Source organism: Symphodus melops (genome assembly GCF_947650265.1).
Source record: "Symphodus melops genome assembly, chromosome: 12".
In the NCBI taxonomy this organism is placed as follows: domain Eukaryota; kingdom Metazoa; phylum Chordata; class Actinopteri; order Labriformes; family Labridae; genus Symphodus; species Symphodus melops.
The window spans coordinates 10,316,676-10,441,432 of NC_136702.1; the positions used below are offsets into that span (position 1 = coordinate 10,316,676).

The window sequence follows — 124,757 nt, forward strand, 5'->3', positions numbered from 1 at the left end:
AATTCATCTTTCATAAATATCTCCCCCTTTATTTGTCTGGCATGGTGTAATTGAGAACATGCCGTGCTTGTGTGCTCGTCCAGCATGATGTTGAAAAGACAACAACCGGTGTGTCTTTTTCTGATACTTTCATAACCAGAAAACTCCTCACAGTGTTGTCCAACAAAAAGGACAACGTTTTTTAACAATACTGAATCAACCTTTTACCTTATAACTAGTGAAAGGAAAAGATTCTAGATGTTTGATGCTTTTTTTGTTACTGTCCAGAAATCTTTAAAAAAACAGCACTGAATTGTAAAGTCTTGTCTGTCTAGCTGAGTCCTATTGCATTTGACTCTTGTGTGTGAGAGCTCCCTTGTTGTCCATAAAACAAATAATTGAGCCAAATCTTTGGACTAAGTAACATTCATTGTTTTTCTGACAAACTTGGAAACTGTGATTAATCCATCCTACCTTAAAAACTCACAAACAGACAAAATGTTAACCCATCCAGAGCTGATAGTCCCAAAATACGCAAGTAATGAGTGCCAACCTCTTTAATGCGACTTTTATGCATTTTAAAATAATATTTCCTATTATTTATGACTTGTTCAGCGAGTTTTGTTGTCAGTTGGAATTAATCAGGGTGCTATGGACAAGGAGACATTCAGGTATTGATGTATGACAAAAAAGGCTTTACTAGATTGTATAAAAATACCATCAGTCTTATCTTTGATGAAGTTTCACTATGTCTCTAACTCTGTAAAAACATGCAGTGACATTTTAGGTGTTACGTATAGGAAATACAGTTGCACTTAAAGAAGAGCCGAGAGGCAGGAAGATGTAGTTTTCTACCGTGCCTGATTTTCTTGTTGGCCTGTAGGAGGAGTTTTGAAAGGTAAAGTAAAGGGAGCACTAATAGCATTTGCAACATGAGATGTTGTACCTATTTTCCACAAACCTTTAAAAATAGATCCTTCTTCATAAATGCGGAGTTGTTATTTGTGATGTGCATCTTTGTTTTTTGGTATTGAAAAAGGTCAGTTGTAAGAAAAATGTGCATTTTCTTTCTCAAGATTTGGCAATCAGCCAGACATTTCTGAGCATCAATCATGATTTACAGACAGAAGAGAAACTCCGATGGGGTATGAGAGGGAGACTTTTATGACTCACTGAAAGCTACTCCATGAAAGCAGTCACTGCGGCCCACTTCAGCTATACTCCAGACCATAATTCCCATAAACACAACTGAAACTTTATTGAGTGCAAAACCACCGGCTCCATCCAATTTTTTAAGGAACTGCTATCTGGGGAGTAAGAGTTCACTTTTCAAAGCTGTGAGGGAGATATACGATCGCTTGCTCCTTTTTTACTTTGTGCACAAACGTCCACTCTCTCCTTGTATTGTGTGGGATCCTGAAAAACACTTTCCCATGGTAAGATGTACCCTTCTGCCCACAGCCTGTCCTAATGGATGCCTTCAGCCAACTTTCAATGAGAGAAAACAACAGGAGAGTCTGTATAGTAAAGCTGAAACAGATGGTGCTAATAAAGTCCTGTCATTACAGTTAGCAAAGTTATTGACTGTCCCTAGTCCAGGTAATGAAAGGACACTGTTGACATGTCACATGTCACCCTGTTGTCTTTGTTGTGTCCTGGTGGTGAAGACAGCGTTGTTGTTGAACTAATGAGACAGACCCTGAACTTCAGACTTTTCCTGCTCTTGTGTGTTCTTTAATGATCCTGCAAGAAGCCAGTTTGCTCTCCAAATCCAATATAAAATGTCACTTTTCTTACATTTAGGAGGCTTAAACTCAAACATGCTAATCTGAGTCAATCCCCTGTAGTTCAAAATACCTGTAGACATCTCCAACTGAACGATATGCATGCTGGATATTGTTCCCTGTAAAGCCTGTTGACTATAGCAGGCATAAAAAGAAGCGTCTGCAGGTCGAGGTCTGTCTAATGATATATTTTGAAAGCTTTTGCTTTGTTGAGCGGTGCTTTTTATTATCTTTGTGATAAGGTTAAGACCAAACACACATGCCGCAGTGAGCAGCCTGCAGCCTCGGCGGCTCTAATGAGACAAATAAATGAATTTAGCGTTACCACATACAGCTCCTGAATGCTTATTATCAGGATTATTGTTGAACTCTTTTGAACAAGGGAGAGAAAAATAAAGATGCTGGATGGGAAGGGGGCATGATTGGCTGATGTTACATATGTCCTTGATTACCTTTCTCTGCTTTTATTCTAATAAGTGGCATTCTTTGTACTCCCTGGGACAGCTAGACAGTCTGACACACGATGAGAATAAATATTGCATGTGGTAGACATTAAGCTGTCATCCTCGGAGGAAAAAAAAGGAGAGATGGAGAAATCCGTGTGGTGTTCTTCGGCGCTACACTTTGCCTGCTCTTGTCACAATTGTCACATCTTGATGACTCCCCCACTCTACCACCACCCCCCTTATTTTCTCTCTCCCAGTCAACCTCCATGAATGACAGCATGGATACCCCATATAGAGAATTATTTGAATGATGTACAATGTACCCATAGGTTACTTGAATTCTCTTTTCTTGCCTTTTATCACCCTCTTCCTCCCCTCCCAAAAATATCCTAAAACAAGCTCATAGCTATAATAACACACAACAATGATTGGGATAAAGTCACATGATAGTTTGATGGGTTTTATATATCAGGTGCAAACAAGAAGTCAAAAGATTTGTCTTTAACATTTTAATGGCTGTTGTTATCAAAGAAAAGTACGTTTAAAAAAAAAAAAAAAAAAGCTTGTTACCAGAACACCCTTGAGGTTTGTTTGAGGTATATGATGTGAGATGATGCTCTTAATTAAAGCTGCTCCCATTGTGCCTGCACTGAGCTGTTTCCACCAGCTCGTGATTGCTTTGAAGGCTGAAAGAAAGTTGACAATATTGGAGATAGCGTGCGTGTGTGTGTGCGTGTGTGTGTATCTGTCAGATCTCCTTCCTTCTCAGAGGCTGATGTGTAATGTCTTTCCATCCGGCCGTGGCCGCAGGGAGCAGAGAGCGTCTGCTCTCTTGTTGCTCAGGAGCTCACCACTGAGAGGATGAAAAGCTTCCCACAGTGCCCCCGACTTCTCAACCTCAAAAGCCATGAGCTCATACCTCTCATTTCGGGCTCCCTTCACAGAGGAAGGACAGAGGAGTAGGGTGTATGCTGTGTGTTCTGAAGCATCCTAACTATTAGGATGCTTGTCAACCTCGGACCCCCCCCCCCCCCCAGATGTTCCCAAACTTGAGAATTCTGTGGCCCAATTTTAATGTAACAATAGCCTGGGCCCACAAAAACTTTCAATCCCAAAATTAAACTACTGATAAAATATTAAATTGTGAAAGTGTGCCTATGGAAATGCTTTTTTAGAATTTGTGTTTATTTGGAACCTCTCACCAATAGTTTTTAACTGTTATATAAATAACTCAGTCACGCAAAAAAGGACTGCCAATACAATTATAGTTATTGATATATGCAAGTAAGCATCTGCCAATATAAAGTGAAATAGCTCTGTAATAACAAGACTAGTATCCCGGTTGAGGCGCAGTGTCTTCCACCTGTGGGTATGTCAGTGATGAAGCTGAGATGGATGGAGGAAGTGGATTACACTTCAGGTCTGTCGGCGTTCAATTGCATCTGAAAAGAGTTCTCAAACTGGAGGTGTTGGCGCACCTTTTACCGGCTTAACAAGCTAAGTACTCCTAATAAAGCCAACCTGTATGAATGTATGTCAGACACAAGGCTCAGGTCATTGTCTCAGGTAGCTGCCCCTGTACTTTCCTAAATCCCATTGTTTTCCCCTCCTGAGCCATTTAAGCAGATCAAAACCCTGACAAAGCCCAGGGAAGCCTGAGGCGTGCAGAAACACAGGAATTATCCCCCTCCCTTAGGATTCCCACACAAAAAGACAAATAGACTAGCCCCAGAGGGTGGCCCCCTGTGGGACATCTCCATTCAGCACCATCTTAGTGTGGAAGCTCCAATTTTTTTTTTTTGTCATTTCACAATATGTTGTGCTTTAAATTAGATGTTTTGTTAATACAACATGCTTCAAATTTCAGGCTATTTACAAATTACAGGACAAAACAGATATTGGCTTTTAGTGCCCTATTCTCATGAAGTTAACACAAACAAAACATGTTTTTTAAATCACACGTTTTAGATTTGGGAACTTTTTGAGAGATTTTATGAGTTTTGTTTTCCACTTCGATTTGAAAGCAGCAGAAAAAAAAGCAAAAACATTTTGTTCCAACACTTGTTCCTTAGCTTTGTTTGAGCCTTCGAGCTGGTGAATGATTAGCAGAAATAATGTCCCTGTCACCCTTAATCACATTAAAACGTGGTTAACATTTAATTTTTCCCACTTGATATGCAAAAATTTCCACTTGATTTGCAGCAGAGGCCATTGGAATTCCATTATAAAAAGAATAAAAATTTCAGGCATCATTTGTTCAGAGAGGGATATCAAGACCAGAAATTGCTGAATCTATCTATTAAGGGAGCAGTGAGAGATGGCACTCAGTGCTGGAATATAATGGCAGAGTGACAAGACACACACACACACACACACACACACACACACACACACACACACACGTACACATAAATTCTCACTTTTTGTGTCTGTGTGAGTTTGTATGTGTTTATCTTTTAGGACCAACATCTTTATTATTTCTCCTTTGGACATTTTGAAGTTTATTTCATACTAAAGATGAAAAAAACATTTTTTTTGTGCAATAGAACGACCATATCTGATGATACACTAAGCCGACACAACTTAATAGAGTTCTTGATGTAAAGGAAAATCATTTCTTTTCAACATTACTTACAAACTTTTATTAGACTTTCTTGAATGACTGACTATAAAAACAATGGTCCAAAAAAAAAAAACATACATGGTTTACCGAATTTACACTTCCCTTCAAATGTTCCCACAAATAATTGGAAAGGACATAGATACGGAATGCAAAGCGGCGTGGGTAGACAGCGCTGAAGTTGACAGAATTGGTTTTGGGAGCCATGTTGACAGAGCATCAAAGCTCTTAATTGACAGTGCTTTGTTTCCGGAGTTGAGGGAAGGGGGAGTTTCATGTTCTTGTGGCAAGGTGTTTGTCTGGTCCTGTGTCACTCAGTGCGAGGACCCAGAGATCCCTGTGCTCATTTGCGGCTCACGTTTTCCGTCTCGGCTTCACATTATTAAAATCATCCCTCAGCCTTTCTACCGAGGGTCTCTTTGTTACTGGGCCGGCTTGGCTCGGCTCTGTCAAGTCTTCACCAATTACAGTCTCAGGTACAATGGTCTATTCAAAGGATCACAGCCCTTGACTGGTGTGGAGAGAGTGATTTGTGAATCATTATTCAGCCGCCTGTAGAGTACACAATACCAGAGGAATGCAAATAACGTGCCACCAAATAGACAGCTGTGCTTGGAAAAGTGACAAACTACATCTGTTATTATCTCAGATTGGATTTTTTCCCCTCTTGCAGCGCCCGACATATCTTGTGTTTTCACGTTTCAGGCTGTGACTAAATATGTTTTATTTTTCAGTTTTTTGTTGGTGAGACATTTACGACTATCTTACTGAGGTGGCAGTCAAACGTCGGCCTTGAAACCAAATTCAAACAGAAAGGGAAATATTGGGTTACGAGCAGATGGACAAACTGGCACACGAGTCATTTTAAATGTGCCCTTTATTGTTATTCCGGCTTGTTGGGAAAAACATTGCATCAAACAAAAACGGCGATCTTCCCACACCTGTTCCCTTGTTATATATTGTATATTGATAATTATTAGGTAGGAGCAGTGATATGCTGCTGTAGTTGATAAAGCGATGACATTGTTATTGGAATAGATGTGGTATTGAGGTGGTCGTGTCCCTCCCAGTCTTTGATTCTTATGGGCTTTAAACAGGAAACTAGGATTACAGATAATGACAGGGACCTCTTAGAATCAATCCAGCCTAGGAGCTGTGTCAGGGCCGGCGTGTGAAAATGGATTTGTGTGATGCTGTTCTTTGAGACCCGTCCAATCCCAGCCTGAGAGCATGTGGGGCTAATCTTATAATTGCCTCTAACCCCCTCATATTGTTCTGACTGAGAGTTACCATTAAGTGTAAGGATATCTTTGCCCTGCAATGTCAGGTGTCCTGCTGCACTGGAAGACAAAAGGAGAGAGAAACTCAGGTGGTTAAGGGATGAAAAAGACGTTTATGAGTTAGAACGTGCTGAGGTTCATTCCTGGTGATAAACTGAGACAGTGGAGCTCTATATAGGGAACTTAGACAACAATTTTTGTGTGTGAGCTGAATGGGGGCTAACTCACAGCTTAATTTACTAAACAACAGTCCCTATTTTAAACGGGAAATGTTTTACTTTTTCATCAAGCACAAGTAAAATTGTTGATTAACTTCTTAGCATTTTCGTAATAAACACAACCCATACTTATTGTACAACGGAGCTGTAATAATAATTTCTTCATCTCATTTGATATATTTCTATTATAATATACTTCCCTTTGCAAAGATCATTAATGGAATTTGTTGTCCATAACTTCAGGTTGAGATATTTTGACTACAGAGAGTTTTTTTTGTAATCGTTGTAAGAATATATGTTTTTGATTTGGTGACATTATAGCTGGTCTCAGGTGTATGCATCTAGTACCAGAAAACAATGACTTTCGTGTTGATCAAATCTTCATGCGCTTCTTTTTTATGTCTGTCGGCTGATTTGTTTAGGCTGGTGAAAATCAAGGAGTGGGTAGATAGTCACGACCCCGGCGCCTTGGTCATCCCCTTCAGCGGCGGTCTGGAGAGCGAGCTCCAGGACAAGAGCGACGAGGACCAGCAGCAGTACTGCACAGAGCACAAGACGCAGAGGTTAATTAGAATTCCGTCTCCCTACACTTTATTATCAGCTGTGTCCTCCATGCACTCCTTTAATTGCATGTGCTGATAGAATAATAAATGGCAGAGTAATTACCATTATAAAGCAAAGGATCCCTCTTCTTACCGAACAACTCAGTCAAAGGGTTTTCCTCTAAATTAAGTTTTTAACTGTCATCTGTCATCTCTAGGTATAATTATAACTTAGGCATTTTGGGGGTTTTGTTCTCGTGTGAAAACCTCTATGCAGGGAAAATTGTGACAGCAGATTATTTTTTTCCTCTTGGTGCAGAACGAGGATTGAATTCTTAAAAATGCTAAATGAGTCCACACGCTTTGTAATTAATCAAAGAAACCATTGGAGAGTTGAATGTCTTGTGTGAAACCAAGTGACCCATCTTATTCACTAAATGAGTTCATATTGGGATGAATGGGGCCTTTGCCACTGGAGTGAACTCTGTCTTGGCATCAGTGGCAATAAATAACACTTCACCAGTTCGAGTCCCACACATACAAACTGGAATTTGTCTCCACCAGTGCCCTGAGCAAGATCATCAAGGCTGGATACGCTGCCCTGCAGCTGGAGTATTTCTTCACTGCTGGACCGGATGAGGTCCGTGCGTGGACCATTCGGGTAAGAGTCATCCGCCTGCTGTGCACGTACATTTGAGTATGTGCCAGACACACACACACACACACACACACACACACACACACACACACACACACACACACACGCACACACACACACACACACACGCACACGCACACAAACGTTCCACCCTGCTGGCACCCTCACTGATATCACACACTTTAAACTTTGTCATGGTCGTGCTTTAGCCAGTCATTACAGGCCAAGGATAACTTCAATTACATGTGAGCTGCTGAACAGTGAAAGTGGGGGCTACATTGATTGAGGAGGGCAACAATTGATTTTGCCCATTACGTCCATGAGAATGTTTCCATCCTGTGCAGATCTGCCTGCCCTCCTCCTGCCGCTGGAGATAAGGAGCCGCTGCATTGTGCCTGCCTAATCTGTGTGACGGAGGGTGTCTGTGCCAAAATTGATGTTGCTTTTCATTCGGCTGTTTGTGGGCTTCACCGGGGGCTCCTCCCTCCTGTGTGTCTCAGTTTACTGAGCGCAGGCCGCCATGAGCTTTGTGCAACAAGATCGCAGGATTTGCATCGATACAGATGTTGGCTTTGCATGATGCGTTTGTGGAGAAAGGCTTTTTTCCCCCTTCTCAACAGTACATAGAAATAGTGAATGCAGATATAATTCAATGTGTGAGTTCCATTTCATACGTGTATGTGAAGGTGGTTAAATGGAAATAAAATGAGTTTTCAGCACTGATCTTATGAGCTGCCAAAAGCTGGACATTTTCCATTTCAACAAACCTTTTATTTCATAAAGAATAAAATAAATGAACATGAGTTAGTCTGAACACCAATTATACAAACATGATTACTAACAAAACAAAACACAACAACAACTGAGACGTGTTTTCCTTATACCACTGACATGTGGCAAACTACACTGAAGACTTCAACACTTACCTCATTGGGTTACATCCTACAGTGTTGTTGTGTTTGTCATTGTTTTTTTATATGAATGTTGTGGAAAGTGCCCTTAAAAGGCGCTTTAATGTTTACAGCCATTACATTGACTTATAAAAGAATTCTTCACAGATTCAGATGTTATATTTTTCTGCTTCAAAATGGAAGAAAACATGTTGTAACCCATACTGTGTATTCTTTTCAGGATACTTTCAGATATATAAGATGATGCTTTTTGTGAGAGATTTTTTTTTTTTTTTAAAGAGAAACTCATAATGATACTATAGAGAGTGGGAAGAACATGCAACAAACCCACTGCTCAGATATAAACAAAGAGACAACATAACTGTACAGTATGTGTGTTTGACTGTATGCTAAAAGTTCATCATATGTTGGTGCTGCAGACAGGTCGTCACATTTTTAACTGACATTATGTTTATGCTTGGATTCGTAAGCCACTAGATTTATTCTAACAGCCACACTTAGTTTAAAACTGATTTAAAAATAGTTATTCATGTTACAATTATTGTGTCATTTGAGGTCAAACCTGCCTACATAAGTTTGTAAACAGGAACTTGAGGTAAATATTTCCACGATGGCTCTTTAGACTTTATACAGACCCGAGGGGAAGGTGAACTCACTTCCTTTCTTTTCTTCCTTCCTTCTTTTTTTTTTTTTTAACACAAGACACATTACATTTTAGTTGGATGACATCACCCGTCTCAGTATGACTGATGTCCTCGCTATTTACAAAAAAAGTCCTGAAACACTTCAAAGGCATCCTCACAAACACACCTGTCCTCCCTGACATAACTGATTACAGGCAGCCTTGATTGTGTGTGAGGGGCATTTAGTCAGGTAAGCATCACTGGGTAACTATATTAAGCCAATACATCTTGCATTGTAAAAACTACACTCAGTAATGTCGTGTTCCTAAATCCTTTAACATGCTTTATTAGGCAGCCTCGAGGTGACCATTATCTATCAGCCTGCTCTGCATAGCTCTTAACTAGGACAATGTGGCTCTCTTGTCTGAAAAAAAAAATCCCTCCCTTAATCTATTTTTCTGCAGATAGACAAACCTTGATGCTGATTAATGGTAGTTAAACTCACAAGCACTCCGTCAATGAGATTGCAAAGAGATGGTAATGTATTAGAGTCATTAAATACGCATCATTCTTTTGGCATGAAATATGTTGACCCCAACCTGATTATATACATAATTAAAAGTGCTCAACAGTTCCTGAGCACAGAGCTGCAGAGCAAGCGGGTCGACAGGCACGAGTCACAATGATGCACAGCAGACACGTCACTTATATCCCTCATTTGTCATTTCCGCCCTGCATTATTTCGGTGCATATAAATTGCACATTTTATCAGTCACAAGGTGTGTGTTGGTGATTTAACAAGGAGTCCAAAGCATGAACAATTTGGATTTTGTGTTTTTTATATTTTTTTACTGGTTGGAAGTAACTATGGAGGAAAAATGTAATGATTGTTAAGTCAAATATGTCAATTTTTAATTATTGTCAAGACTTTAAAAATACTAAAACTCATTTTTATTTTTGTCTATAACTGAATTTATAAACAGCAAAATCACAAAATAAGTTATCTCACGATGCTTCATATAAGTCGCTAGTCTGTGCGGTTGTCTTGATATCATTTAAAGACAATTTAAAGAAAGAAAATATTACAACTGTTAAAACAATTACACCTTAAAAATTATTAGAAGAAAAAAACATAAAATTAAATAAGTCAGAATTAGCTCCAGGGATCCAGCAGCTCTGCTCTAACTGGTGAAATATAGTTAAAGTTTTGAATTTGAATGACTAAACTGTGAGGCCAAATGCAGTGAAGTCTACACTGCCCCGGTCTCTCACTGCAACACCAGGTCTTCTTGCTGTCATGACCAGAGAGCCAAGCAGCGACCCACAATGAGGCGAGATTGCTTGGACAGAAATCAATACCAGCAGGGAATGGGAATCAGAAGGCATTGATAGCAGCGCTGGCTCCTTATCGTTGTCCAGACTGCCCTATAGCAGGGGCACAGCTAAAACACCCTCTGAGTGATGCTCACAACACTATCACCCTATCAAACACCATGTTGTTCGCATGCTGTAATCCATCTTCTCCAAACAATTCATTTGTCCTCTCTTTTCCCTTTTCCTCATGACAGAAAGGAACTAAGGCTCCACAGGCCGCGGGGAAGATCCACACCGACTTTGAGAAGGGCTTCATTATGGCAGAAGTAATGAAATTCCAAGATTTTAAAGAGGAAGGCAGCGAGAATGCTGTCAAGGTGAGCAGTCAGGGTGCCTTAGGATGAGGAGGAAGTCTCCTGTGATCAGTGGAGCTGACAGCCGGCACGCAGCTCCCACTACAAACTGCTCTTCACCTTTACTCAGGGGAAGAAATTACTGCACACACTCCAGCGGCACTCCTGACAAGGCGACTGATTCTGGCTCTAAACACTGGCAGTCTGCTCCAGCTGTGCATATCTTTATCACAATGTGTCTTAACTGGCTGATGGTGGCTCTCAGAGGCAGCACTTCTTCACCTCACCAGGCGTTTATCAGATCTATGGAGAGCGCTGGTAGCTCGGGGCTCTCCGTAGCACTGTAGGCTTGTGACAGTGATAAAAAGTGGCAAGTTAAATAAAGTGTGAAATTCCTCAAATAAGGATTGTTTCATGGGTGGGTTGCAAAGAAACGGGACCCATGTTATTTATTTCCACAGGGGCCATGTTTTTGTGTTGACCCTGTAACTGTGGTCCATGTTCACACTCGTGCCACATGTGAGAAGTGATTTCTTGGTGTATTTGTGTATAGACAATAAGTGGGCGGTAACTTCTTGTAAAATGCTACATAATGCTTTGTTTCTTACTTCGATTGTTGTTTCAGGTTTGGTCATTAATGTGCTCTCAAATCAACAACTTGTCATTTAGAAATCAAAGGTAGAGATTTAATAATCGCATATTTACACTGTAAAAAAAAACAACTCTTTTTGGAAGGTGATTTCTGAAAAGACAGATTTTAAAACATATTCCTTTGTTTATGTTATGCTTTTAATATTGTACTCTAACTCTCAATTATGTTATCTTATTGGACTAGGAATAGAAAGCTTACAATTTGAATTAAAGAACAAAGCATTAAACAAACTTTAGAACTAATAGAATTAACATTATTTAGCAAAATAATGAGCATTTATTTGTCAAATAATCATGTTTTTTTAATAATCCTACATGGTTATTGACTAATCTAGTTTCAGGTGACTGCAGCTGATATAGCAAAAGAATCAGTGTTCTCTTTGGAAGGCTGATCGGAGAAATGTGTTTATGGGAGCAAAGGATGCAGACATTAAAAGCTTGAAGTATCAGTTTCAAAAAGTATTTATTTGAGGTAGTATGACTTTTTAAAGAAAATCTGACTTCTTTTCCATTTTTTGGTTGTGTATATGAAAAAAAGGTAAATAAAAAAATCTTTGAGCTGCAGCTGTAAGCCATGCTGCCTACATCGACTCTATGTGCCCACTAACACACTCTACTAATGTAATTATGGAGCCACGCCATGTGGAAAGGAAGCACTATGAAAACATTGAAATCTCTTTACTATTCAGGCCTTTTTTGAAAAAGTATTTAGCATTTAATGCAGCAGCAGTGTATTGTCCACACCCTCCTTAAGCTGCAAACAGAGGGTGAAATGTACGGGTCTCCAGGGACTTCCACCATTGTTATCCCAGGCTGAGATCTGAGAGTCAGGTCCTTACTGCATGCTCCCCTACTAATCCCTTTTTGGGGCCTCATAAGAACATGAAGCGTCTCTGACTGTGGCATGAAGGTCCATGCTATTTAATGCCAGTTGTGGGAATAGGCTGTCTGAATAAGGCCAGTGTACGGGGATATCACATTATTAGTAATCATATCTGCTTAAGCCAAGCTTGCTGCTCCAGATGGCTGCTTTCAAGTGCAAATGAACCAGTTAGACGTGTCTGGTTTAATACATACTCAGGAATCACAAATAGCCATTGATTTTTTTTCTTGTCTCGCTCTCCATGCAGTGTTTCTGGTGGTATTGAGCTTGGATTAAATGGTCTCCTGAGCCTTTAAAGGGACATTGATTCTTCTAATTAATTGTGCGCCGTGCAGAACCAGAATGCATAAACCTGTCCGTATTAGCACTTCAAGTCAATTATTTTGAGTTTGCTGCATGGGAAGGAGAACAAACACTTACTGTACACAAAAGAAATGTTAGAACTTATTTTGTTTCCTTGAAAAGTTTGACAGTGCTGTAATCAAAGACTTATTAACATTTTAAGCTGCTGCACATGAAACTGAAATGGGCACAAGAGAGGATTATTCACTCAGTGGGGATTCAGGCACCCCTTGAACAAAACATTGATGCAAGTGTGTGTGTAAATGTGTGTGTGAGGGAAAGAGAGATAGAAATATAAAAGGCATGGAATATGGCATTTTTAATTGGAGTTATACGATTATAGCTTTTAAAAAACTAATTGACTATATAACTATATTTTTCTATATTTATTTACAATGTACACTGTTATTTGCTTCCTGGTGTGAATTGCTCAAAAAAGGATGAAACTGCAACAACATATATGTGACCTGTACATCACGTCTTTCTGTTGCAGTTTTTAATCATTTTTTATTTTCTCTGTTTTCCACAGGCAGCAGGGAAATACAGACAGCAGGGAAGAAACTACACTGTTGAAAATGGGGACATCATCTTTTTCAAATTTAACACTCCAAACACACCAAAGAAGAAGTGATGCAAGAATAGTCTGACTGTTTACATAACTGTGCTTGTTTCCCATCTTGGTTTTTTTTTTTTTTTTTTTTTTTTTTTCAATTCTTTGCCCAGATACCCACTGCCATACTCTTACTTTCTGGGATCCCCCCCCCCCCCCCCCATGCCAAAGCAAAGGTTCAGTAAACTCTGACAGCTTTGCTATTTAAGATCAGGATCGGCCCCCACTCCAAATTGTAGCAGCATTTGAAGGAGCATATTACTCTCCAGATACTTCATTAATCTCCATCACGGGTGCCAGCTCTGACACAGCTGACAGCGGGGACAATGCCACCTGCTCCTCTCCCCCTTCAGCAGATAATGCATGTTTTACAGTAGCCCAGATGTCTACACTCAATAAAACATTTGACAAAAACCAGTCTGTGTGTGTTTTGGGATGTCTGTATTGAGTGGGAAGCTGCATGGGGATAGTGATAGCGCTTCTGCCCACCACTGATTAGAGAATTAAAAGACACAGCTGACATTGACTGTAGCAGAGAGGGGACAATTACAATTACATCAGTTAAGTGATGCTGATTTTGGAGGGGCGCTTGCAGGATGCAGGTGTTTCGGCCAAAAGAACCGGTCAGTTTAAAAGATAATTTGTAAAGTGATTGAGTTAACCTTTTATTTATGATTTTAATTTGATTTTAAATGAATAACTGAGTTTTCTTATTCAGTGCTTCCACAGAATTTCTCAAATTCTCAAATACTGGCAAAAAGCGTCTTTGTTATGTTTAAAGTGTCTTTGTTCAATTCCTTAACAATGAGGGAAAATATACACCTCCAAAAAGGATCAAGGAAACATGCATTCAAACCAAATTTCCAGCGAAGAAGGCCACATTTTTTGATATTCCATATAGTATGAAAATAGAGGTTGACACAATCCCCAAGTCCAAGCCGAAAACGATTCCTTTTGTCTGAAGTAGTGTTTTTCTCGCTCTCTATACTTTGTGTGTAAGTGTTTGTGAAGCATTTATGCTGATGGAATTGTATGGCTTCAGCCGCCGGTGCTCCAAAGTAAGATTGTGTTCTCGGCTGGAGTCCGAACAAAGAGCCGCAGATCAACAGTGTTTTGCTTGAATATCTCGTAACCATTTAGTCTGCAGAGAACAAAATGGCCTTTTGATGGGAACAAAAAACACAGATTGAATAAAAATGGTCATTTTGCAGCAATAGTATTGCATATCCAAGTTTTGGATGGTATGTTTTATGGAGCTGAGCCTGTGCTAGCACTACAAAGCACAGCGTTTGTCATGGAAATAAGGTGGATTATAGTCTTTAGGGTTTCAGATCACTGGCAAAATATAGGATAGTGTTTATTGCTCTTATATAGAACACAACACAGATGACAGCATGTGTATAAAGAGACATTAAGCTTATTTTGCTTGCATGGTAGCTTAAGCATTAAACACTGATTTTAATTGCTAAAAGACAACATATGCAGATGATATGTACAGTTATAGCTCTGCTGTCCTCTATACAACAACAATCTGTTTAAGGCTCAATATTTTTTTTTAAGTGAAACCATACAAATCCTCTGGAGAGCACATTGGGGGCTCGAGACAGAACTGTTTTTGCATTCCTCACAGGCTGGTGGTGATGGTGGCGGTGTTGGCCAACCTAAACCCTACATAGAGGATCATTCATCTGCTGCAGTTTTGAGGCTCAGGGATTGATGAGTTGTTCCCAGTGGTCTGGGTCTTGGAAGATTTTGTTTTTCATAAAGTGACAATCAATCATCTCAGGGTGAGTAATAAAGCTATTTAGAATCATGCAGATGTTGAAAAGGAACAAAAGAGTAGAACTGTCTTTTTTCTGTAAGTGCATCCCCAAAAGCCTGTTGAATGGCTTCATATTTACAATTTTGCTGTCAAAGAAGAGGCGAGAATCAATGAATCATAAACCCATTTTAAGTCTTTTCTGATTCATTAAAATATAACCCACAGTTAATGGTTAAAACACATTCATAAACAATACTATACGTGACGTAGGTGGATTGTAAAAGGAGTACAATATTTATAACCTCTGAAGTAAAAACAAGTCCAGAAATGTGACATATTCTCTGTTGGTGCAAATGTTCTGTCAGCACCATCAATCAAATGGTGCCGCTTTGGCCCGAGGCAAACCGCAGTGGCATCAAACCAAGAAGGGCACAGAGTGGAAATCTTGCTTTCAAACATACACCCATAAGAAAAAGAGGGACCACAGCCTGCTGCTGTAAATCACGCAAACACAAAAGACTGGATGAATTAAATAAAAGAATGTAAGAGTTATAACAAATAAACATATAAATAACTTTGGCATTTTGCAGAGCAGTTACTGCACAAGGGACTGTGTTGGTGGACATGATGGTTATAATAAATGTATAATTATGGGAGGAAAACTTCTCTAAACAAAGTGTTGTCACGTTGTAATTATTGCTATTGTGTGACTTGTCTCTGTCTGATACATGCACCATATAATGTACTCACAATACATATGAATTCAATAAATAAGTTTTGACTAAAATTACCTTTCACAAGTTTGTGGACAACTTCCTCTAATTCATGTTCTGCTCCATAACATATTGAGATGTTTGGATTTATTGCCCTCTATGTGGAGTTAACATGTTGATGTGAAAAGGCAGTTCAGAAGATAAATGTAGAACACAACCTAAGGCCTAAGTTTACCAATTGCCTCTGCAGAGCTTATTGAAAATGTACACTGCAAAAGTAACATTAAAGCTCCTTTGAGGAGATTTGCACTGGTCATGGGACAGAATGAAAATGAATAATGATGGCTTGATATGACATAACAATGTGCTAAACAGCTGGTGCTGCTGGATAAGTGCTAGATGAGGAGAAAAATGGGAAGCTGCATTAAAAGCATTTGTTTACATTGTTCATAGCAAAAAAAAGTATCCATAAGTATTGTGTCTGTGTGTTTTTGTGTTTGTCAGGAAACTCTCATTGAAAGAACAAAATAAGCAAAGAGATAAGAGGTATGGCTTCGACATGGGTTGCCAAAATTGCCACAAACTTCAAGTTCAGCTCAGGAGCTTTAAAAGATGAACTTTTTTTACAGTGTTTTTGCAAAAGGTCCAGCCAATCAATAATTCAATAACGTGCAAAATAAGATTCAAACAATAAAATGAAGCTGATCATCTCTCAATGCATTGCTATAAAGTACAACTCCATCACTTTCTATGACTTAAATGATAAAAAAAAAATGTATATATATATATATTTTTTTAATTTTATGCATTATCCAACTACACTTTGTGGCAGAATAGTTTCATGTGATTACAACGGATTATAAGCATGATCCTTTAAATAGTAGCAGCAACAGAAAAAGATAATCCACATACAGTAATTTATGTCCATTTGGATAAAGTGACACACACCAGAACTACTTTTACTCATGTATTGTGTGGTTATCCTATTGTTGTTTATGCTTTAAAACACTTACTAGACATTTATCTTTGAATTATCATGTTTTCAAGACTCACTTGTCAACACAGAAGGTCAATTGCATCTTTGTGGGTTAAAAATATTCTGATCTTTCTGCAGAAGTTGTTCTAAAACCTTTCATGCAACTACCTTTGACCTCTGTATTTGCTGTATGTACAACAGATTTTTCCGTTCTTTAGACAAAGAACTGTATGATTGGCCCTGTGCCTCACTGTTGCCCATAACACACATTTGATATTCCATGCACATGTCTCTGCTCTGCACCAGATTCAATTCTCACTCTTAGCTCCCATTTACAGTGTCCCACAAGGTGCCTCCAGCAGGGCACTTTCTCTCTGTGGGGTCACTCTCTTTTGGACCGGCCTTCATGAAAACAACTGTCAATATGTTAATATGAAACGCTCAGAGCCGTTGTGGACTCAGTCAGTTACTTCTCTTATCCTTTAACGTTCTACATGGTGCCAAAACACTGTGTCCATTCCTGAGAAGAGTTTTTTTTTGCATTGAAACTTATATTTGGTTACCTTTTTTCAGTGAGGATTTGTTTAAAAAGTAGTTCTAAATAAGTTAACTTATATCATGCAACAAACTTAACAAGGGGATGAGTGAACGTGCATTTAGGTCTTTCATGTCGATATTTAAGGTTTTATGCATCAAACAGAATCCTAGATGTGTTTAAGCCCCTACCTTGTATTTGCCCCATAGACCTCACATCTTGCTTAAGGGGAATACAATGTCTGTCAATACAATTGAATGCTTTAATGCTTTGTTTGCACCTCAAGCTGGAGACAACATTCAGCGTTTGATGACAAACACCCTGGCCGGTAAATATCTTGTGAATGCTGTTGTGTCCACCTGGGTGTTGCATATGTGCTTCTTATAGGATATTTGACTTTTCCCTTTAACTTGGAGGTCTTTGTAGAAATTGTTGATACGCTTCCAAGGACTCCTGGAGTAAGACAGACATAGCAGCAAGGTTTTTCTAAAGCTGTTTCCATTGGCCTATGTTTACCTGACACTTGGATTGACAGCAGAGTGATTGGAAATATCCACCATTCACTGCCGTGAGCTCCTGAGTGCACGGAAAGTGCTTTTGTAGTCTGGCTGTAATGGGCCAAGTTTGAATTGAAGGTTGAGAGAAATAGCCTCACTGCGGTCGCGCACTGTGAGGAACTGACACACCACAAATAATACTCAGAAGTGGGGTCCTGATAGCATCACAGCCGCAGAGCGGGTACAATAGCATGCATGCACTCATTTCAATGCACTTTCACAATGCTCACTGTGCACAACCAGATGGAGGGAAATAAATGCAGTCAAATACAGGCTCAGATTGTGTCTCAATTGTGTTGAAGTAATCAACACGAAGGACATGATATAAGTCAACTGCTGATCAGAAGTAGGAAAGTACCTCTCTTGGTTTGAAAAAACATTTTAAGCATTTTTCTGTCCCATAAAAAGAGTAAATCTGTTTCATAAAATGACAAGAAAGGTGAACTACAAAAGGGGACATCTGCTGAATCATTGATCTGCCATAACTTGATTAATTTTACACAATAAGTCCTCCATAGAGATATGAAAGGATCTTAAACACCGGACAATCACTTGGTTCACTCATGTCATCAGAGAATTTTTAAAAACGACAAACAACAGTGGTTGTGTAGTAAGTGCTGACAGTCACTGTCCAGTCAAAAACTTTATTCAAGTCAGCCAGTCTTGTGCAAAATAAAGTTTAGGATCATCACTGCAGTCATCACTTCAATTCAAACATTTATTTATAAGGTTTAAAGGAGCTTAATTTATATAGTCTATTAACTATATATATACGTGTGTGTGTGTGTGTGTGTGTGTATTAATCGCTACCAAACTACAAAAAAGCTTTCATAATATTTTATGAGGCTGTTCCAAGCATTTTGGGGCAAATACATTTGTTTAAACATTTTAACAATAAATATCATAGCGTGTTTCTCAAGTATGTTTCGAAAACGAAATTGTATTATACCTGTAAATGGTCGCTATTCATCGTCAACTGAATAATGATCGAGATTCACTGCTGTCATAAGTATACCGGGAATAAAATAAGTCTTCGTCCTAACAGGGTCTGAATATCAGTGTAAGTTAGTACAGTATGTAACTAAAATACTAACAACCATTTTCACTGTAAAAACTAATCATGCATAATAACAGGAAAAGACTCTCACAAAAGATGATTGACACGTGAAGTGACAAATTAACATACAGTGTGGAACACTAATAACCAATAAGCTTCGTGCAGCACGGCGGGATTTCCTGTCTGTGACGCAAATTGTCCCAGTCAACACAGGAGGCCCCACCCTTTGTGTTACCTACCGCCCGTCAATCAAAATACAAAAAAATACTGACAGTTATCATCTATTTCTACGCGTATACTATCAATTTAATTAGTCGATCATGTCCTGTGGCTTGTGATTATCAAGGCTGTTCATTTCAAAGCAAGTCTCGAAATGACTGGTAAGTAATATCTTGTCGTAGTCTCTAAGCACGTATGCTAACATGCTAACGTTATCGTAGATATCCTTTGGCTAATTTAGCTCGCTAGCAGGCTAGCAGGGAATCTTAATGGTGATAGTGCTAATCATCACGGCTAAGTTAGCCGTTAGCCTCGCAGCTAGCGCCGTGCTCGTTAGCTGAGACACATCATTAGCTAGTTCTCCTTAAACGTTTCTGTTTTCTTCACGGGGTTTTTGATGCATCTATTAGAGAAAAATGCGGTTGTATCAGTGGTTGTCTGCCAATTTTTTAATCACGTTACAAACTTAAGCTAGTCCTCTGTGTGAGTGTCGGGTTTGTTTGCTAACGTTAGCTTTGGCTCTTTCCACTCTTAGCTGTGTTTTTATTTACATAGCCCCAGAACAGCCGATGAACCCAGAGGATATGGCTGCACTGGACGCGGACAGCAGTCAAGGAGACTTCCTGCAGCAGGAGGAGGGCAGGGGCAGTCAGGTAAATTCCCCCCCTCCCCCCTCTCCCCTCTCCCCTCTCCCTCTCCTGTACCTGAGTGGTGTTAACAGTAGTACACACATTTCAAACTTGAAGGAGGGGTATGGTACCTTGACTTGAACCTCTCAGGCAACGCTTCCCCCCAGAAAACTTGAAACATCTGTGACAGAATGTAAACTCCAACCATACCTCATCTCTACATGGGTGTTGCCTGGGAGGCTCAAAACTCCTTAAACCTCATTCTTTGCTCAAGGGTATTGAGTCACTCTTATAAATATGGCCCTAACTAATGGCCGCCCACTCTCTTCCTTTTAAACGTGCCTGTCGGGGTAGGACACTCTGCCATCACCTCTTGACCTTCTAGCAACCACCTGCACTAAGGTTGGGTCACCGACGTCAGAGGGGGACAGAGGTGCTGCAGCTGATGTGGTAAGTCAGCACCTCTGCTCGATCCGACACAGCTATAGCAGGAGTGAAGCCTTCAATCCCCAAATTGGTGGTAGGACTATAGCTGAGCTTGCATTGCTTTCTTTAATTATAGCCACTCAAACTTAAAACGAGATGGTGTGTGATCCCGATGAGTGGAATATCTTATTTTTCGTAATTCTCTTTTTTTCTTTTAAGTTTAAATAGAGCGCCTGTCGTCATTCTGGTCCAACCCTGAGTTGGCTATACATGTATTTTGCAGCTGTGCAATCTTTTGTTTATGTTTGTAGGAGAAAATTATGTAAAAGAGAGATACTTTTGTTTTCTTTTTTAGTAATCAATCATATTTATAACCTTGCTGATTTCTGGTTTCGGTGGGAGAAACAAATACAGTTGAACATGTTCTCTTTCGAGGCTTCAGGTTTTCATTTCATCATATGAAAGCCTGATGTATTTTGTTTCCTTATGAACTAAAACTTTTGAGCAGAATACATACTTTGGTGAAGAGTTGAGTTATTTTTCATCAAAATTGGATTAAGATGGTTGCACACTATTGACCCCAAAGACCAATTCATTTAATTGGTGTGAACACTAACGCACCATGCTTCAGTACCGTATTTTCCGCCCTATAAGGCAACCTAAAAACCTTTAATTTTTTCAAAAGCCGGCAGTGCACCTTATAATCCGGTGCGCCTTATATATGGACAATGATTGTGGCAAGCTGCGTGGAAGACTGATTCAAAGGCGAGCTTGGAGTCTTAGTCAATACACACACTGTCCCAAGCTGGGACATTTAGTTAGACTGAACTTGGAACGATAACACGACAATTGCCAACAGCAGAAACTCATGAACAGCAATACCCAAAACACTCATGGTTTACACCAAAGTCCTGAACACCCATAATGCTTTGCGGCATCAACACCCCACGATTGGCTCTACAATCGCTACAATATTGAGCCGCAACAGGTCTCGCAACTACGGTAAGCAGCCGTCGACTCAATTTTCCCCCGTAGAAGAAGTATTGCGCGATGCATGCTGGGATATATAAAACGGCGTTTTATTTCCAAAAAATGGCTCCTATTAAGAGACACGCTTACAACGCAGAGTTTAAACTCAAGGCGATCAGTCACGCAGTAGAACACGGGAATAGAGCAGCAGCGAGAGAGTTTAACATTAACAAATCAATGGTGCGGAAGTGGAGGAAGCAAGAGGATGAGCTAGCGCTAGCTTTAGCCTAGCACCGTCCGATGGATGCATACCCAAGCCTCTACTGTAGCGCCTTATAATGCGGTGCGCCTTATATATGGAAAAAGTTTTAAAATATGTCATTCATTGAAGGTGCGCCCTATAATACGGTGCGCCTTATAGGGCGGAAAATACGGTACTGTGCCTGAGTCTGCTTGACAGGATGTTCCCGGGTACAATTCTAGTGTACCTAATATGACGTCATTCTAAACAGCTCGAGTCCCTTTATAACTGTAGAATCTGTGAAGCACAGGCCCAATCGTCCGAGCTGCATGGTAGATGCGTGTTCAGCATCTCAGCATTAATAAAAACATCCACAGTAACCAGGATGGACTCGGCCTGTGGGTGGTTGCCATGTTTGCTTCTTGTTCTTTCTGCATTTTGGCAGATTTGCAAACCAACTATGTGCATACTGCCAACTGCTGTACAGGGATGTGCACATGCACAAGTGTACTACGGTGTGGAACAGTGTTACTAATCTGAAGGCAGACCAGAGGGGAAGGGGGAGCGATCATGCTCGGGCACAGTACGAAACAGTCATGCCTCATGGGAAAATGCCCTTTAGACGGAATACTGCAGAGTGTTGAACAATTTGGGCTTTAAGGCTTTCACTTTAGCTTCAACAGCACTTCACTGTATATATATAAAACCAACTCTTTATTACAGCTCATTCTGCTACACAAATAACTTAACAGGTTTTCTTGGTTTACACACATCCGTTTGAAAATACTCCCAAAAAAAATGCCTACGTTGCTTTTACCAAATTGTGCTTGTTCTCCCTGCCTCCTTGTGTTTCTAATGCTAATGTGTTCAGTTTTTATTCAACATGTTGAGCTGTGAACAACCTCAAGACAATGACTATTCTCTACAACTTGAAAAGCCAGACGTCTGATGTGGTTCTTTATATAACTGAGGATAATTCATTAGCAACAAGCGCCTATAATTATTTTTCAAAATTCTTTCCTCAGACATCGGATCCATCAACGCAGCTCACTGGGACTGATAAGTGGGAGGTGCTGACCTCCACATCAGCGAAAGATGAAACTGGAATGATACAAATCCAAAGTCAAGGAATATTGACATCGAATGGACAGTATGTTCTTCCTCTCCAACACTTACAGAGTCAGCCAATCTTTGTGACATCGGGAACAGACGCTTCCTCTGCCAATTCAGTGCCTAACATTCAGTACCAAGTGATTCCTCATATTCAGACATCAGATGGACAACTGAGCTTCTCCACGTCCGGTGTGGAGGGAGCGACTCTGACTCACGATGCCACGGGGCAGATTCAGATCTTGCCAGATGGCAGCCAGAGTCTCAGTGTGACATCTGCCGCAAACATCCTTAATAACAACCAGAACCTCATATCACAGACTGGGAATGTCCAGCAGATCCAGGGGGTTTCTATTGGCAGCTCCGCTTTCAACAACCAGGGTCAGGTTGTTACTAATGTGCCTGTGGGTCTGCCTGGGAACATCACTTTTGTTCCTATAAACAGTGTGGACTTGGACTCCCTTGGCCTGTCTGGTGCTCAGACTATAGCGACAGGGGTCACTGCAGACGGCCAGCTGATTATGACAAGTCAGCCCGTGGAAGGCTCAGACAGTTTGGTGAAGACGGATAATCACCTCTCACAGACGCTAACAGTAAATGACTCGAATGCAAATCAAGAGATATTTGTGCCAACGTCTTCCTCTCAGCTTCACATTCCAGCAAACGAATCAGGTCTGCTCACACAAGACACTTCGTTGTCATCAGTGGCTACAGAGCAAGCCGACTCGAGTTCTGGTCTCCAGGAAGGCTTCATGAACCAGAATCAGGAGCAGGGTGTGCAGGTGTCTTCTGCCCAGTCCATCATCCAGCTCCAGCAGGTACCGATTCAAACCACTAACGGTCAGGTTGTCCAGTCGGTGGGGACAGGCGGGCAGAACCTGCAAAACGTGCAGCTGATAAACCCGGGAACCTTCATCATCCAAGCGCAGACGGTCACACCGTCCGGTCAGATTCAGTGGCAGACCTTTCAGGTGCAGGGAGTGCAGAACCTGCAGAACCTCCAGCTGCCAACAACACCACCCCAGCAGATCACCCTGGCTCCTGTCCAGACCCTGTCGCTGGGTTCCAATCCAGTCAGCATCAGCACAGGGCAGATCCCAAACCTGCAGACAGTGACTGTCAACTCATTGGCCCAGCAGGAAGGAGACGCAGACAACACCGGAGGTATAGTAGCAGCATTTCTATAGGAGAACAGTACTTTCTTAAAGACACATGCTCCTGTGATAAACCTGCTCAGGTTTGTTGTGATTGTTTAGTCTAGTTTGACCTCCTCTCAGCGTGTACACTGATGTTGTACAGTTGCATCCAACAGCAATAACAAAAATGTTATTTCCGTATATTTTATTTTCCTAAAAAAAAAAAATCATAAAGGTATTGCTTTATGTGCTATGTGCTGCCTTTAGAAGGTCTCTGGATAATAATTAAATAAGCTTCTCTGAAAAGATCCCAGGTAGAAGCTGTGGCCACTGTAAATAATAACTGGTTTTAAAAGAAAATTTCTTTGAACAACTATTCAGACGTAGATTGAACATCTGGCCACAACATCTTTTTTGTCAGAAAACTAATTTTGTTTTATAATTTTGATCATTTGAACATTTTAGCGTTGAAAGGGAGACAGAAATGATTTTGCAGTGGCTTCTCTCTAAATAACAGTTAGCTAAGAAAAGACGAAGCAGCGCTTGGAAGAAAATAATCGTAAACAATTTTTTATTTTTTTTATGACACCTTGCTCTTCCTGTAAAATTAGTCTGAGAAAATAAAGAAACTGTTTTAAACGTCTATTGGCAAGACACAATTTTTAAATGTTTTTATTAGAGATAAAATGTTTTCTTGTAATATTTTGATTTATAATTGTTTGTTGTTTAAGATTGTTGTTATAATAAAAACTAAAAAAGAAAAACATGTTTTTAATGACAGAAATAACTGTTTTTAAGTCATTAATTTATCAAAAGTATTGGATTGTTTTATTTAAAAAGATTCAAGTAGTTTTTCTTTTGGTTTTTTTTAAATGACATCTAAATAAACAAAATACACAATTTGTTTCTTGAAAGCTGCTTTGTATTGACTCCTGGGCTTTCAAAACATTGTGAAGACATTACAATTCTTGTAGAAACAACCTCTCATCCATTGTGTGGCAATCAGGTATGCCACAGGGTAATTTTAATGATCACAATGTTCATTTATATATTTTCTATCAATTAACTCATTATGTTATCCCAGTGCTGTAATTGAGTTTCAACTTCTGAAATTTGCTGCAAAGCTGTCAGTTCCTCGCTGCAACAATGCCGCTCTCTCACTGTGCAGGCTTTTTGGAAACATGAACCTGAACTTGTATTGATGCTGTAAATGCTTGCACATTCATTCTAGACATTCGGATAAAAGAAGAGCCTGACTCTGGTGACTGGCAGCTGAGCAGTGACTCCACTCTGAACACCAGTGATCTGTCCCACCTTCACGTCAGGCTCGTGGACGAGGACGACCAGCTGGGCCAGGAGGGTAAAAGGCTGCGGCGAGTGGCGTGCACTTGCCCCAACTGTAAAGAGTCGGGTGGGAGGTGAGTGAGGCTGCTTTTCTCTCTGAATCTTCACACTCTGCACAGCTCTGCAGAGAAAAAGACGTCACTCCCCTTGCCTGTGTTTCTCAGAGGCTCCAGCACAGGGAAGAAAAAGCAACACATCTGCCACATCGCGGGCTGCGGGAAAGTATACGGAAAGACATCCCACCTGCGAGCACACCTGCGCTGGCATTCTGGGGAGCGACCTTTTGTTTGCAGCTGGATGTTCTGTGGAAAGCGGTTCACACGCAGCGACGAGCTGCAGAGACACAGGAGAACACACACAGGTGCCCTTTTTCTGCTCCCTCTGTTTGCACATCAGGGAAACATCAGTCAAGTCAGTAAAAACGGTTAATTTGAGCCTCGCCCTGTGTGAGAGGGCCACTAAATGACAGCGTTTGTCTGCATCTGGGTTTCTGTGTTATATGTCATGTTCGGATTAAACAGGCATGTGATGAACAAATCTAGATTTCATAAGCTTGGTGGTAATTTTCTGATCCAGAACAAATATTTTACCGAGTAGTTATGAACATCCGATTATAAACCATCAAACAAAAAACATTAAAAGAGGCGTCAGTGTGAGCTGGAGCTTTTTACGTGTATCTAATGATTCCTTTTTGGTCTGAACACAAACAACTTGACATGACTGTGTCAAAAACAGCTCCACATAACGTATACAAGGAAGCAGGAATACAAGAAGAAGTAGTCTCCCGAAAAGATTCCCCAGCACATCATAATGATTTGCAGTATATGATGGCATTTATCGCCAAGAAAGAAAGAGAACATGAGCTCCTGGTTGTTCTCTGTACAGATGTGTCGTTGGCATCTGACAGTACAGGCTCGAGCAGCAATTCATTACACTGTCATCATAAACTCTAAATAGTGAACTTTGCTCACAGTTGTTGAGTGATTCCAGGTTTCTATATCATTAAAGTTGTGATCAGACGTATAATATCAAATTGTTATGAATGTTTAATTTTTGTCAGTGAGAGGTTGGCATTGAAGATCTAATTTAACGTTGGCTCTATAGCTCATGCAACATTTATCAGGCCCACTGAGTCAAATATTTTATTCATAAGACGAGCTATTGAACTTGTGTGGCACTTTCTTCCACTTGGCCCCTCACTTGTCAAACATATCCTCCTGATAGATGGTGTGTTTGACCCTCTCTGAACGTTTTCCCTTCCACACTCTATAGTTGAAACTATATTTTCTGTCTGGCAGGAGAGAAGAAGTTTGTCTGCCCCGAATGCTCGAAGCGCTTCATGCGGAGCGACCACCTGGCGAAGCACATTAAAACTCATCAGAACAAAAAAGGCGTGAACTCTGGCAGCGCCGTGGTTGCCTCGATGGAATCCACAGGGTCCTCAGACAGTATCATCACCACGGCGGGCGGGACCACCCTCATCCTCACCAACATCCAGCAGGGGTCCAGCACCGCCCAGGACATCCTGGCCAACGCAGAGATCCCTCTGCAGCTCGTCACCACAGTGGCGGCCAGCGAAGTCATGGAGTGATTTACGCTCCACTTTACGAACTTCTCTGACCTCTCTCATACTGTATACTCCTACCTGCATTTTTATTCAAGTTTTGAAGAAAAACTATAAATATATAAATATATATTTTAACACGGAAATAGTCAAACCATGTTGAGTTTTTACGGAGGGGAAAAACGAGCAGTGGAGACTTAAAAAAGATGGAAGAGACATTGCAGTAAACACACAAGGAAATGCCTTATTTTGTAAAATATTGTGTCGTAAAAAATGTAGGATGCCATTTTGTTTGAATTAACTTTTGCTGTTTGTTTTCCTCAAAAAATATTGGTAAGTTGAGCAAATGTTCTCCATGTCAAGTATTATACCTTTCCTGGTATAATCTTCTGGCGTAGGTAAACAAAGTTTGTTCTGTACTCTTCTCGGCCACAGACAGAATCTCATCATCGAGCTCATTTTATCAGCTGAAGTCATTTTAATGATTACGTCCATGCAATTTATTCACGTTGTGTTCTTGTTTTTATATATATATTTTATGCATTTAATTTCTTCAGTGTCCTCCTTGCAGAATAGCGAGCTTTCCTTCTTTTACTCTTACCTGTCAGGTTTGGCAGATGAAAATCAAAACAATCAAACATTTTGTATTGTCATTGATCTTGGACATAAACTGTTGATATGATACTCTTTATTTGCTTGTTAAACATTTTGACTGAAAAGCTATTTATATCAGGCTTTACATAACAGAATGCATTTGTGATATTAAAAGTCCAAGATATTTCAAGACTCCACTATATGTGATTCAGTGATGCTTTTGTAAAAGACATTTTTTGGGGAGGATTTTTTTCCCCCCCAAAAAAAGAAAAAAAACGAACTTGCATTGTAATATGAAGATAAAGCCATTTTTTTGGAGATAATTGCCAAATCGGACTCCACACTCAGGGTGACTTGTGACTGTGATATAAGTAGAGTAACTCACCCCTGTAGCTACTCGGGCCATGGTGGGATGTTGTGAAGAAATGTTGCCGATGGACCAAAAGCTGAAGTGAAATAAGCTGTCACCATGTTACCTGTGCTCGATGATTCTTACCATGTCAGATTTGTCGTCTTCTTTTTTTTTTTTTTTTTATTGAACATTGATGACAGCCTGGGTTCATGTTATATATTCAACTCTGCTGGATTCTGCACGAGCGTATTCCTCCATCATGCAGTAGTGTATTTCTGAAAGCGGTACTCTTTTACCAGCACTATTCTCATCACTTTGACCTTGTTTATCCTTTTGTATAAAACTGTTTGTACACTTCTCAAGGGACTCTCCTTTATATTCATTTTCAGTAAATGTAAATTGTCTCTGTCTTTGTGTTGATATTTTCTGTTTGTTGCATTTCCCTTTGTTTTTGTTTTTTATTTGATCTCTGAAACCCTCAACTGTTGAATAGTTCTATTGAATACACAATGAGCTCTGAATTATGGTGGCATATTGGATCTTTTTTGTTGTTTGGACAAAATGAAAATGATGTGATTTTCATTTCTCCTGACATGGACGAGTCCTCTTCAGTAGTTCATACTTCACCCTCTGAGTTAAAATTAGCAAGAAGCTATTGAATCGTTCAAAGAGCATCTTTTTTTCCTCCTGTATAAATATGTCAATATAACACCAATATAAAACGTTCTGTTCCACTTGAATTTTCCTTTCACTTTTTTATTTTGTTTAATGTATCAAGGTTGTCTGTTTCTCAGAGCAGCTTGATCTTTTCCACTTAAATACCTCAGCAGATGAGCAGTTAGAATTTTTCCTATTACTTGCAACCTTTTGTTGTGTCTTTTCCAAGACTTGCCACCCAGCCAGGACGTTGTGTGTGTGAGTGTGTGTGTGTGTGTGTGTGTGTGTGTGTGTGTGTGTGTGTGTGTGTGTGTGTCCTGCGACTCACACTCTGGGTTAGTAGACCAGTAGATGTCACTGCAGCCAAGGGAGCTGGACGAGAGGTATGTTTGACCCCTTGACCTTCCCCATGTTGCTGCTGCTTAGATGCAGACAGAAGTCACAGAGGTCACAGGAGGTGTGGACCCTCAATTAACCACAACATAATGTCACAGGAAATGTCAGGAAGATATTCTTCGGCTGGAGAACAAAGTACTGCCTCATGACTTTGAACAAAGCTCACGGGTATAAAAGGCAACTGTTTTATGACCTGGACATGTGTACATTTCAAGCCTTTTGAATGATATGTCTGATAGCACAATTCCAGAGCAGAACAAAACTATCACTATCAGCACATCTTTAGCTAAATGGGATGTTTTACTAATTAGTCAGTTGCTTTTCTTTTTTTCTTTTTTTTCTCGATGAAAGGCTCACGATAGAGTTAGAGAGTGAAAAATGTATTAAAGCCTACCTGGTTTTTGTGCCTGCAAATATAATTCTAATGGTAGTCTGAAAAGCTTTATCTGGTCAATCAGAGTGGAAAGCACCTGCTTTTTGAGTCTTTGTCAATTTGCTGAAGATGTCGTAAACTGTGCCCTATAACGCTAAAAAGGACTCGTCCTTCTGTCGTTTCTGTCATTTGCATAATTTAATGAATTCAATTCATTGTAATGCAATGCCAAGTGCAGCAGGAACATAGAATGACAGTTTGAGTTAATGAAATGTGTTAACGGTATCATCATTTACTTGTATGTTAATTAGTCCAATTAATTTCCCTGCTCGGTAATCTGAATATTGTAATAATCTTTACTCCCCTGCAGGAATGAAATCCACGAGACGCAGACCTCTGGGACAATCTACGAACAGAATTGAGACTTTTTTTTCTGTTTGAAAATAGTGAGCTCTTTCTTTCTTTTCTTTTTTTAATGGTTTATAGTTCAGCAATATATCAGCAACATATTTACTTTGTTTACCAGTAGTTGCCTTTAAAATTCCTCCAGCTTTGTTGAAGTGAATCTCATGCTACAGTTGGGGATGTATTCTTATGTTTGAATTATGCTGTGTGAGGTTGGTACAGCGAGCAAAGACACCGAGTGGCTGCTGAGCGTGACACTGTCCACTACTGGGAGCTTGTCAACAGATTGTTACCCCTTCTCTAATAGCATATGTGTGTGTGTGTGTGTGTGTATTAGCCAGCAAACAAATTCAATGTATTTTCAGCCTCAATCTTAAAAAAAAAGAAGCTTTGGTACAGATTTGATAAATGAAAAGAAACACTGAGGTAAACATGTCTGTATCACACTTAAATCTTCAGTTACCGAAGTTATTTCAACTCGTGCGAATTTTGCCAGGAAATCAAATTCAACTTGACCCTTGAGAGTATAAGGAAAGCTTTTTCAATAACAGGTTCTCAGAATTGTGTTTTTAGCAACAGAAAGGTATCATTTCAAACATTTTTTGTCACAAGCTGGTTGTCTTTTTTTTTTTTTTACTGTAGCAGATAGCTTTGGATCTTGTGGCTCACTTTGAAAAGTGGCATAATTATACTTCTCTTCTGATTCACATGCAAAATGCATAAATACAATAACTATGCAGAAGGAGAGGAACACTGTAATCATGCAATAACATTTCCAACTGTATGTGTGATAGAATTCAAAATGCTATTGGGATTATGGTTCTTAACCATTGGGAGGTAATGTGAACTGCTGGTAGAAATGACTTATTTCATTATAGTGTCCCAAATACTTCAGTGAGAGGGACTCTTATTCCCGGTCCCTGCACAATGTAAACTGTTTTTCCACATTGGTTGAAGAATAGGCCTGCAATTTTGCAAAGAGACAATTATTTGCGTTTCTCAAGGAATCAACAACTTCAAAATACAGTGTGATGAATCTTTGGGATGCTACTGCTGCTTTTGTTTACCATATGTATCTTTTTTTAAAACATCTCCGAGCTTTGAGCCTTTTTTAAGTCTTTTCATGAGTGAAAAGCACCCAACATACGGCGAAAATATTTGTTTACAACCGGTCACTAATGATTTTTCTTTCTCTTAAACCACTGGGACATTGGAAATGACATAAAAAAAAAAAAGAAGTGTCCAGCGTTTCTATATTCCCGACACATTCTTGCCCTTGATCAACTGCAGAAAGCAGACAATAGCGCAGATCATTTTCCCGAGGCAGGGAAACACAGCATGGGTCAACTCAATAACCTGATATTCCCTGTCTCCTGAATGTGGCCAATTTAGTAGAAGGTCAGCAGCTTTTTGTTTTTGCTTTTTTTATTCCAAAGACAATTTGGCGACCTCCCTCTGCAGCCCCAGCAGGACCAGCGGAGACAAACAGAATGGTTCGAGGTACAAAGTATTCATGTTGACATTGTATCTTAGTGTGGACTCTTCAAGGTGAACCGATACTTGGTGTGGGACAGGGGGGCTATTATGCAAACCTGGATGCCATGGCCAGAAGTCAAACACTTGTACATTTAGATTTTCATGTATTTTTGGCGATAATTTACAGCGTCACAGTGGATGTTTAAATTTAAAGACCTGCACTGGGTAGAAAAGTATGGTGTATGTGTGGTTGCAAATCATCCTCCATCATCCTTTTATATACTGAGGTGTTATTCACAGCTTCAAATTAAACACGCTTGTTTCAAGGACATTATGGTCTGACTCTATTTCAGGGGGCTGGAATTCAGGTTTGACCAATCTTTGCTGCTTTTATTGTAAAATCTCTCTCTCCTGCTGTTTCGCATTTACTGTATGTAAGTCCAACAGAGAAAACTGAGCCTTCAACAGTGAAACACCTACATCAAATGTGCCAAATTACTTTGTACTCACACGCAGTATGTGCCTGTATTTAGCAAGGAGACAATTGCACAAGATAATGTTGCGATCCATGAGAAGATTAGGAGGGATCGTTTTAGCCGTTATTCACAGCAGTCGTGTAGTTCTCTCACTGTACAAAATAACTCTTTGTCTTTATTCTGCACCTCAAGGTCAAACCTGACAAAGGCGTCCAACTTCATTGGACTTGTGTTGAGGAAAAAAACTGCAAAAGTGAGCTCAATATCTTCCTTTTGGGTGACAAGAGCAAGCTTTCAGTGTTATTCAGCCCGTTGAAAACAATTTCAGATATGAAAGGAGACGTTTTTGTATCTGAAAATGTACATTAAATGGTGTCAACAACATCCAGGAGGTCACAGTAGAGTCCCCATGGAGACTGAATCTGGCTGCAGCGCTCAAAGACTCGACACCCCCCCTGAGTGGCGGCTTGGTGATGGCTCTCAGTTTCTCTCGTCATGTCCCTGGCAGCTTTGACACAGGTAATATGCATGCAGGCTGACAGTGCCTGGGATGTGCGGCAGAGAGACAATGATGTACATATCATTTTCCTCCCTGACTGATTGAAGACTGTAATCTGTGCAGGACTTTCTCTCTGATTACACACGTCTCAGGGAGCAAAACAAGGACTCTGAGCTGCCACCAGGCACCGGACTCATCCAGGGCTTTCAGCCTTCAAGAGGACAGAAGTCCGCCTTTAAGGTGAGCTCAATTTTCGTCCCATTTACACTATTGTTACAAGTGTCGGATGGAATGCATCTGGTAGATAGTGGTCAAACAGTGGCTGTCTGAAGATAACACAGGAACAGAGATGTATCTGGCACCCAAGGTCATCCTATTCCCATCTTCAGCCCTGAATGTTTCCCGCTCCTGTAAAGGCACTCACAAAGAAAGAAACAATATCATGCATTTTATATTCACAGGTATTGTGCTGTGTGCTTATAAAATGCAAAGTGTCTCCTAGAAGTACAAAAAGGCCAACACTACACCTGTCCAACAAGAGGAGCAGTGAATATATTGCCTGTAGCCATAACACTCTATTGTTCTCCGTACAAAGAAAGCGCTCTGCTAGTTTTATAATAAAGTGTAATATGTCATGTTTGCCTACAGCACGCTCAGATATTTAACACGCTCTTTACCCGCCTGTGTAACCTTGTGAGGTGAACTCGGGTCTTTATGTAAAACCTGAGCGATTTCTCTGTTGACAATAGGTCGATCCTTTACAGAAGTTACCTAGCACATTACAAGGTTGGTCTCAGGGGAGAAGTAATGGGTTCTGGGCAATTGACCAACCTGCCATGCTTTAGTGCACCTGCACTGAGTTAGAGCTGTCATCATTACCACTTCCTCTAACGTTCCCCCACAGCAACTCAGACACTCCCCCTCAGAGGGATATTTCACTTTGGTGAAGCATTTCCACTTTTTATCATGCATCCCTCCGAACACAAGTGGAGGCAGCTCAGCTTTAAGATTTGAAGCTATGGGGTTACCTCTAACAGGCCTTTGGGTCTGCTGTAAAATATAATGTTCCCGAAAAAAATCACTCCCAGTCACCAGCTATGATTCTGAGTTAAACTTTTCAGATTAAGAGCCATGCTTTTGCCAAAGGAAGAATCTTGAGGATAAAAGGTTGTCAAAGGTGTTCAACCATATTTTATGAAGAACTTGATAGGAGTCATTTTCTTGGCATTCATCCCCTCTTTATGTAAAGTTATTCAGAAGGATTGTACAGTTTGAAAAATAAAAGTATCGGGCAACTCTGTAAAGTATCTTGAATATGTTATTAAAATAAATGAAAAGTAAATACACAATATCCTTTTTTTTTTTTTCACTTTACCGTTCAATCATGCAGTTGTTTACCGTTTAATCATGCAGGTCCCACGTTAGAAAATTGTGCATGTTTTACAGTAGAGTTACATGCTTGCACATTTTACAATCATACATTCATCGTTGGCCCATGATGTAAAGGAAGCTACGGTCTTCTTGTTCAGGTATTTAGTTTATGTCCTGCCTATATGATGAGGTTGACATAAGATACTGCCATTTACATTCTTACCAAATAAGCCTCCAATACTAACCACTCTCTGAACACAGAATATGGACTACTACCATCAAACCTGAGGTACAAGGTCCCACGTTTTAAAAAGGTCAGATGGAAACACTCTGTTGTTCACCAGTCAATACTCACATTGAATGTGGAGCTGAATCCCAGGTCATAGCATGTTTAAGGCCTCTGAATATTTTTTTGATTTTTAAATGGTTTTTTTAAAATGTTTTTATCTTACCTTGATTTTGTATGTTGGGACACAAGATTATTTTCAGGTATGTCTGACAATAAAGTAGTATTAAATCGGAAAATAAAATAATAATTCTCAAATTATGTGTTTCACTAAGATAGTTTCTGTTTTTGTTTTTCCTGCTTCATGTTCCAGTCGTATAAAAAAAATGTATGTAAAATGATGGTCATAAACATTTCAGGCGTTCAGGCTTCTAAACAGCAGACATGATCAAGGCCTCAGCACAGTGAGCCCTGCAGCAACTCTTCTCTGACTTGCAGATGTTTTTCCCTCAGTTTTCACATCCTCCTCCCACACACGTCTTATATCAGTATTTGCTGGATCCTAAACGACCAGCTTTGAAAATGAAGGAGAGGAACTTTACATTGTGCCAGAAAAAGGAATGGAAATTACGGGCAGTGTCAGATAATTGAGCTTGTCGTAAGAGACATGTTAATAACAGACAGAGATGCAGAAGACTTGTCACTCCGTACCCTGGGTGACAGACTCTCTCTGCTGTTGATGAGCTGTTTTAGAGGGGAAATTGTTCCACGCAAACACCATCGTTATTACAAGCTGGCAAGCTGCTCGCTTGTGTACCCAATTCTGCTTGAACTGACAGAATCCAATTGACCGGCACATATTCATGCACTTTATTTTCTTTATTCTCACCAACAATGCAGATAATTACTGCACCAAGTAAAACTGAAAATAGAATTTCAGTGTCCCAGAAAACAATGCCAGAGCTGTCTCAGCAACATGTCTGCTTAAATTGCTTTGACTGAGAGACCTACTGTAAGACACAGCTATCCAATATTACTTGTCAACATAAAAGCCTAACGTTATAGATATAGATAAAGAGTTATAAGGTTTTACAGCTTTTATTTTGTATGATGTCACTGTCTTCTGCAGAAAAATAAAGTCAAATACAAACCTTTCCAGCAGAAAGTCAGGATGTATCTGAACAGTTTCTCTTGGGTTTAAATGGTGTCCTCACCAGTCTGTCCTATAAACGTTGTCATTTACTTGTATTCAGTTTTATTAGTCATCTGGGTATCATAAGAAAAAGGTTCAAATACTATTCGGGTGCATTGTCCATGATGAATTCATTTATGAATGAATGCAGGATGTATCATGATTAAGTGGTACTCACCGTCAAGTCAAATATAAAAACTTACTTTGTTCTCCTCTATTCATGGAATGGAAACAAAGCTTATTTTAAAGGAACAGCCCATATTTTGGTTCTTTAGTTACATTTCTATCCCGACCAAAAAATGTCTCCTGTCAAATCCCGATTAAGCTGTGTACTAATTTTACTTTAGATTGCATCAATTTGCATCAATGAAATCCGCCTACATGACGTCCTTTTTTCTAATGAATGACAAATTAATTTACTGTGTTATTTTTAATTGTTGATTAATAAACTGGTCATGATTGGCCTTTCTTTTTTTTTTTCAAGTCCCCCATAAAGTATTACATAGGTTTTTTTTCTCTCCCAATTTCAATTGTTCATTTAACAGTTGATTAAAGGGCAGGAAAGAGAACATATGACTGATAACTTTGGTAACTACACGGACCCAACGGTCTAAAAATAACCTAACAATGATTCTGGCATGTTTACCTCAAATGTCTTGGGTATATTTTCATCATGAATCCTCTTGGGAGTTCGGGCATCAGCAGAGTAGCAAATGGTAGAGAATAGCCCCTTTGATAGCGGCACGTTAAAGTGTCTCTATGGGACAGGACCACATTGGCTGATTTCATGGCCTCCTGGCACATAACACAACTCATTAATAGTGATCTTTTTCTGGAGCCATGTTAGTGTGTCATGTGTTTTTTGAACTTTCACTTTGTTGCGAGTCCCACTGTGCTGAGGATCTGTGGCTGTGGCTCTTATGTGTGGGGACACTCTAGTGCCGTTGTCCAACAAGTCGTCCGTTATCTGAGGGGAATGTGTCCGTCCAGAGGTGAGGGCGGCTTTGTGCTCTCAAGCAGGCCACCTCTCAGCCTTTGTGCCAGTAACAAGCTCAGCTCAGGCTCCAACGAACCGAGAAATTGTAAACTCTCCGGAGAGGCCCTTGGCAGAGATAAGAGCTCAGTGTTTGCTGGCAATGTGCATGGGGCTGAATCTGATATGGCCGAGTCCCACGCCAGAATGGGAGTGCTGATACCTCCCCTTCTATGGAGAGTTATGTTTAATCCTCTTTCTCAGTGTATTCACTTGCAAATATTCCTGTCACCATTAATATGTATTAACATCCTTCACACACTGTTCAATACAGATTTATCAGACTCTATTTTTTTCCTCTCGTGCTCACCATCGTCTCTCTGCATGCTGCTCAAGAATTGCACATTTTTACAACCAGAATGTGTTCAAGAAGCAAAACCTTGACCTTCAGATTCTGTAGGTTCAATATCAGGTCTGTAGCTGGTCTGCAGCATACAGACAAGACAGAATCTACCCGAGTGTATAGTAGGATTCATGTGTGGAAAATGTTTTCAGAACCTTTACTCTGAAACATTCAGCAGTGTAGGTATAACTTACTTTTTGTGGTTTCACATACCGTAGTGCTTGTTTTGTCTAATGTCAGAGAGATGCGTGTTAACTAGTGTGCAATTGTTTTTTTATGGGAAGCTGTAAGCAAAGTGCAACAGAAAGCCGAGAAATATGTCAAATATTTTATTATTTTAAAAAAAAGAGGAGAATCAAAGTCCTGTAATTATATCTAATATTTTCTGAATATACTGTATTTATTCCACTTTTTTATTCCACATTTTAGCAAAATAAACAAAGATCAAAATGTTTTAGCTATTTATCCCAGTAGACATGTATTTTTTTATTTACATCGAGCTGACACTTTAAAATATACATCCCTGATGGATTTCTCTGAAAATAAGGCTTTCTGCACACTCCTTGTACAGGCATGACAAACTACTTCCTTTAAGTTTCAATCATTATTTTTTTATGGCTCATGTTTTATTTAAATTATTTTAAATTTGAATATTATTGTGAATTCCAGTACATGGTACAAACTAATAAGATAAAGGATGCTGGATGGGATTTGTGTGAGATTTGGTCTGTTTGCTGCTCTAATCCAGACAAAGCCTTGAGAAGCTCATTACAGCCTGGTGAGGCCTTAAGCCTTCACCGCCTGCATTAAAGCAGCCAAGAACTGTCTGTCAGCTTTCTGGCAGAGCCCAAATCAAGCTGTCAATTACTGGACGTGTTTATGGAAATTACATGTTTGTTAACATGCTGGAAAAATGTGCTCTCGGCTCAAGCAGCATGTGTTCAGAGAAACAATTTTGCTCGGAAATCACCTTTCAAATGGATGAAGGTGATCCTCATCAGATCAAAGACATGAGAGGCATTTTAACTCTCCCCATCCGGAAATGTGTGAGGAGAAGCCCCAACAGAAAGAGCCACAACTAACAATCAAAGGTGGAGTCTGTGCATGATGCTATGTTTTTGTTTATTAAGTCATTTCACTCAGACTTGGCTGCTGTTTAGCCTCCTTTGTTCCTCTTTAAGATGCAAAAACATGTTTGGCATCTAATACAGAAGCGCAAATACAGGCCTGTTTAATCTGGAGCAGTACTTCTCACATCTGACAGCTGGTTGTGCAATGTACATTTTAAATAAAAAGTAATTTATTTGATATATACAAAAGGTAATATACCACCTTATCACCTTTATTCAAATCAAATGATTAAAATCAGCATAGTATTTCTATTATATACATATCTATATGCATTTCACATTATGTGTATTTGGTGTCAAATACTTAACTTTCCACCTGAGGAAACCTTTTTCTAAAGTGCAGCTTCACTTGAAATAGATTCGTAACAATGCAGTGTAAAAATGCTGCTCCCTCAACCGTTCAGAGTAATGTTTCCGATGAGATGTTTATGTCAATTTCCCCGTTGATTCTCTCCCACATAAAGGCCCTGATTTCAGCCTCCCAATGATCATGAAATTGAGCCAATCGACATGCATGTCTCAGATGTCTGGTTCGAGCTCATCTTAGACAAGGTAATTTTGTCAGAGCAATTACCATTGTAATGTATTCCAAAGTCAGGGCATTTTCCGCTGCTTAGGTGAGCTGCTGACAGCATGTTTTGATTTTTAAGCAATTGTGCTTTTCACTCAGAGAACACGCCGAGGTCTACATTTCTCCCTATGTAACAACCCGCCATGATTCCATTATTTCACATTAACATCTAATTACCTCACTCAGACCTGAAGCTATGTTGAAAAGCCACTGCGAGTTGCGGGGTTTGACAAAGCTGTAAGTAAAGATGGGTTTGGGGGCTGCTGGATGTTTATGAAGAAGAAACTCCAGCTGTAAGACACAGCCGATTCCCAGTGGACCCGTATTACCTGTCAGCCATGATGACAATGCCCTGGAGAATGTCACTGTGCAGTGAAACTGTCATCACACAATTACTCTCACCATTACTGGCCCTACATCTCCATGTAATGGCTGTGACACACTTTACAATTCAGATTGTATTCTCAGTCATTGGCACTTAAATGCTGCACTCGGTTTTATGAAAAGATAAAGATCTGTGTAATCTGCCAGAGCTCAACCATCCCCTGAAAGCTTGTCAGACGGCATTTTGTCGTTCACAAGAAGTTGTCATACCCCAAAGCATTTCCCTTTGTTGGGCTGGTGAAAGTCTCTTTTTGAGTGCACTATTGTGTGCTTGTTGATAGTGCTTGCCTAAAGAGTCAGAGTGTGTTTTCGTCCAGTTATCTATTTGAGCCGTCACCAAAAGAACATGTATGTAGTGTATTGTGGAGGGTTCAGCTGTGACTACTGATCAGATTTAGACCGGATTGTTACGGCAAAATCAAAATGAGCGGCTGGTTTGTGTTTGTTTGCCTGTTTTCTACCAGGTTTATGCCAAACCCTCTTGTTTTGATTAAGCCTTAACCCCAGTGTACCACAGCATAAAGGTTGTTATTGACAAGAAACCGAACAATGTGATTTATATGCAGGAGAACATTCATAATTCCCTGGACTGTCCTTAGCACTTGTTTGTTTGTTTTTACTAAAGAAATAAAAATATTCACAAAAAGTATATAGATTGATATATTTTTTATTTTCATAATAAATGTAAATACATTTCCTAAAAAGAGTCAACCCCTTGTAGGTTGATGCATGCATTCCCTAGGTACAATAACTATGAAAAATAAATCAATAATCCTTGGCACATTGAAAATGACATCACTGTTACTTTATTGTGAGGGAAAGGATTGAAATAGTCAGTCTTTGGAAGTAAGATTCCTTTAAAAGGGCTTGCATTGAAGAAAATGCCAGACAATGAAGGCTGCAGCATAGATAAGAATCAACGCCGTCACAATGTTGATCAGGTGACACTTTAAACTAAAGTGTGACATCCTGGCCTGGTTCTTTGCATCAATCAAATAAAAACAGATTCAGATTATCAGCATTAAAAACAATCAACCTCCTCAGATTCAGACAGATTGTTGTCATGTCTTGTAATGTCACTCTATTAATTACATAATAAGAGAGCCATAAATTATCACGAGACTTGTGATTCAGTTGTTAGAAGACCTGGGATCAGTCCAACTGGCCCGCCAACTGCAAAAACCAAACAGCCAGGCTGTGTGTGCTAGCAGATTGAGTTTAACTAGCCAGATGGGTTGTAATTGTCTGATCAATCCAATGTTTGTGAGCTTTTATGCCTTTTATTATGGTTTGTTTTTCTTACGTGCTGTTTCCTCTGCTGATTTGCCTTCCCTTGGGGAGGGTCTGTTTCAGAAACACTTTTTGCTGCCTGACCAGCGTTACTCCTCTCAGGATGTGGAGTCTGAGCAGGGTCGCTGCTCCCATGAAAATGACTGGAGCAGCATTATCTTCCCCACCTGTCGGCCATGCCGCTACAGTTTTACTGTTCACCTTTTCAGAGCAGTTGTCTGGCACTGCACTCTATGATTAAATCTGCAATGCTTTCCTCTGTGCAGAGGTTAGAGAATTCTTTCCTCTGGTAAAAAAAATAATAATAATTTAGACATTTGGGAATGACATTTTCTTCAACTAAACCATGTGAATTCTTTCAGCTTTTTAGAACTTACTTGAACACAAATGACATTATAAAGACATGCCAAGCTGCATAACTTCTGGAAAGTTCTTGGCTTTGTAACACAGGTATTTTTATTTTCATGCCACATGTAACAGCATGCCCTCTTTCCAATCATAAGTTGAGAGTTAGTCCCTGTACAGATGTGAAGAGGTTAACCTCTCACTTGAGGAAGTGGTAGACTGGTTTCCTTGCCTCTCCTTACTGTATCACAGTAATTGAGACTCTTTTGTGGCACTTACGTTTCTTTTTCTAGATATGTAATGTGCTGGATAGATCCTCAACATGCTCAATCACAGAGAACTAATTTGACTGTATTGTTTGACAAGTGTTCCTTACAGCTTGGTGTGAGGGAGATGCAATCTAAGAACAATTATGCCATTTTGTCAGAACAGTATGGGGCAGGTAAGAATCATTTTAGATTTGCACTGGTTAAATGTAATGACCACTCTAAGTACTGGATTTCAGAGAAAGAGAGGACTTTTTATGCAATCAAACCTGACTGCTTTGGCTTTTTGTGAGAAAAGTGTAATATCTGTGTTTTATACACGTGTATGTATATTTAGTGTTATATTTGATTTTGTGGTACTAGTGTCTATAAAACTTCCTGCACTTTGTCCTTTGTACTTCTTTTCAAAGCTGCAGAACTAGTGACTGTCTGCCACAGGATAAGAAGATCTTGTCATTTGCATACACCGTGAGGACTTAATTCTAATTCTGCAGCACATCAGGTACCTAATCTGAAAAAAATGGAAGGTAAAAGACCCTGAAGGTTCACTGGCATTTCAGAGGTAGTGAAGTAAAAGAGCTCAAGGTTGCAGAGGACTGAAACCCATCTGAGTAACATCTTCGAAGCCCCCCATTGGACTTTGAAATTTTTATCGCTCTTGATATTTGTTCTCGATGGCAAATTAACAGCCTTCCTTGTGCCATTCAGTTTCCTTTCTGAAGACAAGCCCTAAATTTAGTCTAACTGCCAGGATTTACTGCTCCTCTATTTTTCACACGACAGAATCAATACCAGGACTGAAGAAGAGGGGATAAAAATTTATGGTATCTTGCAATTTAATGGTTGAAAAGATGCAATTTGAAAGATCATAAATTGTGAAGGAGCTTATGCTTCATTGCACTTGATTCAGTGCTTGCTGTTAGAACTTGATTTGCGAGTGTCTGCAAAGTGTGATTAACGAGGCGATCAGTGTGCGGCGCAGCACAGTATGGCACTCCTAATGCTCTTCATTAGAATAAATAAAATAAATTGACTGCAGCTCTATGAAAACTCTGTAATGGTTAAAAATCAAAGAATGTCATCCTCCAGCCACGATTTAGCTTCTGTCCGCCTGCATCCACCTTGATCGCATTACCCTGACAGCCCTGTCTCTGAACCTGCAGGGGCCCAGAGACAAGGAGAGGAAAAGGAAGTGGAGTGTCGGCGGGGGCCATACAGGCTATTGCTTAGGCGACTGGTAATCATAAATCGGAGGGCTTTTGTACTCAAAGTGTTGGGGGGAATGCAGTTTGCAGAGTATTAATGCATGAAATCGCATTTCAAGCTGATAAACGGTTCCCAGAATGGTCAGTTGGTGCAGATTGCTCTGCTTCCCCTCTTTCTCTTTTCATGAAGGCATATTGTTTGCAATAACATTTACCAGGAGAATTTATTCCACTTCAGCTCATGTTTTTCTTGCCAGACAGCTTGTTGTGGAGGGAGGTGGGCTGTCAAAGTCAGCTGTAATATTCACTCCTCCTGCCTGTCCCCTTTGGATTATTGTCTTTTCACATTAAACTCTGTGGAATTGGTCACAATATGAGCTGTCATGCAGTCACTTAACATGGCTCATTCCATTGATTTCTCGCTACGTCTCCCATGCGGTTGTTAAAATCAATTAAGTATAAGTAACTGGGCAACAAAAAGACATTTGTAAATGAGCTGGTATTGATATTTCCTTGTTTCTCCATTAAAAGCAAAGTATTGACTCAGAGCTTTATGTTTGTGTCATGTTTTCTTTTTGTCTTCATTATCACCAGGAGAATATGAAGCACATGCTACGTAAAGCTAATGAACGTCCAACAGGATGCACAACACCAACAGTGATAATGTGTCAGCTAAAGAGCACATTTTATAAAGAGGTTAATGGTAAAACAATGAAGAAAAAAACAAAGAGAAACAACTTTTATAAAAATATATAAAAACAACAACAAAAACATGAGTATGATATATGCTTGCACCAACATGACGACAAACACACTCACACACACACACACACACACACACACACACACACACACACACACACACACACACACACACACACACACCCCGACACATAGTTTAGTCCTTGAGCAGAACAATGTGATAGCAGTACTTCTCTTTAACCATCCTCTATTGTTTACAGTTACTGAACTATTTTTCTCCTGTCACTAATCATTCATATTCATATGGACTTAAAATATGCATATTTTTCATTTTACTGGTTTCATTATTCATAATGCGATTTTTTCAGTTTGTAGGCTATGCATTTTTTAAGTAAACAAGGATAAGTTAACATTTCTTGCTGTACATAGTGTGTGGAATTTCCTTTGGGTGATCAATAAAGCTTTATGTCTCATGACCTTTTCTGAGTACAGAACTGACACAGGGCAACAGCACTAATACAGGATTACAAGACTACAGCAGGCACACTTAAAGGCACCCACATAAGTTCACACACATTTACCAACATAAAAGCCAATGTTTTAAGACTGCTTGGAAATGATTCTGCAGATCCGGGATAAGTGGGTTGTTTATTCTGAAGAGCAGCCCTATTGTCACTGAAGGCATCTTCACCTGATTTATTTTTATACCAGCAACGATCAAGAAGCCCATACTTGATGATCAGAAGATGTTATCATTTGAGTACACATATGAAATGTATTTATTTACATGTTGTCATATATCATCAGTTTGCATAAAAGAGATCCATATTTCACTCTCTGTGCACTTGCAGGTTTGTTGCTGCAGTTGAGCTGCCTGACGGAGTCTGCACAGCGACCAGCGGCCCTCCCTGCTCCTGTCTTCTACTGCTCCCTGTAGGGTGAGTCACCTCTCCTCCCGCTCAGCCAAACCTTTATTAGCTCCCTGCCCATTAAACATGACCTGAGTGCTCATTTTGCATGGAGATATTTAATTGTGTGCTGCTGAGGCTCTCGCTCTAACAGGCTAAGTGTTGGCTCCTACAGTGACTATACTGCTCCGTGAACCGCAAAACTTTCCTGTTTCTGTACCCACCTGAAATGCCACACATTCTTTGAATCGTCCTACAAATTACACTCACTTGTCTGAACCTGTTAGGTTAGTGTTACAAATAAATTATACATAAAAGCATTCTTTACACAGATTTCAGTGACAGACTTGTTAAATGGTTTCTAAAGAATCACAAGTATCATATTTCACTCAGATTTCATTCTGATGGCTGAGGGAATTGTTGGAGGTTATAACAAGCTGTTTTTCGAGAGAATGTGCTGTGACTGCAGGTTAAGAGGCACACATGGGCATCTAAAGGTAAAAAGGTTCTGCTGTGTTACCTTCCTAGTGAGCTTAGTGTCAAACTGTGTGCTTCAGTTCCTGCAGAGTTCATTCATATACAACATACAGAGCTCATGATCATGTACAGTACTTTCAATCAGAATTTCTACCAAACGTTCAAACAGCGTTCAGGTCAGATAGTGTTTCACTCCCAACAGAGAGAAAAAGAGAGAGAGAGGCCCATTTACAGTAGTCCTATCATGCAGTATGTCGACTTTAAGTATCCTGCTGAACACTGACTGATTTCTAGTGCCAATTGAGGTCTTTAGTGTCCAACAAGCAGGCACAATTTACCATTCTAACAAAGAGTTTTACACATTGACTTGAGGAACGTTTTCCCTCGTGAAAATGATAATCAAATAGCAGGTTGAGTTTTCACAAACAAATAAAATCCATCCCATCTACTCGTAGCCATCTTGTGGAATAATACACACAGGATATTCTGATGTCAGTAAATTTAAGATTCATAAAAAAAAAATAGATTTCTGGTTTTTCTCACCACATTTGTCATGATCACTGCAGAAATATGCTTTTATAGCAGATGTTATATTTTTACAGTTCCTGACAGCAAACAAATAAATCTCACGAAAACAAAACAAATCATCCAATTACGTTTTATACAAATATGAACCAGGCTGTACATTTCTTTAAAGTGATTTTTAGTCAGCTGTGAGTGTTGTGGTCATCATCATCCAGGTGGTCAGTTTGTGCATGATTTAATATTTTGCATCCACAGACAGTTTGATTTCTCCATAATGGGATGCTCCTTTCCGTTCCCTTGTTTTCTTAAGATTTCTGCAACGGGTCAAACCTCGGACATGGTGGCCACTGATATATTCCATGAGAGAGCACTGGATACCCTAAAGTCATTATAGCACCATCCTCATTTTGTTGTTTTTTGTTCTCTTGATGATTTCCCTGGGTGTCTCTTTACAAACAGTGGACAATGTGTTCAATCATTCCCATATTTTTGTTTTCCATCATCAGCCAAAATACTGCTAATAATCCATGAAGGTAAACAAATAGGTAGGGTCATCCCTGAAACAAAACAGATCAACTTCTTTTTTTTTTACTGAATGCTTGATGTTGAGTGGTTTGTGTCTATGAATAACAGCAGCACTTTTTTTTAATCTGCTTTAGGGCGATGCTGAAGAGCTTCCATAAGATAAACAAACGATGACAACATGGAAAACGTTGTTTTTCAATGAAGTTTATGTTCCAAAGGATTAGTTTCACTGGCCGAAAGATGCAAACAGCTCTGTGTGAGGTTAAACAGAACTGGAGTCTATAGCATCCATCCGTCTAGACCTACAGTTGTTGTGATTTAAAGTGAATTATAATGTTGTTTTAAAGATAGTTAGAGTCATACCTACTTTTGAGAATTCATTCAAAGAAGTTAATTCAGTTCATTCAAGTGTTTAGAAATATTCAATTGTAAGTGAAAGTTCTGCAAAATAAAAATTGTTAACTCAATCAGAATTAAAAGGTTTTAAAAGGATAATTAAACAAAATTAACAAGTTTGCTGAAGCGCTCTAGTTCAAAGACTCATTTGATTGATTCATTGATTGAATTGATTCAATTCCATATTGCTAAATTGGTGAAGTATAGGGGAACCCCATGGAGAGGTAAAGTCCGAAACAACACCTGCTGCTGGTTTGTCTCTCGACCATTTGGTGCATCTGATCCCCGCTCTCTCCTCTCCACTTTTTACTCTCTCTCTCTCTCTCTCTCTCTCTCTCTCTCTCTCTCTCTCTCTCTCTCTCTCTCTCTCTGCTGGGAGAGCAAAGCAATGAAAAATGTTCATATAACTGAAGGGAGCAGGGCCCCTTACAAAGAAAAAAATCTGAAATTATTGTAAACTTACAAGGAGGTCTAACATGGTGCAAATAGAGCCCAAGCAATTTATAATGATCTATTACGGTCTCCACCTATAGACTATCAATACACACAAGGGAATCAGACAGTCCAATATTTATAAAAAATAAAAAATAAAAAAGAGTGTTTTTTCTAAAACTGAGTCAACTTTACACTGTTTTGGTTGTGGAGCACACTGAGGATTCTGTATTTTACAGTGTGTAAAACTTCCCCTCACACAGTCTCGGATACATTTTTGTGCTGCCGCCGTTCCCTTGCAGCTGAGAACAGAAGCAGTAGAGGTCCATTACTTCCTGCCACATAACACGGGAATGAATATCATTGTGTAAAAATCACTGCTTTGAAACTTTAACAACACTCCTCATCAGGTTGGAGCGTAAGGAGCTAGGAGGGGGCACAGGGCAGTCGAGCTTTGAATAGGCCTCATCAGTGAGGTGATGGTTCACATGCTTATATTAGTTATACAGGAGTCACCTTCCCCGACCTAAGGCAAATAAGCCACTTAACGCAATTATTTGCAATCACTAAATGTGGTATTCATTATAAAAGATTTTTTTTTCTTCCTTGCCACACATAATTTCCTATTGTTTGTCTGAAAATGGCAACCAAAAGACCATTTAAAGGGTTATTGCGCAGAGCATGGCATCTTTTTTTAACAAAGACTGCTTCAAAGTCTGAATAAACTTTCAGATTAAGAGATGAAACTGAGCTTTATTGTGTGTAGAGACCCTCTGAGAGAGAAAATGGCAGGCTTCTGGAGCACATTGTATCGGGGTTGATTTGTAAATATACGCTTTTGAAATGCAGCACAATGCTCCATCATGAATATTTCAGCAGCTGTACATTCAGGCTTTAGTCATACTTGACCTGTTTTTATTAACCTGATCAGGAGGTATTGTGGTCAAAGAATATCCTCTCAGCTACTCACAATTTATCTGCTACCTGTCACCTATGGATGTACAATCAGAGCGAGGAGAGCGTTTATAATCAGCTGATCTCCCTCAACATTGGAGCAGATAAACAATTATTCCAAACTTTCCTCTAGTGTTTATCTCTACATCTGTCTTTGTTTGATTACAGCTTCAAGAACAGAAGCCCTCACTCTCTTTAGCCTCCTATCAGCACGGGGCGGAAAGCGTTATTTGGTAAAGCAAACCAAATATCGGACTAATTAGCAGTTCCCTCACGTTGCTATACGTTTTTTCGCTCTGCATATTTCAGCCTTGCAGATAGTAATGCAATTAAGCACAACATTTTTTTTCCCTTCACAAAATTGCTTAAGTAGATGTAATTAGGGAGTGAATATTTTGATGAGGGGAACAGAACTTATGGAAAATAAACCTTCACTCTGAGACATCATACTGTAGCAGCTATAGAAAGCATGATTCTTTGTGTGGTGTCTCTCATTTTGAGGATTTGCATGTTTCAATTAGTACTCACATGCCCATATGTAGATTTGAGGCATAAACGGTAATTGTTCCCCCTTTTTAACAATGTAAGTGACAGAGTCCTTCACCTGTGTTTAAATGTAGTCTTAATCAGCTGCAGCCAATGTGATCATGACACCTGGTAGATATCGTCAATGTCCTCTGTTTGTTTACCTGCTTATCTGCACAGAGATACAACAACAAAAGACGTTGAAACTTTGGTTCAAATTTAGGTTTCATTTGCTCAACATTTTTCTGAAATTTTCATGGGCATGCAAGCGATTGATTAATCAAGGAAATAAACAACAGATTAATTGTTAAAGAATATAATTGATGTACCCTGAGGGAGCATTAGATATCACTACAGCCAGTATTTGCAGTATTACACTGATTCTGCATGAGGTCAACATAGTCCAATGTGTCATTGGGCAAGATACTTAACCTTGAATGGCTCCTGCTATTTCTTCAACAGTGTATGAATTCCTATGAACAGGATTAGTTACTTCTGATGGTTTTCAAAGGGTTGTGAAGTGCTATATAATCTGAAGTCCATTTATCATTTTTATAATGACCTTTTTAAAACTGATGGGCATCTTGTCACTGCTCAATAAGGCTTGTGTTGGTGTTATGCCATTGAAAATAAAATGAAAAGCAGCAGAAGGAAGGAAGCAGTAGAACGAGTCTCTGCTGCCATTAAACGCCATCATATACTGAGTTTAGAGTTGGAGAACTTGTGGCACATCTGTATGAAAACGGTTGGCAGCATGATGCGTCACAATCGCCTCTGATCAGCTACAATGGAAATAAATAATTCATGCTCGAGGAAATGAGTCTAATTAGTAGGCAGTTTGGGTCCTTTGATAAAGCTGAGGACTAATTCTATGAAGGGCAGGAAGCTCTGTCATCAGTCAGCCCTGAACAGATTAGCATCTATTATGAATGAGGGACGAGCACCCTGGTGAAACCAAGTGTGTCCCAGAGACAAACTTAATAACTCCTGCAATGGGACAAACCTCCCCGCACCCTTCACAGCCCCCTTCTCCTCCTCCTCCTCTATGGTAACACACATACCCACCCTTATTTCTCCCCTCTCTTTCATCAATCTACACTCCCATCGTGCAGGTCTATTGTGTGCAGGTAGAAGCATGTTTTTGCAATAGAGGAACTCGCCCCTCTGTCCATCACCCTGACAGCTGTGGAAATACATTCGCCATGCTGCATTAAGGAGCGTCCACAGTCTTTAACACCAGACTTAAACACAAAAGAAAATCCGGGGCACCTTTCTCCACGCACATTTTCCACGTCCTTGCACATTGTTTCCTGCTTTTAAAACAAATATCACTCTTGTCAATGCATTTATCCTCACTGGGCTTGTTTCAGCAGCTAGGGGAGAGATGTGATGTAGATGTCTCTCCTGTTTTTTGAGAACACAATAAAGACCAATTAGAACTGAGCAAGCAAAGGTCCTGGTATCCGGGGGGGTGGGGACACGCGTGGGCGGGGAGGGGGTCTGTCAGTGCTACATAGAGAGAGATAACAATACATAGCTAATAATGACACTTAATGAGCTTGATTTAGTTGATTTAGCTGATGAAAAAGAAGGTGCAGCAAACTGTGGATGTAGGCGATGTGAGGAGAGATTTTAATAGATAGGAAACTCAGTTGGGGCTTTGCTGCACAATGGGGCTGTAGAGGTGAGAAAAAAAAAGTAAAAAGGGATGCTGAATGGATCCTCATGAGACATTTTGGAGATAATTAGATAAATCTGAAACTAACATACTGCACATATTTTACTCAAGGACGTTATGGACATGTTACAAGTCTTGGCATACAGAGGTATTCATATGTTTGCAAGGAACGGCTTCTCTGAATATGTTCAACTTACATGTTTCCAGCAAGCGCAATATGTTCATACAGTATATGAATGCTGTTAAATGCTATTATGGGAGCTATAATGACTGCCAGATAATTATCCCTCCCACTCACACTTGACGGCTGCTGAATTTCTCTCATTTCACCACATAATTGTCTGTGATTGAATTGGAGATTTTATATACTTCTCTGTTCTTTCAGGCTGACTTTCCCGAGTGACGGTAGAGGATATCACAGGCCTGTCAAGTCCCCAGCGAATTGCCCTGTAAACAACATGCAAAAGTTTCCCTGGCTTTCAATACGCCTCTCCCAATTTCTCCCTCGAAAGCGACAGAAAAAGTCAGATGAAGGGAAGTTTAATTAAGTAAGAACCTGTTGAGGAAGATTTCCAATCATGGTCTTCAGAATGAGTGCATTCAGTGTATTCATCTCCAGGCAATATGCTCTCTCTTTATCCAAGTGTGCGCTGCAGTTCTCTAGAGGGACCCCAGTTAATTGAATACATTAAAGGAGAGCGCCGGAGGCTTTATTTATTTTTCTACTTTAGTCAGACTTGTTTAAAGGGGACCCACTGCTGATGTTTGGCCCCTTCTCGAGTTTAAATGGTCTCTACACTGGGAGCGGTGTGCAGGCGTAGTGGTAAGAGAAGAGATTTGATGTAATCCGCAGCCTTATTTATTCACCATGAACCCCTGAGTGAGCCTAGTTTATGTATTTGGCAGTCACTCAAATGTGCATCTTGGGCCCCAGGCCTGTGTGCCATTATGTACCCATAGGACTCAAAACAGAGGGACCTATAGAGGTTTTCATTTTGTTCCCTGTAATGTTTGTCTGCTGCTGCTCTCTGTCTCCCTTGTAACTTTTATGGCAAGTTCATATGCATTTTTTTGCTACACAAGTTAAATTGACCTGCTTCATGTGATCGCTTTTAATTTTGACATCTGGTGCTTAAACAAACTTTAGACATGTAAGATATAACATTCTCAGGCACGTTACATTAAACATTTTATGTTTCTTCTGAACACAAACACTTCTATTTTCAAAACATTGTAATGGGCTATGTGGGAGCTGAGCTGCAGGACAACAATCTATTGCGAGTCATGTTATTTTGACAATTTTATATATGATTATAATAAAAAACAAACATGCTTAAGTATACACATTACATTTTGAAGTATATGCATTCAATGTTAAATAGCAAATAAATGCGCGGGGGGTAAAGTGTACAATGTCTCATTAGTATATACTTGGACTTTGAATCTCTGGCACTGTTTTACAGCAGATAGGATCATATAAGAAGCTGTAAGTGCACAGTTTGAGAACATAAAACATAATCTAAATCCAGAAGTGTGCAGGTCAGGCGTTTGCTGAAATGACAGAGCTAATTCTGCAACAAGCAGCTTGACTGCTGGACCTTGGGTTATTAGCATCATGTGAGGTGTGAAATCCAGACTGGTGGCTCTCCAGAGATCATATCCCCGGACGGTACTCATTAGTCAACATGCTCTTTACCTCCATCTTCACATTTATCACAACGACACAGAGAACTTTCTTGCACAAGCACATTATATGCTCATTAATAACCTTGTACAACATTCATCTTGCTGATAGAACATTAATTTTCTTGCTATGCTGCACTTGTCCATTGAAACCAATTGTCAAAAAACCTTTTTTTCTTTGTTTTACCATGCAGGAGTGCTGTGTGCCTTCAATCATAGTTAAAAAGCTAATGGGACAAATATTATTTAGCATGATATAAAACTGGTCAGCAAACAACAGATGGAGAGGAGTTTGAAGGTTGTTTGACTAGTTTTTTACCTAAAAAGATTAATTTAGGGCCAAACAAAAGTGTGTTGAAGGTGTTTTTGCTTATTAATCTGAATATGAAAAAGACTGATTTAAATACTCAAATGAGATTTCGAATGAACAAGGTGATTAAGAGGGTCTGTGCTGGACATTTATGTAGTAGGACTCCACGTAATGAATAAAGATTCCCACTTTAGGTCCAAATTTTAAAAAAATGTGCACAAAATGGTGCCTGATGTAGTTAGCCTTTAATCACCTCGCTGACAGGAGTAACTGCTTTCATTTAACCTTGACTGAAGATCATGAATTCTAAAGCGTTTAATTGGATACGTCATTTAACAGAATGAACAGAGCAAATTTTCCCCAATTCAAAGGCTCAGATTGACAGACAGTGGCAGTAAGACCCACCACAATTAAAGCTGATCTGTATTCACTGGCCCTGTCACCCATCGCTATTAGTGATGTGACTGTTTGATCATCTCTGCACAGAAACTTTGCTGAACTTCACCTTGTTTTGAAAGGTGAATGAAAGATGGAGGTTGAGGAGGGGAAGGGGCCCTGAAGGATAGTACCACACACAGATACACACACACCTATCTACCTCTGCGACCAACGCTCCCTCTGATGCACCAGTGCTTTAAAAGCGTCCTGAAAATGGACGTGACAGCACAAAAGACAACAGTTCAAGTCTCGCTCATTATGTTTATTATCTCCATCAGCGACTTAATTGAAATGTTTCAAAATCAGAAAATAACAATGCCATCTTTTTCAGACGTTGGAATTAATGGCTTTGTCTCGTCGCTCTCTGCAGACAATTGCCCCAGTGATGTGAAAAACTGTGTCAAGTGGTACACAGTGATAGAAATGTGCGGCAGACACTTAATTGTTTTCCTGCCTTTGACTTCAGAGAGAACAAATTCAATCTGTGTGCCAGACATTTCCTCTGTGACTCAGCCTAACCAGCCAAAGCATGTTTGGTTAAGCAACAAGCCCCAGGGTTAAATTTCACATTTTGCAATTACACTTTTTTTTTCTTTTTAATCCACAAAAAAACACAATGTGTTATTTAAATGAACATAGCTTTGGGATGTTTCTGCTAACCAGAACCAATATAATGGTTCTCCGAGTGAGATCTAAGGGGACCCCTGTGGGCCCAGAGGAGTGCCCTGGGGGTTCCCCAGAAAAATGAATTGTAGATTAATTTCACTCAATTTCAACTCATAATTTCATACAGTGAGAATAGATTGTCTGTTTTTTGGGTCATCAAGTAGACGTCTATATTTATTGCGAAGGTCATAGATGTTTTATTTTATCTGTGAAAAGACATTGGAATTCATAATGTATGAATTTATGAACAATCTGTACAGTTTTGGAGTACAGTCAAAGTCAACATTTATACATATATATCGATATATCGATAGATATCTTTAAAAGTGATTCCGATAGGATTCATGCTCATTTCAAGAGGATCTATGAACTCCCAAAAATGCTGAATCTCCATTATATCATGGTGACGTCTAGAAACTCTCTTTATTCAGACTATTTATTCTCTGTTCTGAGGGGGGGAACAAATAAAGATTGTGCAACTGGGCTGACACCCACACTGGCTCGTTCCAGCTGGATTTGATCAACATTGACATTTTGGAGCAGAAGAAAGGCATTTTAAAGGAAATGCAGATTAGGGAGACCAAATCAAATCCACTCAAGTGTTGTTCATTCTGCTCCCTCCACAATGCTAACCATGTGTGCTGCTTTTAAGTGGTGAAAATAATCCAAAGATTATAGAGTGGTCTCTGGTGCTAATTGTCTCTGAGCTGTTTTTCTTTTGCTCCCATTAATTCCTGACTTTAAGAGCTTTTCCCCCACCGAATGTTTTAACTAGATTTTGTCAACTGTTAGCTTTGGAGATATTGTTTGATGGCAGATGTAATGAGGGATTCATCATTTCAACATGTGTGGTGAAACAGATCTCACAAATGTTCTCTGGGACAGCTGTCGTAACAGATTTGAAATGTTAAGAAGTTTATACTGCTTCAAAAGAAAAGCACTTAGCTCTCGATCACTGATGTGTGTTGTTGTCATCCTCAGTGAGGGGAGAGGCTGAAAACAGGTTTGAAGCTTGAACAACCGCACAGCTTCCATAAGACTGACAACATGGATACACTCAGCTACAGGCGAATACTGTCTCTGAAAAGCAGCAGTTTACAGAATGTGTCTATAGTATCTTTAAAGGGAACCTCCCATTTAGAAATGTGTGTTGCTTTTGTGACAGTTTGGCCTTCTTCCTTTGCAGGATCGTGTGTGTTTAGAGCTTGACACCAGAAGGCTTTTGTAGTTGTCTCTGCTCTCCTGTAGTCTTGAAACGCATTTATGCAAGCAGGAATTTCTGCATCGCAATTACAGCCAATCATAATCTTAACAGAAATACAGCAAACATGCACACAAATGACTTGTATAATGAAGGAGACCTTTTTAGAGTGAAACTTGAACAATAAAAACATCGGGTCAAATTGAGAATTGGTAAAGCATATCGTCGCCTCAGTGTTGCACTTGTGAAAAATCAATGTTGAAAAAACCCCCATCTCAGACAAAAAAAATATTAACAGGTGCATCTCTATATTGTCATGTCATGTCAGGAGGAGAAACCAATCTCCAAATATTTCATAAGCAACGACTTGTTTCTTTAATTTTTAGAGACTTGCTTATCCTGTTTGTCTTTTTGTAATTGAAAAGTTTTTGAATATTGAACCATCGGTTGAATGTTTGCAGCTACTCCAACATTTCATAGACCAAACAACTCATCAATCAATTGTGAACAAATGTACAGATTGATGGTTTACAAAATAATTCTTAGCTGCAACCCCACATTTAAGTATTCTCAAACAATATATAAGTCATTTCAAGCGGATCTCAGACTGCAGCTGTTGCTCAATCCTCACCTATAGCCTCCTTAAAACAGCACACACACTCCTCTCTCCTAGTCGTACATTTTTCTTAAGGTTTCTGCATCCACCCTGGACTTTTATATAAACACACACACACACACATTTAGAATATTTCTGGATAGGTCATTCACAAAAAAATAGCGAATAAATAATCGAACACCATCTCCCCTCTTTTCCTTCCTTCATCCCCTCCTCCCGGCGCAAACTAGCAGGAGCCGTCACTCGTGTGCAGTTAATGGTGATGCAGGGCAGAGCAGCATGCATAGGTGCTTTCATGACTGATTGATATTGTTGGGTTTAAGGCTATAATATTAAACAAATGGTCCATTCTAAAGGGCTCACTGGGGAATTTTGATATTACTCGCTGTAAATCAAAATGCAACCGCAGCAGCACCTATTGGTTTGTAACCACAGTGATAAGTAAACACACTGCAGGGATACAGTAGCTGTAAGGATAAGGGTCTGTACTGTGTAATTATCTTGCTGGATTTTTTGAAAACAACAGTAATGACAGACACAGTTGTTCCAAAATGCCCGTTTGTCAATAGCAGCATTTGATATTGTTAAAGCAGAATTAAAAGAGTTTGTGAACTCTTTCTCTTTGGCTTCCAGAAAATAGTTTTTGTTATCATGTTTTATATTTGTACTGCTGTAATGACTTCTTGACAGCTAAATTGATACAGCACTTCATCCTATTGTGACTGCAATGAGTACTGTTATTCTTTATGAGCAAGTTTATATACGTGCAAAAAAAAAAGAAAGATCTGGAGCATGAGCATGAGGTCATGTATATTTCATGTGTTACTGATTTGTTTGGACAGCGTTGCTCGGTGTATCCACTCCACTGCAAGTTGTGCCCGACTCATCCCCTCTGACTGCGGCCTGGATTCATGGCCACACAGCGATGAATCGTGCATTGAAAGGGATCTGAAGGAGAGAGTTAATGAAGTAAAAATTAATGAAGCACGTGAGCACCACCATCTCAAAGGCTGTAAGCTCCTCCATGCCCCATTTATAATGTATGATCTCAATAAAATCAATCCAATGTACCAGTTCTCACTTAGAGTTAGAATAGATTTACAGATTACAGCCCTGAGTTCCCCTGGTCATAATTACCACCCCCCCCCCCCCCCCACACACACACACACACACACACACACACACACACACACACACTTTCCTCCCTCGTTCCCTCCCCTCACCCTTGTGGAGTCAAAGACTGCTGTTCCACTCTTTAGACAATTCAGTGTGAAGTTTTACAACACCGTGCTCACCGTTTCACCATCACTCTTTTGTGTTGCTGAATGTTCCTCTCTGGTACAAAGTATAAATATCCTTATGGCTATTAAAAAACTGTTTCTGGCACTTTTTCAATGTTGTTTGCAGAAACTTTATTCTTCAAGTATCTTTTAAGTAGATAACATTTTTGTGATATGTCACATAACACTTTTAATGCGACTTTAACTTTCTCCTCCTGAGGACTTGTTGAAAGTTGAAGCAATATATAGTGCAGCAAGTTGCCTGTATTAGAGCTCCCCCTTCAGGTGTCCAGGAGAATGAAGCATTACAGATTAAACATCTGTAAATCACAGCACGTCGGCATGATGTATAATCAGCATTAACAGATCATTAACATAAATTTCCTACTTTATTCAAAGATATCTTCTTGAAAATCACTACAAAATGTGTTTGGTAACAAATGCAAAAATAAGACTTTGTTTGTTATGAAATCTGCAATTAAAATCTCCATTCTAATGATCTTACTGTGTTGTTTACTTTGCACACACTTCAGCTCACTATATACTAAGTATATATATTGAACACTTACACTGTATTATGGATGCATGAGATCATTTACACACTTTCTATACTCATTGAATCATCAGTTGTCTCCCACCCTCTGCAACTGGAGTTGTAAACCTGCTTCAGTTTCAAGTGCTTTGGAGTATAAATAAACAGACACAATTACGGTTTGCAACGGATTTACAATATATTTGAATCTAAAGTGGAGAAGAAGCAGATTTTGCTTAAAATAACCCCCAAACAGACATCAGGCATGCACATAAAAATAAAATGAAACAGAACAGTCAAGTTCGGCTGCCTGATGTTCCTTCCCCTCCACCTCCATGAACAATTCTGTATTTATAATGTCATCTTATCACGCTCCCCTTGAAGGCAGCAGCAAGTGCACTTATGCCTTTTCTTTGTTAGGGTGAGTTGGCAATTTCCTGTGAGATGGAGCAACTGCAGGCAGCCCTTTTTTCTCTTGATAATGTCCCTGACACCTGGACCAAACTGCTGTTTCCATCACTTTACAGGCTGGAGCTGGAGGAAAGGAACATGTCATAAGGCTGCTGCCACCCGGAGTCACTCACAGTGCATTTAACAGTACTCTGCTCACTACACCTTTACAGGATGTGGAGGTCAGAGCAGGAAGGAGATTCTTGTGTGGAAAGATGTTGTATCAGAAAGTAGATTCCGTCCATATTACTCATCTTATTTTATAGCAATACCTCATCCTTAAAGTACAAACAGTATTTAATAATATCTTAGCTTTGCAGGTTGTAGCACAATGTTACATGGGTACCACGTAAAGCTGGTTATTAAGCAGCAAGCCTGAAACGGTGTTTATTACAGAGGTCTGACAGATTGATTCTAAATTATAATTAATCAGTTGATTTTGACCCACAGATTGTGATTGTGCCCTGTGAGTTTCATTTATTCAGCTTTTCTTCTGGCTCTGCTACAATCACCGTAGACCTGCAGGACTCCCAAGCAAATTAACAGTCTGCACGCTACCCTGCAGCCATAATGAAAATATCAGTCAATCAAAACCCATATTATGCTGCAAAATCCTACCACATATCTCAAGACCTGCATACAAATAGAAGCTGCAGAATAAGCTTCAGGGATGGCAGTATATTAAGAGAGACGGCATCTCAAAGCCTGGAGCAAGTCCGTCTGCATTTTTTTACCTTGTTTGTTGATGTGCAATTCAAAGATTTGTTTGATTTTAAGTTACCTTTCAGAGATCCAGCCTCATTCCTGGATGTAGAAGGGCAGAGCATGCTGGGATACAAGGCCCATCTGCGACCTGTCTGCAGGTCCTCTGATGTATAGCTGTGGGCTGGACGGACACAGTCAGAGCTGTGTGTTGCTGCTTACTGTGCCATGTGACTCAGGGCACTTCAACCCCCAGTCCCTCCTTACAGGTACCCCGCAGCCCACCACCGTGCGCTACTCATTTACTGCTACACTGGTTTTCATAATTAGCGCCGCAAGGCCTCATTAAATCTGCTCTAATGAATAAATATTGTATTTCATAGCCTGATTACCAGATCAGCTCAATGCTTGAGCGTTGTAAACAATTACTTCCCTAAATATTCATCACCCCAAAGTGGATGATCATTGGTGTTTAATACAGGACTAGTATTTTCAAGTGCATCTTTATTATACTAATAACAGTTTTTGAAATTTCCTTTTTGGAGGATACAAAGGAGAAAAAGAAGATCCTTAAAAAGTATATGAAATATAATTACCATTTTATTTACACCATTTCATAAATGGAGTTTAATACAGATACTGCAGCTAAATTTATTGTATTAGTCAATCCAACAACAGATTTTCAACCAGTTACCTTCATTAGCATTTTAATGAATTGCATTTCATAAAGATGTATTCCAACTATAATGTTTCACTCAAATGTACCTTAATGACAATAAGCAAACCATAACCAAGTTTTAAAATGAATGTTTTGATTAAAACAAATAACACATTATGAGTTGTTCCTAAACTTCAGGATGTTTTTAACATCTTCTTTTTTTAGAAAGAAGTAGCTGCTGTATTGCTTTTATTATGTTTTATTTCATTGTCTTTTTTAATTGTTGTTGTGTAATAGATAAATGTTATATTTGCAGACTTAATGAGGAACATACAGTGAATATGAATTTATTGAATCTGTAGATCTACTCAATTGTTGGATTTGAAAATCTAATGAGCCGAGAACATTTAAGTCGACGTCACACAGCCGAAATAACATTTCCTTCAAAGAGACAAAGGTCTTGGTCAATGAAGAATTCACACATTAAAGAAAATGTAAGTAATGTTCAAAAAAGAAGCAATTTTGCAATGTAAGTTGAGAGGATTTATGTGGCACACATATTTATTTTGATAAATAACTTAAACAAGTGACTAGTCAGCTAAGCTATAGGCAAAAAGACAGGACACCGCCTGGCTCTGTCCAAATGTAATTAAATCTGCCTAAATCCAAACATCAGTCTTGTTTTATCTGTCTAAGTAATACTAACAACTAAACAAAACAGACGTTTAAAATGTGGAACCGTTTTATTAATGCAAAATATTATACCATTTTGTGTTGTAGTATCCCAGTATGACATCACTGCAGGTCTTTGATGCTTCGTCCTTAATGCTGTGTGCTCCTGGATCGATGAATAATGCTTCAAGCCTAGATGCAACCAAGGCAGAAACTGGGCAGGTGGGTTACTCTGGTACATTTGAACCTGTTTGTGTTTGATAGCCAAGTGAACCCTCTGCAGCATCATCACTTCCTGTTACATATTGTTCAATATGCAGTGTGCAAAGCTAATAAATGAAAAACAATTCAGGGTGAAGGACAGTGAGGGTGAGTGGGATGTAATGGAGGGCTGCTTCTTTAGTTGCAAACAGACAGGAAAGTGAATGAACAATACCACCAACCTACAGCACACATATTCATAACTACTCGCCTGACTGGATGATGAAAACACAGAGTAAACCAACTATCAGGGCACACAGTCAGCACCAGCTACGAGCCACATGCTGGTAATACACCAGTGATTATCGGACTTGCTCTGGCTGCTGGACACAAGTTATTTTACACCCTGCACTCTTACTACAAAGTCATGAAGTCAAATGGCTACTGAAACATTTTCTCCTGAACATTATAATGACCATTATCCATATCTGTCTCATGAGCTGCAGTGATGGTCAACACGCAAGCAGTGTAGGCAGACATTGGTCTTTAAATACTTGATTTTTGATCTGCAACAATAAGATTGATGGAAATAAATCTAATGACTTAATTGTTTCAGATTGTAATTATGCAACTAGTAAACATAAGTTTAATGTTAAGTTTTTTTTTTTTTCCTTTTCAATGTAATTGGACAGTTTGTTGAATCAACAATTACAAGCAAAGTCCTGCACTATTTACAATAAAATATTGATGTAGAAACACTAGATCTTCTCAAAGTGTTCTCTTTGTAAAGTAGAAAAACTGCCTGAAGTCTAATGACAATATTAAAACTTCAGTTTGGAGCCCTGCTAGTTTAAGTTATTTTGAATTTAACTAGATTAAAAATGTGCAGTGGCCATTTATCAACTAGGTAACTTTAGCTCTTTCATTTCATTTTAACAAAAAGCTTAACACATTTTAGGATTGCCTGGCCAGTGTACAAGGTTTGAATGAACACTTTGCTCCGTTTACATGAATCTGTTTTACTATGTGTAAAGAAACTATATATATTGAGCGTGCACTGTAGTGGGTAAATGGGGATTGATGCGGAAGTGAACTTGTCACTCTTAGGCTAGTGAATGCTCACATGCATTGCAGGATTTGTCCTTACCATTAAATCACAATTACAGCTGCATCCATTCTGAATTGAGTGATAGTCAATCAAATAAAACAGACAACACGAAGATGTAGTGATTAGCGCTTTAATGATAATGTATTGTAAACCCAATGAACACAAAGCAAGCTCTAACAAAACAAATGTAGCCATTAAGAGGTCAACATTACGCTCAGTACAGTTTGCAGTATCAGATTTACATCAGCAGTGGTTACATAACCTCAACCTGCCGTCACAGTGGAGAAAAACCTCAACTGTTGATTACTTCCAACATGTGTTATGTAATCAAGAGCACATCCTGATGTGGGTCCAATGAAGAACATTTCCAAGATGTGACACAAAGGTTAATTCATGTCATTTTGCGTCGAGTATTACGCTCGAAGAAAAAAAAAAAAAAAAGCAGGCCATAACTCTTCGGCCACTTGAACCATTTCTACTTAACAGAGTACGGCAGAAAATGAGCCAAAGAGACTGCAGCAGAGCGAGAATGTGCCTTAACAGGATCAAATGATTTACAGGTATGAGATTCCCATTAGAGTGTGCTAATTGTTTCCACACCATTAGTGACAGTTATCTAATGAAGGATATTTAACCAGACCGTGTAGTATATCACAGTTCCACACAGCTTTAAAGGGAGAGGCGGTGGACCCCAGCCTGTGCCCTTTCCACCTGCATCACCTGAACAGCATGAAGAGCACCAGGCTGTTTCTTACAGAACATGCACGACTAACACTAATCATTTTGTTGTTTGTAATCATCAAGATGTACATTTCCACCTAATCTTAATCACTGGACAACTTGTAAAAACACAAGCATAAATTTATAGCTGAAGCATACGTTTTCATAAAGGGCAAAAAAAAAAAATAGGACCACTTGAGTCCATATAGAATTTATACATTTAAAACAATGTCAAATACAGTAGATCATCTGAACAAGCCTCATTTGTTTTTAACAGGTAGGAAGATTACGCTTAATCTTCATATAAAAGATCAAAAGGGGCTGTTTAACAAGCGAACGTTAGAAAATTGGCCCTGAAACACGTTTTACTGTCAGTCTTTAAAAAGGAGAGAAGGCAGAGAGATATGTGGAGAACAAAAACGACTCAAGCTCAAGGCCGGAGAGAATTGGCTTTTGGAGATTCCTCCAGATGTAAAAATCAATACTTACAAAAAAGTATTTAAAATTTTACAAATAGGAACTCAAAGCACTCTTTTACAATGCCTCAAACACAAATGAACAGTTTGTGTAAAATGATGTTCAGGTCCAGGATCAGTTGCTGCTCTCTTCCAGCTCCTTTTTTAAGCTGCAGAGAAGAAGAGCCACAGTGTTAAAGAACAAACTCTCAGATGCGTGAAAATGCGTTTGAAGTTTTTAAAAAAGGCTTCACATACCTCTTCAGGTAGGCGTGCACGTTATCAAAACCGTGATATTTAGCCAGGTAAACCAAAACTCCGGTGGCACAGCGACCGTCTCTGGCTCTGCAGAAGCTGCAGTTACAGATCCCTCTGCATGGCGGGCACTGCCACTCCTGATGAGAGAAGGTAATCCATCAGCACATGTGCCCAGAAGGCATTGAATAGAAGCCTGCACATCTAGTTACTTACAGGATCGAGCAGGGCGTCTCGGACCTCCTCTCCGTATCGGTTACGGAGACAGGGGCCGCAGAACTGACCCCTCACTCCAACACACTCAGGATTACGGCAGGTGGTTTTTGTGTCTGTTGTTTTCTGGCGGCACTGATGGCAAGTGGAACCCTGAAACAAGGAGAATGAATTTTTAACTTCAGCTCATGGCCTAACAAGCGAACGTAGTTTCTCAGCTCTTGTTATAAGGAACCTACGGTGGAGCTGTTGTAGACTTTCTCCCGCACGTTGTCACAAATCCTCTGCAGCTCTGTCTCTGTGATATCTTCCACAGGTCGCACAACATGCGGGATGGCCCTGATACCATTAAAGGAACGGCGACGGGGCTGCAAATGGAATAAACACAGCTTGTCAAAATGTGATTATTGCCTTTGCTGTATTAGAAGAATTTGACGCAACAAGGGCAGACTGGCAGATTGTTTTGAGACTTACTGGCTCATCATCTTCTTCATAGTAGCGGCTCTTGCGAACCAGACCGAACTTGTCTTCAGGCTCCTCCTCCGGAGGTGGGCTGGGGGGCCCATCCACCAGGGTGCGAGACCTGGTGTGGGCCCGGGACAAGCGCTCAGGGTTCCTCCTTCTCGCTGCTGAAGTTCCCATGGAGCGCCGAGGTGCCAGGCGTGGCTGAAAAGGGTTGATATTTAAAGGATTAATACTGTGCCAAAGAGTTGTGTGCTCTGACGACAGATTCAGATATTGATCTGTAATGTAAATTACCGTAGTGGAAGCAGACAAAGCCATTCGTCTCGGAAACAGACCGGGTACTTTGTTCAGCTCAGCCATGAGCTTTGCCAGCTAAAAAGAAGGAAAAAAAACACATTGAGTATGATGGAAGACTGGTCTGATCAAAGTTCAGTTTAAAGTATGAACTCCTCAGAAACATTTCTAAACAAATAAAGCAACTTGTACCATTTCTTTGTTCTCCTTAATATTCAGGGCTCTCTTTTGCATGAAGTCTTCTCCCTCCTTAGAGTCCGTGTTCTGTACTTTAACCTGAGGGAGCGGCTCCGATGCAGGTCTCTTCTTGCCAACCTTTTTGGGTGGAAACGCCATGGCCACTTTCAGGATATTAGACCTGCGACCACGTTTTGGCGTTTCAGGGTCCACTTTCTGAAAGAAGACGAAGTTAATGAATGCACTTCTCTAACTTCTGTTTAAATTCTGAAATACATTGTAAGTGTATTTCTCCCCCAAACACTTACCATGGCCTTCATTTGAGTGTTGATTACGTTGTCAAACCCGCTGCACGTGTCCTCCTCCGATGATGCCTCAAACACCTTCGGCTTCTCTGCCATCCGCCTCGATGGCCTCAAGTTGCTCCTCTAAATAAAAACACAAAGTTTACAGTTTCGTGTAGTGATGCAAAGAGCCGACAAATTTAACACCACTTATTTGAAATAAGAAGTCTGAAATGTGATGCTTACCGTATTTGCAAAGCCTCCATCAGAGCCAAAGCTATCACAGCTGTCATCAGAGGAAGAAGAGGACGTCTCCATGGGAACCAGGGGGTTGCTGCGGAAGCTCCTCAAACTCATCCTTTTTGACAGAGGCTGGGATGCCAGAGTCTGTAAATGAAAACAGGCGAGTGTAAGATACAGATGAATACAAAAGACACAAATATCCCCACTTCAGTTTTAAAATCATGTTGTGTTGCAAATAGACAGGTTATTATAAAGCTATTTTTATATTTGTGATGACAGCATTATCACGACTGACTGATTCTTTTAGATGTCTTCATTTAGTTTTCGATCACCACTGACTATTGAAATTTAGTAACTTTTTACTAACTTTTTTTGGGTGAAAATACCAATTTTCAGAATAAAAAAACAATCATTGAACATTGCCCTGATGGAGCCTATAACAGCTATTGCAAATGGGTGAGGTTTTTTTGTTTGTAGGTATAAAATATTCTCAAGCCAAAGTGAAACGCAAGTACTTCAAACGTATTGCAATCGATTTATCAAACAAAATCAACCAAAGCCTGTTTCCGATCTTAGAGTTGGACCAGCAAACAGGACACACCCCTATCCTCAAACCTGGCCAAATGCAAGAAACTGAGTTCTCCTCATTGAAACTGCTGCTACATTCATGTATGACTGACTGACTGAATTTTCCTTGTTAATCAAAATATATGAATTCATTTTAATTTCTTAACCTGAATCTCTGACTTATCGATACCAAATAAAAAGTTTCAACCACAGACTGATGTAAATGTAGTAAATCTAACAAAGTTATGGTAATATCCCGAAGTTGCGTTACTATTAAAAAGAGTAGATGCACATTATAAATGTTGAGACACAATGCTCAATATCTAAGCTAATACTCACAGCCAACACTTTCATAGCCTAGGGTCGTAAAAGAAAATGTTTTAAACTTGGAGAAAGTTGCACAAACATGACCTTCTTTAAATCACAAGTAAGTGGGCTAAACAAAATCGTTTTCATGTTAACCAGATGAAACGTTTTTCCTTACCTTGGAGCGTGTGGAGGGCATTTTTCTCTTCAAATTGTCCCAGAAGAACCGACACACACTAAAACACTTTGCAACAGCTCTGCACTCACTGAACAATGCAGGACCTGCAGCTGCATGTAGTCCACACTTTGTTCATTTCCCGCGCCACCGGAAGGTCCTGAAAGCTGCTTAAAATGTACGCAGGGATTTCTGTAAAACAATGTATGTTTTGCAAAATACGCCGCATACATTTGTAACCAAACCTGGTTATTATCAATTGTATGTATTTTAGTTTTTTTTTCATTCATTAAACTGCGTACTTTAATTACTATATGCGGCATTTAAGCGATAAGGACAGTGGCTCTTCCAGGTAGTCTGTCGTGGCGCGAATTTTTATTTGAGAATTTGCATGCGAGGCGGGTAAAAAACTTTAGGTTTTTTTCCAACTGAAAAAAGGTGTGTGTGTGTGTGTGTGTGTGTGTGTGTGTGTGTGTGTGTGTGTGGGGGGGGGGGGGGGGGGGGGGGGGGGGGGGTAACACTTCAGTCGGGAATCTTGCAACTTCACACTTTGTGATATGAAACATTTAGATACACATCGTGTAGGTAGATAAATAATTTAAAGCAATGTGTCAGTAAAAGGCACAAGGACATGGGGAAATGTAAGAGAACTGCAAACATTTCAGAGAACGAATACAGGGTTATGCCTTTATGTAAACAACAAAGTTGATATGCATAGAGGAGTATGAACTAACAAGGACAATTAGCACACATGATTACACCTTTGCACTTTTAAGTGTAGATCGAGTGTTAAACAAAGGTGTCAGTAAATTGTTGCATTTCCATGTCAACAACACTACACAAAGACACTAAAGGAGGATCATTAGGAAGAACATTTGCCCAATCTCAACCAGGATATAAAACATATTTATAAAAAACTGAAGAAATACAGTTAGTCTTCTTTTTCTTATGATAATAATAATAATCATCATCTTCATAATCATAATAACAACAACAATAGCATTACATTAGTACACCAGCAAGCGTTGGAAAATAAAATCTAGGTCATACAAACAGTTTATACATCTTTGGCATCGGTGTGATTCTTTTACAAAATGCAGTTCATTTATAAGCATGAATAAACATATTTTATCTGTAGTACCTTTCAGTGCATTACATGTTCAGCACAACCCACATTAAGATCTTCCTCCGGCACCCCGCCCTCCCCTGCCCCCTCTCCTCGGTCGACCTCTGACTTGTTTATTGTCCTGACGGGGTAATCTTTTCTGTCGCTCCACTTTGATCCACCCCCCATCACTGACTTTGCCCCCCTCTTTTTCCTCACTAGGGCTTTCTGCCACAGACAATATACCTGGTATCATGGAGGGGCGGTTCTGTGGCATGACACTGTAACTGTTGGAACGCGGTCTTCCTGCCGGCCGTGAGGTTTTGCTGGTTTTATTATGACCGTAACTACCCCTTGTACTGGTCCATGCTTGCCCCCTTCCCTGACCCCCTCCCACAGTTAATGTATTGCCAAAATAGGGGTTTCTGTTGTGGTTGTGCACTGCCCCAGCACTCAGGGGGCGCTCTCTTTCTCTCTCTGAGGCGCTCTCTGATGTAGTGCTGGACGGGCTGCTGCCCTTTGACCCAAGATGAAGCGGGGAGAGTTTGGCGGAGAGGCTTGTGGTTGGCGAAGAGCTGGATGAGTCAATCCAGGGCGATCTATGGACACGATTTGGGGAGCGACGCACAGCTCCAGCATAAGAACAGACTTGGCTTTCATGTGCAGTCAAGAACTGAGGAAGAGTGCGGGCCTCAGAAGTCAGGGGAACAGTTGCCGGCTGGGATTTCTGGGTCATCATCTGCTTCAACCTTACACTGTGCATCCATTTTGGATCAATATCTAAAAAGGGGGAAATGAATTGAGATATATATACAGTGCAAGGTAAAGTACTGTTAAATACATATGTTTGTTCAGCAGGTCAAACTTTGGTACTCTTTAGGGCAACAAATACAACAACAAAAAATTACCACAGTTGGCACGGTCTCTGGGGTTCCAGTCAATATTAGCTGATGCTGTTTCGATGACCAGCTCCACAGTCTTGATCTCGTCCTGTTCCCCCACAAGACTCCAATTCATTGGAAAGCTGTGTCTGGTAGTCTTTGGTGACTTGACATCATCCTGTAGAATCAAGTCAAAACAGTAGGAGATTATATAAATGGAGAGAGAGATGCAGGTGGTTTTACTGCTGCTAAAATGTCTCACCTCATAATTAACTGTGTAGTCAACCCGCTGGTTCTGTGCCATTCCAATGATCCATTTGTCCATTACAAAAGGTGGCTGCATTGCAATATAAAAAAAACAAAACAAAATATGGCAGCATAATACAAACCTTATTCAATTCAGATTAACCCAGGTGGGTCAAAAACACAGAGGAAAAAGACCCAAAAATAAGCAATAGTGTATATTTGTGACTTGTTCTGGGAAATGTGTTTCTGTCGTCACCTTCGTCATCCGCAGGATTTCCACATCCTGTCGGTTGGCATTGAAGACAACATCTCTAATGTAGGTAACTGCAACATCATCTCCATCCAGCTCCAAGTATATTTTCCATTTGCAGTCCTTGAAAGAGAGAAAAAAGCTGATGCTGAGATAATGAAGGCCTGGTCTGCTACACTCAGAAACAACACCTGATTGCATGGAAAAGTTTATAATTTCAATGTGGAAAACTTGGTTACGCTTGTATATAAACCAACAGCACAACCTAGAGGTAGTTCAATAGTAGTGGACCATAACGTCTCAATATTGTTTGGAAGGACAGAAATTAGTAGAGAAATATTATGAATGAATCCAAAGGGTAAGAGGAATATGTCTAATTCCAATAACATGTAGATACAATATCTAAGGTATGTTTAACACATTCTTAAAGTCTGATGGAAATCAGTTTTTTATACAAAAATGGATTGATCGAATAGGAAAAAATTACAGTGACAGCATTAAATATTCTTGAGTTTAAATTAAATTTCTATGTCAAACATCTGATTTTAATATTCTCCATGGGATCCAGGATAAATTTGTTGCAGCAGGAATCTGGTTGATTTTAAATGACAAGGGGGGATGTTTTCCTCCTGACTTGTTGTATGCGGGACACATCAAATCCCCACCAGGATGCATAAATCTGAACAATCCCCCAGCCCTCCTCTCATACATACAGAATGCTGACGAAGCAGTAATGATTCTGCCAATCCCCAAACGACGTTCAGGAAACCACAGGTCACTGCTTAACCACCCGAGGTTCGTGGCACAGGCCAATCCATTGTGCAGTGATCACAGAGAAAGACATCAGAGGAGTGGCACTAACACACTCGTCTGAGGAGCCCTCGCCCTCTCCTGCATCGTCCCCGGGGGCTGGAAACAGCTCAAAAGAGAAGCTTCAGCACGCCACTGGCTTAGAAACACACCAGTGGCCCCCGCGCAGGCCTGGTGTCGGCCCTGGACGGTCACACCGGGGCTTCCAGGTCCACGCTAGTCTAATCACTCCAGCAGAAACAATGTCTGGTAATGATGCCTAGGACCCGAGTGCGTCTAATGACAACTCATACATAATTCAGCACCTTTCACTTGGCTGCACGGTGATATCCTCATTAGTAGGGGACCCTCAGTGGCTGTCAGATGGTGGCCGCACAATCGCAGGCCCTCATTTTGTCTTTGAGAAGTGCAGCTGCTTCCATGACATCGCCAGCAAAGAGGGGCGAGGGGAAAAAAAATGTAGTGCGGGTTTGTTTTATTTAGTGCAAAAAAACCTTCCAGTTTGTAAAAACAAGGCTGACACGGAACCTGACACCAGGCAGGGGAAAATAATTAGCTCTCATTTTCTCAGCCTCCTGTTTCCTTCTCCCTGCTGTGTTTTCTACCCACTAAACCACCACATGTCAGAAGAAATGGGAGGCAATTAGCAGGCTCGTTTCAGCCCTGCCGAACACACTGAAAGAGGACTATTTATGATGGGACAATGAACAGCTGAAAGATTAAATAACGTTTGCCTTTTAAAAAGAAAATGACTTCTGGCTAAATGGGCTATTTTTGATTAAATTCAAACAGCAAGTGAAGAGCCACCCTTTCTCCACAGTTTGAGACCCCAACAAAGGGCTGTGAGCAAGTTCGATGTGGGATGTGCTACATGGCTGAGAATGAAATGTTTATTTGTCTGGTTTAATACATGTCTAGTGAGGCCTTCAATGATCAGTTTAACAGCCGTCATCTTGAATCCTCAGAACAAACAGCCTTAGTACAAAGAGACTGATTCAATCATGGTGAAAACATAATTCTGTGCATGCATTAGGAAATAACAATTATTACCAAACATATTCAAGATGGTTACAATTCAAAACCCTGTTCAGTACAAAGTACATACATTTGTTCATAATTGTCTTCTATCATTTGGTAGTACTAGTGTGTTTAACTCCAAACTTACAGATTTCCCAGTTCCTGGTTTCCAGTGGTATCCAAACACCAGCTCCAGGTTTACAGTTTTCAACCTCTCCACCTCCTTTTCCAGCTCATCCTGGTGGGGCGGGGGGTAAAAGCCCAATTATGTATTAGTATTAAAAAAAAGCAAAAATTATTTCAGATAAAGAAGAAACTTTATACCTTTAAAAGTGGAGGGAAGTGAACGAACCCGAGGTAATCATGGGTTAACTTTTCAATTTCAGCCTGTCAAAAACAGAAGATTTGGGATGTCACGTTATTTTAAATATTCACAAGCATATATCTCAACATATCAATAATATATGGACTAAAAATGTTAAAGATTAACTCTGCCTTGCCTTTAGGTGCATTACGTGACCTTTGGATTTGACGCCCATCTCCCGCATGTCGTTTTCTGTGAGCAACAGCAGCCTCTTTCCTGTAATGTGGTTTTCTTTAAACAGGTCAGCATACAAGTGCATGCCACAAGTGCCTTCCCCTGTGAGAGAAAAGAAAACACACTCAATAATATAGAATCTGAAGTCGCCATAATGTGATAAAAGTTGAAGAGTACAACATAGATTTTAATAAAACAAACCTGAGCCAAATATTTGCTGCATCCAGAAATACTAAAAGGAATAAAATGGTAACATTTGAGTTTTAACTGCCATTGTGTTTTGCGATGTAAAAATCCAATTGACGGCCTAAATATTGAGGTTACTATAAAGATACCAACCACATGTTCCTCGGTCCATGTGTAGATATCAAGGGTGGGCAGCAACTGCATAAAAACAGAAACAAATAGAAATAACAGCAATAGAATATGGGTGGATACAGACAGTAAAAATAATGTGTGTATTTATGAAAGACAGATCTTAAAGTCAAAATCACAAGGCTCAAGTAAATGTTATTAAAATGGAAAACAGCCATGTTTTCCATGTACTGGAAGCCATTACTATTCTGGTTATTGTGCTGCACGATTGAGATGACGCGTCTCTAATGGTCTATATCAAACCAAAATGTCCATCCGACTGATCTAACGTCATCTATTTGAATGATAAATCATTTATTGCTCATTAAATGTAATCAGGCAGAAACTTGCCAGCCAAAATAAAGATTCCATCATTGTGCTCATGAGGCGCGTGTGTAATGACAGAAATAATGCAACGGAAAATCGAAGGAAAGAATACTTAATGAATGAGTAATCGCCATTCACTGTCTTCTTCCCAAGACGTCTGATAACAGCTCAGATTATGAACTGCTCTCAATAGACAGTCGTTGCTTTATATTTCAGTGCAGCTTGCATAAAGACACTCAGCCCCAAAGCGTTTACCCGCCTTCTCCAGTGCTGCCGCTCGGAAGTAAACAGATTCAGAAACAGACTGACACTGCCAATGTCTCCTTGGAGTGACTTAACGTCACTTTTCAAGCAGCCTATTGTATTTCACAAACGTGCATTTTTCATTTAGATCCAGTAGACAAAGACTACATCAAACTCAAAACGGGGTCAGCTTTTTGTGTGTGTGGGGGAAAAAAAGACTTCAAGTGAAGATTAAATCCACACAATTCTGCCCCCCTGTGGAATGAGTGGATTATGGGTAACCGGACCATAAATTCAAGAGGTTACAAAGTGACAAGAAGTTAATATAAAAGAAGCAGCACTAGAAAAAACAGCTAGTACATTTTGAAACCAACTGAATCATTCACTCTATTCTTTCATACAACATATATTCTGATGTAAAATTAACCTTTTATCTTTATTTGTTAAATTTAATAAAATTAGTTAGTTAATAAATGAATCCAAGGCAAACTGTTTGGCACACGTTTGAAAGAAATGAATTTATTGACACAATCTCATTAGATTCAGGTAAATAAGTCACCTGCTAGTTATATAATTGTGATGGACACTTGATGAAATGTTTAGCAAGTGTTTTTTTTTTCTGTGTGCATTTTGATGTCTAGCTTAGTGCGAGCAGGGACTTTGATGGCGCAGGAGTACAAGCATTGTTTGAATAGGAATCTTAGCTCACAGCAGGAGGCTAACAAGCAACAACAGAGGAATAGAGAGGATTACATCCTCATGAGAATGACGGATGAGAACAAGCAAGGGGGGCATTTAATGGGCTATGCTCAAGGAAGCATGTCCTTTCACAAGATGATGCTTAATACCTAACCCAACAATATAGCTAATTCCTCTCCTGTAAAGTGCAGGACTGCAGGAAATATCTTGGACCACATGTAATGATACTGTTTGGACAGTTCTATTTAAACAAGGAATACACTAATCTGTAGTCTGTTGAACATCCATATAGGCTGATATTAACCAGTTGACAAACATTGGCCCATAAGGAAATAATGTGGCATGCATCTATGTAAGTATCCAATATGTATCTGATGTGTCTCATCAATTTAAAGCTGGCAAGCTGGTATGACAACTGCTGATTTAGAGAACATTTTTATTAGGCAGAAAGAGACGCTTGTTGGTTTCTTTTCCACTTCTTCTTTATGGTTAAATATGAAAGAAAATATTGGCAGTGTGGGAATCAAACGTTGTGTCTAAGAAAGATCACCAACATGCAGTTTGTAAGACACTGCAGTGACATTCAAGAGGGACTACAAGTAACATTTTAAAGACATTCAAACACATAGCTTTTTTAAAGAACAGACACAAAGAATTATAATAATGGTTTAAACATTGGTATCCTCCCAGTTTCTTTTTTTCTCTCTTTTTTATTTGGCTTCATTGGACTGGAAAGCTGAAGACAGACAGGAAATGTTGGGAGCAGAGAGTGGGGAGTGACAAAGCGCTGGGTTCAGATTCCAACCCAAGGCTTCTGCGAAGAGTACTATAGCCTCTGTACAGAGGGCACATGGCATAAATGCTAGGCTATCTGGCACCCTATCCCAGTTTCTTTTTGTTTGTTTTTAATTGGTGATTTAATAATTAAAACATATACTTCTTTGATTATACTTTGAGTGATTGAGGGAGACATTGTAATAATTTCTTCATTCTAACTCCTATTTCTGGGCCGAGGAAAGTAGCTGATCTTGAAAAGTCAACTGAAGAATGAAGCTGACAATCACAGAGAAAAGTCCCACTCCTGCTGTTTTGAACCTGGGTGAATCAGCAGGAAAAAAACATGTACTTTTTCATCCTGGTAAGAGACTGCATCTTAACAACTGCACTCCACCACATCCAGAACAAACTGGCCAATTTTAATGTCAGCAAAATGTCACTTCATCATAAAAGCGTGGCCTTCTCTAAGCATCTGGCTCACGTGGCTCTTTCTTCACAGCATGCCACTATACATCCACTACATTAGGCTTACAGTAAATGACATTCATAATAGGCCCTCCATACCGTAGGTTGAGGGTTACAAATATAATCTATAACATGTTTCTTTGCTAAGCTGAGCTATTTCGAAAAGCAACTCATAAATACAAGTTAAATAAAGCAGGGAGATTGGTGTGCAAAGATATGCTTTTTCAGGGATGTGGTAGAAATTGAATTAAACTATTTGACAGTATTTAAGCAGCACTTCATAGAGTAAAAGTGCCTGCACGATACTAATTATGTATCAGGTTACATTAAGCAATTCAACAGATGTAGCTGTTGCATCACAGAACATCGTCAAGTCTATTCACTGTCATCAGACCAAGCGAAGCGTCCCATCCCCAGAGTCATGTTGATTTTGCGTCCTTCTCTGACACAGCTCGACACGGAGGAGTTCTGCCTCGCCTGCATGTTGACCCGCATGCCCGAGTGCAGCACAGGAAGGCCAAAGTCCAAGGAAAACACGTCGTCAAAGCCTTTCATCATCACCGACTGCAGATTCACCTCTTCGTTACCGGAGGTTGTGATCTGACAGGACATCTGTGAACTGTTTGACTCCTCCATCTTTGACTGATAATACGACTGAGCACTTATCTTTTTAGCCACAGGTAAGAAGAGCTGAGAGGCAGAGACACATGGAGACACAGAGGGAAGAGAAAAGAACAGAGGATAGAAAGACAGACAGAAAGTCAGAAAGGAAGAAAAGAATAAAAAGTAAATCTCTTTTGAAGCCAGAAGTGTAAATTAGGAAAAATACATTTCAATGCCAAATGCGGTTTGATTTAGAAAAGCAACTTTTTTAAAGGCAAGTAAACAAAACAGATCAACAAATTAAGGGTAAGTCAGGAAAACAAAGGTAAGGAAACAGGAAAGGATTTTATTGCACTTGAGTCAAGGTTAAGTCAACTATAAAACCTCAAACAATAGAACCTGTGTGTTGTTGAGTAACAGCTTCTGTGGCCTTCAGTAACACAGGGTTTTGTTTGTAAGAACATAAGTGAAAACAAAAGTTTTTAGGATGCAAAAATATAATGCTAAACTGCCAGAGGCTGACAATATACACTGGTAGTTTGCTCATTCCTTACTTTTATTTTCATTTCACTGCTGTTTCCCTCAGAAGAGGCTTAGAGGAGCGAACACAGACGTGAACTTGTAAAAGTGAGGTGACGGTGCTGCTCTAACGCCTTGACAGGTGGTGGTGAATATCCCGGAGGTGAAGGTGGACCAAGGTGGAGAGGGGATAATTGGGAACTCACCGGGCTGTTGGATTGTTCGACAAGTTTGCGCTCCCACATCTTCAGACGCCGCTCTCGCTCTTTCAGCTCCTGCTCTTTGGTGCTCAGGTCTCTCTCCAGCTTCTTCAGTCTTTCAAGTGTGGCCTCGATCTCAATCCTGCAGAATACAGTCAGAAACAGAACAATAATAAACACAACATAAACAATTATCTCAAGATTAATTTGTGAAAAACACCATGCTATTTTTTGTTACATGATTTCAAATGGTCTTATTATATTATTTACAAAGGAGTGTTTGGGTCACTTAAAGAAAACAATCTCATATTTTGAGAATAAAGTCAAGCACAAAGTTTTATTATTTAGAAAATGACAGTTTAGCTGAAATAAAGTTGTAAAATCAAGAGACTAAAGTTGCTAAGTATGAAGTTATCTCTTAATATCCTGTGACTAAGGCTGTAAAATTACAAGAAAAGCTTTATGCCATTTGACAATATATGTCTCAGAACATAAGAAGTCTGTCGTTTCAGTGTCTCTGGTCAAAATAACAAAGGCTCCGTAGCCTGAAATTATGATTTTTTTTCCTGATCTTTTGACATGTTATTGAGAGATCACAATGTTATTAGAATATTATTTTATATATTTTTTACATGCACATTTTATATAAAGCCTCTGAAAGAAACTTTCTTTTGATTGAACAAGGAGGATTCTTTGGAGTTTTTTTTCTGAGATGAAAACAGCATTTCCCATAAGCACCATCCCTAAGTGTTATAAAGATGTGGTTCTTGCAAATGTGTGCATTTGTTTTCAATCAAGTGAATTAAACTTAATCTACTTTGTGATACTACTTTTCCTCTGTTGATTTGTATTTTGCAGGATGCAAAGCAAAAAGGTTATAATCTAATTTGTGGTTAAGTAAGGTCACTAACTGTATGTATGATAGTACAGATAGCAGTGGTGAATACTAAAATTTAATAATAAAAATAAACTTTTCTGTAAACAACTCAGTGTTGTTCTAAAGTCAGAAAGTGATTAGCCTGCATCTGAAGCCCTGAATGCCAAGGACAGGACAATGTCTCATGTTCACTTCACGCTGGGGACGTTTGTTTTGCTCAGCAGGTGGGGCTGAATATTATGTCAGAAAATTCCATGCTGTGCTTCAGACCAACAAAAACTCTCCCACTTTTTGTCCACAAACACATGAAACACAGACAGGAAAGCACATTTTTACTTCTCCTGGTCCTTAAGTAACCCCACCCTGACATTTCCCAACCCAAACAATTCTCAGTCTTGCTTAACTTCCTGAATAATTGGTGCAGTTTGCCTCACTAGTTTGCAGAATTGTTTAGTGAGCTCTTTTTTTTTTTTTTTTTTAAGATTTATTTTTGGGCTTTTTGCCGTTTTCTGATAGGATAGTGGGTAGAGTAGGAAATCGGGAGAGAGCTGGCAATGGAAAGCAGGAAAGGAGCCTCAGGTCAAACTTGAACCCAGTTCGACCTGTTGAAGCCCTGTTTGAAGGACTATAGCCTCTGTGCATAGGGCACAACCAAACCGCTCGGCCATTTGCGCCCTCTAATGAGGGTTTTTTAAAACTCTTTTCAAAGACAATCTCTAGATAAGTAAATTGACGGCTGTTACTTTAACACTCTTTATTACAACAAACTGTGACTGAGTTACCAGTAAAAGTTAATGTTGTCCTATTGTTACATTGTCCCATCTCCCCCATCCCATTTTCAAGCCCAGCACAGTTTAGCAGATGGCTGTTCCGTCATGAGCCTGGGTCTGCTGAAGATTTCTGCCTGTTAAAAGGACGTTTTTTCTTGCCACGCTATGACGGATTAAGCTGGGCTCTTGTAATATAGCCATAAGTAAGGTCCTTTACCTGCTTTTTGTAAACATAACAATGAGCATGGTCTTGTTACCTGCTCTTTTGTTAATGTTAACAGACAAACAGTAAGGTCCTTTACCTGCTTTTGTAAAGTGTCTTGAGATAACGCCTGTTATGAATTGACGCTATATAAATAAAGATTGATTGATTGATTGACATTGGTTAGCAACAAATAACAACAATATAATAACATCAGTTTAAAGCACGAGTGGCTTTTAGCATACCAACATTTAGCATCTTGACATTTAATTAGATGCTAAGCATTATCATTGTAAGCGTGCAATTATATAAGCACTTGATACATGTTAGCATGCTGATATTAGCTTTCGGGTCAAGCACCGCTGTGTCTAAGTACAACCTTACATCTTCTCCTAACATGCTAGCTAGCAAACAAATACTAAGTTTAGGGCATAAAGATTTTCCAATTTTAAAAGCTTTGCTTTAGTGCTGCAGAGAGGATGTTATAGTATATACGTCTCAAGTGTCACTTTGCATTTCTACTTTAGCACACGATATATCAGTTTGCTTAGCTTGGTAGAAATAGCACTAGATAAAGTTTTAACAAACAACACAAAACGATTAAGACAATTCAATGGAAACTATCTTGTTATATGTACAAAGCTAAATGGTAATTCCTACACTTTGTACCTAATATGGTTGCTGTCGCTCTCAAACAAGCTAACAGTCAACACTTAACCTAGATAGAAAGTTTCTTCTTGAAATTTTTATAAAGCTGCACTATATCAATATGCACCATACAACATATTTACAGATCCCACTGCTTGGAAGTGTCATGTCTCTGGCCAAATTTCAATCTCAAACCTATAGCCTAGCACTGAACCCTCCTGGACCTTAATACTATGGCATGCAATGCACAAGTCTGTGAGGGCTTGGATTGTATAAAAAAAGACCAAACTGAACACACTATCTCAGGACATCATATCATATGTCATATCATATGTTGCCATAAAAGATAATAAGGCATTAAACAATCAGAAACAGTTGTCTCTACGTAATGGGGCTATGAATTAAAGCCCTATTTATATTGTCTTTAAAAGGTAGTAACAGAAGTGTTACAGGGGCAAGACAGTATCAGCTGAGCCAGCGGGAGAGCGCTCATGTCTTGCTGTGTGTGTATCCGGAGCTCCCGCTATGTTGTGCTTCTGCAACGCTGAAATGCAATGAGAATTCAAAGACTGGTATAATAATATAAAGTCGCCGCGGAATTAAAATGAATATACAAAGACGTAACGATGGTTGGGCTTAGATATGGCTCTTTTTTCAGGAGGAAAAGAGGTTTAAAAAGGACTATTATTGAATACTACTTCAACAAACTGATAAATTTTTTTACATTTAGTAGTGGGCCACACATTCAGTTCCTTCAAGCAAACAAGTTTTTAATGAACTCTGGGTAGGTTCCTTAAGAAAGTCTGCAGAAATTTGGACTCATCATTTTGCGTTTTAAAATCTATATCAGAGCCCACATGCTCTTGACAATTTGTCAGTGGGACAGCACTAAGCACTCATTGAGATCGGGCATCGTTCCTCTTAAGTGAAGCTTCTTCCTGCTCTGATCACCCAGAGGCATCTACTTCTAATAAAAACCAGCTTAATCCATAGTAAAAGAAAACCTGAGCTACATGTGTCTCTCTGTGTTTAACATTTTCAATGTCTGTTTTCCAGCAGTGAGCTCCAACCTGCTCCACCTGCAGATGGCTGCCTGGACATGATGCCACCAGCACAACTTCTGAGGAAAAGCTCAGAGCACAGACAAGCCCCGCTGAGATGCAGACAGAGAATAAAGTAACAGCTGAGACTCAGGCTGTGCTGAACATCACCAAACCTCCAGCTGCTCATACAACCCAATTAAGCACTTCTACTTGAAAAAGATGGTGATTATTTTTAGGGCCTTATGGGTAAAGAGAGGAAGTATATCCAGATGGATGATTCTTTGGAGGTTTTTATGCCTTTATGTAGCTATCAGTGTAATTATTAAAGATCTATATGCACAATCTCAAGTCTTTTTTGTGTTTCTCGGCCCCCGTCAGCTACATTTCCACATCATTCTTCAAAAACAGTTGCACATTTCCTTAGGCAGAGGCACTATATTGGTGAAAAAAACAGTAATAAATACATTTACTGGGCTGATCTCATTACCTCCATTCAGCCTTGTTGTGAAGGAAAGAGTTGCACTGTTGAGGAAGTTGGCTGTCGTTCGACATGGACTCCAAAGTGGAGAGGATCTGCTTGAACATTGGCCTTCCCTAAATCAATATGCAAACATTTGCACTGTATGAGATTCAAAGGAAACCATATATTTGTTGGTTATTTGCATACTAATGAATACCAGCAAATCGCTCACTTTTGGCTCTGTTGCCCAGCAGTTTCTCATGAGTTCAGCAAAGCTGGCAGGACAGCCACTCGGGATAGTTAACCTCTGAAACACACAAGTGAAGTTGTGGGATGAGCTGCAGGTTAATGTACTAAAGGACACTGAAGAAGGAATGATTTAAAGGAATAGTTTTTTCAATACTGATGCTATCCCTCTTATAATGACCCAACTCTATACAGGAAAGTTAACATCAGTATATCCTAAAAGGAAGAAATATTTGCTTAACAAGATATTCCACACGTTTGACCCCAAGTGAAAACATTAGGTCTGAATATTGGAGAATCACCATAGACTGTAAATAATAATAGAGTCTATGACAATGATATACATATGCAATTTCAACCATTTTAGAATATATGCCACTAAAAATACCCATGAATAAAAATATAAATCTGTTTATCTGCACACAAGACATTTCTTTGTTCCAGGAGTCAATATTAACCAGACCCAATCATTTCACACTAGAGTACCTCATTTTTTTCCACCACGAGCCAGGCCACTTGTAAACCTTCCAGGCCTTTGAAAGGTATCTCACGAGTTAGCATTTCCCACAGCACCTGTCACAGAAGTCAAGAGCCACGGTCAGTAAACAAACCAAACACAAACTGTTCAATCATAACATGTATGTGCATGTCAATATACACAACATCTTTGAATCTACTGCAAAATCTGTAAACACATGAATACTGCAGAGCAGGTGAGCCACATATCATGTCATTTCATATACAAATTAAATTATGAACAATTTTCTCTATTATTTGTCCAAAAAAAATGCAAAATACAGAGTAGACAAAATAATCATTTTAGATTTGCAATGACAGTTTAAGGCTACAATGAAGTATAAAAACAGTAGCACCTTGATAATTAAGGCTCAATCAGCTAGTATTCAACTGTGTCAGAAATAACTACCCACATAGGCATCTCAGAAAATAAGATCATGAAAAGGAAGAGGAGAGTTTTGTACAGTGTGTTTGTACCATGTGTACCATAGTTTAGCATTTCTGCACTTGCCAGCTGCTTCATCTTTCATGTATGTATTTTACTTAAAGAGTCAGCGCCTTAGAAAAGTGGCACAAAAAGCACTCCCTGCAGCTTTGAACACTTCAAACTTCACACTGTTCAAATTTCAACCTTAACATACATAAGTGCGAAACACTGATTTGAATCTTTTTACTTTTACTCTTGCATGATAGGACAAGGACTGTTTGAGCATAAAAAGCTTAATTGGAAATGGTTTCCATTTTTGAAACATTTCTTTTAAAACTATCTGGAATAAAAACATCACAAAAATGTGAAGAGTAAAAAGAGACCACAGGTTTCTAAAGGGCTGTTCTTCAGTACTTATCAGAAAAAACTAATGCAGTAATAGAAACATGCGAGACACTGGTTATTGACAGTTGTTTCACTGAGCTGGAAAGTGCATGTTAACAAGACATTTAAAAAACAAAAGTAAACAGTGTTTTTACACCAAGTCTCCTCTTTGCAGTCAACAAAATTAAAAAATGAATTAAAGAATTCAGCAAATGCCCACAAGATTTTTTTAATGTTATTTTCTAAAACAAGGTCCTGAAGTTGGACTTAATGATTCAGCAAACAAGCTAAATGAGAAGTGTCTGACAGTCAAAAAGCTGCTCAAACTGCTCCACACATGACGCCAGGGCTGTGTACGACTAGTTCTTTAACCCTACAAATTGACAATCTGTCATTCAAACCAACTTGTGCAGTCATTTGCCAGCTGTGCATGAAACTTCACTCTTTTTTTTGCTCTCCTTTCAGACTTGTCACTGTTAATATGAACAACCAAGTGCAACAGCATGAATGACTTCCAGGAGAGCAGCAGCTGCCCATGCTCTAATATCATACACTTCATTGTACCTACACCTACTTTCATTATATCACATTGGTCTTCACAGCTAATTTTACATTTTTAGCCTTATTTTCACTTTGTCTTTTTATTACTGACGTTTTTTTCGTTTATTGCTGTTTTTTCAAAGACAACTAATTACTTGTTTTCACGGCCATTATAGTAATAACTAAACATTAATGTCAGTAATATTAGTATTAGGTCTGTGTGTACACTTAGAGCCCTCAAATAACATCTTTGTATTCACTCTGGATCACATCATGAAGAAAAATGTAATTTTTGTAATATTTCTAAATATTTGTTCCTTGCTCGAAAGTGATGGCCGTTGCCTCTGTGCAGCCTTCACCCTGAGACTCCTCAAAAGACCTGAACATTTGTTTATAACTCTGTTAAATACGGTGGGGTCGCTGATCAGGTTTTAACATGAAGCAATGCTCTTATTCCAAACAGTAACTTTGACACTGTCCTGTGTGCCAAGACAAATTTCATCAAAGTTGTGAAAACATTTCTTTCTGCTCCCTTTCTTTTTGTCACTCACCACACCGTAGGAGAAAGTGTCACATGTCTCAGACACAGGCAGGCTCTGGATCACCTCTGGAGCCATCCAGGGAAATGTGCCCACCAAGGACATGTGTGTTGTGTGGGTCAGGAACTTGGATGCCCCAAAATCACAAATCTATAGAAATGACAACAGCAAAGAAAGAGAATCAAAATAATTCTATGTACATATTTATGTGTGTATTTGTGTGTGTGTGTGTGTGTGTGTGTGTGTGTGTGTGTGTGTGTGTGTGTGTGTGTATATAGTTTTTACATATGTAAAAAATGGTTTTCCTTTGTACATTCGCTCTTTGCAACTGAACTCTAAAGCATGTTGTAAACAACTTAATCAAAAGTCTTTTAAAAGTAAGGCCCATTGGTAGCACTGTCAATGGTTTCTCGCACATGCTAAGATAGTCACTGCCCTCTTGTGTCCATGTACTGTATGTAAACTGTTGTGACAGTGTTTCATACTCCTGCTTCTTTCAAAATATGAAATCAAAGTCCATATTTTCAACTAACCAAACACAACAACAGACCTAACACAATGTGGACCGACATAAACATTCTTTAGGCTTATTTCAAACTTGCCTTGAGAACTTTGTCTGCTGCCAAAACGACTGAAAGACAAAACAGGGTTTAAGTTTTTAGTCCAAACAATAAGCCACATGTATTCACAAAACAATGTATTTTTGAATAATTACAAACAATATCTATTACCGTTCCTGGACTTTAAGTCTCTGTGGATGACCTTAACAGGAGCCTCTGAATGCAGATAGTGCATTCCTACATTTAAAAAAAATATGAAGAAAGGATTGTTAGAGGAAGATCACTGGGAATGTTTTGGTGTATAAATTGTGTGGCTCTGATTAATGACGTGAAAAAATATCTTTTCACAATCTTTCATGAGCTAAGGAGACATTGAGCAGTTTTGAGCTAAAAAGTTTTAGGGATCTACTAATGAGCTCATCAACACTGAAGTTCTCAACTCTTGGACATTTTTATTCCATGTAAAAACACCTACGCTGCCTGCAAGCACTAAAGCTCTACTAAAGCCCCCAAAAAGGGGTTATCAGCGTCAACATCAATAACTGCAGCAAAGGACACAATCCCTTCAGCATGGATTTGAATAAGATGTACTCTACCAGCAGAGTTGTTCTTGTGAAAAGCCAAATGCTTAACCTTTGTCATCTATTGTTATCCAAATCATCATTCATGAGCCTGGATACAAAACTAAACCACAATACTCATACTCAACATAATGTATGGTGTCAGCTCCCAGTTCTCAAATTCAGTTCTTTAATTTTGAGCCCCAATTGATTGTAAATGTATGAGCAAAGCTGAGAAGAATTCTTTTTTAGTTCATTTTAATCATCATTCCTAACACCGTATTAACTTTCACTTTCAATTACTTTTCTCAGAAAAAATAATTATATTTAATCAAAGCAAAAAAAATCTGTTATTGAAAGGCATAACCATTAAACTGCAATTTAATCAAAATAATCAGGGAAATATATGATCAAATTTTACCTCTGGCCATCTCTGCAGCCCACGTCATGATCTGCCCCATGTCCATTTCCTCGCTCTCGTCACTGGAGAGGTAATCGTACAACGATCCACCACTCGCATACTCTGTAGAGAAAAGCGATTATATTTCACTCTATCATTATTTACACAATAACATGTTATTAAAAAGTGTCTATGTATGTATACAACAACAATTATAAGGACTTACTATGGAAAAGTCACACCCCCTCCCCAAATACATCACACCCCCCTCCTCACGCTCCCATGCAAAACAGAAGGATATCAGTTATCATACAAATATACAAGCCAGCAGACTAACAGCTTACGATACAAACAATTGAAATTGAAATATCATAATAAAAAACAGCACATACCATACATTATATACACACATCAAAAGCCAGGCTATTCTATTAATCATTCCTATATAAAATAATGTAAAAATGATATATGTATCATCCTTCATTCCTCACTCTCATCGCTGTACAGCTAATCATACTGATGATGATTGTATGATGATGCATGAATAATATTGAGTGACAGTTTGTGACAGTAAAATCTCTTACAGTGACAAAAGGGATCCTCCTGAGATGTTACATTGCACGTATGAGGGCAATATGTGAGCGCATTATGTGAAAACAATTGCAAGTTGAAATTCTGCCAGACATATCCCGGAAGGCAGCTGATGGCGTTTACAGATTGCTCCTGTCATTGTCGCTTTGGATGAGCTCAATTTATCACAGTGTAACTGGACACTGCGGGGGGTCCAGGAGCCAACATGTTATCAAATCTATCTCAAATGAAACACAAAGAAATAGACTTCATGCTCGCTTTTCAAAAGCTTTCAAATCCCTATACCTCTTTATGGGTCTGGAAAACCATTTAGCCTTTTGCAACACAACCTCAAAACGGTCTTAAAGAAATAAATCTTCAAGGAAGAAACAAGCAAATCAGTTAGGAGTCTGTGTTGCGAGACATGTATCGAAAGCTCAAATAAAATCAAACCAGCATTACCCTACCTGCCAAAACAGCAGGAAACCCTCTGTTTGTGCATAATTACACAATCATGTTCCAACACACCAATGTAAACATGCATCGGCGCCAAGGCAGGCGTCTAATTAACAAACATAAAATACACAAATTTATGAGGTTTTGTTATCACTGGTCTTTGTAAGAAAAGCTATCACACAGCAGATGTACAGACTTGTATCTTGCATAACAGCTACTAACCGTATTACTGGTGAAGTCAAGTCAGCTCCTGCACTTTATACGTGTCACCAATTACGACTATACGAGGTTCTGGACCTACTCTTCAGTATCATCCACATCTTCAAAAGTTCATTTGTGTAAAGTCAGAGAAGATTTTTACTCAGCCTGAGTGAAACAACAGGCCACCTTATAGTGTAGCTAAGAGGTGAATACCGGATGTAGGTGAAAGCAGAGTAGAGTGTTAAACTCGTACAAGTTGCTAGAGACTTAGAGTACAGGTCTCTCAAATAAAGAAGACGGCCTGACGCTTTATGTCAACAGACGGAGGATATTTATAACCGAGCTGATGAATGTGGACACGGCACGGTCAGGATGGCTATAAACTTCTTTCCTGTATCTGCTTTTAATTAGAGTCTGCTTTGATAAATGGAGACACCAACATGCTCCTTGACGAACAAAACCTTACCCCCTTTCATAGCTGCAAATACCAACAGAGGCTGTCCAGGAGTCCTGTGCTTTTTAAATCTGATTCTGTGAGTTACATTTGAAAACCGCAGATTTGGTGATCCCAACTTCACTTATCTTTTCAGTAAAAGACTTCTGGTCATTTGTTTACAGTTCTCTTTACTAATGCTCAAATGTCACATGAAAGGTCTTCAGCTTAAAATCTTGTGAACTTTTTTTCCTCTTTTATACACAAGACAAAACTTCCCAATTTGTGTTGGCTCATTCACAGTAAGAAAATATGAAAATATACAATCTCTGAAGCTATAGTCGCTCAAGAGTCACATGTAAGGTAATATGACTGAAGTTATAAGGTTTAACTAAAAAAACAGGGGAAGAGGAGGGCAGCAGGGGTTTTGTAGAGGCAATACTTACCCAGCTTTGTTACAGTGTCATATTGTACGCTATTTTCATTGTACTGCAATGCAGCGTTGAAGTAGAGATACCAAAGCCATTGACTATTAAAGATCAATCTTCTACCTTTCTCTATTTATCAATAAGAAGAGGTTTTAGATGGTTTGTTGTGGAGAGAGATCGATCCCTTCATGTTTGGGACAGCACACTTTACCAACAGGGTTGTTTTTTTTAATCACCACTGAATAATCTTCAAGACTTTCACATTTTATGTTTGGTTTGAAGAAAGAGGTATTTTCTTTTTTATATTAACATTTTGTCAAGAATTTTTAAAACAGACAGTTTTCATGTTTCTCCTATTTTTTGTTTGTTTTTGTTTTTGTTGGTAGCAAGTCATGCAATTAAAGGAGAAATACTTGAGTAGATCGATGTAAGAATGTTAGCAGTCGTACAAACACAAGGCATTTATTTCACAAATAAATAGCTGAACTATCACTGATCATTTCAAAATGTATGCCAACACCAAAAGTCTACTATTCAAACCTTTAAAAGGCTTTTTGTTTTTCAGTATGTTCACTGTTTCAGACCCTTTACTTTAGCTTAACTGTAGCTGTATGTCACATTTCCAATAAGGAAAAATAGGATTGACCTATTCCAGTCCGACAGGTCTGTTATTTGATGATACAGCACGTTCATAATTTGCGCAGTTACATTCCAGTCCTCCTTAACACTCCTTAATACAACGTTCATTCATCCCAGCCTCAACCAACTGATCCAGTAAGAGAGCTCTGGAAACTAAGATGTTTATATAAAGGGACTTGGTAGCAGTGAACAAACAAACCATTTAAATCTGCATGAATGTGACCAATATTCCTACAGCATAATTTTAGGATCTGATGCTGTTGTCCCACTGACACTTCCGATTGTTCTATAGGAGGCATGATCAAAAAGGTAGAACCACATTCTATGAGGGTTTTTAAAAAAAAAAAAAACACACAGATCTCATGATGTTCGAAAGCAAGATAAGAGATAAAAGAAGTCTGGTCACATTTCTTGGAAAAGTAAAATCTAGTCTATGACATGATATCTGGTGACATCCAGCTCTCATGTGGGTGAAGTTTATGAAGTGTTAGATGCGACTAATGAGTAATCCCAGGTCTGTCATATACCTTAAAATAACAGCTCTCGTCAGATGGTGTTTCTGGGTCCACCCTTAAAGGCTCTAACGATCAGTCTTTGATGTAGACTGGCTAAACATGTCAACAGCATATGACACATTCTACTATTTACATTTACACAGAGCTGTTAGTACTCAACTGCTGCCTCAGGGATGCTTTGTGTATAATAGCTGTTCAGAAGAGGGGGTCATCTTTATTTCTTATCATTCCTTAATCATCACAAAATCCATAAACAGAAGGAAAGAATGAAACCCAATTAAACCTACTGCCCTGTTAAGTTTGTGCATAAGCAGAGGGCCCCTTTTTTTTCGTCAGCTTCATTTTTCCCAGTCACTAACCTCCACACAAAAAAAAGGGGCACAAAGCTACTGTATGTGTGCCCTTCCTGAACGCTCTTACACAAATGCTTCCATAGAAACCTCTGCACCATTCAGTGATGAGCAAACTGAACCTGCTGAAAACACACTCTGCATTTCACGCTGATAGTGTAGAGCAGTAACTCTGCAGCACACTCATTCTTATTATATACATGTATGTATGTTTGTATATGAACTGTAGGTGACACTGACAACAGCTTTTGAATTGCCCCCCAGGACAAATAAAGTTTTGTTTTTAAATGTTTTTGTTTAATTCAAAATAAACAACCTCTTACCAGTGACGATTCCATAGTTGGGAGCTTCAACAATGGCGCCATAAAACTGGATGATGTTGCGGTGGCTGAGGACGCTGAGGATTTCAGCCTGAGCAATGAACACACGGGGAGAGGACATCATGAAAGAAAGAAGAAAACAGGTTCACAAGATGCTTCAGAGAAAAGATTAAGAGCGTAAAACCATGCTAGCAGACATCAAGTTACAATCAAAATGCTAATATGATATGTGCTAAGAGGTAAACTGTTTTCAAGTATGAAACTAAAGTAGACACAAGGTAACTGTTTTACGCTCTCTGTGTTGTACGTAGTACAGATGGTAATCTATCTAATTGTATTCTATGTTACTTGAGGTATTTTTATGATTGTCCTGTCCTTTGTTTTACTTGTTTATGTAAGTGGAACCAAGCGGTGTGTGTTTTTTTCTACAATTTTTTTTAAGTCAGATTCCACCCGGGGGAAAATAAAGTATATCTAATCAGTGAGTTTGTGGTAGAGTCTGAAGATCACCAAAGAAAATGGAATTTATTGACTGGGAAGAAAAGTTACTTACATGGGGGACGTAATGGAAAAAGCCTTTAAACATTCATCCTCTGAAGACCATCAATAACTTTTTACTCTCAGGCCAAACTCATTGTGGTGCGTAAGGAAAAGTCAGGGGGTCATCAAAGTGTGTGTCATACTTTCCATGTGGGACCATGAATGTTTTCATGACATCCCATAGTAATCTCTGAACGTGTTGATGAGATGTAGTATGTCAGTCTAAACCAAAGTTGTGACAAGATAAACATTACCTTGCCTTAATCTTTAACGCTAGCAAAGCTAAAGTAAAGGAGAAAAATTACATATAACATTAGAAATGGACAGAATACTGGGCCACTGACTGGCCCAGAGGAATCACTGTTAGATTACTGCTTGAATGAACAGAAACCTGACATAACCAATTCATTTAATTGTCGCCAAACACTATAATTAAAAGAACAATTGCTTCACTGTGAAAGGATCACATTATTGTTTGCAGGGAACAATCATCTCTCCAACACTTGAGCAAATTTGAATGAAAATCTGAGATCTGAATTTCATAAAAGAAACAATGAATACCTTTTTGAACATCTTATCGCAAGCCAACAAATGTTTTACAATTTTCCTGAAAAGATTTCAAAGATAATTGTTTTTTTGTCTGAAAGACGACGAGCCTGAGCTTTCAAAGAGGTGTCAAGAAAAGTCCCGATGATAATTGGGCCGAATACATTCTTTTATTTAGCAATATTGTTTCTTTTGCAGCACGTTTCCAAGAGTGGGGGAGTATAATGACCATGAATGATGGGTACAGAAGTCACCACATCCTGCTAAATGGGGTAGCAATTTAAATGATTACTACACTGACAATTAAAAAGTATATGAAAAGCTGTGGCAATTATGACTCCTACCTCATTTTCAATCTTGAGCAGTTTTTTCACAGCCACCTCTTTGTCCTGGGAGATCCACCTGGCTCGGTAGACACTTCCGAAGCTGCCGCCGCCACAGTTCTCGTAGAAGTGGATGTCATCAAACTTGATTTGTACGAAAGAGGCGCTTGGAGACAACATCTCATAATGACACTCAGCACCAACTCAGATTCTGGAGGAGAGGGATCACAGGGAAGGAAGGAAGCCTGGTTCACTCAACAAAGTCCTCTATTGTAAAATAAACATACTGCTACTGTGCATTCCTCTGAAAGTAACTGTTTCAGAATGTCATGAGCCTCTAACATGATGCAGATAGGCTTATTCTGTATTTAGTGTCCTGGTCATGATCCTTGTTTTGGCTCTGGGATTTACTGTATCTATCTCTGAGCACACACACTCCTCATCCTTGGTGTAAGCAATGAGTTCAGGAGGATCCAGGCCATGCTTGTATAAGACAGAGGGTACGCCTATGTGCTGCGATCATGCAGCCAAAGTCGGGGACTATTCTAGCACGGTCTACTGTGTTCAGGAATCTGAAGGCCACAATCAGAGACTATAAAAAATAGAAGATCTAACATTCTCTTCATCATTTAAAAAAATAGGCTCCCCATGACTGTGTTAGGGTCATAAGCAGTATTTGTGAAAGCCAGGGTTACATTGACTCCAAGCTAGAGCACGCACAGATTGATGAGCACATCCTTTTATTTGTCGGTAACAGCATAAAAGCATCTTGTAAAGAAATAATTCCCTCATTACAGGAAATTGTTGCTCTGTTATTGTTCATGGGTTTCCATTTATAGCCGAGCAATTACGGCTTTTAAAAGGCTGTTACCTGGGCCTTCGTTGGGATTGCTGTACCTCCCAGAGAGAAATGCCTTCATTGTCACAAAGGGGTGCCACTGCTTCTGCATATTTTCTTGCATTCATGCTATACATAGCCTCACAGCAATCTGCTCAGTGGACCAGCCCACAGTATTGTCCGTCCACACCAGAGACCAGGTTTGCTGGGACATGGTAGCACTTCTGCTCTCCCTCCTGCCAATTCTCACTAAATAGCAGACACTGCTGTAAGCACTGCAACCATTCTGGCTGGTATGTCAAACCACAGGTAGCCAAATCACTAGAGTCAAAATGAAAAATAAAGGCACAAAGCTTGCAGATAGTGTTATCTTTTATTTTACATGCTAATAGCAGCAGCATTGTGACATTTATATAGATATTATTTTACATTTTAATCTTTAATGCTCTGGTAGGCAGTACATGTAACAATACATACTGGTTTTGATTGTGCAGCATAATTAGAGGGCATAAGTTGTTGATGAACAATAAAGAGCACAAACATCGCTAAGTTCTAAGACTGCGTGTGATTATGACTGTAAAAAAAGTCCCTAATTGAGCTGATGAAATGTAACGCAATGTATCACAACAAACAACTTATCAACAACCAACACGCATAAGTATGTGTTCTGAGAATATCACGCACGTGCATTATCGTGGTATTGCCAACCATAATGGAGACTAAATGCACTGTCAGTAAGTTTCCATGTGAATTATATTGAACTTTTACTATCTATAAGGCATAATAAACAATACATACCGACATTAGGTGTGAAGTTTCCGGTTTCAGAACAGCTCTTCGTCGCTGCAGAACTTTTCGCGTTAACCAAAATTAAACTCTGTGTAAGAAATTACACAGAAAGTCAGATTTCCGGGAAATCTCATGTGACGTTTTAGTATTTCTCTACTCTCACCAGCCCAGTGGTGGTTATACTGGTTGCACAACTTCTTCAAGCAGCAGCAGCTTTAGCAGATAACATCGGACCGGACTGTTTCCAGTCACCATCCTGATGACAACAGCTCCCCCTGCTGCACCAAATCGGAATGACTCCATGGAGCCTCCAGTTGTTTTGCTTGTCCTGGGACAGTGTTGCTCCATGTGAGAGACTACATTTAAAATTGTTGCTTTGGAAACTGCAACATGCTTGTACTGTTTTTCTTTGTTTTGTCTAGTGGTCATTTTCACATAGGAAAACTATTAACATCTTTAAGTACCAAACTTCGGTGCTATTTTGATACATTTCTTCTGTATTTTAATTTATAATGTTGCTCTAAATATTGAAATTACCTACTTCTACCTGTCAGCCACAGTTATTGCTTAATTTATATGAGAAAGATTTTATAGCTATAGTAATTACACTGCCAAGTCACTTATATTTGGAGTTTTCATAGTTGCTACTTATCACAGATCCTTCAACAAAGTTGTGTAAAGTCTGTAATTAGAAATCAACCATTTTCACTTTTACTTTAAGTATTTAATTTGTTTGTTTCTTTAAAGTCAAATTAGAAAAATATACTTAGAACATCTGCTTTATAAGACATTAGCGTAGGATGGTAATCTGTCCATTAAACTTTTCAAGTGAAATTCAAGCACACTGTGTAACCTGAAAACACATTTAATGAAATGTTTGCAAGTGAGACAGTGTGCAGGAGTTTTACTTAAATCAACAATTGCAATGTTAAAATATATGGTGTTCCTCAAAACATCCCCTTCACGACAAACTCCCAAATCTATGTGATTTCAAAATACCAAGATTGGAAAAAACTTCAAGAAATCCAATATTTTACCTTTAAAAAATGACTGGACCAAACAATAATGACAGCACAAGTGACAAAAACATCTAAAGTATTTAATATTTACAGCACAGAAAAGTTTTTTTTGGTCATTTACTGTATGTGAGACTTCAAAGAAAAATGTGCTCACATAAATAACATAATCATAATAGCTCTTTGCATGCCCAGGTCAAAATAAATATCTGTTTACAGTTTACAACACATAAGAATCTCATACACTTAAATATGTATAAATATTGTTTAATACAAAAGATACGAAACAAATATCATAAAGTATCATAAATATGAAGTTTAAAGCATCAGTGTTTACGTCTGAAATGTTAATCTTGTGATAAAGACCCCCTAAAGATCTTGAATCTCTTTTTTTCATCAATTGTTGCTTTTGTTTGACTTTGTGAGGATGGAGATATCTGCAGCAGAGTGATATGAGAGGTACTTCATCCACCAACAATTACTGTTGTTAAAATATCACAAATGCCTGTGATAAAAGGGTTTACAAGTCAGCCGTCTGAAACAATGTCTCATTATATGACACGTTATTAGCTACTCCATGTGATTGCCTGTGCTGGAGTCAATTCATCCCAATGTAAACACACACATGACATCATGAATCAGCATCAGAGTGTAACGTTTTGTCTCCCTGAGTGGTTTCAAGACCTGCGGGGCTCAAGTGCATGAGAAAGCTGAGTTAGCGTCCTTTGGTTGTCGATCACGTGGAGCTGACGTACGTAAGTCCGTATACCTGGGTGGTTTTTGCTCGCTAGAGGAGAATCTGGACCTGATTCAGATGAAAAGGTGAGTGAAAATGATTTGAAATTAGTCAAAGAAAACATCAAACAATACCCAAGGTTGAATCTGTCCTTTTCTTTTAAACCGTTTGATATTTCATCCTTGTTTTAGTGAAAAAAAATCATCTTTAGGGTGCACACTTACCGAACGTTTGGCTCCTGCAGTATCTGAGTATCTTCACTGTGTTGGCCATCATCCGCTAAAAGACAAAGAGCTACAGTTAGCAGCAGATATCAGCTATTATCTGTTGGGCTTGAAGAGATTTTCTCCATTTGTAAGATAATAATCAAACCATTTAGAGCCTCACCATTTTCTCAAAATTGACCAAATTGTCGATAAACGTCTTGTTGCCCTCATGAGTGAAGGTCATATCTGGGAAATAAATGATGTAGGGTAGGTGAAAAAGAGTAAAAGGAAGAGTACTTTTTGATGAAAAAGTGATCCCACAACAGAACAACTGTGCTGCATTAAAAATTAACGGCCATCCGATAAACCAGTCTGACCTTTGATCAGCAGTGGCATGAAAGGAATGATGGGAGGATCCAGCTTGGCTACAGTGAGTCGGTACACTCGGTGGTTCCTGGATGGGTCCTGTGGAAACAATCACACTGATCTGAGATCTGCTGTCAGCGTGTTACAACAATTCATCACAGTCACAGAGAAGGATGATGATGCTGCTAAACCCTTACGTGACCAGCTGACAACGAGAGAAAGCTCTTTTTCAACTCAAAGATTAAGACATCCTAATGAATATTTAACTTACCATTAAGTTTTCAAATTCCCCGTAAAACTTCTTGAATTTGCTGGGAAGTTTCTATGAAAAGAGACGACAGCAAAAACTTAATTCTCAAATAGGATAAGAACCCTTTTCATGGTTGAAATGCACCCACCTCCCAGGTCTGGTTCAATCTGCACACTGCTGGGTTACTCAGTCCCATAACGATAGCAAAGAAGGCGTTCAGGTTCTTGTACTCCTTACAGCTATAAGAGAACAGGTGAAACAGTTAAACAGCCAATAAAAAAAATGAACATTTTAAATGAAAAAGTAAAAATAAGAAGTAGGATGGTAATAAAGGGTTTTATTACTGGGCGGCGATCTTGATAAACTTCTTGAGAAGCTGCACCCTCTTACTGAACTGAGAGCACAGACATATCTCAGTGATCACCCAAAACTGGATTTCATTAAACCTCCTCAGGAACAAATCCAGGTTCACTGTGGTTTTCTTCATGTTTTGTCTCCCAATTGTGTGATAGATGAGTTCAAGCTGTCGGACAGCATAGAGAAACAAGTTGTGTTAAACCCAACTCAAGTATCAGTTACAACAATACATGAAAGTGTTTCTGTCTTATTAGGAACATCACATTACATGTCAGGTTTTTTTTGTGTCACAGTCTTACCTCATGTACACAGCTAAAAAGCTCCCAGTCATAGGAAGTCATGTGGTAGGCCACATCTTTAGAGCTCATTAACTCAAAGCTGGTCAGAAACCCTGAAGAGGGACCCTCCTGCTCAGGTAAAGGCGTCTTGAAAAAGAAATTGGTTTTATCTTTTATTTTTATAATCATGATATCGACTGTTTCTGGATGAATGGCATTTTGTTCTAGTGACATAAGCATGGACCAATAAAGTTTAACAAAAGTGAAAGAAAAGATAAGACGCGGGTATTTCAACTGTATAAAATGGTAAGTAAATATATGAAGTTAATATGATTTTTTTAAAACATGGGAGAAAATCTACCCACGAATAATATGACAAACATGTTTTTAGTGTTAAACATTTCTTGTAAAAGGTGTCAAAGATGCACAGTTATGCAATTAAGCCTCTTTTTTCTGATGGCGTGTGTTTCCTCAAAGAAATGAACCCACCAAAGAGTCCAGCTGATCCCTCCGGCAGGCAAACAACCGACCATTTACACTGACGGTAGAGAATACTGATATGTCATTGTGCTTGAAGACGACTTTCTCTGTGGGACAAAATCACAACACAGATTTTAAAAAAAGCATAAATCTCCTTTGAGACAAATAATACACTGAACAAATTATAGTAAATACAGATCCACCATTAAAGCTTTACTGTCTGGCGCTGGTAGCCTAGTAGTCAGTGCGTACACTTCATGTACAATAGGAAGGCTCTGTATCGAGTCCAACCTGTGGCTCCTTTCCCTTATGTCGTTCCCCAACCTCTCACTCCCCGATTTCTGACTCTATCCACTGTCTTATCTCTGAAAAAATGCATAAAATGAGCTTCAGCTTTGACTTCGATGCTAATCAGCATATGTTAGCATGCTAACAATAGGTATGAAGATGTTGAACATGTGAGACTGTAGCTCACAGAACTGCAAACAGGGATGGAGACTCTTTAAAGCTGAGGATTTGTTTGTTTTAGACAAACTCATTCCAGTTTTAATAACCTTGAGAGTTCATGGACAACATCTTATGCCATTCTATTAACATATCGTACCATCTGCCCTGTATTAGCACTTTTAAACAGCAGTATAGGCATGTTCCAGCCAGTGGCAGTCCTTATAAGCATGGAACATTACAAAACATGGCCCGGGTTAGTCAGACCATTCTTTAGCACCGACGATACCGGACATTAACACTCTGCAAACTCACCGCAAAAGACAGCTAATGACTCACTAAATCATTCTGGGATTAATCATTGTATCACCATGCTTTGGCTCTCCCCTTATATGCCATATCCAATCATTTGATTAGCATGTAGCTGCTGCTGCTCTCACCTCCTGCAGAGCTGAGGTGGACAAGGAGCAAGTCCTCGGCTGACCCCAGCTTGTCGGCCACGGCACCGATGACCTCCCTGACTGAGGCCACGACAGGGACACGGATAGTTGTGTAGGTGTGGTCACAGCAGTACACTTTGAGCAGAACTGTGGGCGTAAAACAGAGCAGATAAAGGGACTGTCAACAGCACAGTGTAAAGGAGTGGTGATGCAGTATTGGAAAATTAGATACACAAGTAAAAGAGGTATTAAAAACTGGAAAAAAAATGAAAAAAACTCGTTTTTTTAAGAAATCCTTCTTGGGGGTTTTTTGCAGTTGAATACTATTGTAGTTGGTATTTTTGGGTTATTTTGCTTTACTTGTAAAATCCTTTTACCTCATTGAAACAGCCCAAATCACTTTATTTCAAGGGTTTAAGGGCCAAAAAAGTCCAATACTGTAAAAACATGTCATCCTTTTAGCCAACAAGGTATGTATCTGAAGAACTATTTTGTCATGCATCCCACTTTGTTGTGATCCTGAGACAGATTTGAAAAAGAAAAGGTCCTGAATTAATATGCATCACAAGGGCTACGCAACAAATCTCAATTTCTTTGCTATCACAATAAACACATCCCAAAAGTCAGAATGTATCACAAGCAATATAAAAATGTTGTCATGGTAAAACAGCAACATCTTCTCATGTAGAATGTACACATTTGACCTGATTGATGAATGTTGTGATCTCATTTTGAAAGATTCAGATGAGGCTCAAGTTAGCTATCAGATCATCAGATTCCACATAAAGTCTCTGAAAATGTACACTCCTATTTGAACACTTGACTGCATATCACTGACATATCTGCCTCAAGCAGGAGTGTTCTATGCAAGACTGAAGATACTGTACTGCTTTCAAAAGTTTGAACAAGCAGGTATAATGTAACAGTTAAAGACAGCAGTGTGACAGACCAACTATCATGGACTCAATCAAACATTTGTGGACACTTCCTTTACTCACTTTCATCATTACTCTTGATCGGCTGGCGTCTGTGAAGCTTCTCGTCTCCCATACTGAACTGTCGCAGAAGGACTTTGTGCTGTGAGTAAAAAACACATCATCTCCGTCATCATCTTTTTTTTTTAACATAACAGTAATACCCTCACATGGACTTTAATATGGAAATATATATATATATATATATATGTTCACCTTTTTTTTTGATACTCTGGCATCTTCAGAGCTACAACAAAAAATAGAAAAAAACACTTACTACAAAGTTGTGCATATTGTCTACCATTAGAAACCTAAAGGGAAATCATCACTAGGATGTTGCAAACCTTTGGATGTGATGTAATTTGCCAAACATACTGTACGCCTTGACTGTTGTAAATGTGCTATATAAAAAAAGTTAACTTGACTTGACTTTAGACTTGTATGCGCATCCAGGAGGATCATGGTGTTTACAAACTATAAACAACAAAGAGACAGCCATTTTCAAGATTTAAATGTATCTTTCTGACAACCCCAAAAACTTACTTCTGCTTTACAATCCTCTCCAGCTCTGCTAGTTGGTCCCTGAGTGCTGAAATCACTTTGGCATCATGAGAAACAGCCACAAGAAACTCCTGCAAAACACAACAAGCCCTGGATAAACACAAGTATTGTACTAACTGTCATTCATGATTTGGTTTAACTGATGTTAGGCTTTAGATTAACATCTGGAATCACATAACAGAAACACATCACAGAACAAACATGAACATTTGGTCAGTGTTATTCTGCCTATGAATCCCTTAAGGTCTGATGTAATTGTTTTGGGTTTTTTTAAATCTAAATATGAAAAAAGAAGTAACTCAATCTCAAATTAGCTGAAGGAATCATTGTCTCTTCAAGTTAAGTTTTACTCCCTCTATTTCCTTTAAGTGAGAAGAATTCATGAACATAGGGTCATGCTGCAATCAGCCTCTTGTGGCCACAATGGGTATTACAACAACAAACAATTGTTTTTACGTCTGTCAGAACTTTTTTGTCAACTCTTTGTCCCAGACAAAGAGCAATCACTGAACATGGAATTTTTATCCCATATACTTTTTTTTTTAATATTTTGCAAGTTGTTAAATTAATAAAACACACAAAAACGTACACATGAATGGAAAGAAGAGGACTCAGAAAGATTATAAAAGGAACAAAGAAGAGAAAAACAGAGCAGAGAATGATGTTTTTTTTCTCTAACTTGCCTTTAGGGCTTCTGTTGATTTAATTAATTTATTGTACAGTTATTGTTATTTTATTACTGAACATGTATTAGTAGATAGAACAGCTGTTTTATTGTTTCTTATATGTGTAGGCTGACCTCGAGGAAGGCCACCGACATGTCCTCCTCCTGTAGGTGATCTCCATGTACTGCAGCCCACTGCATTACCAGTCGAATCACCCTGCGCTTGTTGTTGAGTGTGTAGTCCAGTTTCTCCTGTTCAGATCCCTGCAGGGCCTGGGCGTGGTAGGTGCACAGCAGTTAAAGATGTTTCTTTTTTTTAATCAAGTAGAGCAGAGTAGTTATCGGTGTGTGAAGGTACATTTAACCACATTGGGTAACACAGCGCTGAAAGGATATTGGGCCATCAACACTGGACACAGTTGAGTGTTTGGGATGAAGACACAGTGCACGAGGACAAAGTCATCTAAGGCTGCGTCTGTGACAGAATAAAAGAGAGAGGAGGTGAAACCAGCATTAGAGTAGATCCAATATTGTCCCCCAGAGTCAACAGGCCTTGATCCACATGGCCCTGCGTCTGTCACCTCTGAAGGCCAAATGAAAACCATATGTATCCACACAAGCGGGAGTAATTAGATGAGCTCTATGATGTGTGGCTAATTATAGATGAGAACAAATGAACAGTGCAGAGAGGCCGGCACAGGACAGAGGGTAGAAACAGTGAGCAACAGAGAGGATGAACAGACTGCAGAGAAGGAACCGCTTCATAATAAATGATCATCGTATTGATAGATTGCATTACAAGGCACTAATTTGGCCCAGTGGATGTTGCATGCCTAGCAGTACCTGACTCTGTGAATTGAGAATCCAATCTCATCATTTCGAGGAGGTGCTCCAAAATCTTCTCTGGGGTCCCCGACATTACCTTGTATCTGCAGCGACACAGAAGAAAACACACCCTTCACTAATCAAGAAACACTGGCTATTAATGCTTAATGACACGGCTCTGGCCCTCCACTGATTTGTGTTGAACTCGAACGTGTGTCTGTGATTGCTTCATTTGATAACAACCCTTGCTACAATCATAGAGTTCTTGGCCGGCTGAAGATGAAAGGAGAGTCTCGTCTGAGAGCTATCAGAGAAGCGATAAAATAAATACATTTTAAAAAGCAGGGTCATCTTCTGCGTGGAGGAGGATCAACACAATCCAGGCACGGTTGTTTTCATTACTTGATAACAGCATCACAAGAGGAGGCGATACACAAGCCGTGATGCGTCTCTCCCACTCAGGAGGGAGAACGCAGTCCTGACACTCTCATGTGTGAGGAGCGGAGTTGATTAGAGGGCGACCCCAAACGAGTAATTGTGACTTGCCAGGCCTTCTTTTCCCACTAGGAGCAAGGGCCATCATTACCATTAATGTGTCTCCCTGTATTACAGCAGTGACAGATGCTTCTATTAAGGAAACTCTTCTCAGCAACAGTACTGCATTGGATTTATCGGTGCTCAGCTGCATACACTGTTGGGAAACATTTCATTCTCGTGGCGACGTGGAATGACAGAGTCCAGCACTCAGAATGCTGCTGATGGCACTTTAGGGTTTTTAAGGATAACACTGAGATTAAAAAAGCACACATTAAAAATTGTAAATCAACAAAGATCAATGTAACCTTCCTCTCTACATTAGATCTCCCAAAACATAAAATTCCATATCAAATAATCAAATTGTTCGCTGGTTGACATTTCCCTACATTTAGAGAGATGATTATGGAAATTATAGTTAATTTTAAGTCAATCCTTCCTAAAAACAATGTGTATAAATTAGAAAAAAAAACAATCAGGATCATTCATAGCAAGAGAGAGCTCACACTAAGAAATAATTTCTGAGCTCACTACTGATTAAACTGGTTAGATCTGATCAATTTAAAAATTGTGTTATTCTTCCTGTTTGATGTCATTACCTTATAAACGATTAACCTTAAGAGATACTGGAGAAAATATCATTTCATGTTACATTCCTCACATTAACTCGACATCAAAACAAATACGCTTCCATTTATCGAATAAAATGTCACGACATGTTGTTGTGTAATCAATCGACAATTCAAATCTATTTATGTGAAAAAGATATTAGTTTAGTATGAATGAGAAGAAAAACACAGGAGGGTCAGATTTTGGCAAGACAAAAGTTGTGTTGCCTGCAGAGAGTAATGTGAAAATGGAACAATCATTGAGTATTAAAATACAAAAATATATTTAATAGCTATATTTAATTGCTGTGAGATCCATATCTAATATCTTGTATGGCTTCCATGAGCTTGAAGGACTGCATCCATGCGGTTCGACAATGATTCATACAATTTATTGATGAAGCAAAGAAAGCAGTCCCACATGCCCCTCAGAGTTCATCAAGATTCTTTGGTTTCGTCTTCCATGCTTTCCTTTTCATTTTACCCCAGACATGCTCAATGATGTTCATGTCTGGTGACTGGGCTGGCCAGTCCTGGAGAACCTTGATCTTTTTCGCCTTTAGGAAATTTGATGTAGAGATGGAAGTATGCGATGGAGCACCACCCTGCTGCAAAATTTGACCCCTTTTATAGTTGGGAATGTAAGAGGCAGCTAATACTTCTTGATATTTAAGACTACTGATATTGCCTTCCACCCTGCAAATCTCTCGCACACCCCCACACTGGATGTAACCCCAGACTGTGATTTTTCCGCCACCAAACTTAATTGTTTTCTGGGTGAATCTCGGATCTATGCAGGCTCCAGTAGGTCTCCTGCAATACTGTATTGCAAGAGACCTACTACTGGAGCCTGCATAGATCTGGGGATCTGTTTGTGTCAAAGTGTGTGGCGGTACAAACACTGCAACACACAGTACCAAAACTATCCTTGAATGTTGGGGAAATGGTTTGAGAGGGAATACTTACTTAAAGTGTGAGGAGGAGGCTCCATTGCCGGAGGTTGGACTGCTGCTGAGACTTTTCTCTAACACCAGAACATCCTGACCATGCTCCTTCAGACGCACTGTGTTGGCCTCTACATCCTACACACAAACACACAATACATAAACAGTTAGCACACAACTACACAAACTTAAACAAGCAGAAGTTTTAAACAATGTTAATTTTATGCAATAATGAAAAAAAAAATAGTCCTAGCAAAAAGCCTCGCCTCGCCGTGATAGTTCAAAAATAATGGGATTTATTGAAACAGAACCACCAAACATTGTTACACAGTCGTTCTTAATTATAACTGTGACGTTTCAAAAATTTAAAAAAATTAATAATTAGTCACTTTGAACTTCTACAATAAAGGCAAAAATATCCAAAAACAAATCATACGCAAATTGATTTTAGTCGGAGAAGAAGAACAAATTATTATTATTATTATTATAATATTGGTAACAACTTAAGATGTAGAGGAGTAGGAGTATATGAAGGATAAAACAAGGTTCCAGCAATTTTGAGCAAATGTTTTCCTATTTTATTTTCATTTCCAGAAATGAGTCAGAATGGACTCTCTGTTCCCAGCTGTAGCTTTTCTTCAGCCTGAACGTGATAGCACAGCTCAATCAGATGGGAGATTTCAAAACATTTTTTTTCTGTTCAAACTTTATTAATTTCGCTTGTGCCTATGATCAAATTTTAATTTGCATTGGATAACAAATCCAAAGGCTGCAGAGTTCTGGAGTAAAACAACTTTTAAGGCTGCATTGCTGTGTTTTTCCAACAGAGGGCAATATTATGTTTTATACTTTTCTTGCTGTAAGAGACTCTGTGGATGACACACAGAAACAAACCCTCAGAATCCTGTTGAAGTCCTCCTTGTCTACTCTCAGGAAGTGACAGTTGTCCTCTCGGAGGACAATGGAGGCAGCGCGGGGGGCGTCGTTAACCAGAGCAAGCTTCCCAAAGTCATCTCCTTCATGAAGAGTGCAAACAACACCCTGTGTGACACAGATCAGTTACTTGTACAGTGTATAATAACAAGGAAATGCTGTTTTTTAAGCTGTGCTATGATCAAGAGAAATACTTACTTTTCCATAGATGACAACATTGACTGATCCTTTCAGAATAATGTACCATGATGTGCCCTCCTCCCCCTGACTGAACACTGAAGACAAAAGACACAAAATGTTGACCATATGATTGTTGATTTGTTGGATATATTCTGAATTTGAGTGATGAATCAAACAGTTCAGTGTCTGTTTCTTTAACATTATATGTCACACGACTTACACACAGTTCCTGACTTTGCATGGGACTCAAAGATCAGCACTCCTGCAAGTTCTCTCTTTACCTGTGAAAGCAGGAGGGACACATTTTTTAGGACAAGAAAATCCGAAAATCAACACAAATTCTTTGAACTTAGAAGTGCAACAAGAAACTAAAAAGTCAACGTGTAACATTTCCGCCTGTCAATACCCTGCTTGTGTAAAACAGTTTGTCCTGAAAATGAATGTCAGCATAATTATTTTTTTTAAAAGCTTGTTTTTTTTTTTTACTTTGATTGATAGCAAGCAGAAAAAATGACTTGTAACTTTAACGAATAAATTGAGAAGAGAAAAAACATAGAGGCGGGTGTGCAGCTGGCATGCATGCATCTTTTTTTTTCCTGCCTATTGTCTCTCTGCTCTTAAATGTGCCATTAGCCATTCATGGTTGTTACTGCCAAAATGTGGATGTTCGCATAGAGACAACAGAGTTTAAATGGCCATGTAAGACATTGGACATGTACTTACAGTGGTGGATAGGTGAGACAAAGCCTTTATATGTAGCAGCTCTTCATAAATTATCTCCAAATCATCTGCTGACCTTTCAGAAGGACTAGAAAACAGGAAATAAGGAGATATAGACTTAACACAATCACAGAAATACACTTTATTGAACATTGCTTTGAAAAGAGCCTCACTGTTTCCTGAGAATCATTCTCATGTGGGCGTCAGGTCCGATCTGTGAGAGGAGGAGCAAGGTGTCCTGCAGCTCCTCTTGGCTTTCCCTCCTCTCCTCCTCGTTGGGAAAAGGAGCATCTTCCTGCTCGTCATCGAGGAAGCGGTAGAAAAGGTATTTGTCCTGGAAGGCAAGCTCCTGGTCCACTGAATCACGGCAACACAAAACAAGACGGCGGGGCTTGAACTGAGCTGTCTCTGCTTAGCACAGATGTGTGAGCAGACACAGACGTCACACAGAGTCTCACCATGGTTGAGAACACCCTCTTCCAGCAACACCTGCCACATACCCACAGCCTGAATACGAGAGTGGATACATGAGCTCTGCTGCAACTGCCAGTCGACCAACTCGGTTCCCACACAGCACTGCCTGGAAGATACACAAGCCAAAATCACATCTCATACTGTACAAGCATGTGGACTAACTATAAAAGCATCTTGCCCTTTTGAACTGACTGCAACTTTGATGTAGCAAGTTAACAGAAAAAATATGCAAGGTTCAAATGTTTGATGCTTAAGGGGTTTTTGTGCATGTTTTATTCTACTTTTGTTTTGCTTATTTTTGATCTCAACCTACTGGTAAAAGATACCTTTACAGTGTAGCAGTTAAAGCCCCAGAATTAAGCCAAAAATAAGAACTTGTTTGCTTTGTATAGTAAATAAATCTGAATTTAATTGTTTTTTACATGATGCACCATTGTGTTGTTGGCCGCTCTTGAAAGCTTTACACAATCATTTCTGTATTATAACAATGTTTTCATGCGTGTATGTTTTCTTTACCTTTTTGTTTATGCAGATCTTTGACGGTACCTCTAGATGAGCCAATTAAGTATTTTTAATTGAGCTGAACTAAATTAAATAATGCAATCTTCGACACACTAACCTGTACGTCTTTAAGTGGTACTTCCTGTCTCGGATCATATGCGGTGCCCTGGAGAGGATGGCATTACGGAGGATCTTCCCCGCCTGCAGGATCTTCTCAGAGGGAACCTGCACGGTAATAATCCAGTTAAAACTAAATACCAACAGAGCCCTTATGAATACCTGCCACACTAACAGGCCATGATTGGTCCCTTTATAGAAAAGGTTGTTGAGTTTACTACCTGAGAAATGCATTTAAGGTGGGGTTTGGCTGGACTTTCAATTAATGATTTCTGGAAAATGAAATGAAAGAAAATATGAGAGGAGCTGAAATAAAACACATAGAGCACGAGGATGATTGGAACATTTTGAAAGGATACAAAACTCAACATCAAGGAAATTGGCAGGAGAAATGGCAGGTTTGATGTTGAAGAAGATGACACACATTAGGGGAACAACGTGTCTCATCAAATAGAAAATGTTTTTTCCTCTCACTCCGTCTTCCTCACTACTCACAGTCAACATGATGTGTTTATTAGCTGTACGTTTAAAGGGAACTTATGGCTTTCTTTATTGATTCTCAGTTACAATAATAGTCTGTTACCAGAGTCTTGACTGATGGTTAAATGGAACACGGAAGTGAAGTGTTTTTTTCCCTGCTGGGACCACAGGGTGGGCTGCCGGGCTGTGACATTTAAAATGCATTCTGCATACTTCAGAGAGCAGCAGCACAACTCATGCATTTCTGTGAAGGCTTTAAAGTTCATTATTTATTCAGAAGAAAATGAGTCCACTCAGTGCTCACATTTCTACTCAGAGTGGGATTTCCCACTTATTATTTATATATGTTAAAATAAGTTTATTTTAAATATTTTTTTTATATTACAAGAATGAAGGCGTTTTTTTTTTTTGTTGTTTTTTTTACGTAACAGAACAATCTAAAAGCACAGGGCCCCATAAATCTGCTGGAGTGCCATGTTATCAAACCAGAAGTCAGGAAACGGAGACAGGAGGAGAAAGGTGGGACAGGAACTGTTATGGATGGAGACAACGACACTGTTTATATTTAGACCAACTTTAAACAAACTTCACATTCCAAACTTATTTCAATCCTCTGCTGGAGATGTGCGTAAAAAGTAGAGGATGCGGCAACGTCAGGAAATAGAAGCAGGTATTGAGTTATGGAGTTGGATTGACTGTTCACTTACAGTAACACAACCTCTGGACAGGAACCAGGTCAATGAACCAGCATTGTCTCACACACGCAGCCTTAGGCAGTCTTTCAAAACTCCTGTCAACACTAAATCATATCAATGTTTCATGTGTGTCTGGAAATCATACCTTATTCTGGTGTTTGGAGACTGAAACAAATGAGTTGTTGCTTATGTTCTCTTTGTCCGGCATTCCTGGGAGGAAGAAAAAAAAAGATTGAGTGTATTTAAAAAGTCTGTGACAGATTACTAACAAAAGAGTTCTATATTTTCTTTTTAAAACATCAAATACAGAGCTCTTGAAAGTCTGCATCTTAAATACTGTGTATTAGTTATTCATGTATCATCCAGAGCATGGTCTGATCATTAAATTCTGGGGGCACAATTATTTCTGGTTAGATGGCACATCATGTGTGGCAAAACATCGTCAATCATCATTCTGATCGGGGATTTTTACTCATACATTTTTAAAGTTGTTGTCTTTTTCTGTAAATGTTTATCCTATTTTCAATTCTTGTTTCATTTTCAATCAAACCATGGGCCTCAAAGTGCACTACTTCTCTTAGAGAGTATTGCCACTAATATATACAAAATGGTACTCTCCCCTTCAATAAAGATGCTGTGAGATACTAGTTTTCTGGATTTTCTGGATGTTACTGTAAGGAGCGGCACATTGATGTAATTACAATGTTTTGATTCCATGCATCAGTCCTGCAGAGGGGATGTACAGAGGGGTGTGGTTATTGTTCCCTGTTTGGAGCTTTGAGTTTGTCCTGTCCCCCCCCCCCCAGGACAAATAATATAATCAGTCAGAGCTGCTTTGTTACAATTGTATCTGCAGGGGAAAACAGAGCTATTCTTAGAGTGGCCTCTCAGAATGCTGATACCATAAAAACAGATACCCAATCCATACAATACTTGACTTGAAAATGTAACATTATCCTGGAGGCTAAACATCCAGAAATACACTTTTTACAGTCTTTGTAAAAGTTCTCTGCTGTTAACGTTTCTTTGTAATTTAATTTATGTGCGCTTTCACACCACAACCACTTACATTTGTATAAAGTCATGTTCTGTGTTCAGTTTTCCTGTTGGACATTGTTGTATAAGGGTTGTATGAATGGGATAAGTTACTTCTGATGGTCACTTTACATAGCAACCTCTGCCCTCAGTTTGTGAATGGGTAGGTGTAACATGCCGTGTAAAAGCACTTTGAGTAGTCAAGACTGGAAAAGCACGATACAAACTCATGCCCACTCATCATTTATCACCAAATAGGAGGAATCTCTTTTTTCTGTAGATTTAATTTTTTCACATTACATTTGGAATAACTTTTTTTTCTTGACACTTTTGAGCAGCACAAACAAGTTACATATAAGAATGATTCCATCACCTTCTTGAAAGGCCTTTCTTGTTTGCCAACAATTGTTTATTTACTCATCCAGCAGTTACAGACACCTTGTTTTTTTTGGTGTCATGTTTAAACCACATCATGAAGTCAGTTAATTTTCCTTTATGATCTGCGTTTGGTCCCCACCAACAATTTATGTTAAGCTACTATAACACCAACTCATTGGGTCTCCTCGGTTCTTAGCTATAAGAGCATGTTCGGTTTTAAGAGTTTTAATTAGAGATTTGTTTTGATTATTCACCTATCATTGCAATGTGTGAGATCATCACACACACACTCTGGATTGCATTTCTGGGAAATGTGGGTGTGAACCAATTTTTTATTATTTTTTTCTAAGTTAACGCAGCCATGACTGTCCATCAGTTCATGTGTGATGGTCATCTGCTGCCGATATCACACCACTTATTTAATTGTCACATCCGTTTGATCACATGAATATGAAGTCAGTGTTCAGCGTCTCTGACAGCTATCAGTGTGGATGTCAGACATGAGTCCAAAGTAAACATAATGTTTAAAAAAAGATATTTTTTTGTTTGAGTGTCAGGGCCAAGCACTAAGTACCTTCACTTTGGTTTAACAAGAAAAAAGATGAAGAAGATGTTTTCATGCTCAGTCGGAGTGGTACTGAATGCATGAATGGAGGGATAGAAAAAAATGCTGACATTAAAAGCTGAGCTACAAAAGAAAACTATTTCAAACATGTTTAATTTATTTGACAGCAGTAAGAACCACAAGGCTGCTGTCGATGCACTGTATAGCAGAATACATCAGCCTCCAGCTGCTTCATGCTTGTATGATTACAATCAGGTGTATTCATGCATGGAGTCGATACTGTAAATCCCTGAAGTACTGTACTGTATATTGCGTAAAAAACACTCGGCTCTTACAGTGCTGCACGTAACAGCAAAGCACAATCATCAACTTTTAAACGCACCTAAAAATACTCCAGCAGTGAAAACCACAGCCAAGTTTAGTTTAAGATCGCGAGTCTTTAAAAAAAAAAAAAAGAGCTCTTTGTTGGGAACAGAAAAAGAGTGTCACTTTATTTACAATGTATCCATCATTTATGGGACAAAAGAATAACAATCAATCCTCTGACAGTCAGCCAACTGACTCTGGATTTCTCCTCTGCCCACTGCTGTTCATCATTTTTATGGTACATGACTTTGAAGAAAGTTAAGTGCTCTGTATAAGCAAAGCTAAGTCTATATTGAGTTAACTCCCAACAGTAACGCATATTAAAGTATCAGGCTTTATCACATCAGACGAGATCTAATAAGGAGTTAGGCAGGAAAAAACACGTCAAATATTCTTAAAATAGGATTGTGTGTTGTGTGTATTAAACTACATAAACAATATAAGACAGTACTCAGTAAATCTGTCTTAAAGTTACTGTGATATCAAATATCAATCAATGTTAAATAGATTAAAATGTATTAACAACCTGTATCTTTTGATGTGTGTTATAACCAATCACAGAAGCTTTGATTTCTGAATAGAATGTTTCTTGCGCGTGACAACAGTAAAACCAATAATCAGAAACTGAAGGCAACTTACTGTCAGCACCACTTTCCATGGCACCATAGGGTGGGGTGAGCAGTCCAGCCATGCACTGATGATATCTCTATAAAAAAAGAACACAAATAAACAGATCAGTCATGACAGCTGAAAGGTAGCATAGCAGAGTGAGTAGCAGTTTTAAGATTTGGTAAAGCATGGTAAAACGGCACATGCATTATATCATAACTGCAGCCTGCAGCGTCAAAGATGTTATGTAATGAACGCCATACTGCACCCATGTACTCTTGTAAATGTCATGTTTTCCTTTCATGATGCTATAGGAAGAGGTCAATCCAACCATGGCCAATGAGCCATAAAAAAATACTGCATCACAACATCATTGGTTGAATCTGAATACGATAAGACCACTACGAATGAAGAACAATTTCCCAGCTGAAGAAAAAAAAAAATGCGTCCAGTGATGAAAATAGACTCACTCCACCATAAAAAAAAAAATCCTGTGGTGCTGTGTTTATTTTGTTTGATTTTTTTCCACTATGGTTTATTAAGTCAAATCAGTCCAATTTAAAAAGGCATGTGCTCCAGGTATACAGGATAACAGTGAAAGGGAAAGTTAAAGCACCACTGTTAGGCTGGGTTGAATAATAGCTAATAAGCTATAAACTAGCTATTCAAAATGAAGTTAGCTCATAGCTAATAGACTCATAGCAGTGTTTAATAAGCATTGGTTTAGCATTATGCTAGCTGCAAAATGCATCAAAATAATTGCTTCTTCTCATAAAATAGAGGTTGACCTTGAGATCACTTTTATCAACCAATGCCTTACAAAATGCTTTGAATGTTAACAATTGGGCTCAAGCTGTATTTGAATTTTTGTCTGCAAAATTGTTCTTCAATTGTTTTGTTTTGTTTTTTTGACTTTCAAAGAAGTTTTAAATAATTTGTCAAGTAGAATGATGGTTGAATATTCATTTGTGGTAAAGGATAAACAAAACAAATTATGTACCAAAGCAACTACGTTTGAAGTCAATAAAAAGCTGATTTCGGACCACTTAGTCAGTGGACTATTTTCTCTAATGTCCTATCTTCTGGTCAGGGAAGACTTAATGACAGCTGGAGCTATAGAGCCATTTGCTCCTGTGTGGTAATGTGCTCTCAGAGGTCATGTTTTAAATTCAATTTCACCCTCTGAAGTCACTTAATCACTTTAGCAACCCTTAAGGGGGGAACACAGCTTGTTTCCCTGCAACAAGAAGCAAGTCAGAAAAAAAATTAATTTGCATTTACACCGATTGTTTTCTAAAATGGGGATTGTCTTACTGCTTGTTGCTCATTAAGATACTAGAAGATAAGGATAAGTGTCAAATAACATTCAGATTATAAAATGTATCTTTTGTGGAGCTGATTTTGTACACATTCGAACACCAGATTTAATTATTCAAAGTTAATGTAAGCAACAAAACTGAAGCATTCAGAGCCTTTTCAACTAGCCTATCAGTCTTTGTTGACAATTAAAGGATTTTAGGATTAGGGAGGAGCACTTAAACCGAGCAGCACATGAACAAATGAACTCAACCCCTCTGAGCCAATAAAGCTGCGCTCCCTGAGGGATTGCATCCACAGTACAGGGTGGGGGTGTTGTTTTAGAGGAGGATAAGCACTATTGTCAGGTGTGCGAAAAGCACTCAGTTTCTATTTTGTTAGTAATGATGTCTCTGACTCGTACAACACAAAATGCATTTGTATCCATATTGAGCATTGTTTTTTACAACCTCCAACTTACTAAGTGGCCGTGTGAATCAATATTTATTCTTGAAAGATTTTGAGAAATCTAGCAAATGGTCAAATGAACATTTATCAAACCAAATGTGCTAATCAGTGTGATTGGTTACTGTGTTTGATCTGTATAGAATATCATGAGTAGATTTTATGTATCAAATTGAATTGAGAAAATAAGAAGTACATTCATGAATAATTAAACTGATCATTAGCTTGTGTCCTGGTCCTGTCTTAATAATTGCCACCATTTTTAATTTGTTGAATAATGTAATGTAATTGTAATGAATGCTTCAACTTTTTTTCAAATACAGTTAATGTTTTATAAATGCATCTGTAATCCCAATCAGATATGATCATATCATCAACGTAACATGTCAGTCTGTAGAATGTTCTTTAAGACTGGAATATTTGGAATTACACCTTCATTATTATAAGGAGAAAATGTGAACCAGAAACACAATATTAACATTCATGTTTCAAACTTGATAACAGTTTGTTTGAGCCAGATGAGAAGAAAGTTTTCCCTCCCATATGTGTCCACTAAATTTGTAGGTGGAACTTGCAGTTTAGCTGGTTAGCTGGGCTAAGCTAAAACACTAAAAACAGCCAGACTGTGTCCGAAAGTTACGAAAGTTGAAAATCTCCCTCCCAGACACTCTAAAGCCATTTTTAAAACATATTAATTTGTTTAACATATACCTTCAATGAGGGCCAGGATAGATGTGTCTGGCTTCTATGTACACTTACAGAATACGAATGGTGCCTTTTGATGAGACAGGTAGACATGTAGGGAGTCTAAATCCCTTCAAATCCTCAACTCTAAGAATAAACACTCACTTAAGTCTTTGACCCTAAAGGCATCTTAAAAAGAGTGTTTCTGAAAAATTACAACTGACATCAAATGTATCACTGGCACACTGCGGACACACGACCTCATCAACATATAGCGTCCTCATTTGTTGTAGAAATGCCTCACAAGTTGGAGAACACGCATCTTAAGACTGTTTCTTACAGGAAAAAGTTCACATTTTAGATCTAAAATACATACCTTGGAACATTAGAAAAATACTTTATATTATGATTCTACGACTGCATCGGTGGTCAGTGTTGCTGTCAACTGCTTTAAAGCATGCAGAAGTAATAAGAAAGTGAAATCATCAGAATTCTACCAGACTGCTGAGGACATCATCCAAGCCTGTAGACTGATTGGTAAGCTTAATTAGAGTTTAAGCAAATTAAGAGTATTTTCTAATGACTAACAAGTAACTACATTCACTGCACAATAGACACGACATTGGTTTAACATTAACCACAATCGAAAACTCTTTGACTGCTGATTGTATTAAAATGTGTTTAGTTTTTTCTTATTTTCCTTCCTTGTCTTGTACAAAGCCTTAGTTTGATGGTATTTTTTTAATGTTTCTCAACCAATTAAATCCAATTCACATAAAAAAAAAATACTTTAAACATAAGAATCCACAAAAATCTAAGGAAATGGGCAAAATATGGATGTGCCATTTTCCAGTAGGGAAAAAAAATATGACTGTATAGTGCACACAAGAAGAGACATTTTTGAAACCATATTCACTTCAAATAGTTGAAGTAAATACTTGATTTACATGAGTGTACGTGAGTTTATATGAGCATCTCATTAATCACCACATGGTGTTTATCTTCACTTAAGAGGGGGGTTTAGAAATGTCTGCAATAACAGCTGTGCCATTCTGTTTTCCTCCAGTGAAGCTCAGTCAACTGTTGTGCATATTAGCTCTCATACACTGACTTCACTGTTCACAACAGGACAAACGCATGCACATTCTTTAACCCTGTCCTCTACCAATAATGTCCTTTTTTTTCAAAACTCCTACAACAATGTAGTCAGCTGGAAATACAAGCTGCAGCACATACTATCTACATCTCTCTTAAAATGCTTTAATTAAATGTCTACAGTCCTCTCTATGTCATGACAAGATATCATCCAAGTGCATTCTCACTTCAAGCTTCACCTCAGTCTTTCACGCTTCAGCAAGTCATTGCATTGTGTGCATCAATGTGCATGAATGCACTGCTGTATTTCGAGCATTACATAACATTCATAGTGCAAACTGCTCTCAAAGCAGTCTGTGATTATTCTGAACTCTTACAGGCACACTTCAGGCCACTGGGGGAAAACAACTGAGGGGGGAAATATTACCAAGAAATACAAATCACACCTGCTCCTTTAGAGTTATTCCCAGACAAACAGGTAGACTGAAATAATCTCAATATTATTTTTTTTAACCTCTCAATAGTCAGCCAGAAAATTTAGCAAAAACCTCTATCCACATTTTTTTCAACAATTTATGACACAGTTTTTCTGGTGCAGCTAACATTTTGGATTGTTTGTAAAGTTTGCCAAACATTACCTTAAGAAGCTACCAGAATCCAATGCAGCCTAAAAGAACTGGAGGGACCTCCAAACCATCTTATTCCTCAGTCATGGGTCATATCCAGCCTGGTCCAGCATGATCCAGCAGCCACATCAGCCTGCACGCTGCTCTGACAGCAGGCAGAGTGAGCACACTGTGTCAGTCGAGCAGAGTGCCAGTCAGCTGCTGACTTCTTCTGAGCAGCAGTTGCTAGGTGATTACTCAACTCCAGTCACTGAGCACACTAGCGAGCATGCTCCATCTCCCTCTCTCTCCTTCTCTCTCTCACACACTCTGATACACACACACACACCCATTGGCTAATCTGCACACATAATAGTAGCTGCTCAATATTAGCTGGCCCAGGAGCTAAACCAGAAAATGGTCAGCCTCAGAGGGATTCAAAGAAATGAGAAAAAGTCTTTGCATCGACTTGGAACTTTTGAGGAAGACGTTGTCCTCAAGCAGAATTTGAGAATTTTTCTTTGCGGATCCAATCCAACCCGTGAAAAGTACAGACAGAATAATCCCGCAACATCAAGTTCCTATCACTGAGCTGTTTCTTCTCAAGGACAGAGAGCAGCTGGTGTCTTATCTTTAACCTTGTGACTTATCAACGCTGCACCGACCTCCAAACATAGACATTAATCAAACGGTCACCAGTTTAGACAGTTGCCTAACTCCAATAAGTTTCATATTAAAAATGTGTCAAACTTGTCTCACGTACACCTGCTATACCTATCAACATCGTAGTCATCATATGTGTTGTGTTGTGCCTGTTCTGTTTACAGGTGGATGAGTTGTTCTGTTGTTTTTGTATTCATTGATTCTAGTGGAAGCAGCTGTTTGGCAGCCCTTTGAGTCCAAGACAAATTTTCCTAAGAGGACAATAAAGTGAATCGTATTGTACCGTTTGAAGGATCCTCACTGTGAAAATTGATGTTGAGCTGTCTGAGGTGTTTTAGATTTGGCTTTTTGCTTGATTGTTTGTTGCTGCACGTGACTTAACTATAAAGCTTTTCTTTTTTTTAGCGTGAATTTGAAGCCTGCTGAAGTATAATGTTCAGCTCAATGGGTGCCAGCCCTGTGAGGGAATTGAACTTTTTGTAATCAAAATCTGTGTACACTGTAAATGAAAATGACAGGAAGTTGTCGTTTTTTTTTTTTGGGGGGGGGGGGCTTTAAGCAGAGTAATCACACAATTAATTTGATCAATTATGAAATTATGCAATTATTTCTGACAGCACAATTCAATATGACCAAATTATTACGATATTCATTTCAATAGGTGACAACCAGTGCCACATCTTAATGACAAACAAATCACTGAACATCTTTTGATCAGTTTCATTAGCCTTACGTTGTTGATTAATTCCATATTCATTTTATCAGGCGAGGAAAAGATGGAGAAGGGGACATTTAGTTAAGCCGGCAGTTTCCAGCAGAACCTGTCTGCAAGTGTAAGGATGTAACTGAGAAACAGAGATATGGCTGAAACAAAAACGGAGCATGTGCAGATGTCTATCACTGAATCATCAACGTGTCAAACTGTGGCTTCAGACTGACAGAGCCGACCAGAAAGAGCTTCACTGCTGCAGTTTCATCAAGAGAATTTCAAGAGAAAGAATGCCTTATTTCAGATGTACATTAAGTCATTTTGAATTTGACGGAATAGAAACATGTATTGAACAGACACAAAATGTATAAAAAGAAATGAATCAAATGTATTTAAGATGTCTTTATGATGGACTGGGGCAAGCAGAGATACCGGAAAGGAAACGGATTCCAGTTTTTCCTCCAGTAATAAATTTGATTTGAAATTCATTTAGTGTTTTTATATCTTGAATTCAGTTTAGTCAGCTCATCTATGCTTTGGTTGGAACTCAAGATGCAAGTTCATCGGAGCAATAAGACCAAAAACAAAGCAAGAGAAAAACTGGTTCAGTTCCAGATGAATGATTACATTTCATCATGTTTTTCTTTACTTCACACATTACCCTGCACGGCAGAATTCATGTTTCACAAGCTTTATATGGAAACTGATCCAAAATCTGTAAAACTACTGATCGGATATTTCATCTAAAACAGATAAAACAGACTTAAATCTTAATTCATCTTTTAAGACCTGCTTTTTTTTTTTCTTTTTGACAAAATTAAAGACACACATTGAACTGATAAAAAAAAATCTAGCTTGTCAGGCTACATGTTTTATTTGCAGTTCAGAGATCAGATTCGTCAGATTGCTGATGTAACAGCTCTGTGAGCTGAGGAAATACACCAGAAATGTTTAATATAACCTTCATGCTCTTTCCGTGCATGTCCGCTGTGCACTTCCAGGACTCTGACCCTGGATCTGGCATACTATTCAGATGCTGACCCCCCCCCCCCCCAGAGGATCCATGTGCCTCCTTTTCACCCCCTCCCCTGCACCCTATCCACAGTCACCAGAGGGCACGCTGCAGCCCTGCCACTTTCTGTTCATCAGCTCTCTCCACTGGCTACCCAAAAGGCTTCTTCTATAGGCCACTGATACTCACACACCATCATCTCCCCCCCTCCATCCTCTCTCTCTCTCTCTCTCTCTCTGCTCAGCACCAAACAAATACGCCTGAAGCCTAAACATGCATGAGAAATACACATAACTTATGCTAATAAAAGCTAAAATGTGTAATTTGTCACATTTAATCCAAAATGCCACAGCTGTTGTGTAATGAGAGCAGTACTGTGCAGGCCACGTGGAGACTAAATAAAGACTATGACTATAAAGGAGACACGTTACAACCCGAAAAAGACGAGTGTTTTCACAATTAAACCGCCCATCGGAAGCACGAAACAAAGAGTAGAGTAAATTGATGATCAGGCTATCTAAGCCAGGGTCAGCATGCTTGTGCGTGCTGAGCTCGGCTCATGTCTGCGCTGTTAAACAAACAGCACACGGCTGCCTGATCCTAGCAGTTGTATCAGTCAGCAGTATAAGAAAATATCAGATTTGCGTGTAAGAGCGATGCTTTCCATGCACCAGCACAACAGTCACAAGACATGAAAGACTGATTAGATTAGATTAGATGACTGTATTGTCCACCGTGGTGGAAATTTGTCTTTGGCTTCTCTAAAATATAAAAAACACAGGACAAATTAAAACACTCCACAAAGTACAACAATAAGCAATATGAAATGAGGAAAGGGTAAGAAAACTGTTCAAGTCCTTAAAAATGTTTGGAAGAGAGCAAGAAATGGACAAATTTGTTGATTTAAAGGGAATATATTATGAAAAATCCACTTTTACCGTGTTTTCAAACATACATTTGGTTAACCTGAGTGCTTATCATCCCACAAAATTTGAAATAAATCCATCCAGTCTTTTTTGTGGGCTGCATAAGTCTTACAACACAGAGAAAAATGCTCCCTTTCATTTTTTTTTCTTAACCACAATCTATTTTGTGATGTCACAAGTTGGATTGTGGTCAAATAACAAAAATCCCCTCTTTCTCTACCCGTTGACTCCAATCCCAGCCTAGAGCAAATTTTGGGCAGGTCTGCCATTTTTATACTTACGACAGAGAAGTGATGTCTCCTGGGAAAACTTAGGAGAACTCATTGCATAGAGCCACCAAAACAGTGCATTCTTAGAGAGCTGGTTTATACAGGGTCACAAACCTCTTTTGGTGATTTGTTTATGTGATATTTTGACTAAATTACAGCACAGATGATTCATTTACACCACAGGGGACTATCTGGAAAGGTGCAAAAGGGGGATAGAATGTCCTCTTTAATAGCTGAACTGCAATAACTTAAATTATCCAGTTCATTAGGGCAATGTAGTGCTCACTATGGTGCAGTTTTGTAATAGCGCATGGCTACTGATGTTTTTTCCACGAGGACAGATCAATATGGGAGGAGGGGGAAGAGGAAGAGGAAGAAGATTAGGAGGAGGAGCATTGCTTCCCCTCTGCATAAAGCAGTCTAGGTTCTAATCTCCACGTCCTAGTTGGCATCAATCGATGCTGGGAGGTACCCCTCTGCTTCCCTGGCTTTTAGAGCCGTGAGCAATAATAACATTGATCTAATGCAGCTTTAGGTTCTTAATGCACCACAAAAGGTGTTTCAGCTTTAGTAAATACCTGTGTGAAGTACTGTAGCTAAACTATATTTATTTCCACAGCAGGAACAAACCAAGAGAGACTGGACTGGACCCACTTTTCCATAGAGTGTCTGAACAGACAGACAAAGGTTAAAGGGATTCCTGTAGTAAAAAGCAGACACTATCATTCTACAACACTTTGAGGATAATGAGGGTCATTACCAGGCTAAATAATGTTGTTTAAACTGTTGCTCCAGCATCAAGTTGTAACATACCTGCAGGTAGTGTAATGATGATCCACCAACAGGCTGATTATGTGAGTTTTAACTCGATGTGAGGCCTTTTGTTACAGCTTTAGCCAACTTTTGAGGATAAGCTAGCTTGGCAGAGGACCCTCGTACTGACACTAATGCTGGCATGGTTTTAGGCTTGAGTAAGTCTTGAATCAAAAGGAGGGTCATCTCATCTAAAGGATCTGTATGTCAATCCAAACATATGTCTGAGGAGGTTCCCCTCTAAGCATGGTTATATAGCTCAATATTGGACTAATTATTTCTGTCACATATAACTTTACTTAAAAATCCCAAATCACATGCACTTGATATTTAGTTTTGAAACTTGTTTAATAAAGTATTTTGAACAAGGGTTGGCTTTCAAATCACATTTACTGAATGAAACGTTGCAAACTAAGACACTATTTAAGTAAAGTAACACATTAACATGATACGGTAAAAACACTGTTGGCACAGTTTGATACAGCCCTGGGGGAAGTGAGATGGAAAAGATGTCACAAGATAAAAAGTTATTCTGCCAAAGACGTCAACAAAACAGAATGACAAATATATAGTACACCAAAGTAGCACGCAGTGAACACACATACACTGACTATATGATTGAAGAGTTGTTTCCTCTTCAAACAAAGAATAAAAACCCTGCCAGGTAAATTCCCAAAGAGGCAGCCCCATATTATTCCGAGCCAAGAAGACAACTTAACACAGTTACTTTACAGTCTGTCAAAACATCAAAAAATAACCAAAGCCAGGGGATCAAAGAAACAGACACGACAACCTGAGTGTAGAATGAGAAACCAATACATCCACCTCACAAACCTGAATGGGGAAGTCACTCCAGGACGGAGGCTAAAAGTGAAGCCTTGTAGTACTTCCACTTGATGGTCAGCAAGTATCCAGTTACACTGCTGCTGGGCTGAACCCTGACACAGACACATGCGAGGTTCAACATTTACAAGCCCCTCATGCCCTTCAGTCCCAGAGGAAATGGGCAGTCTTTCTCTCCCAGTGAACCAGCCCATAGTGGTGTCCTGCAGGAGAGGGGCCCCTACACAGCATGACACCCACCACCTAACATGCTAGAGAGTCTTTAGTTTCATGTGAGAGAGTTATATTTATTGTCTCAATCATGTAGTATGTATTAGTTAGATTATTAGAGATTAGAGTTGTTGTATTATAGTCCATGCAATGAGGAGAGGACATACGCAAACACAGAGAAGCTGATTCTCTACTGCTGCACTGCCATCTAGTGGTCAAAAGGTGGAAACCTCTATGACTCTTATAAGACTAAAATTCAGTGACATACCTTCATGTAAAATGCTCAAAAAGCCGAGCTGTAAACCCAGCATTCAAAATTAAAAACCATGATTCAACCAAAGATAATCAACGTGACATCGCCTACACTTTGGCTTAGGCTGAGCTGAATTCATCAGCATTTAGCATTCCAATTTCAGAAGGGAGAAACTAAGACAGGTGGCTGTTCTCTTATTTAAGGAACCCCCTCGTCAAGGTCAGGAATGAAAGGATAACAGGGCAGAGATGCAATTTGTTGTGAAAAAACACTTTCCTGTTGTTGAGGATAGCAATAGCAGTATTTTACCCTGAATTGGCGGGGTGTTTTATTGGGGAAAAAAAAGAATTCCTGTTATAGTATAGCAACAAAATGAGGCTGAATTTAGTTTTCACTTCATTGTGTGATTATCTTGAAATCTAAAAATTAAAAGGCGAGTCGGCAGAGCTGAAAAAATATTTTCAGACCAGGAAATGTAGTTAAATGCTTCCTTGGAGATCTTTTGTTTTTTTCTTCAGAAAATGTGTATAGTAGTATTCTATGTCCTTAAGCGAGAAAGTATGACTAAAGCAAAAGGCAAAATAAAGCCTTTTCAGACCCCTCTTATACAAGAACCCAATTTTAATTACTCTCAATTGTGACACAAACTTGATTGTGACAAGAGATTTTTTGTGGGCTGATGAAGGTACAAGATGGAGCAGACAGAGGTACTCACCTCCCACAAAGACCTGAAAGCCTTTTGCTCGATGCGTAGGAGCTCGCTGAATTCCCGCGTGACAATGGTGGCGTGTCGAGGGGTGTTATCCAGGATCGACTCCCCAAATGCTGTGCCAGTCCCCAGTGTGCAAATGGTAACAGCGTCCTGGAACACAAACACCCAGCGAAACAACAATACTGTGAAATTCTAACATTTGTAGTTTGGAGGGAAAAAAGGCTTTGGTGTTGTATTTGATGAGATCACTCTCTCGCTTAAAGGCAATCACCTAAACACTTGAAGTTCATTAATGATACACTCCAATCAGCAAGAAAACACTCCAATCGGAGCACAGCAAAACATCAGTATTACAAAAAACCTTTTAAGTACATTCCACGAATGTACTTAGCAAAATGCTCTTTTCATCACAAATTTTTAAAAAAAGCTTGCGGTGAGGTGGGAACACTTTGAATGGCTGATTGATTTCATATGCGTTGTGACTAAGCTCATGTTTAAATATTCAGATTGTTACATTCAGAGGACCGTCTGGTTTTAGGCAGCTCAAACAGAATAAGATAGCACACAACATAATTGTTTGTTTCCATTACAAGCAAAGATAAGGTAATCCTTTATTCATCTCGCAAACTGAGAAATTTACAGCAGGAAAGAAGAAGAAAATCACACAGTGCAAAATTACATAAGATAAAAAAATCAAAATGTAAAAAAATATGCATCAAAAAATTGTTAAAAAGAGCCAATAACTAAAAGATGACCGTCTGTACAAACTGCATGAACACCGTCTGTGTTCATATGAAAGTTGTGAGTTCTGTTTGTTTGTCCTTTTCAGTTGAAATAAAGGGTGTCACATGATTCTTGAAAACATATACAAGCCAAACCTGATAACTCGATGTCTCTGAAACTTTGACATCCAGTGAACCAGACAGGACGGCATACCAGCTGGTGCCAATGTCTCCCTGACGGTACACTTAGAAACACAAAGCACAGATCAAAAGAAACATCCTTCGAAATTCTCTTCAACTGTGATTGGTACCCGATCACAGACTTTATAGACAAATAGACATTAGTCTTGGAAAAACAAAGCATCTCACAAGTATTAGATCAAAATGACAAGATGTTTACAAAAAAGAAATGCCAACAAAGATATACAGACATTTATCACATACTGTGGAGTTTAATGACCTCATTGATTTACTTATTTTACATGAAGTGACATGTTAACATGGATACATAAAGTTCTAGTTTCCTTGGAAGTGAAGGGATTTCATCCCAAAGCTTACTTCTGTATTTTTCCCTTCCACTTTAAGGAAGGGTACTGCTTTTAGCTGTGCGCGTGACTTTACACAAAGTTCACATCTTTCCAGAGCGTGAGTGTTGCTGGACCAGTCTTACAAAAAGGTCCTATGTGCCCGATGTACAGCATGCAAATTTGGGACTTACGGGTGATGCCTTTCTCCAAGCACTCATAAAATCCACACAGGCAGATCTGCTGCAGCAGACTGGGGTGGAACTTCTCGAAGGCCTTCGCGTTTTTCAGATGGGCCAGGATTATGTCGACGTCTTCTCCTGAGCGTTCTGCTGGTCTGCAGGAGTGAAAGAAAGAGGAGACATGTACAGGTAACCACTGAAGTAAGACTGGTAACTAAATGTGCTGCATGCTTTGGTTCAGCAGGAGCAGCACAAGTACATCTCAGTTTTTATATGAACACATCTGAAGCTCTGTGGGTGTGGGGGTTGGGAGCTAAAAGTTAGTTCAAAGTAGCACAAAAGCTTTGTTGAGGTTGGTGATATTATCCATCTTATGAACACAGTTTTGGCTCCTACTCAAAAGCTGGCTGATTTTAACTTACTGTTTCAGGTTGACCATCAGGACATTTACATGAGGCTAGAACTGATGAAAGTTTTATTTGAAAATGCTTACATGAAGAAACACTGGTCTGCTCCTTGTTGTTTATGTCATTAAGCTGTAACAATGAGAGTGAACCACAAACTGTCCTCACAGGTGATTTAGGGTGTTTTATCCCTCCTCTGTTGCTTGCATTATTCTGCCCCTAAATTCGTTCTACTGAATCTGAAGCCTCTGATGTAACATGTGGGTGGTTGTACTGTAGCTTACATCACCTTTGAATCCATAACCATCCTTTAAAAGTGGAAACCCAACCGTTTCAGTAATTCAGAGAAACAAACAAGCGCTTGCTCACAGCTCCTGAAAATGATTTACTGAGTTCAATAAATGGGGTTTTCACTGAGCAACAGCTTGCAAGCCAATGGCTCTTCATGGTGAGTTCCCTGGAAACCTTTCAGCACTCAGTGGTTACAATATAGTTTCTCAGTACTGTGCTACTCTGATTGGACTGTGGTATCCCACCCCCAGTCAAATCTATTGTTTAAAAGCCCCTCAACCACCCTGCCTGATTATAGCAATTGATCAAATGCTGCACAGCGAGGAAAACAAGAAGGGAAGAGGTGAGTGGGACTTTACTAGACAAGGTGTCTATTTGGTAATCAAGCAATCTAAAAAAAAAAAAAAAAAAAAAGATGAGGATAAAATTTCAAGTCAAAGCTGGGAAGGAAGTTTTTCATCATGAGGCAGCTTATAACGGAATAAAAACTTTAAACAATGACAACCTTAACTGAACCATTTCTTCTGATTTACAATACAGAAATGTACACAGTGTTACATCTTTATTTTTCACCCCATGTAGTTATGTGCTTAACTCAAATAAAATCAAACGTGCATTAGAATCGGAGAGGAAAATGTGAGCAAGGTTTAATTTGCACGAAACAGGTGGCCTCTACATCGACAGAAGATACTACTGTGCAAACACATCTGGCACACTGCGTCACTTTGCTGTTTATAGCTGATGCCCTTTGGACCCCTTTCTTTATCACTGGGCTTTTCTTTCTTTGTCCCTTCAGTCTGCTCATACACAAACTTACACCTTATCTGTGTACCAATAACACTAAGGACAAACATGCAAACTGTTGGCTATTTGAAGCATTTGAATTCAAAGCTCTACATGCAAAAATCCACACATTGAAATAAATCAGTGCTGGTGCATATCATGTTGCATGATCAAACACATTGTAGGTCTTTGCTGCAGATGACAGACATGAAGACAACCGTTGCGCAACACTTCACCTGTTGGGGGTAATGCAAAAGGATGATTCATTCATTTCTTAATTCAAATGTAGGCTTAGGCTTCTCCTTACTTTAGACATGTCAGTGTTAATAATTTGTAATTATGAAAGCAGCCTGTTGTTATGTATGACTTAATGAAGAGGTCCCTTGCAGCTACAGGGTGGTTTAATATCCCTTCTGAAAGAATGTACATGCAGAATCTTTTACCTACCGGTGTGATTTTGGGCACCTCTATCAGTAGTTAAAGTATGAACTGTCTGGATCTTATCCACATTACCAGTAAGTGATCAACTGCTTATGTAGTATCCTGTATTGTGAAGTACTTTAAGTCGTGGATATTTAAAGCATATTTAACAGCTGTCCAAAGTTAGAAGCCTTGCTTCTTATACTTCCAATATATCTCTGATCCTTGAGTTGGTCAACACTGTTTTTAATACACCCCTGTTCAAATAATAAACAGAGTAACTAAAAACATGACACTTTTAATGATGCCCCTATTCAACCCATCAAGTCTTATTAATTCCTTTGGGAAATAAAAACTACGGCGCACCTATGAATGTTAATCCTGCCACTGAAGCACCAAAACAAATCAGATCCGCGTCTAAAGGCTCTATTGTCACTGTGCGCTCGCATGGAGCCTTAAACCGAGACAGTGAACGCACTTGAATTACATAAACGCAGTACCTTTTATCCAGACAAATAATCCACTCGGTAGATTCCGATGAATGCGAAGAACTATGCGCTGCAACCATCTTGAGATCCCGATTCTCCTCCTGCTGCTGATGCTGAGGCTGCGGCTATGAAGAGGGCTGGACCAGAAGCAACACCTGATGTGCCTTCAGTCATTCTCTGCTGACAGCCGATATGCTGCTCCTCTGATGAAGCTGCGGATCAGGGCTCACCTGACCAGGAGCAGTATGAACAGAAAATACATAAGAGGGAGCTGGAAGTAGAGATTTGCCCCAAAGAATATGATTAAGATATCAAGTCATAATGCCAAGTTTGTTTAGATTAAGAAAGGCTTAAGAAAAGGCAATTAGCCTATGCTATTTTTTAAATTATTATATTTCCAGTCCAATGTTACTCTTTTTTTCTGAGGTTCTGTCCATGACTAGCAACTCTGTATTTCGCGTTGTGTTTTACTTTCCATCATGCACAGTCGAAAACAGTCCATGTGGAGAGCAAAAAAAGGTGGAATAAACCGGCTATATGTAGCAAAATATCCCGAAGTTAGCTCTATTTTAGTTGTTTTATTTAACAGACATCTGCGTGTCTGTTCAAACCAGACGTGCTCTCCAAACTCAAGCTCTGTTGTCGCCTCCTCAAGTTGCTTATCAGACTTTAAAATGTGAGACACCTGTAAAGACAATTTGACCGGATGTTCATCGTTAAGTAGGCTAATGGCAATACCGGAAACAATGAAAGATGGCCCTCGGTAGTCTATAAATTGTTTACATTTAAACACCAAAATGATATAAATAGTAGCCTCACTTAAAAGGCTGTTGGTAAATTTTTATTTGGTTTTGTTCAAAGTGTTAAAATAGGCTAATATTAGCCTATAAAAATGGATTTAAAACTTTTGGCCTGCACCTGTTTAATGATAGAAAGGAAACAAAATCAACACAAACAAAACAATCATCATAGCTTGACCTAAAGAACTACAATTTATTTGTAGGGGTGCCATTATCTTCTTTAGTAGGGCTTGTATTTTTTACCCACCCATACTTTTTATATTGAAAAAAAACCCAGCAAATTTGATAACATTTTAACTGCAACCCTAAATCCAATGGCATCAAGACTTTGATTGAGTAATTGTGTAAACACTTGCATTGGTGACCCTGATCTTAGTTTTTACTCACTTCACACTAATTAACTAAAAATATTTTTGCTTTTTTTTTTTTACACCTCGTCCTTACAGTGTGAAATGTTGCCCACATTGGTTGCTCATACAGACAACTGTGGTAATTCTTCTATTGTCACCTACTAAATGCATCTCACTCCCACAGTTCACTATTTACAAAAACGTAACAGGAGTTTTCTTTAATACAAACGTATTGAATATGTCCAATCATTCTCTCACTGTAGCACTTTGTAGTTGTTTGAGAATATTATGTTGTCAAGACGACATACAATGACGAAGCATTTGGCAGCTGTGTGTAGGTGGAGGACACAGGTGCATGTGTCCTGAGCAGAGCAGCCAGTCAGCACAGTGAGTGACGTTTCTGCTGCAGGGGAACTGCTGTTGTAAAGAGGAGCCAGGGGACATGGCGACTTCATGAGTAGCTTATAGTGACATACACATTATCATGAACATTCACATGATAACCCATGGGTAACGCACAGGGACTCAAGAATAGCGTGAAGTCCCTGCATACATCCATGTGATTACATTTCTGCTTATAATGGACTGTGCAGCACTCTGTGTAAGAATTGACAGCTTTCCTCATGCCAAAGTGACAACATTTTCATAATGGCCCTGAGAAAATTATGCTTAGAGGCCATATAATGAAAGGGTCATTGATCTCTCGGTTGCCTTGGCAACAAACTAAGACGGAGTCAGAAATAAAGAGAATCAGCAGATGAAATGTTAGCCATGACGAAGATGTTTGCAAACGAAACTTTTTAATGCTTTTGCTTTATTTGTTGTTTTTCATCCTTTTTGAAACTCAGCACTAAGGGTTTTTTTTTCATCTTATATGGCTATTTACTACAAAAACTACCATTAATAGGTCCCTAGTCCTTTTAAAAATGTTCTATATAACATGGAGGTCCAAAAGACTGTCCCCAATACTTAAATGATCAAACTTTACATTTTAAAAAGCTGTTCTCTTATAGGTTTAACATATTTAAAACCCAACAGCTGTTTTTGTCTTTGTCCTGACCATCATGTTACAAGTACATTTACATCCTCACATTTATTTTGAGCACACTTTCAAAGATATATTAGACAGTGTACTGACGAATAGAGTTTTGTCTTATTTTAAATGGTTAATACATATTTGTAAACACATTTTCTAATGCCATTATTACATTTATTACGGTTTCTTTGTGGTGTCAGCTCTCTATTCAAAGACAACGTGGGAGTGACAGCAGGGGGGAGGCTCTGATTGTGCCTTTGTATTTCATGAAAATTCAATAGCCTATTACAGATACATTGGTTTTCTAGAAAGCAGAAGGATGTTTATCTAAAACACAAGAATCAGAGAAGAGCAGTACGCTTTCGTCAAATGCTTTGGGCTTTTACGTGTTTTGCAAAATCTATAAAGCATTTCTTTCGGTCATTTTGACATAAAAGGCCAAAATCTTTCAGTTTCATTTATTTAGTCTTTGGAGAGTTAGTGGAAAGTGGGTTGATGCAAATTATTGCTACAGGGATTGGGTTAGTATCTTTCTGACTAATTTCTAAAATCCTGTCTTATATCTACCACAAGAAGGCAGCATTCTCTCTCTAAAAGGTAATGCACATTATCAAATGAGGGTAGCCTGTGATTCAGTTCCCCTTTTCAGATCGAAGAGGGAGAATTCTCCTGCTTTGACAATAATTTCAAAGATAGTTTGGGACTGTATAACCAAGGCCTCATGCTGACATTAAAGTAGGCTTTTTGGTCATTATCAAAAGGAAAAAAAATGTCCAAAACTCTGTGTAGTTTCTAAGAAATATTTTGCCTTCTATCCACTTTGTTTGACCGAATCTATGATTTAAAGGTACATTTTTTTTCTTTTAAAGATTTGTGTTTGGGCTTTTACCTTTATTTAGATAGTACAGTGGATGTGTAAGGAAGTTGTGAGAGAGAGTGAAGGAATATTTACAGTCTATGGGAAGGGCATGCGGGAAAAAAGGAGGACTAAATCCTCTGTACATGGAGCATGACTTAACCACTAGGCCATCAGCACCCCATTAAGTGAATATCATTATGTCAACTAAATGTTCCAATAATTAAGCATATTCAGTCTTGTATATTAATGGAGTGCAGCTCCATTTTTTTAAGGACCAGCATTTACCCTTCACTTATCTCCCCCACTCCTACAAAGATAAACAGCAAGGACGCATGCTGAGCTCAGGCTGGGGCACGCACCACCCAAAACATAAATTCCTGTAACACTGCATACCAAAAATTCACAGCCTCAACAGAGAAACGCATAACAAAGTGTGATGATGTCAACCTGCACTGCAGGGCTGTGCCACCAACTTATGATATCTTTTTGTACTCTTGAAAGTTAGTGACAATACAAGTCAGTGGTTACAGGATTTCTAAAGTTATTTAAAAAGCCCCCCAACAAGAAGCCCCCCAACTAAAAACTTGATAATCACAAACTTTTTAGTCAAAGTTAACAGCGTTGATCAAAGTAGATAAAACTATTGCTCTTTGAGTTGCATTTTGCAGGATAAATGCTGAGACATTGTCTCAAAGGTTCCACTGACTCCTCTGACCTGCTCTTCACCTGCTCCTGTTTCCATGTAGTAGTCTTCTTCACTGGATGTTGTTTCAGGGGTTGCTATGGGACCACTGGCTCGGCTGCGGCGTGCCATGTTACCTCTGGGAGAAAGCCCACTGACTGTGTGTATACAGCTTTTCAGGCCCAGCGTTGCTAGGAAATGATCCAGGAAGCTGAAAATGGTAAACACAGGGACACATGCACTCCTTATGTGCACACACATCAGAATTTTAGAGGCAGAGGAGCATTTTGTGATATTTGTTATAACTGGTAAATGCAGTAAAATACAGAATGCTTATGATGAAAATACAACTATAGGTTGTTGTTTTTTTCTTGAGTGATGAAAATCGTTTGCTCGTAGGACTTGTTTTGCACATCAGTCCAACTTAAAAGTTCAAATTCCAGAGTCAAATGAAACTTTTAAAACAGTGTGCTCCATAATTGAAAGGTTTCAGATTTTTCACTCCCACAGTGTAAGAGCTCATATTTACACTTTGAGCCAAAGGTCAGCAGATATACATAAAACAAATTAATACAAAATACAGAGAAACATGAGACATAATGTACAGTGTAAACAAACAGGCTGAAGACACCCTTTATGTAAGTAAAACTACAGTTTGTTTGCGTGAGTAGCTGCACAGAACTATATATAAAACTTCATATATCAGATAACCACGTCTCAATTGGAATGTGAGGGCAGATAACTGCAGAGGAAATGCCTGAGGACTGGACATCTTCCAGTGATGTCTCTCTGACAGCTTTAAACACTAATTTACAACTTCTACACTTCAGGCAGAAGTATAATAAATTCAAGTACTATTTTTGTATGCTTTCAACAGAATCTAATAATAAAACCTAAAAATCATTACTCGCTCGAAGAAAACTCCATGCATTGCGTGGTAAATATTTCATGTTTTGTTTAATTAAAAATGTAGATGGGATAATACTTCAGGCAACAGAAAAAAAATGTCATGCACACAACATGCCTTCTAGTTAAAAACCCATCTGCTGTGGGCTCTTGCTGCAGTAACATTTATCAATTATTACTAACCTTCTTGCATTTTGTTATATAAATCTCTTTTTGCTTTTATGGGTATACACTACTGTATGTTAGGATTTCTGCATTCACTTACTATTTCATGTTATTAAATAGTTATTTGGCTTGTTAAACAGTTGAATAAAATATTTCAATGCTATTGGAGACAAAATATATTCTCCCCTTGAACTGGCTTTTATGTATTAGTTTGATTAGATGCTATTGTTTTTTTCATCTCAGTTCTCAGCCACCAAGGAAATGTACACACACACTTTCATTCATTCATTATCTCTGTTGCTGATCTCAATGAAAACAGTGGCTCTTTATTTTGTGAATCAAGCAGGCTCTATACTTTAGGGCTCAGTTGCTGGGCAGTCATTGCTCTCTCAGTCGGGGACCTGGTTTTAAATATGTTTGGCATATGAAAGAAACATGTTTTCATACTTTTACCTATCTATACCAAGTATCCTGTTCTGTGAAATCATTCCAACAACAATAACTAAAAAGTAGAAAATGAGGGATTGTCCCCAAATACAACAAACTTATAGTGCAAATGTTTTCAGGATAAGATCACTGTATACTTTTATTGAGACTATATGGTGATAACAAGAACATGTGACATAAATATCACTAAACTACAAGACACTTAACAGATTTAATTCTGAGGTGCAGTCATGACAAAGCTTTGGCAAATCTTCAGAGGCTGTAAGTCTGGACATAAAAGTACAATAATTATGCCAAAATCTAAATTATTCAATGGCCTATCTTACTTGCATTTGCTAGGAAGTCAAAACGTTGTCTTTTTCAGTCAGAACATTTCTCCCCTTAAATGTGATCTGGCATGTATATGATATGTAATTCCACAGACTTGATTTGCTGTAAAATACAGCGTTGTTGTAGTTGAAGGTGATCCTGTCAGAATATCTTTTGACTCCAATGGTTTGAAAAGTCAGTCGCTCCAGTGTCTCTGGAATTGTTTAATTGTGTTGGAAGGAAATTAACGTTTTTTTAAACTACAAGTTTACTGGAAAACTCTATGATTTCAAAATAGGGCAATATCTTACAAGTGATCATGGCTATATAATATTAGCCAGAAAGGGGAAGCATGGAGGATCAGTCAGCCTACTGCATATCTTCAACAGAGTGCAAAGTCATGAACAGGTTTATCATGTTGTTGTGAAAACATGTGGTGGGCTGTCGTGAACACTTTATTCAAATTGATATTATTCTCATGTTCTGCCATGTTACAGGGACTTTTATGAGAGAGGCCTATGAATCTATTAGCCAAAACCTATACTGATCTGTTGTAAGGTTCAACAGAACTGTGACAGTTTGCCCAGTTTACTTTTTGTAATGATTTTTTATTCTATTCATTTTTATTGGTGATAAAGTTTCTTTTCTATAAAAAGTAAAAGTTTAGGGACAGTGTTAAAAAACTGCTGTTTCAGAAAAGTAAATTAAATCTCCATAAACTTGGTATATGGCTATATTATTTCTGCTAAAGATGTTCATACAACTACAAAAAAATTATCTTACATTTTCCATGATGCACCTCAATAGCATATTTTATTAGATTCCTCATGTATCCTAAAGGACAACTGCTTTCAAACCACACACTCCAGATAACATCGCAGACTCTGTTTTAAGCCAAGATAAGCATGATGACATCACCAGGGCTCAAGTCAGATCCAAAGAAGATATTGTGCAAACTTTGTACAAGCATGTAGTTTTCCTTGTGACAGGTAAATTCAAACTGTTTTTGCAAACTGAACTGCTTCGACAATCTTGTAGCAATCCCAGTGAAAACATTTGTGGGACGGCACGGTAGTAAGTTACAGCCAAACTTTTTAGGCCTATTGTTAACCTCC

General features: G+C 39.1%; 6 protein-coding genes across 10 annotated transcripts in view; 2 read left to right on the forward strand and 4 right to left on the reverse strand.

Annotated features, from left to right (window-relative positions):
• LOC306832446 (obg-like ATPase 1) overlaps positions 1-13,631 on the forward strand; it is a 38,342-nt gene extending 24,711 nt beyond the window's left edge. The window contains exons 8-11 of the mRNA XM_079357130.1: positions 6,750-6,890; positions 7,434-7,530; positions 10,630-10,752; positions 13,134-13,631. Coding sequence (XP_079213256.1) covers positions 6,750-6,890; positions 7,434-7,530; positions 10,630-10,752; positions 13,134-13,235 — 463 coding nt within the window. The 3' untranslated portion in view covers positions 13,236-13,631. The remainder of the gene's footprint in view (positions 1-6,749; positions 6,891-7,433; positions 7,531-10,629; positions 10,753-13,133) is intronic.
• A 5,357-nt stretch (positions 13,632-18,988) lies between these two features.
• On the forward strand, positions 18,989-27,919 carry sp3a (sp3a transcription factor). Of its 2 annotated transcripts, XM_079357437.1 has the most exons (7): positions 18,989-19,194; positions 19,589-19,686; positions 20,017-20,112; positions 22,324-23,572; positions 24,776-24,962; positions 25,053-25,249; positions 26,187-27,919. In XM_079357437.1, the coding sequence occupies exons 1-7, from the start codon at positions 19,188-19,190 to the stop codon at positions 26,477-26,479; spliced, it is 2,127 nt and encodes a 708-aa protein (XP_079213563.1). In that variant the 5' UTR covers positions 18,989-19,187; the 3' UTR covers positions 26,480-27,919. The 2 variants fall into 2 exon arrangements, with proteins under 2 accessions (XP_079213563.1, XP_079213564.1); XM_079357438.1 differs by lacking the exon at positions 20,017-20,112.
• Positions 27,920-58,789: 30,870 nt separating this feature from the next.
• cdca7a (cell division cycle associated 7a) lies at positions 58,790-62,972 on the reverse strand. The gene is made up of 10 exons (XM_079357279.1): positions 62,833-62,972; positions 61,785-61,925; positions 61,563-61,682; positions 61,270-61,470; positions 61,078-61,155; positions 60,793-60,984; positions 60,558-60,686; positions 60,322-60,471; positions 60,109-60,245; positions 58,790-60,020 (listed from the first exon to the last, which is right to left on the reverse strand). Exons 1-10 carry the CDS (start codon positions 62,851-62,853, stop codon positions 59,987-59,989), a joined length of 1,203 nt encoding a protein of 400 aa, XP_079213405.1. The 5' UTR covers positions 62,854-62,972; the 3' UTR covers positions 58,790-59,986.
• Positions 62,973-63,502: 530 nt separating this feature from the next.
• Positions 63,503-67,899, reverse strand: LOC306832952 (mitogen-activated protein kinase kinase kinase 20-like; the record flags this gene model as incomplete). The annotated part of the gene is made up of 8 exons (XM_079357974.1): positions 63,503-64,714; positions 64,843-64,993; positions 65,078-65,152; positions 65,318-65,434; positions 67,287-67,376; positions 67,463-67,525; positions 67,654-67,778; positions 67,878-67,899. 8 exons carry the CDS (start codon positions 67,897-67,899, stop codon positions 64,005-64,007), a joined length of 1,353 nt encoding a protein of 450 aa, XP_079214100.1. The 3' UTR covers positions 63,503-64,004.
• Positions 67,900-69,575: 1,676 nt separating this feature from the next.
• On the reverse strand, positions 69,576-87,208 carry LOC306832553 (mitogen-activated protein kinase kinase kinase 20-like). Of its 3 annotated transcripts, XM_079357332.1 has the most exons (13): positions 87,147-87,206; positions 86,993-87,071; positions 85,378-85,567; positions 83,951-84,038; positions 80,057-80,158; positions 79,247-79,312; positions 79,118-79,146; positions 78,528-78,665; positions 76,596-76,682; positions 76,096-76,170; positions 75,891-75,997; positions 71,870-72,005; positions 69,578-71,231 (listed from the first exon to the last, which is right to left on the reverse strand). In XM_079357332.1, the coding sequence occupies exons 3-13, from the start codon at positions 85,534-85,536 to the stop codon at positions 70,917-70,919; spliced, it is 1,302 nt and encodes a 433-aa protein (XP_079213458.1). In that variant the 5' UTR covers positions 85,537-85,567; positions 86,993-87,071; positions 87,147-87,206; the 3' UTR covers positions 69,578-70,916. The 3 variants fall into 3 exon arrangements, with proteins under 3 accessions (XP_079213459.1, XP_079213458.1, XP_079213457.1); XM_079357331.1 differs by having other exon boundaries at positions 86,993-87,208; XM_079357333.1 differs by lacking the exons at positions 86,993-87,071; positions 87,147-87,206 and having other exon boundaries at positions 69,576-71,231; positions 85,378-85,560.
• Positions 87,209-88,061: 853 nt separating this feature from the next.
• rapgef4a (Rap guanine nucleotide exchange factor 4a) lies at positions 88,062-118,428 on the reverse strand. Of its 2 annotated transcripts, XM_079358171.1 has the most exons (31): positions 118,101-118,427; positions 115,715-115,857; positions 115,153-115,241; positions 114,278-114,424; positions 103,750-103,816; positions 100,912-100,976; positions 99,813-99,863; positions 99,593-99,699; positions 98,958-99,079; positions 98,673-98,856; positions 98,503-98,587; positions 98,000-98,060; positions 97,798-97,874; positions 97,561-97,707; positions 96,689-96,804; positions 94,599-94,684; positions 94,136-94,230; positions 93,891-94,028; positions 93,074-93,162; positions 92,747-92,777; positions 92,555-92,633; positions 91,557-91,703; positions 90,682-90,779; positions 90,214-90,339; positions 89,902-90,080; positions 89,706-89,796; positions 89,579-89,629; positions 89,319-89,406; positions 89,123-89,187; positions 88,960-89,014; positions 88,062-88,804 (listed from the first exon to the last, which is right to left on the reverse strand). In XM_079358171.1, exons 1-31 carry the CDS (start codon positions 118,166-118,168, stop codon positions 88,677-88,679), a joined length of 3,075 nt encoding a protein of 1,024 aa, XP_079214297.1. In that variant the 5' UTR covers positions 118,169-118,427; the 3' UTR covers positions 88,062-88,676. The 2 variants fall into 2 exon arrangements, with proteins under 2 accessions (XP_079214297.1, XP_079214296.1); XM_079358170.1 differs by lacking the exons at positions 88,062-88,804; positions 88,960-89,014; positions 89,123-89,187; ... (9 more) ...; positions 93,074-93,162; positions 99,813-99,863 and having other exon boundaries at positions 93,989-94,230; positions 118,101-118,428.
• Positions 118,429-124,757: the final 6,329 nt, after the last annotated feature.

Bases quoted from the DNA above. Each gene is read 5' to 3' on its own strand.
- sp3a (XM_079357437.1), top strand. The intron at 19,687-20,016 runs GTAAATTCCCCC...CTGTCGGGGTAG, and splicing joins AGGAGGGCAGGGGCAGTCAG to GACACTCTGCCATCACCTCT. The intron at 23,573-24,775 runs GTATAGTAGCAG...CATTCATTCTAG, and splicing joins AGACGCAGACAACACCGGAG to ACATTCGGATAAAAGAAGAG.
- cdca7a (XM_079357279.1), bottom strand. From the start codon at position 62,853: ATGCCCTCCACACGCTCCAAG. The intron at 61,683-61,784 runs GTAAGCATCACA...GTTTTTATTTAG, and splicing joins ATGGAGGCTTTGCAAATACG to AGGAGCAACTTGAGGCCATC. The intron at 60,472-60,557 runs GTAGGTTCCTTA...TCCTTGTTTCAG, and splicing joins AAGTCTACAACAGCTCCACC to GGTTCCACTTGCCATCAGTG.
- LOC306832553 (XM_079357333.1), bottom strand. From the start codon at position 85,536: ATGTTGTCTCCAAGCGCCTCTTTCGTACAAATCAAGTTTGATGACATC. The intron at 80,159-83,950 runs GTAAGAGGTTGT...TTTTCTCTACAG, and splicing joins CAACTATGGAATCGTCACTG to AGTATGCGAGTGGTGGATCG. The intron at 79,313-80,056 runs GTAAAATTTGAT...TTTTAAATGTAG, and splicing joins GGCTGCAGAGATGGCCAGAG to GAATGCACTATCTGCATTCA.
- rapgef4a (XM_079358171.1), bottom strand. From the start codon at position 118,168: ATGGTTGCAGCGCATAGTTCTTCGCATTCATCGGAATCTACCGAGTGG. The intron at 98,588-98,672 runs GTGAGGCTCTTT...CCTGTTTTCTAG, and splicing joins AGAATGATTCTCAGGAAACA to TCCTTCTGAAAGGTCAGCAG. The intron at 89,797-89,901 runs GTAATAAAACCC...GTTCTCTTATAG, and splicing joins TTTATCAAGATCGCCGCCCA to CTGTAAGGAGTACAAGAACC.